This window comes from Cupressus sempervirens, chromosome 5 (genome assembly GCF_028749045.1).
Source record: "Cupressus sempervirens isolate cs-2001-9-10 chromosome 5, ASM2874904v1, whole genome shotgun sequence".
Classification (NCBI taxonomy): Eukaryota; Viridiplantae; Streptophyta; class Pinopsida; order Cupressales; family Cupressaceae; genus Cupressus; species Cupressus sempervirens.
In genome coordinates this window covers 134,666,189-134,810,367 of record NC_143122.1, presented here as the reverse complement: position 1 = coordinate 134,810,367, position 144,179 = coordinate 134,666,189, and the positions used below count along the sequence as shown (strand labels likewise).

At 35.5% G+C, this 144,179-nt stretch overlaps 1 pseudogene; it reads left to right on the top strand.

The window, feature by feature from the left end:
• Positions 1-27,063: 27,063 nt before the first annotated feature.
• Positions 27,064-120,255, top strand: LOC149554868 (uncharacterized; annotated as a pseudogene).
• Positions 120,256-144,179: the final 23,924 nt, after the last annotated feature.

Below are 144,179 nucleotides of genomic sequence, written 5' to 3'. Positions count from 1 at the left end.
AAGGATGAGCATTCTCTGCATCACGGTCACATGTGCACATCATGTGGATCCTTAGGCACATTTGGCAGTCATGTTAGAGATAGTATGGATGATAGGCTAGTCACTGATCAGTGCCTAAGTCAGACATTTGGCATCGACACACAGGTAAATTACAATTCTAATAAAGTAATTTAATCACATTTCCTATGTATAGTGAATGACTAATTAATTAGCATGTATTGATATTGTTCAAAATTCAAGGTAAGAGTGTTGCTAGCCCCAATATAGATCCCATGGCCCCATTTTTTTTCTCATTGACGAGTCGAGAGGTATGTATCAATTTAATCATTTAAATTAATACATAAATTTATTAAGTAATCATATGAAGGATTGTCAAAAAAAAAATTATGCATGTGCATTAGTTCTCTACTGGACCATTGACATTCACAAGGGACTCCAAGCCTAGGTGTGATATGAGTTTTGTAGAGGTACATTTGTTTTATGTTAATTTAATTCATTTGATTATATTTGTTTCATGTTTCATGTCACATGTAAATTTTATTATATGACATGTATCTATTGACATCTTAGACTCCTCATTTTCGTCAATCCATCAGTTGTGGAGTTGTTGTAGCGATGGCTAGTTCAGACCAATTGATTGAGGTATGAAAGAATTTTCTTGGTTTTAGTTGTTGTTTATAATAGTTAGTATCAAAATTTCTAATGTTATTTATAAATGATTACATTGATTGAATTGTTGTAGGGCCTTGTTACACCCGATCGTCTACGAGTCTTTGAGGTGGACATACAGAGTGACTATTTGATGGCAGAAAGAAAATAGTTAATTTTGTGTGTACATATATTTGATTTCAATGTATAATAATTATTGATTCATATCTACTTTATTTGTACCAGCTCGAGTTAGAGAAGAGCCTAAACAAGAGGATGAGCGAGCATGTGAGGAAGACCCCATCATCCCCATCATCTCCCTCCACACGATGGTTGAAGACCTCTATGGATTTTTTTCCTTCCCCTCGTGGGAAGGAGAAGATATACTTGATAGACACACATGTATAGGCATTAGTGAACATATATGTTGGATTTTATGTCACTGGACATATTCGATATACATTTGATGTATATATGACAATTTATATTTTTTATATGACATATATTTCATGCATGACATTATTAGACCTATGACATTATTGGTTAATACATGATATGTTTATTCATGTATGACATTATTGCTTATCATAATATATTATGCATTTTTTAATGTATGATATTATTGGTTATCATTTTATATTATATGTTTGGTCATGTATGACATTATTGGGTATCATAATATATTATATATTCATTCATGTATGACATTATTGGTTTTCATAATATAGTATATGTTTGTTCATGTATGACATTATTGATTATGATAATATATTATATATTTTTTCATGTATGACATTATTGGTTATCATAATATATATCTTGTTTGTATTATTTATGTTTTAAGTTGATTTCATATATTTTATTTTAACGTAAAATGATGGAGAGTGCTCACAACAAAAGCTAGTGGATTCCCAATAAGAACACTTTTAAGGAAAAATTCCTTTCCCACCTTCATAAGTGTCTTCAAAGACTCTTTCCAACTTGGTTACAACATTGAACAAACTTCTACCCAATTTCAAAAAACTACTTGATCACTTTCTCTATTCAAGACTTGGGAAGCAATAAGGGAAAAATGAGCAAATTTGAGAAATGGATCATAATCAACTTCTTGCTTCAAACTAACATCTTATACACTTCAAGGAACACCTAATAACTATCTCAAAAACTTTATTCTATCATCTATTCCATCCTTCTAAGAGATTCTTTAACATCCTATGAGTGAAAACAATCTTCCAACATCCTATGACTATATTTTCTTTGCAACATGTAATTTTCTAATTTTTGGACAACTCTTCACAAAGGGAAGTGATTATATTTGAAACTCATGAAATAACTATTAATACAACCAAGAAGATCTTTAACATCTTCCACTAACTCCATCTAGTGATAACATGCAGCTATATAAGGTGTAATGACTCTCAAAACACTTATTGAGTCAACTTATTAACAAAAACAACAAAAAAAGAAAAATCGTTAAGATTAAGGCAACTTGGGTTTATAGGTGACCTCAAGTTCCTTGACCTTACAAACAAGGATTACCTTATTATCATAAGAAAAATAACATGTTCAAAATGATGTGTATGATCACCCCTTTACCTTATGTCACGAGTTTCCATCATTGGATGAGATGACATATTCAGTTGCCATAGTCAAAGATCGTTGCCCTATGGCACTTAGTGACTCTTAGGGACAATTCAGTTTGATGTGCCTGAGAATGTTTGAGCACTCAATGGGATGGGAGGAGCTTGGGCTAGTGTTTACTCAGCCACCTAGACCTAACTGAACAAACAGTTCAATCCCATGATGAAAGGTGCAAGAGATTTGGCAGTTGGCAATTTTATACTGGCCAACACTACAAGTTTTAACATCACCCAAGATAGTGTTGTAGAATCAAAATGGCATAATAACTCCAAAAAGTGAGAGAGGTTATTGTAGGTCTCCACAACACAGTCCTATGGCATTTAGAATCACATCCATACCTCACATGAGCTCCAAGATATGTCCCATCAAAGATCAATGCCCTATGGCATTTAGTGACTCTTAGGGATGTTTCAGTTTGGCATGCCCAAGAAAGTTTGAGCTCTCAATAGGATAGGACAAGCTTGAGACTAGAGTTTACCTAGCCACCTAGAGCTATGGGAATAGATAGTTCGATCCCACGATGGATGGTGAGGGAGATTTGACAGTTGGAAAATTTGTACTGGCCAACACTGCAAGTTTTAGCATCACCTGAAATGGCGCAACAAAATAAATATGGAGTAAGATTTCCAAAAAGTGAGAGAGGTTATTGTAGATCTTTGCAACATGGTCCTATAACACCTAGAATCACATCCATACCTCGAATGAACATGGTCCCTATGGAATTTAGTGACTCTTAGGGACATTTTAGTTCGGTGTGCCCAATAATGTTTGAGTGCTCAACGAGATAGGAGCAGCTTGGGGCTAGTGTTTACCCAGCCACCTGGAGCTAATAGAATAGACAGTTTGATCCCACAAAAAAAGGTGAGAGAGATTTGGCAGTCGGCAATTTTGTACTAGCCAACACTACAAGTTTCAGCATCACTCGAGATGGTATTGCAAAATCAAAACGTAATAAAATTTCCAAAAAGTGAGAGAGGTTATTGTAGGTCTCCACAACATGGTCCTATAGTACCTAGAATCACATCCATACCTCAGATGAACTTCAAGATATGCCCCATCAAAGGTTGTTTCCCTATGGCATTTAGTGACTCTTAGGGGCATTTCGAATTGGCATGCCCGAGAATGTTCAAGCACTCAAAGTGATAGGATGAGCTTAGGCCTAGGGTTTACCCAACCACTTAGAGCTAATAGAATAGATAGTTCAATCCCATGATGAAAGGTGAGAGAGATTTGGTAGTTGGCAATTTTGTACTGGCCAACACTATAAGTTTCAACATCACCTGAGATGGTGCCGCAAAATCAAAATGGAATAAGATCTCCAAAAAGTGAGAGATTATTGTAGGTCTCCACAACATAGTCCTATAGCACCTAGAATTGCATCCATACCTTGTACGAGCTTTGAGATATGCCCCATCAAAGATCATTACTATATGGCACTTAGTGACTCTTAGGGACATTTTGGTTCAGCGTGTCTGAGAATGTTTAAGTGCTCAATAGGAAGGGATGAGCTTCAGGAAAGGGTTCACCTGGCCACTCAAAGCCAAGGGAACAAACAATTTGACCCCATGATGAACGGTGAGGGAGATTTGGTAGTTGGCAACTTTGTACTGGCCAACACTACAAGTTTCAACATCACCTGAGATGGCACTGCAAAATTAAAATGGAGTAAGATCTCCAAAAAGTGAGAGATCTTATTGTAGGTCTCTACAACATAGTCCTATAGTAGCTAGAACTGCATTCATACCACACACGAGCTCTGAGATATACCCCGTCAAAGATCACTGCCCTATGGTATTTAGTGACTCTTAGGGATGTTTTAGTTTGACATGCCCGAGAATGTTCAAATGCTCAATAGGATGGGATGAGCTTGGGGCTAGGGTTTACCTAGCTACTCAGAGCTAATGGAATAGACATTTTGATCTGATGATGAATGGTGAGGGAGATTTGGTAGTTGGCAACTTTGTACTAGTCAACACTACAAGTTTTAGCATCACCCGAGATGGCACCACAAAATCAAAATGAAGTAAGATCTCCAAAAAGTGAGAGAGGTTATTGTAGGTCTCTGCAACACGATCCTATAGCACTTAGAATTGCATCTATATCTCACATGAGCTCTGAGATATTCCCTATCAAAGATCATTGCCCTATGGCATTTAGTGACTCTTAGGGATATTTCAGTTTGACGTGCCTAAGAACATTCAAGCACTCAATAAGATGGGATGAGCTTAGGGCTAGGGTTTATCTAGCCACCCAAAGCTAATAGAATAGATAGTTTGATCCCAAGACGAATAGTGAGGGAGATTTGGCAGTTGGCAACTTTATACTAGCCAACACTACAAGTTTTAGCATCACCCGAGATGGTGTCGCAAAATCAAAATAGAGTAAGATCTCGAAAAAAAGAGATTTTATTGTATGTCTCCACAACACAATCCTGTAGCACCTAGAATCGCATCCATACCTCGCACGAGCTCTAAGATATGTCCCATCAAAGATTGCTTCCCTATGGCATTTAGTGACTCTTAGGGATGTTTCAGTTCGGCATGCCTGAGAATGTTCAAGCGCTCAATGGGATGGGACAAGTTTGGGGGTATAGTTTACCTAGCCACCTGGAGCTAATGGAATAGACAGTTTGATCCCATGATGAATGATGAGGGAGATTTGGCAGTTGACAACTTTGTACAGGACAACACTACAAGTTTCACCCGAGATGGCATTGCAAAATCAAAATGAAGTAAGATCTCCAAAAAGAGAGAGAGGTTATTGTAGGTCTCCACAAAATGGTCCTATAGCATCAAAAATTGCATCCATACCTTGCACAAGCTCCAAGATATGCCCCATCAAGGATCGCTACCCTATGGCATTTAGAAACTCTTAGGGACATTTCGGTCTGACTTGCCCATGAATGTTTGAGCACTCAGTGAGATGGGATGAGCTTGGGGCTAGGGTTTATCTGGCACTCAGAGGTAACAGAATAGATAATTTGATTCCACAATGAATGGTAGGGAGATTTGGCAGTTGGCAACTTTGTACTAGCCAATACTACAAGTTTCAACATCACCCAAGATGGCATCGCAAAATTAAAATTGAATAAGATCTCCAAAAGAGAGATAGGTTATTGTAGGTATCTACAACATGGTCTCATAGTACCTAGAATTACATCCATACCTCACACAAGCTCTGAGATATGCCCTGTCAAATATTGTTGCCCTATGGCATTCAGTGACTCTTAGGGACATTTTGGTTCGGCGTGCCCGAGAATGTTTGAGTTCTCAATAGGATGGGATGAGCTTGGGGCTGGTGTTTATGTAGCCACATAAAGCTAATGGAATAGATAGTTCGATCCCACGACAAATAGTGAGGGAGATTTGGCAGTTGGAAAATTTGTACTAACCAACACTACAAGTTTTAGCATCACCTGAGATGGCATCGCAAAATTAAAATGGAGTAAGATCTCTAAAAAGAGAGAGGTTATTGTAGGTCTCCACAAAATGGTCCTATAGCACCCATAATCACATCCATAGCTCACACAAGCTCTGAGATATGCCCCATCAAAGATCACTGCCCTATGGCATTTAGTGACTCTTAGGGACATTTTGGTTTGGCATGCCTGAGAATATTCGAGCACTCAATGGGATAGGAAAATCTTGGGGCTAGGGTTTACCCAGCCACCTAGAGCTAACAAAATAGATAGTTCAATCCCACAATGAACGGTGAGGGAGATTTGGAAATTAGCAACTTTGTACTGGCCAACACTACAAGTTTCAGCATCACCCAAAATGGTGCAACAAAATCAAAATGAAGTAAGATCTCCAAAAAATGAGAGAGGTTATTGTAGATATTTACAAAAAAATCCTATAGAAACAAGAATTGCATCTATACCTCACATGAGCTCTGAGATATGCTCTGTTAAAGATCACTGCCTTATGGCATTTAGTGACTCTTAAGGACGTTTCAGTTCGGCATACCCGAGATTGTTTGAGTGCTCAACAGGATGGGATGAGCTTGGGGCTAGGGTTTACCTAGCTACTCAAAGTTAAGATAATAGATAGTTTGATCCCATGATAAATAGTGAGAGAGATATGAGCAAGATATGTATGCCTAGGCCACATTGTGCAAGATATGAGCAAAAGTTGCCAATTAGCCAAAATTGGGTCTTTTTGATTTTTTGGTCAAGATAGCCTAGGATTAGGTGTTTTTAGTTGTTTTTAAATAGTTTGGAACCTTTTCCAAGTCCTAGAAGTGAAATCTAGTGAATTTTGCAAAAGTTGCATTTTTTGTGCAAAATTGCAAAAGTTGTAAAAGTTGCTTAAAAATGCAAATCTGATTGGAAACCTTCTAACCTTTGAAAAAATATTTCCCATGCTCATATACCTGAGCATGGATAGTTACAACTTCCCAAACTAATTGCAAAAGTTTCTCAAGAAACTTTTTGAGCAACATTGCAACTTTTGAGCAATTTTTTGCTCTTTACATATTTAGGTCAAATGGGTCCATCTAGGACTATTCTAGGACCCTAGTTAAGATTCCTAGGGCCTATTAGATAACAAATACCTTAGTTTCCCATAAATATTGAAAGACAATGAATAATAAATTAGCTGCCAGCTACAAAATGTTTAGATAGAGAAGTAATAAGTGCTATAGAATTGTCCATGGAGCAATGTGAAGTGAAGCCTCAAATTGGCTCATTAGTAGGAAAAGAATCTGGTCATGCACTTCATTCTAGCACCATAGATGTTTCAATTAGAAATGCCTATTTATCAATGGCCTTACATTTATAGGACTTGGGAAGCTAGGACACTCAAGTTGGGCATGATCCCTCAAAGTTCTCATCAAAATATATTAATGATCTTAATAGAAAAATAAAAAGCTCATTGTCACCTTTAAATGGAGACTTGAGTTTAAATGGAGATTATTAGTTCCCAAACATGTCCCAGTCAAGTAGATGACTAGTGTAGGAGCACCCATTCTAGACTCATCAAACAAGGCATCTAAGGATCCTAGATATTTCACTTAGGATAGGTTGTGATGCAGTAGTGCACAGTGGAAGCTTCTAAAAGGAAAGCCACTAGGCAATTAGACAAGGTTGGAATCTTTCAAATTTTCCAAAAGGAAGGTTTAGTGCTCAAACACTTAATCACAAGCATCAATAATGAACTTATCATAGGTTATCACAACCCAAACAAGGAAGGGAACTGTAACGCCCCGCTCGGGAACCCAAGAGAATTAAACCTAACATGTTACAATGTTTACTGAACTATTTTTTTAAAAAAGTTTAAACAACATCAAGATAACATTAATGCAGAAGCAATAAGAACATACATATCAAATACACATTTGCAATTACAGATACAGTTTCAATTCCTCAAGGATTCCTTTACGTTGAGTCACATTTAATAATTATTTTTTTTAATTAGTTTAAGTTCAAAGTACAATGTCTCAAGATCATAAAGAAATAACAGATACATAATCGCATAAGCAAATGCATAAGTATAAACAATACAATGAAAGTACATCCAATCAATAACATCCACTGCACATGTCGCAAGGTATGTGAGAAAAGATACAATACATTATGATACATGATAACGTATATACATCATCTGAAAAGAAGTCTTTAAGATAAGAAATAAGAATGATAAAGGTACATCTTCTGCAACGATCATCCAATAGCTGGCAATGTGAAGGGGGACCCAAATGGTAAGAAGGCACTACCTCCCGACCACGTGGTTACCTAGTCAGGCTTCCACTCCCACTATGCAGGGAAGATAATGAACGATCCACATACGACAAATCAAACATAAAACATTCCTAGGCAAGGTACCCCTAATAGCCAAAACTACCTCAAAGGTAACACATGCTACTCAAGAAGATAAAATAATCCAAAAATAAGAACACTCACTCCAATACCGACACCACATAATCAAACATCATACATGAACCAAGTATAAACCAAATACCAAGGTCATAAGATAAAGTCAACAAAAGATAATCACCTCAAGTCAAAAGCCACACGTCAAAAGTACAACGTAATGAAACACCAATCATCATCAATGAAAGTAAGTAACCACAATAAACACATCCAACAATAGATACACCACCAGAGGTACACAAAATCCACAAAGATCTACAGAGGAGACTCAGGCTATATACTAGGGAGTGTCATCACATGGCTGCTTGAGTTACCCTGGACTGATCTCTTAATAGACCCCGAACCCTCAAGCGTTGAGTTACCCTGGACTAGTTACTATGAACCCTGGACCTTCAACATCACACATATGGAAAACTAGAAAGCCCTCTCAAGAAGACGAGGCACTCATCTCATTCCCATCCTTAGTCTATACAAGCACTCAAGGCATGGGTAGATCAAATATCTCTAACTTATCTTTTTAGTGTGTTTACCCCCCATAAATTTTACTTACTAGATTATCACTTATTACATAACTTGCATTAGGTTACCCTGGTACTGACCACTTTGGGCCCCAGACCCCTATGCAAGCCACTTCCAAGTCATGTACCTAGACAACCTCTCCTAAGCACATAAAAACACAGTTGTGTCCCATACCACAACACCCATAAAGATCAAACTCGGTTCCTTAATAGGCAACCCGAAAGCAATTTGGTTCTCCAAACCCAAGTACACATAAATGTTCCATAGAGTAAACCTCATAAATATAACTTCAATTTGAATCACAAGACACATCATAACATCCAACCACAAAATGGTATCAAAGAAATTCCATAAAACCTCTGGTGTACGCTCTAGACTGGTCAACACCTAATCAACTCCAAAATCTAAAAACATAGACAATACAAGCAAAACAATACAGTCTCATAGTTTAGTTTGATTCGGAAACAAGTTAAACAATAAGGTTTTCAGTTTTGTCTCAACGTATAATTCAAGTAAATAAGTTTCAAAGATCTCCCTTACATATTAACCCGTTCTTAGTTCGAATTTTACCCTAATTGATTTAAAGTCATTTTCCTAAAAATAATAATCCCAAGATAATGATTTAAAGATAATACTTGTCCTCTTCCAAAGAAAATAATCTATAATTTTATTAAAAAACAATATTACAATAATTAAGTATGACTTAAACATCTTCCATCATTAACTAATTCTAATTAAATCATATTTAAATAAATTAACTTATATATATATATATATATATATATATATATATATATATATATATATATATAAGATTCATAACGAATTCTAATTTCATGATTATAAATTACTTTAACTTAATAATTTAATTAAGACTTAAATTAATTATTCTCAAAATTTAAATCAATTAATTAAATTACTAGTAATAGTTTATTTAAACATAATTTTATATTATTATTAATAACAACTCATTAATCATTTTATAAATTAATACTAATATATATGTATATAAAATAGCATTTTAATACTAATTAACATACATTTATAATTCATAAGTATATATATTATTAACTAAAACATAGTATTACAATTTTATAATTTTAACTATAACATAAATGTATTAATACCAAACCAAAGTGCCACTGCGACTTGAATCGCTGTGGGCTTTTAAAAAGCTGCATGCGATAGGTACAGAGCCGTGCGACTGTCAAGTTTGCCAGCATTTAATACATGCGGCAGTAACAGTTTTAAAAAAAAACAATAACCATTTTATAATATAAAACAAGCATGGTTGAATAGTCACCAAGCGATTTGGAAATCGCAGGCTCAACTGCCCACCGTACAGCTGCGAATATTAGGTACGTGGGTCAAATTTTGTATTCATTTATTATTTCAAAACTTTAAAAGAAGTTCCCTCCTAATTTAGTAAATGACTATTTACTTTTAGAAAAATTCTTTAAAAAAATCACACCATCTTTTTTTTTTAAATTTTAAGTTTATCAAAATAAAACTTTTAAGATTTATTTGCAATTATTTGTAAATTTAGTTTTATTTTATTTTAAATAAACCATTTTAAAATATATTTTCAATTATATATATATATATATATATATATATATATATATATATATATATATATATATATATAGTTTTACTTCCTTTAAAATTTTTATAATAATATCTTAAATAATTTATTATTATTTTTATTTTTATTTTTTTCTAAATATAAAGAAACACAATGATAGAGAAAATAATTCTCACCATTTGAATTTCAATCTAAAATCTTCTTTTTATTTCAAACCCTATTCGAATCAAATTCTAATTTCTTCAATCTACAAAAAACTAGAGTTTTCTTATTATTTTTCTAATCCCTACGTACACAAAAGAAATAGACACACACCCAGTAAATTTACAACATTGAATGTTCAAAGTTTTATCACAGAGAATTTATGATTCTACTATCCACAAGCACAAAGAAAACAAGAACGAAAGTTGCATAACTCAATTACTGATCAAAACACAATACCCTACCTGTATCGATGCTAAACTCTGATAGCTAGATGAAAATTCTTACGCAAAATCTTCAAGCCACGACAAATTCCCTTCTTTTCCAAACCCTTCGAGTTGCTCTCCAAAACCTGTGTGTGCCCTGAAAACCTGTGTCTGAAAAACTCCCCCCAAATAATGACCCCAAAACCCTCTAATATAGAATCTAATTACCCTTTAGGGTTTCTATCTCCACAACTCTAAAATAATAATTACTTTATTTAATTAATTTATTCATGCACAATTAATTTTCTTTTAATTAAAATATTCTTTTATTATTCCTTCATGCACTTTAAGTGAATTATTAAATTACTTTATTTACCTTTCCACTTTACTTTACTTTAAATTAATTTAATAACCTTTTAAATTCTCATGCACACTTTCTTAGAATATCTTTATTAAGTTCACATGTTTTTTTTATCTTTTAAATTAATCTCTTATATTTAAAACTCATTCATGCGAACTTAAATCTTTTCCATAAATTAATATCTTTTTCCTTTTTAATATATTTTTGAACGTTTAAATTGATAAATATTTATTAACTTAAATAACAATAATATTTAGCATTTATTTAAAAATGAACTCTAACTATATTATTATTAAATTAAATAAATATTATCATGTTCTAAATTTAATCTTATAGCTTTTATCTTCCAATTCAATTCTTTATATTTAATTAATTTCTCAATTAATTAAATATAATTAAATATTCAAAAAGTCATAATAATTCTTCATTAAATTAAATTATTAATTTAATCTATTAATTAGACTTAATTAATAGAAATTCATCAAAGACTCACAAAACAACATACGCACAAAATAATCACGGGTTTAAAAAGGGTAGACAATCTGTTACGAGTCCTCCTTGCAGGACAAGTATTATAGGCTTATGGCTAGGATTGGACCTGATCATTATCTTCCCATTCTCACCATTTGAGTATATGTAATAGGGCACACTCATCCTGGCAATTCAGGGAAGTCGATGCCCGGTACCTACATCTTGCATAAAAGACGAGCATGTACATGTATATAGTTATATCTAAACTAAACAGACAATGGCGGGGAGTGGTTCATCATGTAGATCCTGACTAGCAGGTGACTACGACTCCCTCCCTTAACCACATCAAACACGTCAGACAGAAACATAAAATAAACACGCACACCATACACATGCAAGTATGGGGTAAGTATCGTAAAAATCACAAGTCTAACATCAAATGCGTACATATAATAATGCATCTCTATGAATACAACATAATCATCATTAAAGACATCATGTTAACATTTTTATGAAAGAACCCACACTTACTAACTAGGAATCATCATTAACATCATGTGAAATGAAATCAACTAAAAAATTATAACCGATATATTTGTAATTCAAGACATGAAATAATATCATAATATTGTAAATCTAGTATCTCTAAAACTAATCAATGCATAAAATCAGCCTAAGGAATTTGACAATGATAACAGAAATGCGATCTAGGGGCAGACACTACAGGAACCTAATCACTAGGTTTCCCTAAGTTCAAAAGAACCAAAACATAAGGATTCTCCAAAATCCTAATAAGGGAACTGATGCAAATAGCACAACTAAGAAGCTTCAAATGGGCTTCTCACTCTTGAAATCAACCAACTGGCTATCAAATCTTTAACCTTATTACAAGGTTTCAGCACACTCCAATCCTCCAATGGATCAAAGAAAAACACTCTCCAACTCCACCAAGAACCCAAGCACAAAAAACCAAACTTGCCCACTTTATGGGTTTTGCACGAATCTCCCACAACTAGGTTAATACTAGGAAAACACACTAGAAGTTTGTCCCAAGGATTCTAAGAGGTTATATGATCTTAGCGAACCTATTTTCCATAGACTACAACACTGGTTTGAATCATACACCTGCACAAATTCTCAAACCCCAATTTGGCCTCGTAGCCCTGTGAGCCCCTTTTAGCCCTCTTGAAATGGTTTTTGGGATCTAACTTCACAAAGTTTCAAAAAAGATGCAAAAAATATTAGGTTTTTGAATACCCTTTTCAAAGTTACTTTAAACCCCAAAGCATCAAGTTCTAGCCCCACTCTAGCATTCCCTTTCCTTCACAAAGCAACACAGACCTAAGTGATCAAGTTAAGCTTGGTTTACAAAGCAACTAGTAGGAAACGGGGTCATGGAAATGAGCTCAATTCTTGGAAAGGTTTGGAAACAATAAAATAACTTATTTTCAAATGCTTATCCCTTCACCAATTCCCAAACTCCTGTCATTCACAAATCAACACACTACAAGAGATCAAATCCTTCATGGTACTTGACCTAGGCCTTGATTGGAAAAATCAAAAAACACATCCTCTAGTTTTGAAACCCTAGAATATTTAAAATAACCCTACTAAATACCATTTCCCAAGTGGCCATGAAATTTCAACCAAGGAAATTGCAGTTAGAGGCTCATTTTTGCTATGTGCACCAAAATGCTATCCTAAAAACCTAGTTTAACTAAAAATGCAATAACTTGAGTTAGAAAACATGTAGAACAATGACACCAGAAGAAAAAGAAATCTGATTCAAATATCTATCTCAAAAATCCATCACATCTAGTCTAAAACTCCATACAGTTTATGCAACATGCAAACAATAGTAAAAATGACTCGAAAACTAAATTTCTTTCTTTGCAACTTCTTCCAATCTGTACATTAATGCCCTCCAGACCTCACAAATGAGGTATATATATCTCCTATGTCTATTTTAATGGTTACAAAAATATTTTAATAGTTATAACCCTTTTCCCACTAAGTTGCAAATTTGAGCAACTTTTACAACTTTCAACAATACAACTTTGCACAAAAAGTGCAATTTTTACATTTTTCACTTGATTCCACTTCTAGGACTTGGAAAAGGTTCCAAAACACCTAAAAATAAATAAATAAAACTAATTCTATGATTTTTTGACCAAAAATATTAAAAATCCTAAATTTACCGAATAAGCAACTTTTGCTTATAAATTGCATAAAGTGCCTTAAGCATACAAAATGGTGTCTTTCTTTGACAACCATGGACTTCTCATCCAAGGTTTGTTTATTCTAGCCTAAGTAGGTAAAAAAAAACATGAAAACCAAAATATAAACCAAGTGCCTTGGTGCTTTGCACCAAGAACATACCCCCAAACATGAATGAAAAGAGAACAATGACCATGGAATGGAATACAAACACACCTTAGACCTATTAAGGTATGTATATAAAAGATAAAGTGATTTTGTTGTGTCCAAACAACACTGATATATAGTTACAATAGTTTTCCATTGAAAAGGCTAGTAGTCCTTCAAACTATAAATTGAATATAATATGGAAAAACCCCACATGAAGACACAATTTAAAGTGAGATTCAAACACCCTTTTAGGACATATAAAACATATGTAAACCTGAAAAACTAGAGAAGATTAGAAGCCACTACTGTAACAACATTTGGAAAGTGTTGATAGGTCTAATTAGGCTACAATTACACTATAGGTACCCCTTCATATGTGCCCCTAGGTGAAACCTTTGGTTTAATGCTGATTTCTAGGCACCTTAAACAAAACTTGAATAACTTGCAAACTATAAAGGATCAAAACATGAAACCAAATGCAAATGAAAGGTAAATCACCCGTCTAACTCCTGGGGCCACTAACACATGTCCTAACATCCGCACAATCTAGACCACTCTCTCTCTCTCTCTCTCTCTCTCTCTCTCTCTCTCTCTCTCTCTCTCCCCCCCCCCCCCCCCCCCCATTTAATCTAATGAACCAATTGGATCTGCTCTACATTTTAATGTCTCAAGTATTGCCTCATGGTCTAACTCATGAACTTTCCAAAGAGTCTTATTATGTGGTTTTCCACCATATTTTTTCAAGTGGACATTTGATTCAAATAATGAAGAATCTTCATCTCTATTTACCAATCCTCAAATAACCACAAGTTAGGGTTCTTCATAGAATATCATCCAAGGCATGTGTCGGTTATAACCACAGCACCAATATGGCACTCTAAACCTTCACCATCTATAACCGAGTGATCCAAAAAAAAATGGGCTTGGACACAATTACACAAATAATAATTTGTCCCTTCTTCATTATCTTTAGGTGTAATAACAATAAAAACATAGCCTGTAGTGATAAATGTACAAAATGTGGTCATTAATTCAAAAAATACTTAGGTAAAAGTTATAAAGTTACATATTGAAATTACAAAGATATATAACTATATATATATATATATATATATATATATATATATATATATTACCAGGTTGCACTAGATCAGACAAGCAGTCAAAACTCAATGGACAAATCCATCTCTACCATTTCTAGTGCTTATGGGGGATGATAGGTGTTAATTGGGTCAAAAACTAGTATTTCCCATTTGTCTACCCATTTAGTCGACTCACATTCATCCTAATTTTTCTTTGCACATGATGGACGATAGCATGCCATTTTTTGTGTGTTGATACTCCATGAACTTGCATCAGAGATTCTAAAAGAGTGCAACTCACTTAATCCTATTAGTATGCAGCAATCCTCATCTTGCCAAAAAAATCTACAAACCATAGACTCACCTTCCTTACTTGCACCCATTGTAGTGTTACACCACTGGATGATAGATTTTGCATCTATCAATATTGCTTCATCTTTGTACTTTAGTTCTTCACGAGCTAAGGCTCTTTTGATGCATGTGCCTGCACCATCACGCTCTTCCTTTCCATGACCAACCTCTATGAAATTTCACATATATTGAATTCTAGACAACCTGTGCATCATACTCAACCAATAGAACATCCGTGCATTCTTGAATTGAGATGCACAATTGTCTAACCAAATAATGTGTTGGTGATATAGTATGCCCCTATTATAGAATGTGATCGATCATCATTGATGTAAAAATTGTAATCCCTCAAAATCTTTCTATCATCCTTTATACTTGTAGGTGAATGCATGAATGTTATGTGAACAAATATGGAAACTTATTGAGAAGTATAATACTTTTCATGCACCTCATTTTGTGGTTGTCATGTGTAGTTCTTTGCGAAGTCTACAACCAAATCAATGGTATCTAGTGGAAACGTATTCTTGCACAACTTCAATTGCAAATCCAACGATTGAGCTCTATGTGTATGCCTTGCATACTCGTAAGTAATATTTTCATGAAAAATCTTCATGAACTCATATTTTGAAATCTTTTCAATGAAAAAATTGCATCTTTCACCTTGTTTCCCATATTTTAGAGCATATGTTACTATCATATTTTTCGTAATCTATTATTTCATTTCCAATTTCATACATACTATCCATATGTTCACAAGTTCATAAAAGTTGCAAAGAACCACAAAATAAGCATGTACCATCCAAGCATGATGTCTTGTAAAATTGTTGGCCATCCCCTATGTCATGTCCCCTTTTCAAATAATTAAAAAAGAAAATCTTTGCTAAGGCAGGCAGGCCCAAGAAAGTGAAGTTTCAGAAAAAGGGGGTTAATCTTTGGAAATCGTTGGACTAATAAATAAAAATTATTATTAAAATAAGTTTCATTAACCTCTCTTGGACGTGAGTTATAGTTATGCCCTCTTTTAAGGGGTTTGGAGGCATTTTGGGCTCATTCCAGAACTTGATTTTTGCTCATTCTTTGTTATTCTTCAGAGGCTGCCAAACCTGTGGAGAAGGAGACCCAAGAGCGGGAGTTTGCAAGTTTCCAGGGAGACCCAAAAATGGGAGTTTGTAGGTTTCCAGGAAGGCTAAGGATGAGAGTTTGAAGCCATTCCATGTGCATGCTCATACAGAGTTTGCCTTTGTGCTGAACAGTGTAGATTTGTGGGTTTTTGGGTGAGGTTTTTTGCATGAGTTTGGTGTTTTCAGTTGAGCATTTCATATCAGTTTTGGTTGCTGATGTATTTCAAACTTTAAGCTATTAAAATAGAGCTGAATATATGTATTGGGACGTGATTAAACTTCTGAGATAGTTTATTAGTGTTTTTGTGGTGTTTCTGGGCATTTTTGGGTTAATTTCGGGAGCCTGATGAGCATAGTTTTTGTCCTACATTTGTGAGCTATTTTGTAAAGGCTATATAGATCTGGAAATGACATTTTATAGGCTGTTATGCTGCTGAAATTTCTGTAAAAATGTCTACTTTCAGATTTATTAATAACAGGTGAAGCTGTGAAGCTTTTTGGCACTATTTTTGACATACCCGATTTGGGGTTTCTTAAGAAATTTGGTGGATCTTTGTGATATTAGTTGTTTGATCTTAAAGATCTGATTAAAGGTTGGGAATATCATGTAAAATCAGAAAAAGGACATTTCACCCTATTCCACATAAAATTTCGGATATGAATTTTCTTGAAGATCTAGGTGGCTCATTCATGTCACAATCCTACAAAACAAGCTTAGAATGCAAAAACACACATATATGCCTAAAAACATCAAAATGGTTAGAAAATTCATTGTGTATCCTACAACAACAAGTTGTGTGTGTGTGTGTGATTTATCTTCACATAAAAAGGTTTACCCATCTCAAAAAATCTTTGACTTATTCGAATTTGAGAATACACACCAACAAATTTTGCAAAAAATTGTGTTTGAGTTGAGTCTAAAAAATGTTTCACACGTGGGTCGCGATTTTGGTTACCAATTCTCCTCCTTACAACATCTCTTTGATTAAGGGAAACACGCGTGTTATTTTTCCAAAAATATTTGATCAATAATTTCAAAGCTTCGCTAATTTCTTTATCCTTTCATGGTAGTCTACTACTAAATGTCTATAACTCATTTTTTGTTGGATCTTCCAATCTCTCATGCCTTAGCATGGATCTCCTTAGAGTACCTCTACTAATTTTCAATGTTTTACTTGTCTTTTTCATGAGTCAAGCTTTCTTCGTTTGGGTACTTACCATTGTTGATGTAAGTACTCATGTTGTGATACTACTATTCTGGTGCATGATTTAGAACCCACTTTTTCATAAGCACTCATTAGATTCTTTATAATGTTTTTTCATTTGAATCATCCATCGTTCTTAGCCCAAGAATCTTCATGATAGGCCTAAATTTTAAATTCCTCATCATTTTAACAAATAATTGACATTAACCTATAATATTTAATTCTTCAAAGAATAATCTCCACATACGATTAACTTTTCTTTGACAAGTACATTTACTAATATTGTCAGGCATTGATTTCAAAATGTTAGTATCAATATCAATCAAATATTTTGGTCTTCTAAAATAAATTTTAGAAGGTGTTATAATCTCTTCCATTCCCTCAACATTTTGAATATCAACATAAGGTTGAGTGCTTTGTGTACCTTGGATCGAAGATGATGTGCCTTGGCAATAAGATGCAAAAGATGGAATATCACCTACTTGATATGTTTATGGTGTGCCTTCAACATTACATGATGGAGTGGGTACATCGTCAGATCTACAAATTAGCATCTCTTCAATGTGAGATGATGATATGACTCCAACATTGAAAGATGGTGTAGCTTCACAATTCAATTGTCTTCTTGAGCATAACAGTCTCATTCGTTCTCTTTGTCTATCCAATTCTTCATTTTTGTTTCTTTGTATCAGTGGTTCTTGTTCCTCTTCAAAAGTCAATTCTTCATTATTGCTTTGCAATTTTCTTTTTTCATGTAGTAGTTTCATTTTATCTCTTTTAATTGCCAAATCTCTCTCCCTCTCTTCCATTGTTTGAGTTTTTGGTTTCTTCCTTGGCATGATGATGATTTCTACATGTCAAATTATTCAAACATCTGAATTACTTACAATTTGTAAAATTACAAATCATTCAAATACATATACAAATTACAATTATTTCAATGAATACACAATATATATTAAACAACTTTTCAAAATTCTAACCATTTCCAAATAACAATTTATTCAAACATACAAATTTCAATGAATTCACTATATATTAAACAACATGTTAAATTATAATCAAATTTGTCTCTATATAACAACAAAGAATATTTAAAAAGGATTGCACTAATATTTTCTATAGAAATAATATTCAAAAAGCCTTCAAATAGTGTTTGCTAACTTCCAACAGCTTGAAACTCATGTTTTCTATCAAAACTATAGAATGCACAATAGACAAAATGTAGAATATGGATCAACAGGGACCCAAACTTGCATTATGACCATTTTTTGGTGTTCTCATATAGTGTGTACACACTATAAAGTGCATATTCACTATGTGAAGAATAATCTCTCACTATCCCACCATCCCCCATCCCCTACTCTCTCTCTTTCCCTACTCTCTCTCTCACTCTCTCAATCCTCCCCGATCCCCTACTCTCTCTCACTCTCTCTCCTCTCCCATCCCCTACTCCCTCTCTCTATCTATCTCCCTCCCCCACCACCTATTCTCTTTCCCACTCTCTCTCCCATCCCCTACTCTCTCACTCTCTCTCTCCTCTCCCATCCCCTACTCTATCTTGCTCTCTCTCCTCTCCCATCCCCTACTCTCTCTCTATCTCTCCCTCTCCCACCACCTACTCTCTCTCTTACTCTCTTCCATCCCCTACTCTCTCTCACTCTCTCTCACATCCCCTACTCTCTCTCACTCTCTCTCCTCTCCCATCCCCTACTCTCTCTCACTTTCTCTCTCCTCTCACATCCCCTACTCTCTCTCAAGCTACTCTCTCTCTCTCCCATCCCCTACTCTCTCTCTCGCTCTCTCTTCCATCCCATATCTCTCTCTTACACACACTCCCTCTCCCACCACTACTCTCTCTCTCTCTCTATCTATCTCCCTCTCCCACTCCCAATCCCATCGCCTACTCTCTCTCCCATCCCCTACTCTCTCTTGCTCTCTCTCCTCTCCCATCCCCTACTCTCTCTCCCCTCTCCCTCTCCCACCACCTACTCTCTCTCTCTCTCACTCTCTCCCATCCCATACTCTCTCTCACTCTCTCTCCTCTCCCATCCCCTACTCTCTCTCACTCTCTCTCCTCTCCCATCCCTTACTCTCTCTCAAGCTACTCTATCTATCTCCCTCTCCCACTCCATCTCCCACCACCTACTCTCTCTCTCACTCTCTCTCCCATCCCCTACTCTTTCTCTCTCTTACACACATTGCTATCCCTCTCTCTCTCTCACACACACACACTTCCTCTCCCACCACTAATCTCTCTCTATCCCACTCCCTCTCCCATTTCCTACTCTCTCCCATCCCCTACTCTCTCTCTCTCACTCTCCCTCTCCCACTCCCTCTCCCACTACCTACTCTCTCTCTCTCACTCTCTCTCCCCCATCCCCTACTCTCTCTCTCTCCCATCACCTACTCTCTCTCTTACACACACTCCCATCACCCCCCCTCTCTCTCTCCTACCACCTACTCTCTCTCTCCCATCCCCTACTCTCTCTCTTACACACACTCCCATCCCCCCTCTCTCTCACTCTCCCTCTCCAACTCCCTCTCCCATTGCCTACTCTCTCTCCCATTCCCTACTCTCTCTCTCACTCTCCCTCTCCCTCTCCCTCTCCTACCACCTACTCTCTTTATCTCTCTCTCCCATCCCATAATCTCTCACTCACTCACTCTCCCTCTCCCTCTCCCACTCCCTCTCGCACTTCCTACTCTCTCTCTCTCTCTCTCTCTCTCTCTCCCTCTCCCACTCTCTCTCCCACCATCTACCCTCTCTCACTCTCTCTCTCCCATCCCCTACTCTCTCTCTCACTCTCTCCCTCTCTACTCTCTCTCCCATCCCCTACTCTCACTCTCTCTCTCCCATCTCGTACTCTCTCTCTTTCCCACCCCCTACTCTCTCTCACACTCTCACACACTCTCCCATCCCCTACTCTCTCTCATACACACACTCCCATCCCCCTCTCTCTCTCCCTCTTGCACTCCCTCTCCCACCACCTACTCTCTCTCTCCCATCCCCTACTCTCTCTCTCTCTCTCCCCTCTCCCATCCCTTACTCTCTCTCTTTTGCACACACACACACACTCTCCCATCCCCCTTCTCTCTCCTCTCCCATTCCCTACTCTCTCTCTCTCTCACACTCACACACTCTCACCCTCTCTCGCTCTCGCTCTCCCTCTCCCACTCTCTCTCACACACTCTCATCCTCCTCTCTCTCCCCCTCTCCCACTCCCTCTCCCACCACCTACTCTCTCTCACTCTCTCTCTCCCATCCCATACTCTCTCTTTGCCACTCCCTACTCTCTCTCATAGTCTTACACTCTCTCCCATCCCCTATTCTCTCTCCCTTTCCCACTCCCTCTCCCACCACCTACTCTCTCTCTGGCTACTCTCTCTCTCCCCTCTCCCATTCCCTACTCTCTCTTTCACAAACACACACTCCCATCCCCCCCTCTCTCTCCTCTCCCATCCCCTACTCTCTAGATCTCTCACACACACTCCCATCCCCCCCTCTCTCTCCCCCTCTCCCACCACCTACTCTCTCTCACACACTCTCTCTCCTATCTCCTCTCTCTCTTGCTACTCTCTCCCTCTCTCCACTCTCCCATTCCCTACTCTCTCTCTTTCACAGATAGACACTCCCATCCCTCATCTCACTCTCCTCTCCCGTACCCTACTCTCTAGATCTCTCACACACACTCCATCCCCCCCTCTCTCTCCCTCTCCCACTGCCTACTCTCTCTCTCTCTCTCTCTCTCTCTCTCTCTCCCTCTTTACTCTCTCTCTCTCTCACATCCCCTACTCTCTCTACCAGCCCTACTCTCTCTCACACTCTTACACTCTCTCCCATCCCCTACTCTCTCTTACACACACTCCCATCCCCCTCTCTCTCCCCGTCTCCCACTCTCTCTCCCACCACCTACTCTCTCTCCCATCCCCTAATCTCTCTCTCTCTCTTTCACACACACATACACACCCATCCCCCCTCTCTCTCTCCTCTCCCATCCCCTACTCTCTCTCTCTTAGACACACTCCCATACTCCTACTCCTCCTCCTCTCTCTCTCTCTCTCTCTATCTCACCCCATCCCCTACTCTCAATCTCTCTTTCCCATCATGTAATCTCTCTGCCACCCCCTACTCTCTCTCTCTCTCTTACTCACACACACACACACACACACACATACACTCTATCCCATCCCTTGCTCTCTCTCTTACACACACTCCCATCACCCCTATCTCTCTCTCCCTCTCCCACTCTCTCTCACATCCCCTACTCTCTCTCTCTCTTAGGCTACTCTCTCTCTCTTTCACACACACTCACTTCCATCTCCCTCTCTCTGCTCTCCATCCCCTACTCTCCCTCTCACACACACATTCCCATCCCCCCTCTCTCTCTCCCCCTCTCCCACTCCCTCTCCCACCACCTACTCTCTCTCTCCCTCTCTCTCTACTCTCTTCCATCCCCTACTCTCACTCTCTCTCCTATCCCCTACTCTCTCTCTGCCACCCCCTACTCATTCTCTCACACTTCCTCTCTCACCCATCCCCTACTCTCTCTCTCTCCCCTCTCTCATCCCCTACTCTCTCTCTCTCTCTCTCTCTCTCTCTCTATCACTCACACACACACACACACACACACACACACACACACACACACACTCCCATCTCCCCCCCTCTCTCTCTTTCTCTACCTCTCTCCTTCCAAATTTAGGTCTTAATAGTGCATGTGCACTAAAGTGCGTACGCACTAAAGTGCGCACATGCTCTTAAGATGAAATTTGAAAACCTTTAAATAGCGCATGTGCACTATAGCACACATGCACTATAGTGCACATGCACTATTTAAAGCTTTGCATTCAACCAAGCCTAAGGCTTGGTTTTGCCTTGGGGATCCAACCCAAACTTTTGGAGTCTCTAAACTAGTCTGAGACATGTTTTGCTACAAACATACAAAAAATGATTGATTTCTTTTTTGTGCTCTCCTTCAAGTTTCCTCATAGGTTAGCATCAATAAAATCAAGTTACATAACATGGTAGGTCTCTATGTTAGCTATATAACCATATAATTTATTTTTTATTTAAACTATTTCAAGCCTTTCAACTATAATTTCTTTTGAATGTATGTCCATTTTTTGTCAAAAACCAACATGTACTAATTGGGCTATAGATTTTAGCTCATTGATCAAATTTTGCAACAACTTAGTTTTTTAGAAATTAGACTCCATTCTACACACTTTGAAAGAAAAAAAGTTTTGATTTTAGATTAGTTTTCAATCATCTCTAAGGGGGAGCACAAATATATTTCACATTTTTGAGATGTGTCCAATTAAAAAATTCATTAAAAAAAATACACATTATAAAATTACCTGAAAAATATGGAATAAATTACACAGTCATAGGTAACTTTTGACTAGAGTGATTAAAGAATTTCAAAAAATTAAATTAAAGTTTTAGGGGGGCCACAATTTGTACTATGTTATGGTTTTTTCTAAATAAACAATATCACTTTTTGTGGCCCCCTTTTTCGAGGACCTAAAACTAAACCATTTTGGAAAAAAATTAGTAGTCTAGAAACTAGATTGAAAGGACTACTACTTTTATTTTTGTCATATCTTAAAATTTTGAGCATAACTATCTTCAAATTCTTGTTAAAGTTTAGAAATTATTGATTTTAGAAAAAATGTGTCCACTTATACCCCCTTTTTGGCACCACAACTTTGTGCACTTACCCTCAAATACATTTTGTGTTTCTTTTGTTTACCTCTAGGTAGAAGCATGTGAGAAGGTTACACTCATATTACTTCTCAAATTTTTTTTTTGAACACTACTTATATGTAAATCTTGGATGTGTATATGTGTCCATAGTTTAGCTCTTGTGCTTTGTCCTATCAAGTGTGGTCCACCACATTGAAAATTGTAATGCCACAAAAATAAAAAGACACATTTATTTGTAACTTCATTGCACTTGCATTTGCAAGTCACAAAGAACTTAGTTTATTTCTATTATAATTTTCAAAATTCCCTTGCATAGGTGAGCATACCACTTCAAAGAAGCCCCGACCATCACTGGGTACCATTTTCTATGTGACAAGCTCTATAATTTTTTACCACCGCTTGTAGCATCAATTAATGTAAATCATCATGTTATACCATTATCCATGTATCATCATGTTATACATCTTCAAATGTAATATGCCACTTGCATATTATTTTCCTCTACTATTGTAATATTTGTTACTGGAGTCTCATGCACAATTTTTTGCTATTGTAGATGTCAACTACAAGATATTATTAATATTTGATACTAGAATCTCATGCACAATTGTTTTCTACTATAGATGTGTACTGGAAGACATTGTTACGAAGAGTCTTGCAAGCTTGTTTCATGGAAGGATGTGATACAACCACAGAAGTGTTTCCCATTGAGCTTGCATAGTAAAGTAAAATTATAACTAAAGGCTCACAAATCATTTCAAGTGGTATTGCAAACCCTGTCATCACAGAGAGCTTTAGAGGCAAGTAGAGGAAGTCAATCACAAAGGGGAGGTTTTTGTAAACCAAAATCTAGTAGAATGGCATGGTTCATGATTTATAGTTTGATTAATTTGTGTGACAAAAATGGATAGTGGAGTAAATCTATAGGAATTCTAAAGGAAATGAAAACACAAGGGTTGAAGCCAGACCATATCTCTTATAACATAGATCCCTTTTGCAACATGTGTAGCTTCATGGAAGCAACTAGTTTTTTATGATCAAGAGATCTGATCAATTTTCAAATAGAAAAGAAGTAGCCAAGGGTTATGATGACATTGACAGAGAACTATCCTATTTGGGAGTTCATATTAATGGTTTTTATATTGGGAAAAAGGAAATCAAAATATTCTGAGGAATTAGGATGTGAAAGGGATAATTCTATGGTTCTTTGGGTATATTATTGGGGTAGTGGTACATGGGATTGCATATTTAAGCTTAATTTTGAATCTTTGGTTTTGAGAGGGCCAAATGGAGCAAAATTAGGTGCATTGATTTGTCATTCATTGGAGTTGAAATCATTCACCAGTGAGTATTGAGGAAAAGAAGGATTCATTACTTAAGCATGATTCCTAATCCAAAGAGATTAGTCATCATTAGATTGCACATGTTCAAAAAATAGGTAACCATGTTTTCTCACATTTTGAAAACAAAATTTTTGTATGCCTCCATCATTTACTTTGATTCATGTTACACAAGTTTATGAGTCACAGAGCACTTGTGGGAGATATTAATAGATTTGATAGAGCAACTAATAGAAGTAGAGTCAAAATAAACTTCAATTATCTAAGCTTGGCTTTGTTATTTCAGCCGGTCATGGCTCCCATGACAACTATTCCCTAAAATTAGGAGATTGACAACAACATAGAGGAAATGATCATAAAGAACATGTGGAATTGAAGGGAGTGAAGAGAATAGATATAGGACTATATATGTTTTTTTGGTATATATAAATTGTGTATGCACATGTTTACATGGCATATGCTTCAGGGTTAGAGGAAATACTAAATGGCATGGAATGGACAACTTGTATAGATGGGCCAGGGGGTTGTGTTTGTGTTGCAACTTAGTGTTTACAAGAAGTCATCACGAAGATATTTCTACCACAAATCATGTTGCTCAAATGTGACAAGGGCTATAGTGTTCTTCGAGCTTAATTGATGGTGTTTTTGCACAATTTTTTTGTGGTTTCAAAGGGTGCTTATATACCATTTATGCACAAAATTTTCATTCAAGCCTGGACAATTTTATAGGCTTTTAAATCATGCATTGAGCCGGCAGGAAAACCATGGTGTAGTTTAGAGTTTGAATTGTTAATCCACTCAGAGTAGTTGTGACTCTTTGATGCAAGAGCATCTTGTATGGAAATTTTTGTTTAAAGGAGAGAGAAAGTGACAAAAATTAGATGAAAAAAAAATAAAAGGAAAAAGAAAAAACAAATAGAGGAATTTCTATTTTTGAGTGCATAGGTGGCATAAATAGAAAAATAAATTAAAATGGTTGTCATTCCATGTATCGAGGTGTGTAGGTGGAATTCTAGAAGGTTGTGGATATTTTATTAAATCATGTATTTAATATTTGTTGGGTCATGTAGTGGTGCTTAGTTGTATTTGGGTGGGAATTAAATATTTGTTGAAGGGTAGTTACATTTACCTTTTATCCCACATGGGTTGTGTTGGTAACAACTTGGGTGGTAAGTGCCTATTTAAGCAAGGCATATGAGCATTTCTAATCAAGCTTTAAGTAGTTAAAGCTTCAAGATGTGAAAGATTGAAGGTGTGATCTCTTCTTAGTAGAAGCTTGGAGAGAAGGAGAAAGCTAAAGGGTGAGTTTTCTTAAGTCTGTGGATAGAGCATCAAATGTGAGGCAGTTTATAGCAAGATTGTGGTGGAGTTGTGATTTTGTGAGAAGAGATAGTGGGTGCAATTTAGAAACAAGGAGATTGTTTGGTGGGCTTGCGAGTACCAGCTAGATCTTCCTTGGAGGTTTCTACCAGAGTGTTGATTTGGACTAGCTAGTGTTTAGGTTGGATCTTGAGGGATCTTATAGAATTGTTATTGTAATTGCTTTTGTATTTAGCCGTAACTAGGAAGGCCTTATAGCCCAACACATTGCATGTAATAGTTATTTTATGAATAAAGAGTGGTGATTTGATATCAGATCTTGCATTGTTGTTGTGTTTCCAATATGTGCTTACTTTCTAGGGGCTAGGACATCTCCTTTGGGGATTCTCCTACCTTGTGCTACATCAGAATGGTATCAAAGCCCAGTTGTTCTTGAGCATGTAGACAAATCACCAAAGTTGTGGTAGTTTACACTAGGACCTTGGGAGGACATGCATATTGATCGATGGATGCAGAGATGGAAAAATGAAGTTGTTAGGCATGATCAATTGTGGAATATAGATCTATGGTGTGGTTCCTAGTTTTTCATGTGAGGTGGTAGGTTGTGATCTAACTTGCAAACAATTTGAGGTTGTCATAAGGAGCATGGGAAGGATTTGTTGTAGAGGGTTTACAAAGATCTTGGGAAATGGCTTCGAGAGGATTAGACCCTGAGATAATTGCAAATCCTTGTGATGTGGTGGAGAGGAGGTTTCATGTGATATTTTCTTGGTTTGAAGCTAGCTTGGCTGATCGAGTTAAGGATGGGGTGAGGAAGGAATTTCATAGCTATTTGTGGAGCTGGAGTCTATTGATCTGAAAGAGAGTTGTTTGGCCAGTTAAGAGACTTGTTTGTGAGAGAAGATGGCATCGTAAGGTCAAGGTGGAAGAGGTTGATTTTTCTGATTAGTTTGTAGAGCCTAATGTAGAACCTGCAGAGCAACTAGAGGTTGTTTCTAAAGATATTCCTAACATTGTTGATGTTGGGATGGAGATTAGTTTTCATGATTAGTTGGTTGAGTCTAACATGGAGATTGCAAAGCACTTAGTCGTGGATGATCCAATTGTTGTTGGTGGTGGCTTGTATGTTACAGAGCATCCTATTGTGAGCAATGAGACTGTTGGTGTTGTGAGTTTTGAATGTGTTGACAGAGATCTACATGTTGTTGCTGATGCGGGGTTTTTTGCTACTAGTGTGGATTCACTAGTTGCTGCTGTGAATGAGGGTTTATTGATGAAGCATTATGTTTAGTTTGTTCCTAAGAGTGAGCATGCTGATTGGATGATTGAGATTTTGGTGTTTGACATATGGATGCAGATGTGGAAGATTTGTATGTTTGTTTTCTTGTCCTTGTTGAGGTGGAAACCTTTGGTGAAGATGAAGACAGTTGTAGATCTTTCTTTTGCTGTCAAAGTGTCAGACACACTTTTCTATCTACCTAGGGAGTCTGATGCAGGAGCATCCTGCATGGAAAAAAAATTTGGAGGAGAGAGAAAGTGACAAAAATTAGAGGGAAAATTTAAAAAAAGGAAAAAGAGAAAAAAAGAGGAATTTCTATTTTCGAGGTGCATAGGTGGCATAAATAGAAAAATAAATAAAAATGGTTGTCATTCCATTTATTGAGGTGTGTAGGTGGAATTCCATAAGGTTGTGGATATTTTATTAAATCATGTATTTAATATTTGTTGGGTCACGTATTGATGCTTAGTTGTATTTGGGTGGGAATTAAATATTTGTTGAAGGGTAGTTTCATTTACCTTTTATCCCACATTGGTTGTGTTGGTAACATCTTGGGTGGTAAGTGCCTATTTAAGCAAGGCATATGAAAATTTCTAATCAAGCTTCAAGTTGTGAAAGCTTCAAGATGTAAAAGCTTAAAGGTGTAATATCTTCTTAGTAGAAGCTTGGAGAGAAGGAGAAAGCTAAAGGGTGAGTTTTCCTAAGTCTATGGACAGAGCACCGAATGTGAGGTAGTTTACAGTAAGATTGTGGTAGAGTTTTGAGTTTGTGAGAAGAGCTAGTGGGTGTAGTTTAGAAATAAGGAGATTGTTTGGTGGGCTTGTGAGTACTAGCTAGATCTTCCTTGGTTGTTTCTCCAGAGTGTGGATTTGTACTAGCTAGTGTTTGGGTTGGATCTTGAGGGATCTTACAGAACTATTATTGTAATTGCTTTGTATTTGACCATAATTGGGAAGGCCTTACAACTCAACACATTGCATGAAACAGTTATTTTATGAATAAAGAGTGGTGATTTGATATTAGATCTTGCATTGTTCTTGTGTTTCCACTATGTGCTTATTTTCTAGGGGCTAGGACATCTCCTTTGGGGATTCTCCTACCTTGCATTGCATTAGAATGGTATCAGAGCCCAGTTTCTCTTGAGCATGTACACAAATCACCAAAGTTGTGGCAGTTTTCACCGAGACCTTGGGAGGACATGCAGATTGATCGATAGATGCAAAGATGGAAGACTAAACTTGTTAAGGCATGATCATTTGCAGAATATAGATCTATGGTGTGGTTCCTGATTGTTCATGCAAGGTGGTAGGTTGTGATCTAAATTGTAAACAATTTTAGGTTGTCACAAGGAGCATGGGAAGGATTTGTTGCAGAGGTTTTATGAAGATCTTGGGAGATGGCTCCAAGAGAATTGGACCTTGAGATGATTGCAAATCTTTGTGATGTGGTCGAGAGGAGGCTTTCTATGATATCTACTTAGTTTGAAGCTAGCTTGGTTGATTGAGTTAAGGATGGGGTGAGGAAGGAATTCTATAGTTGTTTGTGGAGCTAGAGTCTACCGATTCAAAAGAGAGTTGTTTGGCCAGTTAAGAGACTTGTTTGTGAGAGAAGATGGCATCGTAAGGTCAAGATGGAAGATGTTTATTTTGTTGATCAGTTTGTGGGGCCTAATGCAAAACCTACAGAGCAACTAGAGGTTGTTGCTAAAGATATTCCTAACCTTGTTGATGTTGGGATGGAGATTGGTTTTCATGATTAGTTGGTTGAGTCTAACATGGATATTGTAGAGCAATGGGTCATGGATGATCCAGTTGTTGGTGTTGGTGGCTTTTATTTTGTAGAGCATCTTGTTGTGAGTAATGAGACTGCCGGTGTTGTGAGTTTGGAATGCATTGATGGAGATCTACATGTTGTTGCTGATGCAAGGTTTGTTGCTACTAGTGTGGATTCACTAGTTGCTAATGTGAATGAGGGTTTTTTGATGAAGCATTATGTTCAGTTTGTTCCTAGGAATGAGCATGCTGATTAGATGGTTGATATTTTGGTGTTTGACATATGGATGTAGATGTGGAAGATTTTCATGTTGGTTTTCTTGTCCTTGTTGAGGTGGAAAACTATGGTGAACATGAAGATGGTTGTAGATCTTTCTTTTGGTGTCAAAGTGTCAGACACACTTTTCTATCTACCTAGGGAGTCTGATGTAAGAGCATCTTGCATGGAAAAAAATTGGAGGAGAAAGAAAGTGACAAAAATTAGAGGGAAAAAAATTTTAAAAAGGAAAAAGAGAAAAAAAAGAGGAATTTCTATTTTTGAGGTGCATAGGTGGCATAAATATAAAAAATAAATTAAAATGGTTGTCATTCCATTTATCGAGGTGTGTAGGTAGAATTTTAGAAGGTTGTGGATATTTTATTAAATCATGTATTTAATATTTTTTGGGTCATGTAGTGGTGCTTAGTTGTATTTGGGTGGGAATGAAATATTTGTTGAAGGGTAGTTGCATTTACCTTTTATCCCACATTGGTTGTGTTGGTAACATCTTGGATGGTAAGTGCCTATTTAAGCAAGGCATATGGGCATTTCTAATCAAGCTTCAAGGTGTGAAAGCTTCAAGGTGAGATCTCTTCTTAGTAGAAGCTTGGAGAGGAGGAGGAAGCTAAAGGGAAAGTTTTCTTGAGTCTGTGGATAGAGTGCCAAATGTGAGGCAGTTTATCGTAGGATTGTGATGGAGTTGTGAGTTTGTGAGAAGAGCTAGTGGGTGTAGTTTAGAAATAAGGAGATTGCTTGGTGGGCTTGCAAGTACTAGCTAGATCTTCCTTGGAGGTTTCTACTAGAGTGTGGATCTAGACTAGCTAGTGTTCGGGTTGGATCTTGAGGGATCTTACAGAACTATTATTGTAATTGCTTTGTATTTGGCCATAATTGGGAAAGCCTTATAGCCTGAAACATTGCATGTGTCAATTATTTTATGAATAAAGAGTGGTGATTTGATATCAAATCTTGCATTGTTATTATGTTTCCACTCTGTGCTTATTTGTTGGGGGCTAGGACATCTCCTTTGGGGATTCTCCTACCTAGAAAATCATCTCCACCACAGGCGTTGAATCTTCTACTAGAAGTAGTTGTTCATCCACAATTGAGTGAGTTTTGAGTCATATCCTTATTGTCAAGCTTCAAATTAACTATAGAAAACCTGTGTGTGTGTGTGTGTGTGTGTGTGTGTGTGTGTGTATTAGTTTTTATGGTTAATTTCTATGTATGCAATAGAGAGCTCCTTGATGCTAATCAATTTGTTGAGGAAAAAGGAATTAAATTTTTCGGCACCCTATTTGGAGAAAGAGTGCCAATTGTGCTAAATGAAGCAGCTACAAATTGAAGAAATGACAATGACGATGATAAGGGCCTTAGGCAACACTCGCCATTTAACAACCAAGCATTATGTTAAGAGACATTCAAAGAAAAATCTGAACATATTCTATGCTATAAAACCAAATTCAACAATAATTTGTGCCAAAAATGTTAAAGAAAGCTACTCCAATGGCCATGGTATATCAAGGTACCATTGATCTCATTTACTTCCTAATCAAAACAATATGCATGGGGCAACTCAACCATTGTTTCTATGCAACTCAACAATCATTTTTGTGCCCTCTGATATGTAAGCTTGTCTAGATAGAGAACTCTAGAACTTTCCCAATTTTAATAGAGATTTCTAGAAGTATTGTTTCTTAATTTCTTGTGAAAAATTTTGATTTTCTTTATTGCTCTATCCAATGAAAAATAAGAACAATCTTTTTTTTTTATTAAAAAAATAATAATCAATTATAAAGTTTTTCCTTAATAGAATTTAATACTTTATAGCTATTGGTCAATCAATTTAGTCAAAAAAAAAATGGAACTAAATGATTCCATAGGTATTGGAGGAACTAATAAACAAATGTCTCGTGATTTATTAGTAATTTCACAAATAAAAATGATAACTATTATTAGAATGGTAATTGTTAGCTTAAGAACATAATTAAAGCATAATTGAAGCTCTAAATTTAAGACCTTATCTAATTTATTTTTATTTACTATTTAAATTATGGTATGCTTATTGTAAACATTGAATAATAAAAGATTGAATTTTACTCTTATCTTAGTTTCTTCTTTTCTGTTAAAGTTGCTCTATTTTTTAATCACTATAAAAATTCTACACTAATTGAACTTTTAAAATAAGAGCAATAGAGGATGTCAAAAAAATTGTATAAAAAAATGTTTAGATAAACCAATAAATTAGAACCATCTTACTTCATTGATAATCTTACTTTTAAAATAAGAGCAATAGAGGATGTCAAAAAAATTGTATAAAAGAATATTTACATAAACCAATAAATTAGAACCATCTTACATCATTGATGATCTTATGAAAAATATATTTGTAGATACAATATTTAATTCATAGAAAGTTTATAAAAAAATCATTATATTAACATTGACTAAGATTATATTTTGTTTCATTATTTGTCTCTTACTTAATCAAACTGAAGTTTATATAAATTAACATAAACATCTAACCTCATTGATAACTTAAAGAACAATATAATTTATAAATACAATATTTAATTCATACAAAAAAAAATTCATGGAGGTCATCCACAAAGATGTTTTAGGTACCTAACATGGGCCCACGCATGCCTGAAACCTCTTTGGCTAAGAGCCAAGGACTGAGGAGCATCCACGCTGCCAAATTTTCCTGGGGCACGATCCTAACCTCATCCCTTATGATGTCTTTGGGCCTTACACTTAGCAAGACTTGATCCTTGGTGGACTCTTTATGAGCCATTAAATCATTATATTAATGCTGACCACTATTTTTCTCTTACTGAACCAATTTGAAGTTTATACATATAATTGCACTACTTCGAATGACTAAAATCCCAACATCTTTGAATGGGGATCAACACTAGTCTACAATGAGGTACATTTGCACACATCTTGTTCCTCTGTTATTCTTGACGCTATCATTTCTAACTTTATCAATCTCTCTCAACACCACACAAGTTGAAGTTCTAAAAAATATCTCCATTTATTTAAGCCCCAAGTCTTCTTGGGATGTTCAGTCCGACCCATGCCAATGGCATGGTGTCAGTTATAGTGAAAATGGAGATGATGATGTTGTTGGGCTTGACTTGTTTGATTTTTATATTAGGAACACTAGTATTTTGTTGTATGTTTGTCAGTTTCCATCCCTTCAACTTCTTGATAAATTAGTAATAGCCTCCTACAAGGCCTAATCCCTGACTGTGTTGCCAGCTTTCCCAATTTGAAATTTTTGCGTCTCTCTTCCAACAATTTTTTAGGACCTATCCTCCTACAATTATCTCCTTTGAGAAATCTGCAAGTCCTTGATCTAAGCTATAATGAAAAAAAGGGCTTATTCTGACCCAATTGTCTTCTTTGAAAAATTTGCATGTCCTCGATCTCAGCCACAATCAATTGATAGGATTCATTCCTCCCCAATTGTTATCATTAAGTAGTCTGGAGGATCTGGACCTTTCCTTTAATCATCTTTCTAGAGAGATACCTCACAACTTCTCATCAAATTTATCTAATTTGACTCTTGTGGATTTGAGTCACAATCTATTATCTAGCAACATATCCTCCAAAATTACCTTGAGCACTTGACTACTTTGTATTTATAGAAAAATTATCTAACAGGAATCATCCCATTGAATATACGAAATTGTAAGCTCCTACAAGAGCTCAAATTGGATAGAAACAATCTCATAGGAGAAATTCCATCAGGAATTGGCAACCTTCCCTTGCTTGGTAGGGATCAAGATGGTGTTCTAGATCTGAGCCACAATTCCTTGATAGGCAAGATTCCTTTTACTCTATGCAACCTGAAATTTATATACTATTTGGATTTTTCCAGCACCATGTTTACTGGTGAAATTCTAGAGACTTTAGAGAATATGAGTCAGCTTAAGAAGTTGGACCTATCAAACAAAAAATTAATAGGTGAAATTCTACAGGCTTTAGGGGATATGAATTAGCTTAAGCTATTGGACCTGTCAAACAACAAATTAAATGGTGAAATTCCAGAGGCTTTAGGGTCTCTTGATTGGTTGGACTTGTCAAACAATAAATTAACAAGTTGATTTCTAGAGTCTTTAAAAAGAATTGAGCATTTGAACTTGAAAAACTATGATTTAGTAGACAACACTTCAAAGGGGAGAAGCCATTTGACATTCAAAATACTAGGTGCACTAGTTGCTATTACCATTCTCATAATTTGTTGTCTAGTTTTGGGAATTTTGTGGAAAAGAAAGTTGCAAAGTAGACTCAGTAGAGCAGAATTTAAACAAACAATTGGTAAAATCCTTAAAAAGGTGGAGCATCCACATATCTCATATGAGTAGCTCCTAGCAAAAACAAATAGATTTGGATCAATGTACAAAGGAATCCTACCTAATGGTGCCCATGTTATAGTGAAGGTTCTTAATTTAATGCACAAACAATTGGAAAAGATTTTTAGAGTAGAATGCAAAGTGTTGCAGAAGGCTTGACACCAAAACCTCACTAGAATCATAACCACATGTTCCACATCTCACTTCAAAGCTTTAATATTTTAGTATTGTTTGGAACTTTAATATTGAAGTTGAGACCTGTGGCCTTGATGGAGATTAACACACTTGTATGTAGCCCACTCTTCAGCTCACAAAGACATTAACTGGGATTAGAATTGGTAATTCATCCTTGCAAGATAGTTTCAGCACTCCAACTATTTGAAGGTGACAATAATAATGTGTGTCAACTATTTGACATAACCTTCAAAACACAAGCCTATATAAGGCATTGAAGCAAGCCAGACATACCATTCATTCTATCACTAAGATTGGTCAAAGATTTATGTTTAGCTTGTCAATTATTTGACATAATGCATTAAAGAGTTGCCCCTCACATTGAGGCTGGATTGTCTTTTCTATTGCTAATATAAGACAAAACATGAAGACATAGTGAATGAGTGAGTTGACACATTACCTTAAAGAGGTTGATGAAGAACTATTCAAGTATTGAGCAAGCAAGCCACATGGTAATGCCACAATTTAAAAAGATATTCAAATAGAGTGTGCATGTCATGGTTGAAATAATGAGCATCATAGACAGTGAATGATTTCCTGGCATCAACTCAAGCTACTAGTGTGATATCACAAAACATCATATAGTGGTAAAAATAAATAATGTGAGTTGTCAAGAAACACTTTTAGGAACACTCATATGATATAGAAGATGGCTGATAATTGTTTAACCAAATGTCTATGGAGAATATGATAAGTTTTAAATTCTATGCATGAGAGGAATGCTTGAAATCCCCATGAAGACCACCAATATCATGGCAGTGACAAGAATAATTTTGATACCTTAAGTTGATCACATCAAAATGGTCTTATGAAGAGAAGTTTTAAACAAAAGATGGGGTGTAAGCAATTTTAGACATTCATCAAAGTAATTGAAGCACAATAATCAAAGTTTTAGAACTACATTTCAGAATTTGTCACAAACAGAACTTTGAGATGATACGTTGGTAGATGTCAAAGCCAAACCACCCAAACAAGGAGTTTTTTGAGCAATACAATGAGGTACAAATTCCAAGGTAGAGAGCCTCCTATGATATTAACAAGCATGCTTCCCGAGATATCAGATACAAAGATGGCACATATGGAAATTACAAACTTTTGGAAAATGATGACCAGAAAAGATAAATCACCCCTAGTGCAATGAACATTGGAAAGTGGTCTATCCCATGCAGGAGGACTCCCACTTGTAGTTTAATGTGTAGAACTAGTTTTGGAATGTATCAAGGTGTATGATCAGAATTCCAAAGACATCAAGACCTCAAGAGGTATTATCATGGCAAGGCTAGATCTAGTGTCCATCTTCACCACATTCAGATTGCCAATAAGAAAATAATACACAAAAATTTCTAGAGAAGGTTCCCAAGGATACTTCCATCAGAATAAGAAAATATGTATGAATGCCTTTACTAGGAGTTGGTTGGATCAACCTAGACAAGGACAGTCATAGTTATCAAGAGTGGTACATAGAAATATCTTTAATGAAGACATTTTTGGTATGATAATTCTTCTTAATAGAGTGGTGAGAAATCATATAGTTTAAGATTTTTAGGATTGGATGTTTTTGTACATTAATACCATCACCACTAGAAACCAATTTATAGATTGGGGAGAAATAATTAGTGATGCCCTTCATCATCAGTTAATCGAATTCAATGCAAGTCAAACATTTTACATGTCCTCATACCTAATGTACACAATTGCTACTATGAAGTCATGGCCTGGTCTTAATCTTTATGGGAAGTATAACTTAACAACAAAAATTTATAATTATTATCCCCAATTGTAATTTAAAAAAAGCAAAGCAAACTTCCACAGGGTGCATGATGCTTTTTATATGCTCACAACCAAGAAACTATAGGGAGATATAGGACTTCAAATTTCTCTTGAAGTAGCCAGTCTCGTCAGTACTTATGAAAGCTTCCTCATACAATACCCCTGGTTCACTTACATATGTATTGGAGGTTTTCAAGATTGTCCTCTCATGTTGCCTCATTTCATAGATGATAGGTTGGTGTTTTAAGAAGTTCACAGACAAATTGGTTAGGTAAACAAAAAGTGTAGGAACAAAAGATTGAATCCCTTTCCCAATCAGTATTGGGCACTATAGTTGTCTTTCTTCTTTAGATGCTCAAAATATCGAGAGATCCATGGTGAACACAACTTTTCACTCTTTTCATAGTTGCTTCCCATTTGATGGCAGTGGATATGTTAAAAATAACTTGGCACTTGGACCTAACTATCTCCATTTCCCTACAATGGAAGATTATTGAGTGAACTATGAAAATGACTTCGAAGTGAGAAGAAGAGACTAGATGAGATTCATAGTACAAAAAATCATTAATTACAAAGTGGGATGGTATGTGATAGGCATAAAAGAGGATGGATTAGACTTAATTGATCCTTTCTTCTTTGAGAAGATATAGTTGTTAGAATTTCTGTATATTAATTGGTCTCTACTGAAATTGAAAGACCTCAAGGAAAGGACCTTCTTTGTGATTTAACAAACTAAAAATTGGTTAAGAAATAAATCTAAAGAAGCCAAAGCTACTAGATCAATAGGAAGAGGCAGTGCAAAGAAAAATAATAATTCTCAAGAAGGTACATCAATTGGACAACCATTCCATCTTCTATCCCTACTTCCTCTAGTTCTTTACACAGCACACAAGGTGGAGATGATGGTGAAGATTTGGACAAAGGAGTTGATCTAGTTTCAACATGTGAACTCAATACAATTACTAGGAAGAGGAGATCAGAACCCAAGGAGAAGACTTTAAAACCCATAGTGTCTCATGCACACTCATTATCTACTGAAAGTGCGGAAGCAACTCAAGAGATACGAGTTGTAGAAAATGTACATAACTTGGATTTATCATCTATAGTCCTACAAGTTCCTTTAGTAATCAACCCATCTACTCGTATTTCAACATCTTGGTTAAAACATAGAGAGAAAGAAGAAAAGAATGATTCAATTGGAAGCACCAAACCTGGATGTCATAGCTAATTTAGTGCATAAAGGTGCAAAAATGAGGAAGACTAGAATAGATTCTAGACTGGCAGTGAATCATACCTCAAGAAACTTATTTGTTGAAATTGCACAACCAATCATAGAGAAAGAGATAAATGAGGCAAATGAAGCTGATTTCAACATTGCTAAAGTGGATCTAGGTTGGACCACCTGTGAAGGAAGAGAACACAATTTTCAAGTGTTAGCTGCTATCCTAATGGAACAACCAAGGAGAGATAAACAAGCTAAGAATCAACTCAAGTTTCAAGTTTGAGCCCTTTCTTCATGCATTTGATTGATGGTCGGTGATTCCTTTCCAAATATTGGCTCATCTACAAAAACCATAGGAGATCCCAAGAAAATATTTGATGAAGAAACCATTCAAGACATAGGAGAATGAAAAACTTATGGTAAGATGGTGAAAGCATGGATAAAAAGCATGAAAGAATGAACATCAAGCCTATTTCAAGAGGTTAAGGTTACATATGGAGTGGATCATATACAAAAAAAACATTTAAATAGAGTTAACAACTCTCAAGGAACAACAAACATTATGGAGAGAAATTGATGCTAATTTAGTAGAGATTAAATGAATGGATAATGATATAGTCAAATTGCTACAGTTAGTCACTAGTGGAGAAGAAGAGAAAATTGACATATGGCTAGAAAACATCAGATGGAAGATTGATAGCATGAATCAACGATTGGATGAAGGAGAGTAATTCTTAACTCCTGTGTATTACTAAAAAAGAAGGCCTTGGGGAATATACAAATGATTGTAGAAGGTATCCCTATTAGCGAACATACTCAGGATCTAGACATATCTTCCATTTTGGAGTGCATAGAGCTAAAAATCTACACTGAACTTGGTAGTAAACAAAGTTCAGATGCTAGCATTATGATGAGATTGAGTAGTCTCTTAGCAATGTTGGACTTTTGTATTCAAAAATTTCTAGGTTATATCCTAGAGCTGGATGAAGTTAGAAAGAAACATGATCTATACAACCTGAAAATGCAGAGTTTAGTCATCATTAGAAACAAGGCTTTGGAATAGGTCATCAAATCATTTAGACCATACAAGGCAAACTTGACTCAGCTACTCACAATAGCTATAAATCAAAGAGCAAGCTCTGGAAATATTAGTGATTATAGTTGAAAGTTAGAAGTGGATATATCTAAAGTTGTCTTAGATTTTTGTTTATATATTTTGTAAAAAATGTTAGCTTTAGAATTAATTTTGGTTTTGGTCAATGTCTTAACTTTTTAAAACTATAGTTAAGCATTGAAAGTTAGAGTTGGTTACGAACTATCTTCAAAGTAGTCCAAAATCTAACTTTTTGAGTATTTATGAACCTAAAAGGTTAGTTATTCTAGAATAGATACAAATTTATGAATCTCAATGTAATAAGGAACTTTTTTGGACTTGGAGACAAGGAACACTTATGTTTTGATAACAAGGCAATTTTTGGAAAGTGTGTACAGATCTTATTCTTGTGATTACAAATTTCTTTTATGTTCTTGGTGCAAAGAAATAAAAAGGAAACACATTTTGAGTTCTCTTTTTACATATATGAAAGTTGAAATGTTGATTCTTTCTGTGTAATGGGTGTTTTCATGTTATTGTGCAAATGTTCATAAATTATCGAATCAACATTGTGTCAGTGATAGCTCTCAAGTGTAGTTCTTGATTGTTTACATTAATAGTTTACATTGATTTTATGGAAACATTGAACTCATGTGGTACATTTTCTATCAATGGTTTCCTTTTTATATTCTAAGTTCTAATTATTTTTATTGAAAAATTTAAAAAATTAGCTTACAAGGGAGTTTCCCCTCTAAACATAGAGGTGTTGGAAATATTTAAGATATGATAGGTTACTGAGAGGGGAGGGGTGAATCAGTAACTTAAAAAATTTAAACAATTCAACACTTTAACCATATATACTATTCACCATTCATTTATCTAATCTACTGTATATATGAGAAAAAAAACATCCATTACATATGTACACAGTGATTTGGTAACCCCAAAACCTTCCAAATAGAAAGTAAAACTAGGGTGGGGATGATACCTACAAAACTTTGTTACTGCAGTATGAAGTTGTCCTATTAAGGCTTACATTGACCACTTTTGGTGATCTACCCTGTTAGGAGCACAAAGGACTGTTGGGTCCACCTTGTTAGAGGATTTACAAACATACAGTGAAGTATGCACTCTATTAGGAGATTTATACAAAGACTGTTAAGTCTACCCTATTAAAGGATTTACAAAACTGATTCACCTATTAGGATGAAATAGTGGATCTACTTACACCTTGATTGCTAATTAGATCCTTGAAGTACAGATCACCTCTTGTGACTGATGAATCTTTACTACTCCTTGTAGACCTTGTTGAATACTCTGCTCTGCTGCTAATTCACTTTCATTCTTCTCAAAGTATTACATGTCTATCTTGATACATCCTTCATACATTGTAAATGATATAATATATTAAATATATACCATTCCAATAATTACAATTGCAAGGTCGGCCAAAACACAAGTGAACAAAATATTACCGAGTCAACCAAATATTAAATAACTTGAGTTCATTGAACTAACACGGTGACCTTCTGATACTCGGCGTCCACTGCATTACTTGGCATCATCATGCACTCGATATAAGTGAAGGCTCGGTCTATATTAATCACTTGACATAGTTCTGAACTCGGCAACCATTGGAGACTTGGTAGATATAGTATCACTCCATAAAAATTGCATCCTTCATTTAGCTTGCTTTCACTTGGTAAACACTACACTTTCATTACTCGGTAAAAATTGGGCTTCCATCACTTGGTAAACACTATGAAGCTCGGTGAACACTATATGCTCGATAGATACTGCTAGGCTGCACACCTACTCAATAGCTTCATGAATGCTCGGTATGAACTTACTTGACTGCACACTCATTTGGTAGCTTCAGGAATGCTCGGTATGAACTACTTAAGTGATGAACCTACAAGGTAACCACTGAATGCTCGGTATACACTATAGATTGAGTGATGAACTCGGTAATCATTTAGAATCGAGTAAGTGTTGTCACTAATGATAAATACAATATAATGCCAACAATCTCCCCCTTTGGCATTAGTGGAAAAACACTTATAAGCCAAAACATATGTACATAACCTGACTCAATGAATTTTGGTTTTTTCAAAATTGATCTTTGTAGAACTGTTGCATATACATTTCTATGTACCTTCTTGATGACTTACAATGTATATAGAAAGATACTTATGTACACATGCTAACTCTAATGAGTGCTAACTCACCCTATCACTTATAGTGATAATTCTCCTCATTTATTATGTTGAATCTCTCCCCCTTTTTGACAATAATTCCAAAGGACTACATATATATAGTCTATATGACTACACCAAAGTGAGATAGAAATTCTTGATGTACCTTAAGGATGGTGGCAAAAGTATTATCCCAAGTCTGCTGCAAAATTTGATAGGTGGAGAGAGAAATTTGAACTTCTACTAATAATTGGATCAAGTGATCAGCCACTGAGAAGTTCTGATCTTGGACTAATGTTTTGCAATGAGCAAGATGTTTCTACATTGTGTCCATGATAGGAAGGATCATGTTTTGGATATCTATGAGTGTAGACTAGATCCTTGCTTCCTCTCTCAATAGTTTTGCCTGTACATCTGCCAAATATCTAATTTTGGTGTGATGGGAGGTTGTGGAGGAGGAGTCCACCTTTAACTTGGATGCATTTGATTACATATCAATGTCAATCTTATTTAGGTTATCCTTTATTTCTTTAGTAAAACCAGAAACATCACAAAGTTTGGCAAAAAGTGATGCTACATTATTAAAAGAACTTTCAAAATTTCCTAATAATGTTACATTCAACTTGCTTGATTGCTATCTTTCTCTTGCCTTTGCTTATATCCTGGGGTAGCTTGATTTCAAGCTCAATTCTAGTCTTGGCTTCATGATAAGTGCCAAAGGAAAGAAGCTTAGGATCTACAAGCTCATTTACTAGTGCTTCAATAATGTCCCTGGCCTCATCAATATTTACCTCATAAGGAAGAGGTTTCACCCATGCAACTCGAGGTCTGACTCCCTGAATGTATACCTTATCACAGTCAACCATGAAGCATACATCATCTTTGTAATCTTCAATTAGTTTGGGTGGAATTTGGAACTTGTTATTCATTCTTTCCTTGAAGTCTTCAAAATAGTTATCCATAACCTTTTCAAAGTTTTCACCCATGCTAGCGATAAGCTCATTAATCTGATATAAAATTGGAACATCTTTTCTCCACACAATAGTTCTTTTGGATGGAAAGAATTTTTGAATATAGAAAAATAAAAAAATTAATAGGGAACCAAATTTGTAGGGATTATTCTTTGAAGTCCTTAGGTTGTCCATATTCTTGTTAAATTGTTTCAACAACAATTCTGACAGGTCAAATTTGAGATTTTTCTTCACAATTTTGAATGCCAAATCAATAGCCTCACAGGGCACACTATTCAAATGATTGGAGCTATAAATTTTGTGGGCAATGACATGAATGTCAAACCTTAATTTAACATCAGATACAGTGCTAAGCTTCAAACCTCTACCGTCCCATTCAGCTAGGGTTTTGTTCTATAACTCCTCTCGACCTAGGGTTTTGGTAGTTTTTGCTTTACTTAGCATGGGGAGACTGGTAATCTTATGAATCATCTTCTTTGTGATTAACAAGTTAGCTTCTCTAACCATAGTTTCCCATTGTGAACATGATTGAGTATGTACCTAATCCACTTAATTTGGAAACTTCTTGGCATATGCAAGATATGGTTTAACCCTTTGGTCTCTAGATGCTTATGCTCGAATTTCAAAGAGCCATCAACACTCATTTCACCTAGGGCATTATCTATCTCTAGGTTTCCAATCTCTTGAACAAAACATTTGAAATGTGCACGAATGTTGTTTATAAGAAGTACCTTTGGTGGAGTTTGTGATTGAGCTCAATTGGGGTCGAGTGATTCTGCAATTGCTGGAACTAGCTTGAAATTCGACGCCTTCCACTCCACACCTTTAACTAGCATTTCTGAACGTCTTTTTGCCTTGGTTTTGTTGCTACTCCTGGATGCCATCTCTACTCAGTAGGTGTAAGAAAATTCTAAGAAAATTCTCCACTTGAAAATTGCTTGAAATCGCTTGGAATTTGCTTTGGAGTTGTTGGAAATTTCTTAGCTCTATAATTGCGGTGAAGAATGAAATCAAATTATGCCCTTTTGAATTTTTTTTTTCCATAAATGCTTGGTATGAAAGTAGCTGAGATGACATAGTGCTTGACAGGCTATCATTCACTTGCTCGGTAGAAGCTTGCAACTTGGTGATCGAATAAGATTTTTGTTGCTCCCGACCTAGCTCGGCGAGGTCTTCAACCGACTTTCCTTGGTAGATGCAACTTGGCGAAAGATACACTTTCTTTGATCCTTGTGTATCTAGACTACTGATTTGATCATTTTTCTTTCTTTCATTTTGGAACTGCTTGAGATGTCACTACAAGATGCAGTTCCATATTCTTGTTTATGGATCTAACTGGAGATGGTGGAGTCACCCACTTCTTGAGTGACATTGCCATCATTTGAACTATTTTTCTCGATGGATTTAGGAATCCACTATTGCCTCATCTACTTTCTAATGTTTTTAGCTTTAGCTTTCTTTTTATCTTCAAATCTTCCCATTTTCATGTAGTTTTTAGCTATATGACCGAGTTATGTACATGTATAGCACCTTACAGTAGTGTCCTTCTTCCTTAGGTGATTTCTTGCACAGTTTATACCAATATGTCCATTTTCTCCACAATAATGACATTTGCACCAGGTATTGTAGTCCCATCCAAATATTTCTTTAACAAGTTGTTTAGATGGATTGAATGATTTGGATTTGCATTGGAATGCCTTGTGACCATGCTTATTGCATTTGTGACAATTTCCTTCAAATTTTGGTTTCTCCTTGCATTCATTAGTTTTATGACCATGCTGACTACAATTGTAGCATTTGCCATTAAATTTACCTTTTCCATTGCTCCAACAATTGTTTGATGTGTGACCTAACTTACCATAGTGATTTCAAGTAGGTCTTTTATTCCTTTGGGCACCTTGTTTGGAGGTTTCACCTTTTTCCTTATAACCAAGTCTAGCTTTACCTTTTTGTCTATGAAGATTTTGCTCACTTTGTTGATTTAATTGAGTCATTTTTGCTTGAGATTTCATTATTCTTTCATTGACTTTCTTTTCAGATCTCAAGTCTCTTTGTAAGCTTTCATTGTTTTTTCTTTTAGTGATTAAATCATTCCTTAGGCTTTCATTTTCAGATCTAAGATTCATAATTTCTTCATTTGCATTAGATAGTTGATCCACAAGATCTTCATGCTGATTGGATTGATTATTTCTTGTATCTAAGTCTTCAGTTGCCTTGTTTCTCTATTCTAAAACTTCACATAGCCTTATTGATTGGATTTTTTGTTCTCTTTTAAGCTTTCTTACTTCTTCCTGCAGAGAGCCATTTTTTGTTAGGAGTTCCTTGATTGCCTCATTAGCTTCATCTAAACTGCTTAATGGTAAAAGGTCTTCAATCTTTTCTTCAACATATTGATGGTCATTCATTTGTCTTGCAAGTTCCTTCCTTCTCTTCAAGGATTGAGAAAGATGCCCGTTTGCTTCTTTGAGTTGAGCCATGGCCATTTCCAGATCTAGCTTTTCATTTTTAATAGCTTTATCAAGTCTGAATATCTCAATTATCCTTGATCTTTGCTCAAGTTGTCAAACTTTATCCTAAGAACCACAAACACTTTGATACCAATTGTTGGAAATATTTAAGATATGATAGGTTACTGAGAGGGGACATGTGAATCAGTAACTTCAAAACTTTAAACAATTCAGCACTTTAACCATATATACTATTCACCATTCATTTATCTAATCTACTGTATATATGAGAAATCAAACATCCATAACATATGTACACAATGATTTGGCAACCCAGAAACTTTGCAAATAGAAAGTAAAACTAGGGTGGGGATGATACGCACAAAAATTCATTACTATAGTATGAAGTTGGCCTGTTAAGGCTTACATTGACCACTTCTAGTGATCTGCCCTATTAGGAGCACAAAGGACTACTAGGTCCACCTTGTTAGAGGATTTACAAACATACAGTGAAGTATGCACTCTGTTAGGAGATTTATACAAAGACTATTAAGTCTACCCTATAAAAGGATTTACAAAATTGATTCACCTATTAGGATAAAACAATGGATCTACTTACAATTTGATTTCTAGTTAGATCTTTGAAGTACAGATCACCTCTTATGACTGATGAATCTTTACTGCTCCTTGTAGACCTTGCTGAATACTTTGCTCTGCTACTAATTCACTTTCATTCTTCTCAAAGTATTACATGTCTGTCTTGATACATCCTTCATACATTGTAAATGATATAATATATTACATATACACCATTCCAATAATTACAATTGCAAGGTCGGCCAAAATACAAGTGAACAAAATATTACTGAGTCGACCAAATAGTAAATAACTCAGGTTCACTAAACTAACTTGGTGACCTTCTGATACTCGATGTCCACTGCATTACTCTACATCATCATGCACTTGGTAGAAGTGAAGGATCGGTCCATACTAATCACTTGATGTAGTTCTAAACTAGGTATCCATTGGAGACTCGGTAGATATAGTATCACTCGATAAAAACTGAATCCTTCGTTTAGCTTGCTTTCACTTGGTAAACACTACACTTTCATTACTTGGTAAACACTAGGCTTCCATCACTCGGTAAACACTATGAAGGTCAGTGAATACTGTATGCTTGGTAGATACTATTGGGCTGCACACCCACTTGGTAGCTTCATGAATGCTCGGTATAAACTTACTTGATTGCACACTCACTCGATAGCTTTAGGAATGCTCAGTATGAACTACTTAAGTGATGAACCTACACGGTAACTACTGAATGCTTAGTATACACTGTAGACTGAGTGATGAACTTGATAATCATTTAGAATCGAGTAAGTGTTGTTAGTAATGACAAATACAATATAATTCCAACAAGAGGAAGGTCAAATATCAAGGGCTTATCCAATTGTTGGAGAAATTGATTTGCCACACACTCCATTAGGCTAAATCATGTATTTTCTAAGTGACAAATCTATTTATCAATAGATTTTTGGTGACTCTGTTGGTGATACTAAATTAGAAAAGATTGATAGTTACCTATGATGAAGCACAATGGTTCTACCACATAAGAACATTTTTCTAGTTCTCCAACCAAACCTTTGCTTCCAAGACACCCAGGAGGGTATTGTTTCAGACTTGAACACTCTAGCTTGGAGGTGTGGATGAAGTGCACAACAATATCATCAAGTAAATCAAGTACTTGAAGAAGAAGAAGAATTTGGGGAAATCTTGTAAAGAGCTCCTATTGGTCAGAATGTTATAGTTGTTGAAAGAATAGTAGTTATCCCGAGAAGAAATAGGCAAAATCTTGGTCACATCTAGGGGCGAATAAATAATAACCAATAAACTGGCTGACAAACTATATACTTGAGTAGATAGACAAAAGGGTCTGCTAGACTAAGTTTTGAATCCCTTCCAAAGTTAGATTTCAAGCCAGTTACTCCTACAAGGAAGAAGAAGGTTAAGTTAGTTAGTAGGCCATCTTCACCACCCAAGGCTATTGTTTCTCTTTTAGCATTTCAAGCTCTAATCCTATCAAGTACCCATTTACCTCTAGCCATAAATTTGTAGCCTTTGAACATCATTCTTCCTATCATGGCACATCAAGCACCACAACTACTAGTCCTATGGGGAGCTTTTATTTGTCCATTAGCTTTAGGGAACCAATTACATGACATACTCATTGGCTCCCAAAAAATTCTTCCAAAGTTTTTTGGAGATGAAAAAGTCACCACTGATCAACACACTAGTGCCTTTTTTTATGGTAAGTGAGGTTCTTTCAATTCAACATGAAGAGGTTTCTCTTTGTCTTTTTGTTAAAACACTCACAGAAGCTACGACTGAATGGTTTGGTCAACTACTAGCTGGATCAGTGACTTCATGGGAAACCTTGATTCAAGCTTTCAAGACTAGATTTGAAACTACTAAAGATGAACATTTTCTTCTCTCCTAGTTGACCCAATTGAAAAAGGAAATTCATGAGCCAATGCAAGAATTCATTGTTCATTTTAACCAGACAATGAACTAAATTCCTATCAAAAAAAGACCCACTGAACAAAATCAAATGACTTTCTTCATCAATGATCAACCTTCCAATGTAATCTCTCAAATATGAAGAGCGAGAGCTTCTAATCCAGTAGACACACAAACTCTAGCCATCGAGGTGGAGGATGACTTTCTTAGTTCAACTAAGTGGAGTCGTGATCTAAAAAAAGGGAAGGATCAACAAACTCCCATTACTACCATTGACCCTTTGTATCAAAAATTGGCTAATGATGTGTTACAAATCAAGAAGTAGTTGCCCCAAAATCCTCTACCTTTGTATCAAGATATTTCTAGGAGGAATTATATGTCATATCAACATAACAAACAACCTAAATGGCTACCCTAGCCAACATCAAGACTAGCCATCAAACATCTCGCATCATCTAATAAAAAAGTTGTTATGTGTGATTTCCACCTGATGACATATCATGATGGTGCAAATTGTCCCAAGAAGGCCAAATTCATGCAAATGCATTTGGTGACTAAGAAAATAGAAGAATATGTGACCCCTAAAGATGCAACAGAACCTACTATTGTGTCCTCTTCCATAAACTTTCTAAAATAGGAATCTGATGGTGGGAAAGCTAAAGATATTAACAATCATTCTTGCAATGCATCTACACCAAATTGGAGATAGGGATTAGAATATAAGTGGGGAAAAGAAGAAAAGGATAAAGCCTCTTATGAGATTGCTAAATGATCTCTATCTCACAAGCATACTCTAAAAGAGCCTTCATAGGAAAAGGAGGAAGATAAAGTCAAAACCTCTCCATTGTTGAAGTCTCTTTTGATTTTATTGATCATTATAAGAAGACCAAGTTACAAATTTCTTAGTTTGACTACCTAAAAGCCAATGCACATTAGTTAGATAGGCTAATTCAATGCATTGGTAAAGGGAAAGTTTTGCCTAAGATTACTATCAATCATGAGTCGGGAATTTCTCTAGAAGAGGAAAATAATTTGGAAGGGCTCATGATTGAGAAAGAATCATTTGTTGCAGCTTCTATGTCAGAGAAACCTGATCCATTATATGTCTCCCTCTATATAGTTGAATGCAAGTTAAGAAATTATATCATTCATTCTTGTACATTCGATAATGTTATGCCTTCAAAGGTGGCCCATACACTAAGTCTTTCTCTAAACAAACCATCAAGAAAGGTGTACTCCATGGAGGTGAAACAAGTTCTATTGATTGGCCAGTTAGAAGATGCCCAAGTAGCTCTTGCAACACATCTAGAAAAGAAGTTAAAATTGAATATCATGGTCGCTGATATCCCAGCCAATTCTGGGATGCTATTGAGCAAAAGTTTTTGCAAAGATCCTAGTAGTGAAATCAAGATGGAAATGTCTCATTCCCTCATCCCAATTAGAGATAAAAAGGCTAAACTTAATCCTAAAGCTAAAGATAAATATACAGTTTTGAAATTGGATGATCTAAGGACTGAAATATTGTATGTTGATACTAAACATGGAAGATATATGATGACATCCGCTGAAGAATATGTAACTAAGCTTCTTATGCATGAGATAACCAATGAATTATGGTCAATGGAGTTTGATGGAAGTTCTTCTTCATCTGGGTTAGGTGTCAGGATATTTTTGATGTCAGATAGAGGAGAAAAGTTCCCAAAAGCTTATAAGTTGGTTTTTGAAACCACTAAGATTACTACAGAATATGGAGCTCTTCTGCTTTTCCTCAAATATGCAAGAGAAAAAGGGATAAAACAACTCAAGGTATCAAGAGATGTAGAATTAGTTATCAACTAGGTATGAAGACAATATTGAACAAAGAATGCAAGACTAAAGGCATATAGAACTAGAGTATGGGATGAAATTGAGAATTTTGATGCTTTTTCCTTATTTGTTATTCCTCGTGACCAAAATTCCAAAGCAGATTATCTCGCAGTCTCTACCTCTCTCCTTATTCTTAATCCCAAGTTCAACAGAGATATTTACACAATAGAAGTGATTCATAGACCTAGTGTGCCAAATAATGATTGACACTAGCAATTCTTTGATTATGATGGGAAAATAATTGCATTTCTTGAGGGAAGACCTCCATTTTTAGACCTGAATTTTGAAGGATCACATAATGTCAAGATGAAGAATCATGATGGAATAAGAGGAGATAATCCTAAGATTATTCAACTACAAGGTAATGTTATTCCAAGAGGATCAGTAACCCTTGAGAGTCTTTTTCATAAAGAAGATAAGAGGAAAGAGAAAATCAAAGATACTAAATCTTCTAATTCTTTGGGTTATGAGAAGGTAAACATTGGTTCTAAAGAAATTCCAAAGATGGTCCTAATAGGGAAAGATTTGTCATTAGAAGGGAAAAGAGAATTCATAAATTTGTTGAAGGCTTACCAATATTTTTTTTCCTGGGGTTATGAATATTTGAAGGAATTCATGAATGAAAAATTTAAACATCAAATTTCTTTGAATCCTAGTTCAACTCCCTTCCAAAAAAAACAAAGGCAATTCAATTTAAAGGTCACTAATGCTATATTCAATGAAGTTGATAAAATGCTTAAAGCAAGGATTATCTAACCTATCCACCATTCAACATGGGTAGCCAATATCATCCCAGTCAAGAAGAAAAATGGTGAGATAAGAATATGTGTGAACTTCTAGAATTTGAATCAGGAGTCACTTAAGGATAATTATGGGCTCCCTATCATGGATCATGTCTTGTAGTTGGTATCTAGTTCTAATCTCATGTCAATGTTAGATGGTTTCTCTAGTTATAATTAAATCAATGTTGTGTTGGAAGATCAACATAAAAAAACTTTTACCACTCCATGGGGTACGTTTGCCTACAATCATATGTCTTTTGGTTTGATAAATGGTGAAGCCACCTTTTAATGGGCAATGGATCATTCATTTATAGATCTCAAGAATAAGATCATTGTCATGTACCTTGATGATCTTACAGTGTTTTCAAAACATAGAAGAGATCATGTGCATCATCTACAATTTATCTTACATCGATGTTGAACACACGACATCTCACTGAATCCTAAGAAGTCTATATTTGGAGTGACAGAAGGAAAACTACTTGGAGACATTGTCTCTAAAGAGGGTATTCAGATAGACCCTAAAAGGGTGAAAGCTATCCAATAGTTATCACTTCCCATGAGTAAACCAGGGGTCAGGTCTTTCTTTGGGTAGATCAACTTCATAAGGAGGTTTGTACTAGACTTCTCTAAGATTACAAAGTAAATTATGGATATGATGAAAGGGGATACAAATTTTAAATGGATAAAGGAAGGTAAGGCTTCTTTTGAACAAATCAAGGTTGGGATTACTAATGCCCCTACCCTTTCTTATCCATATTTTTCTTTAAAAATTCATTTGTATTGTTATGCATATGAGAACACTTTGTCTGCTATACTTACCCAACCTGAAAAAGACAATTTTGAGGCCCCGATAGCATTCATGAGTGTCCCTCTTAAGAAACATGAATTGAAATATTCTTTGATTGAGAAGAATGCATATGCTTTGGTTAGAGCAGTGAAACAATTTAGGTTTTACATCCTAAACTCTCATTCCAAGGCATTTGTTCCTGATTCAACAGTGAAAAATCTTCTAACAAAATAGGAGATTGGTGTGAACAAAAGAGCCTCCTAGATAACTAAAGTACAAGAACATGATCTTAGTATCAAACCTATGAAGCTTGTTAGAGGAAAAAGTTTGTGTAAAGCTATCGCAGAAGGATCTTCCAAAGATGAAGAAGAGACAAAGAAAGAAATACCATTTATTTTATTCATTGATAATATTGATGACTAGTTTTCCAATATTTCTTATTTCCTGACATATGAAGAATTCCCAACTCATCTATCACCGAAAGAAAATAGGACCTTAAAACTAAAATCTACAAAGTACATTATCTGGGGTGACATGTTGTACAAAAAGGGGATAGATGGTACTTTCTTGAGATGTGTGGACTCTGAATAGAGAAAATAGTTGCTTTAATTATTTCATAACGAAACATGTGGAGGTCATTACTCAGCATCGGTAACGGCCTATAAAATTCTAAGAAACTTTTTTCTGTTGGCCTGGAATATTCAAAGATGCAGAAGAATGGGTCAAGAGGTGCAATTCTTGTGAATATTTTAAAGGGAAAGTTTAATTAGCAGCACTCCCCTTGAAACTAGTAGTGATTGAAGAACTCTTTCAACAATCGGGACTGGACTTTATTGGTCCTATCCATCCTTTACCCACTGCTAGACATACTCACATTTTAATGGCAACTAACTATTTCACAAGGTGGGTAGAAGCCATTCTGGTCAAGCAACCAACTTCAGAAGTGGTGTGTAGTTTCATCAAGCAAAATATTTTGGTTAGGTTTGGGGTTCCCAACAAGATTGTTATCAATAATGCTACAAAATTCTCCTCCCAGAAGATATTAGCCTTCTGCTATCAATATGGAATCACTCTCTCTCATTCCTTAGATTATTTTGCACAAAGAAATGGTCAAGCAAAATTGAGCAATAAAAATATTATATCCATTGTGCAGAAACTGATAAATGTTAATCAGAGGTCTTGGCACACACACTTTGATGTAGGAGCATCCAGTGGCATAAGGGAAATCCTATATCACCCCAAAATATGCTTAGTATTAGTTTTTGTTTAAATGTTTTCATTTTTGGATACCCATTTGGGTCAAATAAAGATTCCAACTCTCATAGTTCTACTATTGGTTTTTTGGGTTAGAGTTTTTGAGCATCTTGGGATATGTGTCAATGCTAAAAATTGGTTATTTTTTAGTTGAGTCATAGTTATGATGAGTTAGAGGGTATAAGTTGGAGGGATGATTATATTTTGAATTTAAAGCACTCCAGAAAAAGAATCAAGTCAAAAGGCTTTACAGTTTGAAAGTTATTGCAGTTTTAATTTGCTTGGAGACCTCCTAAGAGCTCTTCAAATTTAGATTTGAGGCACTAAATGGCCTTGTAAAGGCACAAAAAATTGGGGACAAGCAAATCTGGTCCATAGGGCTATAGAGCACTTGGAGAGGAATACCACTTTTCCCTGCGAGTTGAAGAGAAGCTAAAAAAAGGTTTGATAAAAGGAAAAGAGGGTGTGAACAAGGGGGAAGGGGTAGTGGCAAGTTATTTGGAGGCCGAAATGAGAACCATAAGAAAAATGAAGATGTGGGTGCTAGCCGAAACTAGAGAAATAAGGGTTTCAACTACTCTTGTGATCAAAACTTTGGAGATCAGAGAGGAAGAGGTAGAGGATGTGGAAAAGGTTTAGGAAGAGAAGGCTTTTGTGGTACCTATCTTCATTGCAATGAAGAAGATCATCGTGCCTTTGAATGTCCTCAATGCCAAGGAAGGATAGATAGGAGAGCTAATGGTCAAGCAAGGGTTGCTTATGTGGATGGGGATGCACAACCATTGCATTCAAAGGATGCAAAAAGAGGAGAGGTTCTAGTTAATGAAAGGGTCTTACTAAGAAGTGAGATTGAACCTGTACAAAGGAGGAGTTTATTTTGTACCAGGTTCAAGTGCGAGGGTAAATGTTGTGATGTGATTATTGATGGTGGAAGCACTAACAAATTGGTGTCTTAGGATATGGTCTCAAAACTAAAGCTCAAGAGGGAGAAACACCCCCAACCCTATCAGATTGCTTGGGTGAAGGATGATCATAAGGTCCTGGTTAGTGAACAATGTCTAGTAAAGTTCAATATTGGGAGTTACCATGATGAGGTTCTCTGTGACATCATTCCAATGGATGTTTTCCATTTATTATAGGGAAGGTCATGGCAATTTGATAGGCATGTTGTACACGATGGTCATGCAAATACATACTCTCTAACAAAGGATGGACTTCCCCACAAATTGAAGCCCATGATAAAGGAATGTGAAAAGGTATGCAATAGTGCTAGGGTATGTCTTGTTGATGGAAGAAAATTTCCAGATGGCATGAAACATCAACATATGTGTTATGCTTTGATTCCTAGAAAGGATAAGGAAGGTAGTAGTGAAATTCCACTTGAAGTTTTAGGTCTATTAAGTGAGTATGGAGATGCCATCTCTGATAATGTTCCAAAAGGGTTGCCACCAGTAAGAAAAATTAGTCATCAAATAGATTTAATCCCTAGAGCTAGTTTGCCTAACAAGGCTACTCATAGGATGACTCCTATTGAAACTAAGGAGCTAAATAGACAAGTTCAAGAGCTATTTAGGAAAGGTTTGATTCAAGAGAGTCTGAGTCCATGCGTAGTACCTACAGTGCTAGCACCAAAGAAGGATGGATAGTGGAGAATGTGTATAGAATCTTAGGCTATAAATAGAATAACCATCAAGTATTATTTCCCTTTGCCAAGAATGGATGATCTTATGAACTATTTGAGTGGAGCTTAGTACTTCAAAAAGATAGATCTCAAGAGTGGCTATCACCAGATATAGATATGAGAGGGAGATGAGTGGAAGACATGCCCTTTGGACTAACCAACATGCTAAACACCTTCATGAGGATTATGAATTAGGTACTAAAGAAATTCTTGGGAAAATTTGTTATTGTCTATCTAGATGATATTTTAATTTTCAACAAAACTTTGTATGAACATTTATTACATGTTCGTATTGTCCTTGAAAGGTTGAGGGAAGAGAATTTGTTAATTAATTTGAAGAAGTATAGCTTTGTCAAAAAGGAGTTAGTCTATTTGGGGTTTCTTGTATTAGCTGAGGGTCTCAAAATGGACCCAAAGAAGGTAAAGACCATCTTGGAATGGCCTACTCCAATATTTTCTATTGAGTTTAGGTTATTCCATGGTCTAGCTAGTTTTTATAGGAAGTTCATTAGGAATTTCAGCAGCATATGTGCGCCCTTGACTAAAACAATGAGGGGGAATAGAAAAGAGTTCAAGTGGACTATATGAGCTACAAGGACTTTTGAGTTTTTGAAGAAGAAGGTGATAGAGCAACTAGTGTTGGCACTTCCTAATTTCAATAAAGTGTTCTAGGTGTGTTGCTATGCTAGTGGCAGTGCTATTGGGGTTGTATTAAGCCATGAAGGTAAGCCTATTGCCTATTTTAGTGAAAAAAATGAATGATGCAAAGAAGAAGTATTCTATTTATGATAAGGAGTTCTATGCAATAGTTAAGGCCTTAAAGTAATGGAGGCATTATTTGTTGCCAAAAGAATTTGACTTGTATACTAATCACCAAGCATTGCAGTACCTCAATAGCCAAGGTAAATTGAATCAGAGACATTTGAAATGGGTAGAGTTCCTGCAAAACTATACATTTGTATTGAAACATAGAAGTGGAAGATCTAATAGGGTTGTAGATGCATTAAATAGGAGACAATTTTTACTGACAATAATGCAGGTTGAAGTGGCTGGGTTTGATGAACTCAAGAATCTATACCATGAGGATCCTAATTTTGTAGAAGCATGGAAGGCTTGTAAAGAACCTATTAATCTAGAGAGGACTAGGTGGTTAGATTACTTGATTCAAGATGGTATGTTGTTCAAGAGCAATCAATTGTGTATTCCAAGGATTTTTATGAGGGAGAACTTGATCAAGGAGAAACACAGTGGAGGAATGACATGACACTTTGGTTGGGATAAGACCATTTTCATTATTAGAGAACATTATTTTTGGCCTCAATTATCACAGGATGTGAAGAAGTTTGTGCAAAATTGTCAAGTATGTCAAATAGCCGAATGATTTAGTCATAACACTAGACTCTATCAACCATTTCCTATTCCATTAAAGCCTTGGGAGGACATACGTATGGATTTTTTTCTTGCATTGTTGAGGATACAATGGGGTAATGATTTAGTATTTGTGGTGGTTGATAGGTTCTCCAAGATGACCCATATTATTCCATGCCACAAGACTCATGATGTAGTACATATTGCAGATTTGTTGTTCAAAGAAGTGGTGAGGCTACATGGTCTCTCAAAGAGTATTGTTTCTGACAGAGATACTAAATTTGTGGGGTATTTCTAAAGGACTTTGTGAAATAAGTTGAGGATAGAATTGAAGTTCAATTCTACACATCATCCATAGACTGATGGACAAATAGAAATAGTAAATAGAAGTCTGGGCAACTTGCTAAGGTGTTTAGTATGATATAAGCTAAAGGGATGGGATTTGATTTTACCACAAGCAGGATTTTCTTACAATAATTATGTAAATAGGAGTAATGGTAAATCACCATTCCAAATTGGGTATGGGAGTAGTCCAAGGACTGCACCAGAGCTGAGAAAGATGGAGCAAGGGGAGAGGACAACTGCTGAGGCAGAAGAATTTGTTGAACATATCAAGAACCTACATGAGGAGGTACATGCACATATGACCAACATGAACTGATAGTATAAGGTTAGAGAAGATCAAAATATGAGAAATAAGGAGTTCCAAGTAGGGGATCTAGTTATGGTATACTTAAGGGAGGAATGATTTCCAGTGGGTACTTACAACAAGCTAAAGATGAAGAAATTTGGCCCCTACAAAATTTTTAAGAAACATGACTCAGGAAATGCATATGAGGTGGAGTTTCTAGATGGGATTCACATTTCACCTATTTTAAATATTGTAGACTTAACAAAATATCATGGTGGTGGTGCAGATGAGGGGTTGATGCTGGAGCCATGCCCAATTCCTACTTCTATGAAGGAAGAGATTGAAGAAATTTTGGATAGTTGTGTGGGCCAGAGTACCAGAAATAGGCAGTATGAAGAATACTTGGTGAAGTGGAAAGGACAGCCAATAGAAGACTCAACTTGGATATCTACAATAGAGGTTTCCCATTTTAGTTTTCCTCTATCAGCTATGAAGTGACAAGATCACTGTTTAATCTACCATAAGTGTCTAATGTAGGAGTATCCAATGGCATAAAGGCAATCCTGTATCACCCAAAAATATGCTTACTATTAGTTTCTATTTGAAGTGTTTTCATTTTTGCATACCCATTTAGGTCAAATAAAGATTCCAACTCTCATAGTTCCACTATTGGTTTTCTAGGTTAGAGTTTTTGAGCACCTTGGGATGTGTGTTAATGTAAAAAATGGGTTATTTTGTAATTGAGACATAGCTATGATGAGTTAGATGGTGTAAGTTGGAGGGATGATTACATTTTTAATTTAAAGCACTGGAAAAAAAAATCAGGTCAAAAGGCTTTACAATTTGAAAGTTATTGTAGTTTTAAGTTGCTTGGAGACCTCCTAAGAGTACTTCAAAGTCAGATTTGAGGCACTAAATGGCCTTGTATAGGCCTAAAATGGGGGATGAACAAAGATGGTGCATAGGGATATAGAGTGCTTGGAGAACTTTTTGGAAATCTCAACAGTTTGTTAATTAGAGTCTCGGATCAAAGTTATGCCTCCTAGAAGTCGGACTATTGTTTTTAGATTATTCTAATTTTACACCAACTTCTAATGTGATTTATGGAACCTTTCATTTTGGCAATGGATTCCAAATGGAATATTATAGAATGTATTCCTAACCCTAAACCTAATTAGGGTTTATTTTAGAAAAAAATTGGCATTGTAAAGGAAATTCTTGGTGGAGTTTGGGAGAAGGTACTAGAGAAAGATTTTCTCCAAATTTAGATAGCATTGTAAGCCCATAGGGCATGTCTTAGAGTCTATTTTGTCAGTGTACTAAATGTAACAATAGACCACTTCTGATAATAATATTTCCCTTTTCTTGTTGTGTTCATTTTGGTCTTGGGTTGTGCCCCCATCACACTTGTATGATGAACTTTGGGCAGATCGTACTACTAAGAAGAGAGCAATAGGGCTATCTCTCTTTGAAATCCTATATGGTACCAAAGTAGTTTTCCCCCTTCCTTTGGAATTATCGACTTTGAAGTTACAGAATGCTATTGAAAACCATGAATTTAAAGATGCTCTTGAAAAGAGAATATTATATTTGACCAAACTGGAAGAGGAAAGAGAAGTGGTTTTAGATAGGATATAGGAACATCATTCCCAAGTTAAAAAGTTATTTGATAAGAAAGCTAAATAGAGGGTCTTCTAGGAAATTGATCTTGTCTTACTTTGGGACAAGCATAGAGAGCCAAAAGGTCTACATGGAAAGTTTGACTCCTTAAGGAGAGGCCTATTCTAGATTAAAGAGGTATGTGTACAAAATTCCTTCATCTTATCATATCTCAGTGGTACTTAGTTTCCCTTTCCTTACACTGGGCAACATTTGAAGCATTGTCATCAGTAAGGTGTGCAGTTTTCTTCTTTGTACATATCTTAGTTAGGAGTTTTTTGTTGTGCCTTCCTTTCTTTTTTTTTTGGTTGTGTTCCCAATTTTGTTGTGCTTAGTCCCTTTTCCGTAGATTTATCTCCTTTTTCGGTGACTCTATAGCCCTTGTGATAAAATACTACTCTCTTAACTCTAGGTTCATTTACCATCCTACACAGTTCTTGTCCCCAAATAGAGTTAGTTATTGTAGACACCTAAATTTGATTACACTGCTTTGGTAATCCTATTTACTTATCTCTGAAGGCATCATTAATTAAATTCTTGTTTAATTAATCTTTTTCCATCCCCTAGCTAATTAATTTAATTAATCATCTATAGTCCTAATTGATAAATCAAATAACCTATTATTTATCAATTAAATCCTTTTCTTCTATGTAATTTCAAAATCCCCATTTATCAAATAAATCTATTTGATAAATAAAACCCTCAAATCTAATAAACCCCTAACTTATCCCTAAACCCTCTTTTTAGCCTAATCCACCCCATCCACCCATACTAACCAAGCTTAGCTACTAACTCACCCACCTTCATTAAATGCCATCCACTTGCAAATCTCTAACAAGCCTAATCTAATCCTAAACCCAAGCCTAATCCCCCCCCTAACCTTGTCACATTCCCTAAGCAAGCTTAAGACTTTCCTAAGCCAAGCAAAGTCAATAATCTCAACTCCTTCCAAAATATCCCAACCACCAAGCCATGAATGCTCTTGCAAAGGCCATAAAGACTCTTACAAGCCATTATGAAGGGTCTTTATGAAGATATTATCTCTTGAGCCTCCTTTGTTGATTCATCCATCCCCTTGCCTCCATCCACTCACCCTGTGACATGTGTCACTCTCTAGTTGGTGCTAAACAAGCACAATCCATGTGCTCCCCTTTGAGTGCATCCTAGCCCTCCTTAACCATATCTCCAACCTTGCATCTTAGCCCTCAAACCCTCAAGCCCTTAGCCTATAAATTGAATCCCCTCCCAAGCCATTTCATCACAACTTTTAAGCCAAAGTTATAATGCTAGTTTGAGAACCAAAAGCCATCAACCATACCCTTATAATGCCAAATTGAGAGCTCACAAAGCTACCAATTTTCCATTTACTCATCCCCACCATTGAAGCATAGTTTGAGCATCTTGAGCATACATCACAATCCTTAGACTCATCTACCAAGCAAAGAGCTAAATCCTATTGGGAGAGTTCATTCATTCGGCTCATATTTTCAATTAGGGTTTCCTCTTTAGTCTCCCATTTATGTTATGGTATTTTAGTTTGTAAATGCTTTTGATTTCTTAATTTAGTGTTTCTAACATACTAATATAGCATATACATTTTGGCACGCCCGGTGGGACCCCACTATGGGTCATTTAATCATCTATTTCTATCTATATGTTGTTTTTTCTAATAATCTAATGGTTTTTGTTGTTTAAGTGAATTGTAGGGTGTTTCACTTATTTTTGCAGGTTGAAGAGCGCACTTGGGAAGAAGACATACCCTCAAAAATTTGAAAATAACTAAAAATTTTTAAAAAAATTGAAAAAATCTGTGCATTTCTCTTCTGTTCGCGCAGTGTCATCTCCGCAAATCAGCGTCTCTGTAGATTGCCATCTGCGCTTGGTGAACTGTCGTCTCTGCAACCTCGACTGTCGTCTTCACAAATTGGTGTCTATGCCTACAAACTGTCATCTCTACAAGCTACTCTGTCATCTTTGCTGCTAGAGACTCTGTCATCTTCGCCACCGCCTCTAGTCTTCTATCGTCTCCGCCACCGCCAACCTAAACTATCATCTCCGTAGATCAGCATCTCCACAGTTTAGCATCTTCACCCAGTTTCTTATTTTTTGCGCTGCCAAACTGAACTGTCGTCTCTGCCTCTTTCTTTGTCGTCTGCACAGATCGACGTCTCTGCAGATCAACATCTCCGCAGTTTGGTGTCTCCACCTGATGAACTGTCATCTCCGCCTATCTTTATTGCATTTATGTTTTAACATCTTTATTTCTACACTTTGTAGTTTAAAAAAAAAAAAAACAAAAAAAAAAATCAAAATTTGACTTTTAGTGGTTCCATAGGATTTAGACCATTCTAAGCATTTTTACGCCTAGGAAAAACAACAAAAAAAGTTTTAAATTTTTTTTCCATAGTTAAGCTTTCATTTTGAAAGATTTTGAGTGATTAATCAATTTGCTTTTTTTTGTCTTATTGCAGGTTGGAGCAACAAATTTAATCATATTTTTTAGGTTTTTCGTGGAATGAACTTGAATGGTTAAACACATTTTTCTTTGAATGTATGTTCTTCAAAACACACTCTTGAATGCCATAGATAAAAATCAATTTTCCTTGAATGCATGATTAAAACAACAAATCTAATCTTGAATGCAAAAGATCAACTAACCATTGCAATATCTCACACTTCAATTTTTGGTGCATTAAAAAGAACAAACAAATCTCTTTTTTGCATGCAACTTAGGCAAAGTTACTTTTTGAACACTTAAGAAATTTTTTAAGTTAAAAACAAATCAACAAAAATCAAATTTAGTAGTTTCTTCATTGGACTCACCCTCTTTAATCACTCATCAATTTAACCATTGGTTGCAATCTCAGCACCATCTATGAGGATGGGTCCACCTAAGAGAGTGTTAAGTGTTCCATAATTAGATTCTACTTAATTTGCTTTTTGAGGGTTTGTCTTAAACTTATAAGATTTTTTCAATGTCCAAAAATCTAGATTAAATCGATCACACTTCAAGTTTGGGCACTAAAATTGAACAACTATTGACGTGGAGGGCCTCTGGGCGTGCACTTGACAATCGAGTTTCACACATCTTTGTTTTGGGTTTAAAATGAACAAACACTAAATCTTGAATGCCTTAAAGAAAATTAATCGATACATGACATGGAGGGCCTCCAGGCGTGTAGGTTTACTTTCTTGTCGACCCTAACTCTTCTTCTTATTCGCATTCTTCGATCAATTTTTCTTTGTTGGCGCATTTCAAAGTTGGAATTGAACATTGTCTCTTAAACATGAGTGCTTGCAAAGTCTAGATCAGAAAACTTAAGCGTCAGTTGGAAAAGAATTCTGTCTTTTAGCCCAAGATCATCCAAGTCTTCTCTCCCCTTGTCATCTTTCGAGGCCATCTTGGGTGCATAAGATTAGGATCCAAAATCTTGTTTAAGTTTTAGGAGGCCTGCTTGGAGATTTCATCACCCCTTGGGATGACCTCAACTCCAGCGTTCTGGTGGAGTATAAAGATCGGGAGGTGAATCGAAAGATACCTCTCTTGGAATCAAGATTTTGTCACTCGGCCTAAGCCTCAAGGAACTTTATACCCTTGAGAAGTGAAAGAGGAGAAGTGGGTTACCGCTCCTCTTGGCTGTGTGACATTGTTTTGGTTTCATCTACGGATTTGGGCCTCACGTACCTTGGGTATATCGAGGACTCCCTAGCTAAACCAACTGTCAGCCTTGTAGACAACCATCTAGGATGTTAATGTGTTTGAAGTGACTGATCAAAACATTTGTAAAATATACACACTCCTTGGCGCAAGTATCACATTCTGAGAATCAAAAACTTCTATCTAGTTGTTCCTATCTATTGCTTGTTTTATTTTTTGAATGAATGTTTGCCAAACTTGGTCAATCCTAGCTTAGGGAACACTTACCGTAGTCACTGCCTATTCCAGAAGTTGAACAAGTTGAAGAAAAACAATCGAGATCTCTCAAAACCAAGAAAATTCAGGAATTGATGTCAGAGCAACCCAAACCCAAACATAAGTTTTACAAAGTCAAACTCAAACCATCTCAGGCATACCAAGAACTTTCAGCCAAGAGAAAGGAACTAACACCAAGCCCTCGAATTGCCAAACTCCAAAAAGTAGAGGACAAAGCTGCTGACAAAGCCCTTCAAGATGCCTGGTTAGATCGCACCATCCAACTTAACCAACATCCAGGAGTTAATAATGCTTATGCCTTACCAACTAGGCATGACTTCTATGATTAGATCCCCTTGTTTCTCCACATCTTCTTGCATAAGTTTCACTTTAGAGTCATCCTTGTAGGTAAGCCAACCATCCTTAGTCATCCCCTTAAGAATTTTAGCTCATCCATCTCATTTAGAACCAAACCATCTAGCCAGCAATCCAAAAATATTCACATCCAAGCCTTCAAAATTGTTGTCACTTTGCCAAAAGTTTACCATTCCTAAATCCACCAATCTCACCAAGGTTATCCCTTTGACAGAGCTTTGTCTAGGGTAATCTAGCTTTGTCACTTGTTATCCCTCATCACCTTGAGCTAAAGGTTGGGATCCACAAGTGGTCAATCTTGTGTTCTTCCTAAAGGATCATCAGTCTATCCTTAAGTTGACACAATCACCACCAAGCTTGCACATAGGAAAGTAGACCTTTCATAATTTGGCAACATATCTTTGAAGTTAGAATCCTCAACCCAATCCTCCTTAGGTTTTGTCATACAGCTTTGCCTCAACCTAGGAAATCATTTGCATAGAAAAGCCTTCCCCTTTTGCATCCATCAACATTGTTGCATCTCATCCCTAGGAACATTTTGCATTTTCATGCCACCCATCACTCGTTTAGCCAAGAAGAAGAAGGAAACAATGGAGCCCTATCATTTGGATCAAACTGCTTCACTCCCCTTGAGCACCCAACCATCCTTCAGCCCAAAGAACACTATACCATCACCTACTGACATTGAAGCTTTCATGAACCAACCAAGAAATTGGTGAATGTCATTATAGACAAGAACAAAGAAACAATCATGGCTAACTTTCGAAGGGACAATATAGGAGCCATCAACTTTGGAAGACCTCCTCCCTTATCAGATCCATCTCACCCGTTGTTTGGACAACTCCCACCACCCATAGGCTCTTATGATTCAAATTATCCTCAATATGTGCCAAAAGAAGAGCCTCAACCCACCCCATATGATCCAACAGACCCAAACATACCAGCCTCCACTCAAGTTGAAATCTCCCTTTTGCAAACCAATCTAGCCACCACCACTCCACCATTGGTCCATACCACTCCATCCCAAAATTCCTTCACCCAAAACACCTCATCATTCACTCCCTTCACTATTGCTGCTACTGCTCTCCAACCCAGACTTCCAAATCCACCCATCTCCCAAATCAGTGCTAGTATCTTTGGCCAACCTCGGCAATACACAACTAGGATGCCACCCATGGGGCCAAGTAATCAACCTTTTATCACCCCCAGCCTATTTACCTCCGCTCAGAACATAATTCCATCATTTCCACTAGGTCCTTGGAGCTCAATGCCATCAGCCACAAATCCACAAGCTACTACCTTCACTCCACAAAGCTATCACACCCCACAAGCTACTACCAATGTTCTGCCAAGCTCTCAAGTGACCCAAGCTCCTGCCACCAGTTTACCAAGCTTTCAAATCCATCCACCAAGCTATCAAACCCCATCAGTTTCATTCCCAAGATTTCAATTCCCACTACCTCCACCACCAACCAGTCCATTACCTCCTATTACCAACTATTTTTCTATGCCACTTCTAGGAGGAAATCCACCACCACCAACTACCAATTACTTGGCCTCTTTTCCCATGCAGATACCTTCCGAAATGGGGGTACAACCCACATATAATGGTCAAAATCCTCAAATCCAAAGTCAAGTTCCACAAGCTCCCTGATCCTTTCCCGAAGCTTCACACCCATCTTATACCTTACCTCCATAAAGCAATCCATTTATCCTACAGCCAACTTATGTTCCTCAATCCCAACCTCAAATCCAATATCAACAGCAAGCCTCACAACACATGCAGCAATATGTGCCACCTCCACCACATCAACCCATCATCCACCATTCAGTTGCCCAAGCCATGTACAATCCCTACCAGCCCATACCTCAAAGCCATCCATATTCCATTGCCCCATCTAGCACATACCTACCTCAGGGCACTCCTACATTGGGGGTGCCCCAACCATCACCCATTAATTTAGAATCGAAAGCCATGAAGATAGCTTTGAAGAACATCCAAGAGGGAAATGATCCAAAAACCTTCAAATTTGAGAATGTGTGTCCTTACCCATTTGACAAAGCCATTACTATGACTCCATTCCCCAAGCATTTTGAGACACCCAAGTTTGACAAATTCAGAGGAAAAGGAGACCTTGCCACACATATGAAAGAATTTTATATGCACTGCTAAGAAGTGGCATACAATGATGTCTCCCTCTTGTGTCTCTTTCCCAAAAGCTTGGCCAGACCAACTCTTGAATGGTTTTATAGAATACCATATGGCACAATTAAAAACTTTGCTGAATTGTCAGAGGCATTTGTAGCCCGATATGCCCATCTTGTTGAAACAGAGCTATTAGTAGTGGATCTTGTCCACACTAAAAAAAAAGGTGGAGAAAGCCTTCTTGAATATCTACAAAAATGGAAAACCCTTACCACCCGCATATCTTGCACCTTGCCAGAGCGCCATTTGGTGAAAATGTTTATTGATAATGCCCATCCTAGCTTGGCTCATCACATGACCATGAACTATTTGCAGACCTACAAAGACATCAAAGAGAAAGGAATGATCCTTGAGAAAGGACTCATTAAAGATGGTGTGGTCAAGATTTACAAGGAAGCCAACCAAAATCAATCACATTCCAATGACAAGTCTAGGTATTGGAACAAAAACAAGCACGTTACAACAGATGGTGTCACTAACACCAAACATGTGAATATTGTTGGTCCTTCTCAAAACCAGTCCAACCCACCATATCAACCAAAAAATCAGCAAGCTATCAACTATCAACAACAGAATAACCAAAGCTATCAAAACCATAATCCAAGGCCCAACTTCCAAGGGTCTAGCAATCAAGCTAATGCCATCAATGTAGCTGCAGGACAAAAGCCTAGATTCCAACCTGCACCTAGAAATTATACACCCCTTGGTGAGCCTTTGGATGTCATTTTTGAGAAATTAGTCAAGGAAAACCTCATCAAATTTCCTCCTACCCAGAAAATTGACCCAAGCCAATCCAAAGCTGCATGGTACAAAGACAATGAGTACTGCAAATTTCATAGGGTAAAAGGTCACACTACCCTCAGATGCATGAAACTGAAAGTTTATGTGCAGTACCTCATTGATCGGAAAGAAATCACCATTGGTGCTCAAACCTCTCCCAATGCAGGCTTACAGATCTATCAAAATGCTTTTCCTCCTCACAACAACCAAAATCCTGGAAAAGCACCTATCCAAGCCAACAACAACAACACCAACAACTGCCGGCCAAACCAAAAACATGGGAAGAACAATGACCACACTTCATCCTATATAGACTATGGTAGCCTCATAGGTTGTATATCCGAGAAAGAGCCTTCTGTCAATGTTATCAATATCCAAGGACCAAATAATGAGTGTGCAGTCACCACTCGAAGAGTGCAATTTAACATCGCAGGCCCACCAGTTTCACTAGCACCATCAGCTCCATCAAAAAGCCAGTACAATATCTTGGAACACCTTGGGAACATGCCAGCCCAAATCTCAATTTTAGACCTTCTTCGCACCAGTGCTGTGTACAAGAACCTCCTTGATAGTGCTCTTATAGAATCTTGTCTCCCTTCAAATATCAATGCTACTAATTTTTTGTAATCTTGTTGGAGACCTATCCTCCTCATGTGCCCTATCTTTCAAACCCACCGACATACCCGTGGTCGAGCCAAATCACACCCTTCTACTTCGCATAGCCATCATGGTATCCAATTTTTCCATGAAAAGATTAATGATAGATAATGGATCAGCCTTGAATATTTGCACCCTAAAATTCATAAAACAAGCTGGGTATACTGAGGCAGATATCATCAATGAGGTTATCACCATCAAAACTTATGACAACTTGGAAAGAGCCACAAAAGGAACTATTTTGCTACCAATCAAGGTTGGGCCAGTCATCCAAGACACACTCTGCCATGTTATTGATCTAAACCTACCATTTAACATCCTCCTCGGTCACCCATGGATTCATGCTATGAAAGCCATTCCATCCACTTACCATCAGTGTGTCAAATTTTTGCATCAGGGCACTGAGGTAACCATCCATGCTGATCCAAAACCCTTTGCTTACTGCAATGTGGTTGAAGCTTCATATGTAAACCATTGCCCTAGAATTGATATCGGCACAGCCATTGCCAGCTCATCCCACACTTTTAATGACCCAGAAACCATCCTTGCCTCCACCCTATCTACCGTGAAGATCAATAACAAAGGATGTGGAGAGTATAGTATGTCAAATGCATTTTCTATCAAGGCACTCCCACTTGATCCACATGCCCATGGACAACCAACATATCACAAAGCTAAGTAGATTCCACCTCCTTGATATAAACAATTTGGCCCAACAACCTTTGTATCCTCGAAAATCCCTCTTCATGAGGAGCTCACTCCAGATATCAACAATTGGTTACATAAGGATGCACCTCAAAGAAATCAAGCACGCCTTGATCACTTCAGCAAAAAGCATCCCCAAGAACATAAGCTCATCATTGACAAATGGAACTATCAAGGTGGTGGTCTAGGACCAGAAGAAAAAGGCATGCAGTGCCCCATCAATGCACACAAGTGGGAATCGAAGTCAGGTCTTGGCTTTGGCATACCCACCACTGGGGGTACCAATGAGAACGGTCACACCTTTTAAAACATTCACCACTACCTTGTCAAAACCAAAGACATTCCTGAGGAAGTTGAAAAGAGAGCCTATGATGATATCCCAGACCAAATCTCCCTCAGAGACTCTATTCTCCAAGAACTATCCATCCACCTCATTGACCTACCACTCGCCCATCCACAACTCATAGATTGGGACCAACCAAGCATCATACACATTGATGAGTTCACATCAGAGGAAGCACTTCTAAGATTCATGGGAGCTGAAACACCTCACAAGAAAACAAAGCCAAATTCTGCCTATATCTATAAGCTAGATCCCAAGGGGTATTTTGGAGAAAATCCCCAACCTAGTTCTGATACACTCAAAACTAGAACTAAGGTGAATTTGAGACTAGCTAAGGTAGCGAAGGGAACCCCTCAGCAAGAAAATCCAGAGTCACAAGAAGAACATGAGGATTTAGCATTGCCTCCTCAAGATAATCAACCAGAGGTATCTTCTATTCTAATTGAGGATACTAGAGAAGTCAACATCGGTTCTTCAGAGATCCCCAAACTTGTTCATATTGTTGCATCCCTATCACAAGACCAAGTTGATCTCCTCTTTGAGGTCTTATGAGAGAATATTGGCTGATTTTCATGGTCATATCAGGACATGCCAGGGCTTGATCCAAAGCTTGTAGTTCATCATCTTGCAGTCGATCCAAAGATCAAGCCCGTCAGACAAAAGCTTACAAAAATGCACCCCAAGGTGGCATTACTGGTCAAAGTTGAATTAGAAAGAATGTTAGTTACTAAGGTTATTCGAACTATCAACTACTTAGAGTGGATCTCCAACATGGTCCCCATCACTAAGCGTTCTGATGACATCAGAATCTGCACTGATTTCAGAGATCTTAACAAAGCTTGTCCAAAAGATGATTTTCCCTTACCCAACATAGATATGATTGTAGACCTTACAGCTGGACATGAAATTTTGTCCCTCATGGATGGATTTTTTGGGTATAATCAAATCAAGATTGCAGAAGAGGATCAGCATAAAATAGCATTCACTACCCCTTGGGGAACCTTTTGCTACAACATGATGCCTTTTGGCCTAAAGAATGCTGGGGCTACCTATCAAAGAGCTATGATAGCCATTTTTCATGATCTCATTCATAGAATTTTGGAGGATTATGTGGATGATATCATGGTCAAATCTCATACCTTCATGGATCATCTTGCTGACCTAGAGAATATCTTTGATAGGTTAGCCAAATATCATCTCATGTTGAATCCCAAGAAGTGTGTCTTTGGGGTCACATTTGGAGGGCTTCTAGGTTTTATAGTTTATAAACGAGGTATAGAGATCGACCCCAAGAAGGTCAAGGCTATCTTCGACATGCCTCCTCCCCAAACACTGTGACAGCTTCACTCTCTTCAAGGAAAGCTTCAATCTGTTTGGCACTTCATCTCCTAGCTTGCAAATAAGTGTACACCATTTTCACATTTACTAAAGAAGGATGAGAACTTCAAGTGGGATCCTTTATGTCAGTGTAGCTTCAATCAGATCAAGCAGTATCTCACCAATCCCCCTATCTTGGTTCCACCCCTGGTCGTCCCCTGATTTTATACATATCAGCAATGTCTACTCCTCTAGGGGCACTTCTAGCACAGCTCGATGACTACGGTAGAGAAAGAGCCATCTACTACATCAGTAGAACCCTAGTTGGTTATGAACTCAATTATACTCCTATGGAAAAAGCTTGTTTGGCAGTTGTTTTCTCAACTCAAAAGCTTTGCCACTACATGCTAAGTCATACCATCCAACTAGTCTCCAAGATCGACCCTCTCAAGTATATGCTCTCAGGAATAGCACTTACAGGCCATTTGGCCAAATGGGTTACGCTCCTTAGTGAATTTCACATCCAGTATGTGGACAGAAAGGAAATCAAAGGGAAAGCTATAGCAAATCACCTAGCTGATGCACCTCTAATAGATGCATATCCTTTGATCACAAAATTTCCAGATGAGCATATCTGTCTAATTGAAGAATAGGCCCCATGGAAAATTTATTTTGATGGCTCATACACATCTCATGGATCAGGGGCAGGAATATTGTTGGTCACACCTCAAGGGGATTACATTCCAAAAGCTTTCAAGCTACAATTCCCTAGCACCAACAATATAGCTGAATATGAGGCCTTCATAGCAGGATTAAAGATAGCTGTAGGATGGAATATTATTGAGTTACAAATCTTTGGTGATTCTTAGCTCATCATCAAGTAAGCCCTAAATGAATATCAAACCAAAGATGAAAAGCTATTACCCTACATAGAGCTAGTTGATCAGCTAACCTAGCATTTTACAAAGCTTCAGTTTACACAAGTGCCTCGAATACATAACAAAGCAGCAGATGCTATGACTACTATCGGCTCACTCTTGGAAATTCCCCAAGTAGCTACACAGTATGAGTTTTTAGTCAAGCAACTCCTCACACTCGCCTATGCGAATGAGGATTCAAACTATGTTTGTATCTTGGTTGGTCCCTAATCCCCTTGGTACCATGAGATTCACGCTTACCATAATGATGGTATCATATCCCCTCACCTCACACGTACCCAATGCTAGAACCTCATCCAAAAATCATCCCGCTATGTTATCATAGCCAATACCCTATATTGTCAGGGTTATCACGATACTCTCTCTCGATGTTTAGACAAAAATGAGGCCACGATGGTGTTAAAAGAAGTACATTTCAGACCTTGTGGTGCCCACACGAGTGGTATTGTCCTAGCGCAAAAAATCCTTAGAGCAGGCTACTATTGGCCTACCATTGAAGAAGACTCCTGTGACTTTGTCAGAAAGTGTCTCCCATGTCAGCAACACGCAAATCTTGTGCATGCTCCAGCACAGGATCTATAGCCTATTGCACCACCTTGGCCTTTTGCTTGTTCGGGCCTTGATCTAGTTGGAACACTCACACCCCTCTCATCTGATGGACATAAATGGATAATAACAACTATAGACTATTTCACTAAATGGGTGGAAGCAGTCCCCCTAGTCTCAGCTATAGGAGTTTAGGTCTCCAAGTTCATCTTGTACCACATTGTTTACCGCTTCAGCATCCCATCCACCATCTTCACTGACCACGGAGGTAACTTTGAAAATCTCAACATGGAAGAATTATGCACTTCCCTCCACATCCATCACTGCCTTTCTAGCCCATATTTCCCACAAGGCAATGGCCAGGTAGAGGCAACTAATAAAACCCTCCTCAAAATCCTAAAGAAAGTTGTCAATGATTCCAGTCGCGATTGGCACCTACAAATAAATCCAGTCCTATGGGCCTATCGAACCTCCTTTCGTACATCCATTGGCACAACTCCATACTCCCTAGTCTATGGTGCCGAAGTGGTACTACCTATAGAGGTTGAACTTCCCTCCTTGTGCATCTCTTTGCAAGGGCAAATATCAAATGAAGAATATAGAGTAGCTCGGCTCACCCAGCTAGATCTCTTAGATGAGAAGTGACAACAAGCCTATGATCATCTCACAGTCTATCAAAATCATCTCAAAAAGAATTTCAACAAGAAGGTGCTTCCATGACACTTTTAGCCAGGTGACATGGTCCTCAAAGAAAACATGAAAGTCCAAGCAAATCGAGAAAAGAAAGGCAAGTTTGAACCTACATGGCTTGGTCCTTATGTTGTCATTGCATCCTTTGGCTCTAGAGCCTATCAGCTATCTACACCAGAAGGAGAAATCTTGAATGATCCTAATAACATCATTCATGTCAAGAAGTTCTATGCTTGAAGATCCTTGGTATACCCAGCTTTTGAAAAATACAAAAAAAAAAAATAGTAAAGAGAAATAAGCATCCAATGGTGAAAACTTGGCAATTCAAGCGCCTTGGATAGGTACCTTGGTAAAAACCTGGTAATTTAGGTGCCTTGTGTACTAAGACTAATCCATTATCTATCACTATCCTATCCCTCATCCATCCGCCCACCATCCCATAACACACTTGCTTGTTCCTTTGGTGTTCCAACCAAATATCCAAAATCTGATGAAGCTTGTAAATACCTCCTATACAGCTTGTAAATCTTGTGCCTCAGCTTGTAAATCTTGTACCTCAGCTTGTAAATCTTGTATCCCCCCTTGTATCATAGCTTGTATATCCAAATCTTCTCCAAAGCTTGTACCATATTCCACCTTTTATTATATACCAAAGTTTGTATCCTAGTTTTTATCCCATCACATGCACACAAACAATCCCATTTTCACTTAAGCTTTTCGCAAACCATCTACCTATCTGCCTATCAACTATTGCAGACATCCCACCCTTCACAAACATTTCCATCTCACAAAACCCAAACATGAACAACCCTTGTACATTTGTAACATATCTTGGTCCATCAACTTGTACATCCTCTTTATCTTAGTACCATTGTATCTATCCAGCTTGCGTGTCAGTTCCTCCTTGATCAACATCTTGCACATATCACACAACCCTTGGTTAGCTATTCCAATGCATCCTTTAGCTAGATCTCCTGTCACCAAAGTGTTATCCCTCTTAGTTCAGCTTGCCAGATGCATCACTCATCTAGATCCATCAGCTTAGGTGCTCTCTGATAGATCCTTGTAGGATATAGCTTTCCTCATGTCTGATCTTGGTCTATTAATACCTCATCCTACCCATCTCATTGGAAAACGGTTCTCTTTTGAATTTTTTCTTTCTTTTGATTTGGAATCTTCCCTTTTGGGTCTTGAAGTATCTTTTCCAAACAATCTTTTTGTTCCCTCCTCAAAGGTGCCTTGATCTTCCATATCATGGTATACTGCGAATGGGGCAATCTAGGTGTAAGGTCTTGATCAAGTCTTTTTTTTGTTTTTCTTTTCTGCTTGTGGGATACCCAGTGTCGGTTCCACTCTGATTCTTTCGAGATTCATGTGTGATGCTGGGACAATCCTTGCCTGTTTGTTTTGAGTCAGTCCGTCAATCCTCTGGACAGTTGGTGAAAAGGCCTTGATGTTCTTTGTAACCTTGGCAATTAACCAACAATCCTATAGAAAATCTAGTGCTCAACTACATGGTGGTACTTCTCTTTGAAGTATCCCCCTACTCAAAAGGCTTCAATGGATTCCCTTCATCTCCATTATCCCCCATCCATCTCCAGCATCTGTCGCTCCTCCCCCAACTTATGCATCAGTATCTCTTTGAATCACTCCTCACCTTTAGCTTTAGGGATCCACAATCCTAGTCTTAGGGATCTACCAATCCAATCAATCCACCAAGCCTCATCTTTCGAGATCCACAATCCTAGTCCTAGGGATCTAGGAAACCCATCTTCTGCCAATCTGACTCTTTGAAATCTGGTTGCATCAGCTTTATAATCCCCTCATCCATCTCCCTATCCTAGATTCCTTTTATAGCGCTCCGCTCCTTCATCCTCCCCCCAAACTTGAAAGTCTTAAGCTTATTTACTCTTGTGCCTCTGATTTTCCCCTTTATCATTCTCCCATAGTGAGAGTTTAAGCTAATTTAGCCTCTTCTCTTAAGCCACTCTTTGTCCTCCCATCCCGGATTCTTGTATTTTTCAAGAAGCTGTCGAGCCTCATTTTCTCTCCTCGTCGCCTTCTTGAGGGGACATCTCTATGTCTAGTCTCTCCTCTTCTTATTCTAGACTGGGGAAACCTTGTTGCTAAAACATCTTCCTCGTGTCTTCTTCATTCGAAATTCTCTGAAATAGTGTTGTCTCAACACTATGTCAAAGAGGAGCAAAATGTAGACACCTAAATTTGATTACACCGCTTTGGTAATACTATTTAGTTATCTCTAAAGGCATCATTAATTAAATTCTTATTTAATTAATCCTTTGCCATCCCCTAGCTAATTAATTTAATTAATCATCTATAGTCCTAATTGATAAATCAAATAACCTATTATTTATCAATTAAATCCTTTTCTTCTATCTAATTCCAAAATCCCCATTTATCAAATAAATCTATTTGATAAATAAAACCCTCAAATCTAATAAACCCCTAACTTATCCCTAAACCCTCTTTTTAGCCTAATCCACCCCATCCACCCATACTAACCAAGCTTAGCTACTAACTCACCCACCCTCATTAAATGCCATCCACTTGCAAATCTCTAACAAGCCTAATCTAATCCTAAACCCAAGCCTAATCCCCCCCCTAACCTTGTCACATTCCCTAAGCAAGCTTAAGACTTTCCTAAGCCAAGAAAAGTCAACAATCTCAACTCCCTCCAAAATATCTCAACCACCAAGCCATGAATGCTCTTACAAAGGCCATAAAGACTCTTACAAGCCCATTCATTGCTCTTACAAGCCATTATGAAGGGTCTTTATGAAGATATTATCCCTTGAGCCTCCTTTGTTGACTCATCCATCCCTTTGCCTCCATCCACTCACCCTGTGACATGTGTCACTCCCTGGTTGGTGCTAAACAAGCACAATCGATGTGCTCCCCTTTGAATACATCCTAGCCCTCCTTAACCATTTCCCCATCCTTGCATCTTAGCCCTCAAACCCTCAAGCCCTTAGCCTATAAATTGAATCCCCTCCCAAGCCATTTCATGACAACCTTTAAGCCAAAGTTATAATGCTAGTTTGAGTACCAAAAGCCATCAACCATACCCTTATAATGCCAAATTGAGAGCGCACAAAGCTACCAATTTTCCATTTACTCATCCCCACCATTGAAGCATAGTTCGAGCATCTTGAGCATACATCCCAATCCTTAGACTCATCTACCAAGCAAAGAGCTAAATCCTATTGGGAGAGTTCATTCATTTGGCTCATATTTCCAATTGGAGTTTCCTCTTTAGTCTCTCATTTATGTTATGGTATTCTAGTTTGTAAATGCTTTTGATTTCTTAATTTAGTGTTTCTAACATACTAATATAGCATATACAGTTATTACCCAGATAATTTTTTATGAGAGGGTTAACTAAGTTAATCTCAGAGAGAGAGAGAGAGAGAGAGAGAGAGATTATTTTCCACTATTCAAAAATTTCTCTCTCCCCTACTTCAACTTCTAGAAAGAAGTTTGGATTTGCATTTGGATTGCTTTCTCTGCCTCAAATATTTTCTCTCTTCCCATACTACCTCTCTCTACGTACTAAAACTTCTAGAGAGAAGTTCAGGTTTGGGTTGCCTTCTCTCACTAAATCCTTCTCTCTCCACATACTAAAATACTCTCTCACTACATACTCTAACTTTTTTCCCTAATCCTAACATCAAGATTGCAAGAACTCAAACTCCTATATTTTCAAGAAAATAAAATAGGAGTCATAATATAGGGAAAGCAAATGGTTGAAGAAGAAATCATGAACACCAACCTCTATAAGTAGGCATTGGGTATCTTGTATTTGATGGACCATACACATATCCTTTTCAAAATTAGACTTCTAGGCATAACTTCATGGCATATGAACTATTTGCTCTCAATTCAAATGTAGGCATGACCATGCACGTTATATGTTTGACATAATGCACCATTGTTATTCCTGCTATGAGCTATTTTATGGTAGTTGTGAGGATTTGAACCATCGAATGCAGGTAGAAGTCAAAAGAGCTAAGTTTTATCAACCTATGACCATGGACATTGAAGGAATGTAGGCTTCAAATAGAATATCAAAAGGCTACTAATATAATAACTAAAAGTTCACTCACAGGTCTCATTATTGGGGACTAGAAGGATGGAATGGTGAAGTTTTTGGTAAAAGTAGAAAACAAAACTACTTTGAAGTTGAGACCTCAAATTTGATAAAGAAATCTTTGCATTCTTAAGATTTGTGGTTTTGACCAAACTTTGACACGGCACAGGAACATGTTAATTCCAACCATAGATAGGGTGCATGACTTATTGGGCATATCATTTTTTTTCACTTCTCCAACTACAACATTTCATGGAACCATAGACAAGACATGTGTGTTGTTTTGATTGAGGGCCAAATTTATGTGACCTACAACCTTGATGAAGATTAACACACTCATCTGCAGCCCACTCTTTAGCCCACAAAGACATTAATTGGGATTAGAGTTGGTAATTCATCCTTGCAAGATAGTTTCACCACTCCAAGTATTTGGAGGTAGTAAAAATAACTCATGTCAACTATTTGACATAGCCTTCAACTTGTAGGCTTGTACAAGGCATTGAAGCAAGACAAACATACCATTTGTTCCATCACTAAGATTGGTAAAAGATGTATGTTCAGCTTGTCAGTTTTTTGATAGAATGTATTAAAGATCCACCACTCACATTGATGCTAGATTATCTTTTCTATTGCTGATATAAGACAAAACATTAAGACATAGTGAATGAGTGGGTCGACACACCACCTTAAAGAGGTTGATGAAGAACTATTTGAGTGTTGAGCAAGCAAGCCACACAGTAATGCCATGATTTAAAAAGACACTTTAATAGAGTGTGCAGGTTGTGTTTGAGATAATGAGCATCATAGACAATGAATGATTTCCTAGCATCAACTCAAGTTGCTAGTGTGATATCACTAAGCATCATATAGTGGTAAAAATAAATAATGTGAGTTGTCAGGAAACACTTTTAGGAACACTCATATGATATAGAAGATTGTCGATAACCATTTAACCAAATGTCTATGGAGAATATGATAGGTTTTAAATTCTATGCATGAGAGGAATGTTTGAAATCCCCATGAATAGTACCGATATCATGGCAATGACAAGAAAAATTTTGATGCCTTAAGTCAATCAGATCAAAATGGTCTTAGGAAGAGAAGTTTTAAACAAAAGATGGGATGTAAGCAATTCTATACATTCATCAAAGTAATTGAAGCACAATGATCAAATTTTTAGAACCACATTTCAGCATTTTTCACAGTCAAAACTTTGAGATGATACATTGGTAGATGTCAAAGCCAAACCACCAAAACAAGGAGTTTTGTGAGCAATACAATGAGGTCCAAATTCCAAGGTAGAGAGACTCCTGTGATATTAATGAGCATGCTTCTTGAGATATCAGATGCAAAGATGGGACATATTGAAATTGCAAACTTTTGGAAATTGATGAGCAGAGAAGATAAATCACCCCTGGCGCAATGAATGTTGGAAAGTGGTCTAGCCCATGCACGAGGACTCCCACTTGCAGTTCAATGTGTAGAACTAGTTTTAGAATCTATCAAGGCATATGATCTGAATTCCATAGACATCAAGACCTCAAGAGGTAATATCATGTCAAGGCTATATCTAGTGTCCATCTCCATCACATTCAGATAGCTAGTAAGAGAAAAATTCACATCAATATCTAAAAAAGGCGCCCAAGGCTACTTCCATTAGAATTAGAAAACATGTCTAAATGTCATTGCTAGGAGTTGGATGGATCAACCTAGATGAGGATAGTCACAGTTACCAAGAGTGTTATGTAAAAATATCTTTGATGAAGAAATTTATGATATGACAATTCACCTCAATAGAGTGGTGGGAAATCAGATAGCTGAAAATTTTCAGGATTGGATGTTTTTGTACATTAATACCATCACCACTACAAATTTTTTTATAGATTGGGGATAAATAATTAGCAATGCCCCTCATCACTAGTTTATCAAATTCAATGTGAGCCAGGGGTTTTACATGTCCTCGTACCTAATGTACATAACTACTAGTATGAAGTCATGGTCTAGTCTTAATCATTGTGGAGAGTATAACTTAATAGCACAAATTTATAATTATTATCCCCAATTTTAATTAAAAAAAAGAAATGCACACTTCCATAGGGTGAATGATCTCTTTTCTATGCTAATAGCTAGGGATCTAGAGGGAGATATAGGACTTTGAATTTATCCTGAAGTAGCTAATCTTGTCAATACTTATGGTAGCTTCTTCATACAATACCCTCGATTCACTTACATCCATATTGGAGGTTTTCAAGATTGTCCTCTCATGTTGCCTTGTTTTGTAGATGACATGTTGGTGATTTTAGAAGTTTGTAGGCAAACTACTCAAGTAAAAAAAAGTGCAAGAACAAAAGATCAATCCCTTTCTTGATTGGCATTGGCCACTACAATTTTATTTCGTCTTCAAATGCTCAAAATATTGAGTGATCCATGGTGAACATAACTTTGCACTCTTTTCACAGTCACTTTCCATTTGATGGTAGTGGGTATGTTAAAAATAGTTTAGCACTTGGACCTGGCTATCTCCATTTCCCTACAATGGAAGATTATTGGGAAAACTATGAAAATGACTTCAAAGTGAGAAGAAGGGACTAGATAAGATTCATAGTACAACAAATCATTGATTACAAAATGGGATGGGATGTGATAGACATAAAAGAGGATGGGTCAAACTTGATTGATCCATTCTTCTTTGAGTGGATATAGTTGTTAGAATTGCCATATATTAATTGGTCTCTACCAAAATTGAAAGACCTCAAGGAAAGGACCTTCTTTGTGATTCAACGAACTGAAAATTGACTAAAGAATAAAGTTAAAGAAACCATGACTACTAGATCAATTGGAAGAGGCAATGCAAACAAAAATAATAATTCTCAGGAAGGTACATCAATTTCAGCCATTGTATCTTCTATCCCTACTTCGTTTGGTTCTTTACATAGAACACAAGGTGGAGATGATGGTGAAGATATAGATAAAGGAGTTGATCTAACTTCAGCATGTGAACTCAACTTAGTCACCAAGAAGAGGAGATCAAAACCCAAGGAGAAGACTTTTAAACCAATTCAAAAGATGATAGATGAAGCTCCTGTTATGAACACTTTACCATTATTCATTGATGAGATGATTCAATCCATAGCATCTCCTACACACTCATTTTCTATTGAAAGTGCAGAAGCAACTGAAGAGGTGCCAATTGTAGAAAATGTACATACATTGGATTTATCATCTACAGTCCTGTAGGTTCCTTTAGTAATCAACCCATCTACCAGTAGTTCAACATCTTGGTTACAACAAAGTTTAGAGAGAAAGAAGAAAAGGATGATTTGATTGGAAGTTCCAAACCTAGATGTCATAGCTCATTTAGTGCATAAAGGTGCAAAAATGAAGAAGACTAGAATAGATTCTAGACTAGCAGTGAATCCTACCTCAGGAAAGTTATTTGTTGAAATTGCACAATTAGTTACATAGAGAAAGACATAAATGAGGCAAACAAAGTTGATTTCAGTATAAAAAAACTAGATCTAGGCTGGACCACCCATGAGGGAAGAGAATACAATTTTCAAGTGTCAACTACTGTCCTAATAGAGTAGTCAAGGAGAGATAAACAAGCTAAGAATCAACTCAAGTGTCAAGTTTGAGCCCTTTCTTCATGCATTCAATTGATGGTTAGTGATTCCTTTTCGTATCTTGGCTCATCTACAAAAATCACAAGAGATCCCAAGAAAATGTTTGATGAAGAAACCATTCAAGACATAGGAGAATGCCAAACTTATGGTAAGATGGTGAAAGAATGGATAAAAACCATGAAAGGATGAGCATCAAGCCTATTTTAGCAGGTTAAGGTTACATATGCTAAAGCAAATCATATACAACAAAACATTCAAAAAGAGTTAACAATTCTCAAGGAACAACAAACATTCCAGAGAGAAATTGATACTAATTTAGTAGAGATTAAAGGAATGGATAGTGATATAGTCAAATCGTTGAAGTTAGTCACCAATGGAGAAGAAGAGAAAATTGACATATGGATAGAAAACATTAGATGAAAGATTGATAGCATGAACCAAAAATTGGATGAAGGAGAGCAATTCTTAAACTCCCACTAGTTATTGAAAAATAAGGTATTGGGGAATATACCGATGATTGTAGAAGGTATCCCTATTAGCGAACACACTCAAGATCTAGACATATCTTCCATTTTTGAATGCATAGAGGTAGAAATCAAGACCGAACATGGCAGTAAACAAAGTTTAGATGCTAGCATTATGACAAGATTGAGTAGTCTATCAATGGTGTTGGACTCCTATATTCAAAACTTACCAAGTTACATCCTACAGTTGGATGAAGTTAGAAAGAAACATGATCTATGCAAGCTAAAAATGAATAGTTTAATCATCATCAAAAACAAGGCTTTCAGACAAGTCATCAAATCATTCAGAGCATACAAGGAAAGTTTGACTTAGCTACTCATAGCACCTACATATCAAAGAGCAAGCTCTAGAAATATCATTGATCATTGTTGAAAGTTAGAAATGGATATATCTAAAGTTGTCTCAGATTTTTGTTTATATATTTTGTAACAAAAGGTCAACTTTAGAATTAATTTTGGTTATGTTCAATGTCTTAACTTTTTTTAACTATAATTAAGCATTGAAAGTTAGAGTTGGTTATGAACCACCTTGCTAAAGGGTTTACAAACATACAATGAAGTATGCACTCGATAAAGAGATTTACCAAAGATTGTTAGGTCTACCTTGTTAAAGGATTTGATTGTTCCACCTATTAGGATGAAGTAGTAGCTAATCTTTGATCTACAACTTAGTTTGCTGAATGAGATTCCTTTATGTATAAATCACCTAGCTGTGATAGATATAACTTTGTTTCCCCTTATACTACAATGGCCTTTGTAATTTGCTTCTTTTGGCTCTCCTTTGATGGTATTCAATTACATTGCATAGCTTACAAACACTTAGATATGGTACAATTCATTACATATATACCAATCCAATTATACAATTACGAATTCAGCCACAATACAAGTTTACAGAAATATTAAAAATTTGACCTAAATGAAGACACTCGGGTTCTAAAGACTGACTCGGTGAGGTTTTGATACTTGACATCCACTATCAATACTCGACATCATCATGCACTCAGTACTCATAGAAGCTTGGTCCATACTAATCACTTCCAAGTACTCTTGGACTCAATCTACATTGGTGACTCTGCAAATACTGTGAAACTAGACATATACACTAAATTACTTGATTCACATTGTGTGACTCAGTCAATGCTTCCTCTATGATCTTGATGTAAACTAAATCACTTGGTTAACACAAAGTGACTTGGTTAACACTAAATTTGCATCACATCAACTATGAACTTGGTAAGCACTGCACTACTCAGTTTACACTATTAAACTCGACATACACTGAGATGCTCAGTTTACTCTGCTAATCTTCACACTAACTAAAACTGCTTGGCATGCGCTAAAATTTGTTCAAAAGACTCGGTACCAACTATAGGACTTGGTAACAACTGAAATGATTGGTAAACACTATTAACTGTACAATAAGCATGGTAGATACTTACAATCTGAATAAGTATTTTTCACTAATAAGGAACTTGACTAATATGTCAACAATCTCCCCCTTTCGCATTAGTGACAAAAACACTTACTAGCCAAAGCTTAATCAAAAAGTTTCATATATCCTTTATCCATTACCTTGTGATACTAGCTCAATAGAGTATACTATACATATGAATACATTTCCATTGCTACATACAATCTATATACCTATTGTACATGTTGCACACTCCTCTTTCACATCTTTCTCCCCCATTGTTTGTACAACTTATTACATTTTCTCCATCTTCTATTCATCTTTATTCTTCTTTCTCATATCTTCTTATTCATAGTATATACTCCCCCTTTTTGACATTAATGCCAAAGATTTATTCTATTTATTTACATGTTAATTCCAAAATGAGATAAGAAATGTGAATGTACCTTGAGAATGATTGCCAAGGTTTTATCCCAGTCTTCTTGCAAGACCTTACTTTTGTGAAGTGCAATTTGTACTTTTGTAGACAGCTCTATGATATAGTCTGGTATGGAGAAGTTATTGTCATGGGTGAGAGTTTTAGAATGTGCCATGTGTTTTTGTAGTACATCCATGTTGGGAAGAATCATATTCTGTATATCTACTAATGTAGATTTGATCCTTGCTTCTTCTCTAAGTAGTTCTAATTGCATATCTGTCAAAAACCTTATCTTTTTGAACTTTGTAGAACTTGAAGTAGGTTCATGCTGCAATTATTGAGTGCTTACCTTAAGGTCTTCATTTATCTTGGATAGTTTGTCCTTTATTTCCTTGGAAAAAATAGAAATATCACATAGCTTACCAAAAAGTAATGATACATTTGTACAATGTTTCTAGAGGACTCAAAATTGTAGAGATTTCTACTTGATAGATAGCTATTTGTTGAGAAATGTGCTCTAACACTTTATTATCAAACTTCTTTTCTACCTTCTATAGCAGCTTATCCTGCACATCAATATCTTCACTGAACTTTTGAACTGCCTCTACTAATTGATACAAAATTGGCTATGAAGACTCAAATGTCTACAGCTATAGCATCTGCCAAAATATTCTTTGCATCCTCAATAATTTTGAACTCTTTGTCCCTTTCCTCTCTTAGCCTCTATTGCTTGGCTTTCTTTTGGAGGAGTTCACCAAATGTCTGCATTTGGTTTGGATTAAGCTTGGAAATGTCCCAATTAGGGATTACAATTTCCTCATCTAAGTCTATATCTTCCACCATCTCTTTTCCTTTTCCCAAAAAAGTTGTACTCAGTTGAGGCTTGGTCTCAACTGTCATTGCACTTATTGCTTGTGTGCCTAGAATAGAAACAATTGTAGACATACTAGGACTAGCTATAAAGATTTATACTATACTTATTGAGGGAATACTTTCAAAAATACTTGAAGAATCCAAAATTCATGTATTCAAAAATTTTGTGCTCAAAATTGATGTAGTCAACTTGGTAGAAGAGGGAAGAGTCTACAGCTCTGTAGATGAAGTGGAAGTCACTTTAGTCAATGATGTGTTGAGCTAGATTGGAGTAAAGAGTGATTTGACATTCGTGTTGACACTAGTAGTCATAATAAATCATGTTGAGGCTGTCTCTGTGGTTGATGTTGTCAATAACTTGCTTGGAGAGTGAGGAAGTGAGGCTATAATTGTTGCACCAATTTTGACTAGATCAGTTTCCTCATCATCTTGTGTTGCTTCCTCAGTAGCCTCTTTGTCTTGCTCCTCTTTATCTTCTTCATTGTCAAAATGTGTTGGCTCTTCATTATTTTCTTCTTCATCCTTATCTTTACCATCATCTTTTACTTCTGTAGGAAAATCACTCAGTTTATGAAGCTGATAAACATTTTCCCAAGTGTTTATTGCATTCCTTACAACATGGTCAATATCTTTTATCAGAATTAGGCAAGTAGTAAACTTCAGAGTTAGCTTTTCCTCAATTTTTTTTAGTGACTCTTTTACCTCTATATCTGATATGCTCAGTATAAGCTGCCTCAGATTTTTCCCATAGATGTCTTTGACAGTTTGCATGGAAAATTCCCATCTTGGCTTTATTTTCTCCATCAAAATATTAGGAATTTGAGAAGTAAGCTGGTCAAGTGAGTATTTTCAATTACCCATTTTATCCATCACTAGATCTTCTATTTTCTTCTTCTCTTCATTAGTCATAATCTCATGCTTTAATGCCTTAAAGTTTGTTATACCTACTCCTGCTTCCAGTTCTTTCAACCTATCTTAGAAGGTAGGTGAAGGTCTGTTGAATATAATGTCTCCTCCTTCCTTGTCAGCTTTCTTCCTTGATCTCCTAGTAAACACAGTAGTGGATGGCTTGGTTTCCCTATTTCTTCAATGGTTCCTCTTCCTATGATTTTTCCTCATCCTCTACCTCTTCATCCTCAATTTTTCCCTCAGTCAAAAAAAGAGTGGAACTAGCTTTCAGCTTGGCAATTCTTCTCTTTCCTTTATTTATTGCCTAAAGGAGCTTGAGTTCCAATTCTATCTTGGTTTTTGCTTCATCATAAGTGCCAAAATATGCAAACTTAGGATCAATTGGTTCATTAATAAGTGCCTCAATGATATCTTTGGTTTCATCATATTAACCTCATATCCAAGAGGTTTCACCCATGCTATTCTAGACCTAAATCCCTGAATGTATACTTTATCATTATCTACCATGAAACACACATCATCCTTATAATCTTCAACAAGTTTCTTGGGAATATAGTAGCTATTGTTCATTTTCTCCTTAAATGTATCAAAATAGTTGTCCATAATACTATTATAGTTCTCACCCATCTTAGCAATAAACTCATTTATCTGATATAACACTGACACATCTTTCCTCCATACAACAGTGCCTTTTGAGGGAAATAATTTTTGAACATAAAAGAATAAGAATTTTAATAGGGATCCAAACATACATAGGTTATTCTTTGATGTCTTGATGCTCTCCATATTCTTGTGTAATTGTTTCAACAGTAGCTTGGCAAGGTCAAAAGACAGATTGTTCTTCACTACCTTGTATGCAAGGTCAACTGCTTCGCAAGACATGTTGTTTAACCTGCTTGAGATCTAAATCTTATGTGAAATAATGTGAATACCAAAATTTAGTTCCACATCAATGACACTGCTTATTTTCATGCCTCTTTTGTCCCATTCTACTAAGGTTTTCTTCTCCAATTCAACCTGACCTAGGGTTTTTGTCATGTTAGCTTTGGTTAGTATAGGGAGACTAATAATTTGAGGAATCATCTTCTTCGTGATCACTACTAGTTGTTCCAACCACAACTTCCCATTATGCACCCAACTAAGGATAAACCTGATCCATTTCATTTGAAATTCACGATGCATGTGAGGATGTAAGTTAAGCCCCTTAGTTTCTAAGTGTTGGTGCTCGAGTTTCAAAACTCCATTTACACATAGTTTTCCTATGACATAATCCATTTCCAAAGTGCCAATCTCTTGAATAACACATTTAAAGTGAGTTCAGATATCATTGATTAATAGTACCTTTGGAGGGATTTGTGATTGCACTCCACTTGGATCTAGGTTTTCCAAAATTGTAGGGGTGAACTTGAAGTCCAGAGATTTCCACTCAACGCATCAAACTAGAATGTTTGAACCTCACTTTTCCTTGTTGCTACAAGATGCCATCTTCACTCAATAGTGTTTGAGAGAATTCAAAAACTTTTTCTGACAATTTGCTCAAATTGCTTGGACACTCTAAAGATCACACCATGCAAAAACTCTCGTAAATTTCTCGACAAATATGACTTCAATTTCATTCCTTTTATCAAAATTTTCCATAAATACTTGGTATGAATGGTAGATCAATTGTATAGACTATCATCCACTAGCTTGCATTGATTACTTGGTAGAGTCTTCCGTTATTTGGTAACCACATAAAATTTAGTTACTCCCAACCTCGCTCAGTAGAGAGTGTGACCCGACCTCAGTTGGTAAGGAAAGTAACTTGGTAGTAATGGTTACCACTCTTACTTGATGATCCATTTGTATCTTGAATACAAATATGGATATTTTTGACCTTTGAACTAGAACTACTTTAGATGTCTTCTTGATAGCTTGGTTCCAATTCTCCCTTGAGAACTTAAGTAGAAATGATAGAGTCAACCAATTCTTGAGTGACTTAACCATCATTGCTTGGACTTGCACTCTTGGTAGACTTTGGAACCCATTGTTGTCTCATTTGTTTTCAGATGTTATCATCCTTTTCCTTCTTTTCATCTTCAATCCTTCCAATATTCATGTAGTTCTTGGAAAGATGACCAAGTTCAGTACAAGTGAAACATCTTTTAGTAGTATCTATTTTCCTCATATGATGTTTAACACAATTCATACCAATGTGTCTAAATTCTCCACAATAATGACATCTACACCAAGTATTGTAGTCCTAATCAAATATAGCTTTCACAATTTGTTCTGTAGGATTCAATTTTTTGATTTTGCATTCTGATGACTTGTGTGCATATTTCTTACATTTGTGACATTTGCCTTCAAATCTTGGTTTCTCTTTGCATTCATTAGCCCTTATGACCATGCTGATTGCAATTGTAGCATTTTCTATTGAATTTTTCTTTTCCATTGCTCCAACATTTGTTTGATGTATGAACTATCTTACCACAGTGATTGCAAGTAGGTTTTTGATTCCTTTGAGCTCCTTTTTTGGAAGATTCACCTTCTTCTTTATATCCAATTCCTTCTTTTCCTTTTTGTCTATAGAGATTTTTCTCATTCAACTAATTCATGTTTGCTTGGGATTTTATCATTCTTTCATTGATTTTCCTTTCAAAGTTTAGATCATTTTGCAATCTTTCATTCTTAGATCCCAGGTTTATGATTTCTTCATTTGCACTAGTGAGCTGATTGACAAAGTCAGTCTACTAGAGGGATAGATGTTGAATCTCATTATCTTTCCTTCCATTTCTACTTTTGTCTTGTTTTTCTCTTCCATGATTTCACATAGTCTTATTGACTAAATTTATTGTTCTCTTTTTAGCTTGCTCACTTCTTCTTGTAGTGAACCATTCTTTTCCAAGAGTTCTTTGATTGCATCATTTGCTTCATCTGAGTCTCTTGAAGGATGAAAGTATTCAATTCTTTCTTTAATGAAGAGATGATCATTCATTTGAATTGCAAGATCATTTCTTATTTTCAGGGATTGGGAGAGTTTCTCCTTTTCTTTCTTGAGTTGGGCAATAGCCATTTCCAAATCCAAATTTTCATTGTCAATGGCTTTGTCAAGTCTGAATATTTCCATGGCCTTGATCTTTGCTCAAGTTGTTAAACTTTCTCTTGAGAACCACAATGCTCCGATACCAACTATTGAAAATATTTAGAAAGGCTAAGTTAATGAGAGGGGGGGGGGGGGGTGAATCAATAACTTTGAAAACTTTTAACTTCAATTATTCTATTTAGCATTTAATCCTTCTCATTTAATTTGATCTAGTAGCATGCATAAGAAACTAAAAACATGAAAGCATTCATAACACTTTGACACATAGATTTGGTAACCTAGAAACCTTCCAAATAGAAAGTAAAACTAAGGTGGGGATGATACCCACAAGCTTTAGTACTATAGTATAAATTTGGTCAGTTAAGGCTTACATTGATCACTTCTAATGATCTACCTTGTTAGGAGCAATAAGGACTACTAGATCCACCTTGTTAAAGGGTTTACAAACATACAATGAAGTATGCACTCAGTAAAGAGATTTTTCAAAGACTATTAGGTCTACCTTGTTAAAGAATTTGATTGATCCACCTATTAGGATGAAGCAGTAGCTAGTCTCTGATCTGCAACTTAGTTGGTTGAATGAGATCCCTTTATGTACAAATCACCTAGTTGTCATAGATATAACTTTGCTACTCCTTATACTACTATTCACTTCTTTCTTCTCTTCTTTGATCGTATTCAATTACATTGCATAACTTACACACACTTGGATATGCTACAATTCATTACATATATACCAATCTAATTATACAATTACAAAGTCAACCACAATACAAGTTTACACAAATATTATAAAGTCAGCTCAAATGAAGACACTCAAGTTTTGAAGACTAACTTGGTGAGGTTCTGATACTTAACATCCACTATTAATGCTCGGCATCATCATGCACTCAATAGACATAGAAGCTCAGTCCATACTAATCACTTCCAAGTAGTCTTGAACTTGGTCTACATTGGTGACTTGGTGAATACTGTGAAACTTGGCATATACATTGAATCACTTGATTCACATTGTGTGAATTAGTCAATGCTTCCTCTACAAGCTCCGTGTAAACTGAATCACTTGGTTAACACAAAGTGACTTGGTTAACACTAGATTCATGTCACATCAATTGTGAACTCAGCAAGCACTACACTGCTTAGTTTACACAAGTAAACTTGGAATACATTGAGATGCTCAGTTTGCTGATCTTCACACTAATTGAAACTTCTTAGCATGCACTAAAATTTGTCCAAAGGACTTGATAGCAACCAGAGGACTCTGTAACAACTGAAATACTTGGTAAACACTATTAACTATACAATAAGCTCGGTAGATACTTACAATCTGAATAAATGTTTGTCACTAATAAAAAACTTGACTGATATGTTAACAATGAACCCGAAAGGTTAGCTATTCAAGAATAGCTATAAATCTATGAACCTCAATGTAATAAGGGACTTTGTTGGACTTGGAGACAAGGAACACTTATGTTTTGATAACAAGGCAATTTTTGGAAAGTGTGTATAGAACTTGTTCTTGTGATCAGAAATTTCTTTTATGTTCTTGGTGCAAAGAAATAAAAAGGAAACACATTTTGAGTTCTCTTTCTACATATTTGAAAGTTGAAATGTTGATTCTTTCTGTGTAATGGGTGTTTTCACATTATTGTGCAATTGTTCATAAATTATCAAATCAACATTGTGTCAGTGATAGCTCTCAAGCGTAGTTTTTGATTGTTTTCATTAAAAATCTACATTGACTTTATGGAAACACTGAAGTCATGTGGTGCATTTGGTATCAATGATTTCCTTTTTATATTCTAAGTTCTAATCATCTTTATTGAAAAATCAAAAAAATATTATCTTACAAGGGAGCTGCCCCTCTAAATGCAGAGGAAGGCCAGATATCAAGGGCCTATCCAACTATTGGAGAAATTGATTTTCCACACACTCCATTGGGTTAAATTGCATATTTTCTAAGTAACAAATCTGTTTACCAACAAAATAATAATATTCTATGAATCAAATATTTTTAAATCATTCGAAAAAGAAAAGTGAAAAATCAAAACTATAATTTATCTTTCACTAATTTAACTTCAATAAAATTATATGATAATACTTATTGAAACTTCCTTTATTTCCATCCTTAATTTAATTCTAAATGTAGTGTTTATTTCGACCAAGTTTTATTAAGCCCTAATTGTAGTTGATCTTGACTCGTAAGTTTAAATGATTAGGGTTTAATTAGGGATAAAATTTAATTAAAGTTATTATCAAGGTTATGTCTTTTTTAACTATACAAATTGGAAGGAATATGTTTAACATTGTTTAAGTTGACTAAAAAACTAAGTGGGATAACAAATTTTCTTTGAATGCTTATGACTAAAAATAAAATAGATTTAGAAATTAAAATTAGTAGATGTCAACTTGTATTTGATGTAAGCTATAGTAGTTTAATAGCTTAATTAGATAGAATAGTACATTAAATTTAAGAATTAATAAGTATAAAAGAATCGATTTATTTGATAGTAATGATATATTTAATATAATTAAATTGAAGATTTAACATTTTTCAAAATATCTTAGATATAAAAATATTTAATATTTAATTTCTAATTTTTAAAAATTATCATTTTATTTTTAAAAATTATTTCATATTTAAATATTTTTTAATATGAAAATATTTATCGTTAAAAATAATTACCAATTTATAATATAAATGTATTGTTAGTTAGCTATTGATATTGTGTTTTATTTTTCTTTATTTTAAGATATATTTAATTATTATTAAAATTAATTTCTAATTTAAAATATAAATATAATGTTATAATCTTAGTGTAATGTTTTATTTTATTTTATTTCAAAATTTGATCTCTTTCAAATTTTCATATATTCATGATTCCAAAAATATTGCCTGATAATTGAGGTATGCTACCTAGAAATCACCTCTGTAAACCCTAAATGTATGAGCCAATTAAATTGAGGTAAAATAGTTTTATGAATTTTGTAAATAAAAAACCTACTATATACATTAGATAACATAAAAATCTAAATCTAAAATAAACATACTTAGATATGATTGGTTAAAATAAGAAATATTGATCACTATTTAAGTTGAAGTGATTGCAATAGTATATTGCCTACAACAAATACAATAATTCTTAAAAATCAGATTTAAGACTATGCACAGGACATAAAGATATTGTCTAATAAGAAAAGAAAGTTATTTTCCTAAATCTTGAAATTGATAAATAATTTTTTTCCTTAATAAATCATATGTAATACACCACTATTTACTATTATGGTTATTTTGTAATATATTTGTATAAAAAAATTAAAATATGAACCTAGTTGACATAAAACAAAACACTGGTTATTAGAGTAGTAATTAAAAATAATAGTAAAATTTTCATTTTCACTTTCATTTTCAGGATTGTTTATTTTACCTATTGATATAATAATCACATTTTTTAATACATTTTTTTTTAACACTAATAATTTATTGGTTTCATTTTTTTTGTTTGTTTTTGAACTACAAAATTTAAAATAGACAATTATAGAGGAAGTAGAATGGTATAAAATAAAAGAAGATAAAGACTTGCACCAAACTACCAAATCAATCAAAATCTAAAATGATCCAAATTAATGACATAAGAGAATTTTATTTATCAAAATTATATATTTATAAATTAAAATGTTGGATTGTAAATTGTCTCCATATGGAGAAAATGTGCTCTGCTAGGTTTTGTATGGTTTTCGTATGAGCCCCTCTTGGTTTCCCACCTATCATATCACATTTACTGTAGGAATAATTTCCATTTATAATGGCCTCAACCTTCTTTGGCTCAATAGTTGATGCTAAAGCTAGAGTAGTTGTTGTTGGAGAGAATGGTGTCACCGAACAAATGACCATGCAAGTTCATCCCCAAGGTGTTTCACGAGGTAATTTCTCTCCTGATATTGTTTTGAATGTTAAGGAGTTTGATAGTACATGCACTTGGTTAGAACAACAAACCCTCATTGGGTATTTTGTGGGTCACACTCCTTCTAAAAGCATGTTGTGGGAATGGGTTTTCAATGTTTAGATACCTTAGGGTGTTTTCCTTGAAGGCATTCAAAACCTTACCAAAGGTTTTTTTCTTTTTTCCTTTGGCAACTTGGGATAAATTGAACATGTGTTTGTTCAAGGTCCCTAGACTGTTAGGTCCTCCCTCTTGGTTTTTCAATGTTGGTCACATAATTTTGTTGTTTCTAATGATATAAAGCTTAAGGTCCCTATTTGGGTGGAGTTCCCTTGATTGCATATCCCATCCTAGTCATTTTTGTTAGCCATTGTGCAAACCATTGACAAGGTTGTTTTGCTTGAACTAGACAAGATTTTCAATGTTTGGCCTTAGTGTAGGGTTTGTGTTGAGGTTGACCTATCGAGGGATCTCAAAGACTCCATGGATATCTAGATTGGTGATACCACCTTCACTCAAAAGGTGCTTTACCTAAAACTTCTAAATACCTATTATCAGTGCCAATCTACTGAACAAAAGATTAGGGATTGTCCTTTGTTGGATTGCAACTATCCACCCATTTCGGAAGCCAAGCTAGCTATGGATGCTAAGAAAGATGAATGGACTATGGTGGTGAAAAAAGGAAAGGGTTCAACTGTGGCTAAGGTGAGCTCTTTTCCTATGGATAATGGTAGACCTAGCTCAAGCTTGGTTCAACCAGAGCCTTCCATCCCTTTGCTTCCTCAGCCTCCTATTTCAAACCCTAGAGTGCAAGGGATAGTGGACATTCATACTCCTGATCCTCATCCTTTATGGATTTGAGTGCTATAAGTAGCATTGATGATTTCTTAGAAAATCCTACATCGATCTCATAGTCTAGATGGTCGCAATGAGTATCTTGATAATGCGGAGGATTTAGAGGGTCATCTCTCTCGATGACTCCTCGTTTGATTCTCCCACATTTTTGCACAATAGTTTCTCCTCTCTTGGAGATGAGAATGATGTGCAAGCTACTTTACCATGAATTTCCTCTCATGGAATGTGCGGGGGATAACAAACCTCCCTAGAAAATATTATGTTCATGACACCAAGCATTGAATTGGTAATTTTGATGTGCTTTGTCTTCAAGAAGTAAAAGTTGTTAGGTTTCTCCTTACCTCAACTTGTAAGGTTATTTGGCTAGACAACACCATACTTACTTCTCAACATGAGGCTGGTCAATGTGGAGTTGTTACTCTTCTTTCCCCTTGTTTACTTTCTTCTATTATTTCACATGGACCAAACCCACTACATAGGATGGCTTGGATTTTACTATCTTTTTAGAATCATTCTTTTGGTATTGTTAACATTTATGCCCCTAATGATGTTGTTGAGCATTCACATCTGTGGTGCTAGTTGGCAGATCATTTTCCACCTGTGACCTAGGTTTTTTGTGGGGACTTCAACATGGTTGAGCTAGCCATTGACAAGGAAGGACTTTTTCCTTTTTGATGGGCAGCTGGTGAAAGAGAGGCCTAGTTTTACATGCAGAACAAGCTAGCTCTTTTTGCTCCCAATGCTAGTTGTTGCTGCCTAGATGGGGTTTGGCATACATGGTTCAATTTTTGAGTTGGGTTAGATAGAGTCTTAAAGAGACTTGATAGGGCTATGATTTCTATGTAGTTATTTTTTTCATTTTCTCACAAGTATGCCCTACTTGTCACACCTTTGCTAGATGTGACATTGTCAGATCATTCCCCCATTATCTTTTCTATCACTTGGAAAACAACTTAGCTTTGTCCTTGTAAAACCCATTTTTATCTCAATACTTCTTTATTGTCCCATCCACCGACTATTGCCCACATTATTCAAGTCTAGAACTTGAGCCTTGGCCCCACAGCTAGGTTGGGTGGATTCAATGGTGGAATGATGCCATCCTCCATACTAAGAGATTTCTTTGCATTTAAGATAGACAGTTGGCTCCATATCGCAAAAGATCTTATGAAGCAACAACTAAATATTTGTGTACAACCTAAAAAATCCTTGCCATGAATCCATTTGATAAAGATCTCTAGGTTCTTCCTTCCAATGTTCAACACCAGAACCAAGTTGTAGACAATTATGCTACTCGAGGAGCTCAGATCAAGGCCCATCTCCATTGGTTGGAGGTCAGCGATCAAGCTTCTAAAAAAAATTTAATGTCGTTTAGGCTTATCATTTTGTAGTTGGCATCAAATGAATCTAAGAAGACCAATGGGTTCTTACCAACCTTCTAGACATTCTCTAGGCTTTTATGCATTACTATGAGAAGGTTTTCATAGCTCAGGGGCCATTTGATGTGCATCACCAAGCTATAAAAGCTTGCCTTGTTGTCACTCCTAATAGGCTTGCTCCTGAGTAATATGTCTTTTGAGAGAAAAAATTAATGCTTCTGGACCCGAAGGAAGCTGTCATTTCAATGGCTAATAACAAGGCCCCTGACTATGATGGTTTTCCTTGTGAGTTTGACAAAATCCTATGGGATGATATTAACCCTGAGTTTCTTCAGGTGTATTGTAAAGCTTACAATTCTAATTCCCTAGGCAACATTATAAAAAAGGGTAATATTAATTTCATACCTAAAGTTGGTGATCCCAAGGAAATCTACAACTGGAGGCCCATCACTTTGTTGAATGTTTCCTACAAGATCATTGCTAAAGCCCTCTCCCTTAAAATTTGACATTTTCTCCCTCAGATTCTTCGACCTGAACAAACTGGTTTCATCAAGTCCTGATATATTCTAGATAATGTCATTATTGTTTGGGAAGGTATGGAATGGGCTTGATAATCCAAGCAGTGGGCTTTATTTCTCAAGATTAATTTTCCCAAAGTTTATGACTGGATTGAGTGGCCTTTCATCTTGGTCATGCCTCAAGCTCTAGGATTTTGTCTAGTCTTTCTATAGTCTATGCAGATGCTTTTTGGTGATGCCTCTTCTTGCATCACTATTAATGGGTGGAAATTTGAAGCTTTTGGGCTCTTTAGATCTATTTGTCAAGGTTTCCCTCTTGCACTTTTTCTCTATGTGTTGGCAGCTAAGGGTTTTGGCTATCTTCTTGCCTACGCTATTTCTAGGGGTCTGGTGCATGGCATCTCTTTCAAATTCTTCCATGCAACTTGTTAATGGCCATCTTGTAGACAATTTATTCCTTACTTTGGTGGAAGATGAAGACAATATTGCCAATGCCTTGCAATGCTTGGATACTTTTTTTCTTGCCTCTGGGTCTTCCATTCAATGGCATAAAACCCTTTCTTAGAGACAATCTTTCTTGCTAGGCCCTCTATGGTTGTAGCAATATGGGTGGAAATGGGTACAACGAGGAGAAATTTTTAAGTTTTAGGGCATTCACTTTTCTTTTCAAGCCTCCCCCATGGAGTTGTGGAACATTGTTCTTAAATGAATTGAGAAGTTGGAATATTGGATCACTAAGCCACTCTCCCTTATGGGCAAGTTTCAAATCTATTCTAAAGTGCTTGCTACTAAACATTTCTGCTAGTATTCTTGTTGGGACCCTTCCAAAGCTTCATACCTCAAGCTTGAGCATCTCCTTGGGGACTTTCTTTGGGCCTTTGATGATGTGCATCATAGATTTCATAGAGTGGCTTGGGATTATTTTTGTTTACCCAAAGATTTTGGTGGGCTTGGGTTGCTTTCCACTCATAAGTAGGGGATTTCCCTTTATGCAAAGTGGGTCATTTGGGCCCTCACTGGAGATGAGGCCTAGAAAATGTTGTTATGACACTACAATTTTTTAAGATTTCTGATTAATCGGCCTACTTGGAAGGGGATTGACTTTCAGACCCTTCTTGTGACTCCTAAACCTATTCAGATTCAAGGCACTTTTGTTGTTAAGAGAATTTGGAAAGCCTAGGATGCTCTCAAACCTTAGCTTTGCTAGATGGGTAATGGGTTCAGAGATGGCCTCTCAATGAACTAGAAAAACCTTTGGCAATCTCCCTTGTTTGTTGCTCAAGGTGTTCCTTTAGCTAAGATACAAGAAGCCAGTGCTTTGCACTTGTTTTGAAGGGGTATCAAAATTCCCAAGGATTTATTTTTCTAGGTTATGATGAGCCTTCGCCAATGGGAGGACCTATAGGTGCAATTTAAACTCATCCATGCATTTTGGCAAACAATTGATCTTCTAGTTTCTACAGTGCCTCTCAGTTTGTTACAAAAGCTTGGTATTTACTCATCTCACCCATGGTGGAAATATTGGAAGTGGTATACTGCCACTCCTATGACTAGTTACAAGCCCAAGCTAGGGTATTAGTGGCTGGTGCCCCATCTTTCGATGTTTGATACTCTTAATTAGCATAGGAATTTGCATTCTTCATATAAGACTTTGAGTAATAGATTTACCAATGTTTTGCATTCCATTACAAAGCCAAAGATTGCTCACTTTTCCTAGTGCCTCCTCTTCTAGGGCTTTTCTTTGGGCCCTTAGATCCAACATCTAGGAATCCCAGATCCTAGATGCCCAATTTGTGGCTAGCTTGATAGCTTCCTACACATTGTTTGGTTTTGCAGAAGAACCCGGAAGTGTTGGCTCTAGATTCATGACCTTTTCATCCAGCAGATTTCACTTGGCATATGTTTGTGCTAGGAGATCTTCCCATGATTCCTTTTAGATATGCCCAAATTTGGCATGCTTTTAGAATGGAGATTTTCTTTACTATTTGGAAGGACCACAATATTTTTTTATTCTCTCACAACCTTCTTGATATTCATGTTGTTGTGTACTCTAAAGCATGAATCTGTAATAATGTAATGATGCAAATTTAAGTACAAACTGAAAAAGCCATGTTGGAGGTGGCTCACCTATAAGACTTATTAGCTTATTGGGGAAACATGCCCTATATAGTTGCTCGTGTGCCTCTAGATGCTTTATTCGGTGACTGCATTCCTCCTTGTGGTTGCCGATGAGGTTGAAGTAGATCTACATGTCGCTCACATATTCCCCAGTCTCAACCTCATTTTTGGTCTCCCAGTGGTTTTGGTGGTCATCATTTCTTCGCCTTGCCTCCATAGAGGTTGGGCTTGGGCTGGTCCCTAGTGGCTCCCCCTACTACCCTTGATGCAAGTTGGCCGTCTGCACAACATGACCCCAAATGGGCTTTTCTTTGGTTCGACTTGGCCATTTCTTTGCCTAGACAGGAGGGTGACAAAGATGTTAATGACGGTTGGGCTCCCCTTGAGCCAACCACTAACCCCGACGACTTATGGAGTTCTAATGATAAAGACCCACCCTCGGCTGGCACTGCTCTTGCAGCCCAAGGCTTTCTACTTTTTGCTTATATATATATATATATGTATATGTATATGTATATATATGTATATGTATATGTATATGTATATGTATATGTATATATATGTATATGTATATGTATATGTATATGTATAGAAATATATATATGTATATGTATATGTATAGAAATATATACATATATATACATATATATATCTATACATATATATACATATATATAGATACATACATATATATATATATACATACATACATATATATATATATATATATACATACATATATATATATATATATATACATACATATATATATATATATACATATATATATATACATACATACATATATATACATACATACATACATATATATATACATACATACATACATAGATATATACATATACATACATACATATATATATATATATATATATAGATACAGACATATATATATATATATACATACATACATATATATATATACGTACATATATATATATATATATATATATATATATATATATATATATATATATATATATAGTTGTTAATCTAGCCTTATGTCGTTTGAACTTACAAGGTGACCTAGTATCCTTCAACCCCTTTTTTGTGAATATGTATCTTTAAACTATAATTAATGAAAAAGTTCTATTCATAAAATAAAATTTAAAAATTTATTTAATCCTTAACAAACCTATTACCAAATGAAGAACTAAGAATTTATAGAAAATCCACTCTATTATATATATATATATATATATATATATATATATATATATATATATATATATATAAAATCTGGCCTTATGTCATTTGAACTCGCAAGGTGATCTTGTATCCCCCGACCCCTTTTTTTGTGAATATGTATCTTTAAATTATAATTAATGGAAAAGGTCTATTCATAAAATAAAATTTAAAAAGTTATTTAATCCTTAACAAACCTATTACCAAATAAAGAACTAAGAATTTATAGAAAATCCACTCTATTACAACTTTTTCGTAAAAACTTTGCATTCAGTGCAATGAATATGTAATAAAAGATTTTGTCATGTTTTTCTATAAATAATTATTTTATTATTGTTTTCCTACTATTATTGTTGTGAATCGACCAAATGTGATTATCCTCAGCATACAAATATAAAAGCATTTAAAATAACGAGTAGATAAATAAAGGAAAATAAATCAAAATCAAAATCAATTATTTTTAAGTTATAGAAAGTAAAATTAATATTTAATATAAATGAGTTTTTTTCAAGAAAAAAACAAATGCACAATATATTAAAATTAAACTTAAAAATGATCTGAATAAAATCTAATATAAAATTAAATGGAAACATATATAACTCTAAAATTATCCAATTTAAATAAAATCAACTAATGATTAACTAAACCATCGCCTTACTACATAAAATTACCGTTACAAAAACATATAAGAGAAGACCTTGAAAATAAAAAATAAAAAATAAAAACTTAACAATACTAACCAAGTCTAGAAGATGTCTAAAATTACTCTAAAATACAAAACCAATTTACAATATCTTATAAATGTGATTTTTTTCATGATAAAAGTAAACTAAATATCATAAATATTAACACACGTCTTATCGCATTTTATAAAATGTGTACTTAATCAACCCAATGCAAAAATATAAGGGTTGAGGTGGCCAAGTTTTCAATTTAAATATTGTCCATTTAAAATTGCAGTTAAATGTATGATCTTATTTTTAGTATTTATCATAAGCTTTAATAATTTTATTTTCTAATTCTTTAATTTATAATTTGTGAATTTTTTTTAGATAAACTATTAACCTTTTAAGATGCATTTTTAAAAAAAAATTTGATATATTCTTTATTTTTAATACATTGTGTTTAATTTGTTTTTAAAAAATTTTAATTATTATTTTAGCATTCCTACTATATCGAATTATATTTAATATTATCATTCAATTAATTTTAGTTTTTATAGTTATACAATTTTTTTGAATAATCAACTATTACTTTTTTAATATTTGTTTTTATTAAAATATGTATAATGTATATATAATTATATTTAATATTATGATATAACTAAATTTATTATGTTATAGTAATTAAATTTATTTAATATTATAATTTAACTCAATTTTCAAAAAATGTACTTTGATTGTTCTTAATGTTCTTAAATGCCTCTTATGAATTTGTATATATTATTAGCTCATAAGAAATTGTTCAATTCAAAACTTTTTCTCTTAACTATGAAATGCATCCTTTTGATTTTTAAGCCTTAAGGATGTAATCAAATGCTGTAGAATTTAGCTTGACACTACCACTTATGGAGAAATTTTAACATCTTTTTAAGTGTTCATTGGTACATTATTTGCAATCAGTGCATTCCATGAAATCCTATCTGGATAATAAAATGTGTTCCTTTTCAATATGTTGCCATATTTAGCTACATATCTATCGGGACATTTTTCCTATGTAGGGAGGTTACAATGATATATGTTAATTCTTTTGTATATATGTCAATTCTTTTGATGCTATTAATTATTACATCTATCAAAAGTTGGGGCACATCTTGTTTCCTCATTTCACCTACCTTATTAAAAAATTAAAAAGTGTAGTTAAACATTCATAAATCATAAAACATGGTGTTAGTTTGGTTTTTATGATTAAGTAATTGTTATTATAGATGTGGCATGATTTAGAATTATAAGTTTAATTTTATTGTGACTCTTTTGCACTAAATTGAAATTTGTTTGAGTATTTAGATTTGTAGTTATAAATTGGTGAGTTGAGATTTCCAGCATATATGAAGAAGAACTTGCACTTAAAAGAGGTTCTTATGGTAAGATATACTATGAAGGGGGGAAGCTAAATGTATTCTCCTCCTCTCATTTCTTAGATTATCTTTCTCCTTCTCCTCTTGCCCTTTTCCTCCTCTTTTTGTTCCTCCTCATTCATCTTTTGGTCATCCTCCTCTTTCCCTTCCTTTGATTTCTTTGTCTCCTTCATCTCCTTCCCCTTCTCCTTTTTCCCCTTCTTCTCCCCTTTGTCCTCTTTCTTCATCTCCTTCACCTTCTCAACCTCCTTCTTGTTCTTTGCCTTCTCCTTCCTTTTAGTTCTTGTTGTTTTTCTCTTTTTCCTTCTTTTTATTCTTCTACTTTTTCTTCTTCTCCTCCTCCTTCCTCTCCTCCTCCTCCTTCATGTTCCTTCTTTCTCAAGTTGTGTTTTGATTTTAATTTGTCACGTCTCATTTTTTGACATTCTTAGATTACTTGCTTATTTGGTAATCTAGTCAACTTTGATTTGATCAACTTTTGTTTGAACATTGATTTTAAAGGAAAAATTAAGTTAAATTATCTTAATTTGTGTTTAGTAAAACTATGTGGTGCATTAGTTAATATGATAAAAATGGTTGACTTAATGCATTGATGTAAGTTTTATAATTAAATGCCGCAATTCATTTCTATAACGATTATGTAATGATGATTCATGATAATGTAATAATGTTTCATGATTATGTTAATGATGTTCGTGATTATGTTCATGATGTTTAATGTGGATACTTGACTCATGATGGATAACTCGCTCATTTGTTGCTATGAGTGCCAAACTGGTTGCAGGTTCGACAAGGCAGAGGTGTGGTCAAGGTAGAGAAGGTTAGCATCTTGGAAGGGGATGGTTCGATAATTCGAACAACCCAAACACCACATAAATTTAAGATGTGATTTATTTTGAATCTATTTTTTATTTCTACTCTAACCCTTGAATAGTAAAGTTGATTTCTATAATAATGTTGATTGTGAGTTTGGTTAAGTAATGGATTGGAAATACAAAATGCATTGTTAAAAAGTTTATAGCATTAGAAGATAATGAATTAGAAATAATTGTATTTCCAAATAGATGAGTATGTATAGGGAGCGAGAAATTCTTCACATGCACTTAATACTAGAAAATGGGTACCAAATGAAAAAAAAAATGTGAATAATGTATATACACTATAGCATGATGAGGAGCTTAATTGATCTTAAGATTAAAACAAAAGATAAGTTTTGTTCGGATATGCTTAACATTTTTGGGTCAGTTGTGAAGTGAAGAAGGTAGTTAAAGGGCTTGTTTGGCTATGGCAATACAAATATGAGAATAGGAATTGTTATTCTAGAATAGAAAATAAGGATACATATTCCTATTCTCTACTTGGTTCAGCCAAAATTTGATGGGGAATTCACAAACCCTAAAAATTATATTTTCTAAAAAAAATAAAACTGGAATAGGAATACGTATTCCAGTTCCACCTATTTTGGTGGAATTGTAAATGCTCATTTTTGGGCCAAAATTGGAATATGTATTCCTATTTGATTCCAATTAGCAATTCCAATTTGGTGCACAAAAATGGAGAATTCAAAATTTTAAGAATTCACATATGCCTATTCCACTCCACTCATATTCATGTTGCCAAATGGACCCAAGGAGAATGGGGAATTCTCCCAGTTGGAAATAGCACACAAGTAGTTGGAATAGGAAGGAAGAGAGAGTTGGGAATCAAACTTTGGAAAAGTTGGATAGTAATGATATCTTACTAGGTTCCTTCCAATGCCTTTACTTTACTTTATTTCTAAGAATAATTAGAGGAGTTTGTTATTTAAACAATGCTGTATAAGCAGGTGTGTTGGTTGCTACTATATTAATTCAAAATAACCATGTAATTGAATTGTTTTGAAATGTCATGAGCCAATCTGTGAAAAATAAATCACAAATCTAAAAAAAAATCTTAACACAAGAAGGTGCTAAGTGATAGTTTTTCTCAGCACCAATGGATGCAAAATGACAAGCAGTGGGTACTGAGTGAACTCGACAATAGTATGTCAAGTGAGCTCAACACACAATGACAACTCAACACAGTGGATGCCAAGTGAGCTTGGTAGTGTGGATACTAAGTGAGCCCAGTCACCACTATAAGGTGATGCTTGGCAATAATGTAAGCTAAGTGAGCTCAATATAAACTACAGAGATAGAACTTAGTTAAAGACAAGAACAAGTGAGCAGTATACCAGACTATCATTAAAACATATAGAGCCAAAGGATGAAGCTTTCAAATATGAAGTTCTAAAATGCAAAATACAATGCAATAATGAATATTAGAAGGGAAAAAAACAAGTATGCTTTCTTTCTATTCAAATATGATAAAACTATTACAAAATTTGGGAGCATTCAACTTTAGCTAGAAAACCCTAAAATCTTCAAACTAGTAAAACTACAAACTTTAAAATGTAAACTTATAGCTCTAATGGCTACATACAAGAATGCTTGGGGCAATCACTACTTCATAGGTCAAATAAATAAAACTTATAGAATAACCAAAGGATCCAACATGTGAAACTACAAACATGAAATTAGAACTTCCTTCTATCTTCTAGAACTTTGACTTGATCTGCTAATGAACTTCCTTCACAACTCTACAATTGATTGAATCTTTCTATCTACTCTTCTGCAACTTATCTACTCTAATCTTAGTGAATAAATCTAGTACATTCCTTTTGTCTCTCTTTACAATAGTTTCCCCCTCTTTTCAAATTCAAACTCACTACTGTACATTAATGTTTCTAACTGTTCTGCTAGCTGTCAAGGTGGTAGGTGGGTGTTTGGCTCAAGGGTAAACCAACCTATAGCATTAAATATTTCAACACTCCCCCTTTGTCTCGATCCAAACAAACAAGGATCACTTTTGATCCAAATCAACTACACCAAGACACTCTCTTAGGTGTACAAAACTTCCAATGCCTAAAGGCTTTGTTAAAATGTCTACTAGCTACTACTCAGACTTGCAAAATTCCATCTTGATATCCTCATTCTCCACCAACTCTCTGATCAAGTGATATCTAATCTCTATGTGCTTGATTCTCCCATGGAAGACTAGATTGTTGGACAATGCAATTGAGGAGATGTTGTCACAATAAATTGTGGTTCCATCTTCTTGCCTTTCATTCAAATCTGTCAAGATCCTCCTTAACCAAATAGCTTGGTCACATATTGCTGCATTTTCTACTATGTATTCAGCCTCTACTATAGATTGTGAAATAGTAGGTTTCTTCTTGGATGCCCATGAAATTGCACCCAATCCCATATGAAACATGACTTGGAAGTGCTCTTCCTATCATCTAAGCTTCCAGCCTAATCACTATCCATGTATCCAACCAACTTGAAATCATTTTCTACAATATACAAAATCCCAAATCCCTTAGTACCATTCACATACCTTAGGATCCTCTTTCCCACTTGCCAATGGGAATCCTTTGGTGTTTCCACAAATCTAGAAATCAAACTTATTGCATGCATCATGTCTAGCCGAGTTGTAGTCAAATACATCAAACTTCCAACCATACTCTTGTATAGTGTTGCATTCACACTTTTGTTGCAATCTTCCTTGCTCAACTTCAGACCAATTTCTATTGGTTTTGGGGCTGCCTTACTATTTTGAATTTTGAATCTCTCCAAGATCTTCCTTACATATCTTTCTTAAGAGATGAAAATGCCATTATGCATTTGTTTTACTTGTATGCCTAGAAAGTACTTCAAGAGACCTAGGTCTATGATTTCAAATTCATTTTTCATAGCCTCTTCGAACTCACAATTAGGAAATTATCATTTCTAGTTAAGATTATGTCATCTACATACAAGACAACAATCAACACATTACCATTTACTTCCTTTATGTAAAGAGTGGGCTCACCATCACTTTTGCTAAAGTCATTGCTCATCAAATATGAATCAATCCTATTATACCATGCCCTTGGAGCTTGCTTAAGCCCATAAAGAGTTGTAGTGCCTCTCCCATTTGACTTTTGTAAGTCATCCTGATGGATGCACCCCTGTTGATCTTTTGTTGTGATGGATCTTGATTGTGACCCTGAGTGGTCTACACTGTCGAGGTGTTTGGATTTACATTTCTGTATCAATTGCTTTGATTATGCTTTTGACTGATCTATGAGATTATGATGTGATTTATGGTTCACTGAGGTTTGTGCCAGTGGTTACCAGGATCGATGTGGTATCATGAGGTTGTTTATGTGATTACCCTGAGATGTGTGCAGAGATTGCACAGTGTACTTTTACCATGCTACACTAGACTAGGTTCCTGTAGCAGTGGTTAGTCATGTTTATGACTATGTTTGCTTATGTGTTTTAAGTGCCTTTTTAATGCAGAGTAATCAATCATTATTAAATGTGTAAGTAATTAAAATGGGTTGTTCTTGTTGGATTCTTTGGTTATATGCTACGGACATTTACCTTGTTTTATTTTGATCTGTGAGAAATCTATTCCTATGTGAGGTTTTACATTTGAGATGACCCGAGGGTTAGATGTCATACCTTGATTTTAGTATCATAGATTTTAGACTATTATGTTGTTCAGTTGATCTTATTTCATGACGATGCCATTTTGAGATGACAGTGTGTTTTATGATGATATCTGGTTATCTGGTATTAGGACATACATCTGATTATGTTATGTGATGGATTTAATGCTATGGTTATTTACTTCATTCTTGCGTTATTTTTCTTTATGTGAACGTGAGTGATGTAAATAGATTATTTTAAATATAATTAAATAAATGGTTAAATTAGGTGATTTAATGCATTATTGCTTTGGCTATGTTATTATATGCAATTGCACTTGATCGTGTTGTTTAGTGTGCAAGATTTATATCCCTGGCAGTGGCACATGGAGTTAGTGATTCAACCGTTTATATTTTACCAATGTCATTCTTATATGGTCGACGTATCCTTTATTAAATGTTTAAATTAAACCTTTCAGTGATTATTAAATCCGAACTCATTTCCATTATGTGATTAGACCAGTAAGTGTGTCTATGCATTTAGAGGTTCACATTGTCGCGAAAGTTGTTTAGGAGATTTTTGTGTTTTTTGGGTTTTCGGACTTTTTAATTGATTTATTTTTATTTCTGGCAGCTTTTCCATAGATGAATTCCTATTTATAGGAATAGCCTATTTTTGTTTGGGTTGATTCGAGGTTTAACTAGATTGGCTGGTTAAATGCCCTAATTGATTATTCACCCAAAAAGTGAATAAGTATCCAAAAAAGAATTTAATTCCTCACTTCTCACTTTCAAATTGGAAAGTTGGAGAGTAAAACCCGAAATCCTCTTCATGAGGATTTATTGTTTTGTTCATTGTGGGAGCTACGGGCATGGCATCGTCGCGAGGTTGAGCTCGTTGGATCCAGCTTGGGGAAACCTTGGATTGCTGCAATTTTCAGCTACTTTTGCAGGATATTTATTTTATGGTTCAGATTCCCATTTTGCCCTTTTCGCTGTGAGGTAGGGCTTTCCTGTTTTATTATTTCTGCTCTATTTTTGCTTCTGTTTTTGGTAGCCGTTTGTTTGGAGGCTGAGAACTAGTGTTCCCCTTCGTTTCTGTATGTTAGTTCTACTTGGTTGGGTGGGTATGAACATTTCCTTATTTTTCGAGATGAGGGTTTGGGATTTTATGCCGTTATGCTGGCCGTTTTTGCATACGGTGTCTGATTCTATTTATTTTTGGATTTTTGGGGTTTTTTAACCCAAAGGCCAAATGGATTTTAATTTTGAATTTTTCTAAAAATTGGGGATTTTACCTCATTTTGCATGCCGCCCTATTTTCTCAAGTTTTCTTGGCACAATGTGGGTCATGGACTTGGATGATCCATTTGGATATCAATCAAACCACTTCTACACTTTTATGTTGCATTGGGATGCATGTTACATCCGTACTCTTGATGTTGTGTTCGGTTGAGTGATTTTATACCTGTTATGGTTTCTTTTAGACCTTTGCTTTTGTTTCGTGAATGCTAGGATTCATGTAGAATCCATACTCTTGGATTGAGGCCGGTTGAGTAAGTTCATGACTTGTGGTCTTGTTGCATCATTGGGATTCATGTAGAATCCATCCTTTCCATGTTGCTTTCAGTTGGGTGTTTTCGTTGCATTGTGTTCTCATTCCTGTCCTTGTGTTGTGATCTTCGTGATGGTGGTGCACCACACACGAGTACATGCGCGTACATTTTTTGGAGGACTTGCGGGTTTCGACCTTCCATGTCTTTTCTGGAAGTTATGATCATTGGGGTTGGGATGGGAGTATGCATGCCTACGGGCACTTGTCATAAGATGAGCATGGGTAGGGTAGGGTAGCATATGGAGGGGGCTTCTATCTCGCAACCCGATGATCATGGCGTCATGGGTTGGCAGAGGAAGCTTTGTATAAGTGATAATTAAATAAAATGTGTGAATGATAATAAAACTTAAGATAATAAAAAGGTTTGGGGTGCAAGAGCCTTTCTGTTGAGGGATGTTGAATCTACACAAGTCCTAGCTTGGGCTTTTTGATGCCAAGCGACTCTCCATGATGTTAGTCCCCACATAGTAGCCTATTGAGTGTCTAACTAGGACCTTTACTCCTTGCATTGTCTTAGGTTCTTGGTTCAGCCATCATACTATTTGGTGTGAGTGTTAGCCATGGATGTTGTGTTTTATGTGTGTTTGTGGTTGGATCTTTATCTCCATCAGCATGGCGGGTGTGGACCTATGGGTGCCACGTGGTTGGGAGGCATAGCTACCTTCACCACTGCTAGGGACCAGTGTATAAAGATGGTCTTGTCCTAGTGCGACCGTTGCTGGATGTTTTCACTTGGTACTTTGGGTTTCAGAGTATGTTTGCTTGTGATTTATGCTTTGATTGGGATGCTTGTATATCATGTTTAGATGATGTTAGTTTATTTGATGCATTCTCATATTATGATGTTTAGCATATGATTAGATGATGTTAATTATTTTAGTAGTATATCTATTGCTTACTGTTGTGTAGCATGTGATAGGTGATGTTACCTACTGTAGGATTATCTTATGCGTTATCACTAGCATGTTAGATTTCTTTATGCTTATATTATTGCATGTTTTTAGTAGTGACATCCCTATTATGACAGTACCGACAATCTGGTCAGTGGCTTGAGATGTTACGGGTGGGGATGGCTAGGACCCATGATGGTCTTATGATGCTATTGATGGTTGGGAGGAACCACGCACTTATTTGGTTGTTTAGTTCTGAAATGTATTTTGTTCATTGCAATGTTTATTTTAGTATGTGCTTTGCTTTTATGTTTTAGATGGTTAGATGTTCCTCTTTCCTTGCTGTTTGTGCTCTCGAGTGTTCATTCCTTGATTTACGTGGATTTGGTACTCCCCGGTGCACGAGATTATATTTTCCTCGTGTGATATTGTTTCTTCCTCGCGTGAAAGAATACACTTTCTGTGCGAGAATGTAAATCTTCATGCAGCGCATAGGGAATCCTCGCACGAGAATGTGAATCCTCACGCGAAGCTCAGTAGTCCTCGCACGAAGTGTGCACTTTCTCATGTAAACCGATGAAAGATCTCGTGCAAAACTCGAGACTAGATTTCTTTCTCATGCGAGAAACAAGGGCTATCTAGGCTTGTTGGATGAAAGTTTGGAAGTTGGTTTTTACACCTTCCTGGTTCAAAACAGATTTCCTAGGGGTTTAAAATATATCGTTTAAGTATAAGTTCCTTATACTTAAGATATATTTTAATATATGCGAAAAATCTTTTGAGATCGGTTTCAGACCTCTCGAAGACAAGTTAAGGATTCTAAGAAATTTCAGTGCTTCAGAAATCCAGACTTAAGCCAAGTTTTAGGGCTTCAGGATTTCAAATTTAGCCAAATTTTAGGATTTTGTATTTTACCTCAGCTCGATGTTTTGTTGATGAGTGGTTGTTCTTGAAACCTCATCTTGTTGTGGTGGTTGTTGGCTTTTGTTCGCGTTTGTCTTTTGGTAGTGGCATTTGGAGATTCGTTGGTTGCCGGGATTGTGGTGAAGTCTTCCGTTGCGATCTTTGTGATCCCTATATGATGTTGTCATGTGCATTCATACTTGTAAAAAACAAAATCTTGGCTTGATTTGAATCCTTGTTTCCAAGGATCTCCGAGCGGGGCATTACAAGAGCTCTCTTCAATCTATATAGCTTGTGTTCTTCACCTGCAACTTCATAACTAGGTGGTTGCTCCACATTAACTTCTTCCTTCAATACACCATACAAGAAGGTGGACTTTACATCCATTTGATATACCTTCCATTTGTGCTAGGCTGCAATTGCTATGATAGCATGCATAGTTTCCATTCTTGCAACTAGGGCATATGTCTCATCATAATCTCTCCCATACTGCTGCTTGTATCCTTTGACCACTAAACATGCCTTATGCCTATCTATTTTTCTTTCAGCATTGCACTTGGTCTTATAAACCCATTTCACTGCAATTACTTGCTTCTTGGGAGGCAAAGTAGTTAACTCCCATGTCCCATTTCTTTCAATAGCATCTATTTCCTCATCCATGGCATTACACCATTTCTCCATAGTCAAAAATTCCTCAAAATAAATTCGATCACTATGAAAAAATAATGCAAAATTTACACTCTCATCATAATCTTCCTCATACCTTTCATCTTGGTATATACCCCTCAGACTTTTAGTCTTTCTTGGCAATAGGGAGGTGAGAGTGGGATCCAAAATCTCAGTATTGCTGCTACTACTATTTTGCATACTATCTCATGGCTGTCTAGATGTGCTTGGAGCTATTTCTCGGCATGTTAAGGGTTGCTTGCCTTTTTTCCTTTGTCTACAATCTATATTTGTTGCTCCATCATCTTGCTAATCACCAATGTCATCTTCTTCCTCTAAAATAGTAGGCACTTTACTTGAAGTTCTTGAGGATTCATCTACCAAGCCATCCCATGAAAAATTTTCAAGAAACTCCACATCTCTTGAAATGGTGATCTTCTTGTTAATTGGATAATATAGCCTATAGGCCTTTAATTCTGAGCTATACCCTCTAAAGATGAACTTCGCACCTTTGCCATCCAGCTTTTGCCTTTTTTCTCTAGGCACATGTGCATATGTTATACATCCGAACACTCTCAAGTGTTCAATTGTCCATCTATTCCTTGAGCAAGCCTCAAGAGGAATCTTTTCATGAACTAACTTTGTAGGACACCTATTGACCAAATATATTGTTGTTGCTACAACTTCTCCCCAATATTCAATTGGGAGCCCTTTTTTTTTCATCATGCTTCTTTCCATTTCAACAATGGTTCTATTTTTCATCTCAGCCACTCCATCTTACTGTGGAGTATAGTTGGTTGTCAACTCTTTTCTTATGCCATTTTTTTTGTAAAAATTTATAAACATATTAGAGGTATACTCCCCTCCTCTATCTGATTTGAGGACCTTTACATAGTGTCCACATTCTTTTTCAGCTAGGGCTTTGAATTCAACAAATTTATCAAATGCTTCAGATTTGTTCTTCAAAAAATGGTTATGTGTAGCCTTTCATTTAGAGGAACAAATGACAAACACTAAAAATCATTGCATATAGCTTCTCAAATCATGATCTGGTAAAAGAAAAACATTTAAGCCTCTAACTGCACACTATTTTTTAATTAGATATTGCTTAGCTTGCATTTGGTTATCACATAGTGCAAAATAGTTAAATTGGCCAATAGAACTCACTATCAAACTCTAGAGATAATTTGTGCTTGGTCACAAGAGAGGCTAGTTTTTCCACATTCTTGGTTTGGTCTTATCTCAAGTACAATTTGTTTTAAAATAAATAACACCACCCAGACTCTAAAATGTAACCTTTTTAATGCACTCAAAACTCATAGCTCTATTGCGTTCCATAAATACAATATATGTGACTGACAAATTTATGAACCAAATAACTAATTTCTAATTATAAAAGAATGTCACCTCTTTGATAAGGAAATGAGCTTGTATATCACCTCTGTGTGCCTAAAATTTGTTTATCTCTTACCATACTTTGATCAAGGAAAGCTATAAGAGTCTAAAATCACTAATGGCTCTAACAAATAGTCCACACTTTTGTGGACACCACCATACCTTACAATAGCATGTAGAGGGAAATGTTTTAAGTTGAATTGCCTTAATGATAAATAGTAACATCTCTGGAAATGTCTGCTAAAACTTGTAGGAAATTCAAATTCAGTTACTATAACACACTAGGATTGTTATGAACTTTACTGAGAAACTAATAATCCTAATACTTTTTAAAAAAATTGTGAGTTCCCTATTTAAATCAAAAACATTCTCCAATTGATGTATTTATTGTTGGAATTTTAAATTTATTTGGTTTGTCCTATGAGCCTTCAGTTCACCTCCCTGGCAGAACTTGAGATTTCCAAAATTTCTCTGACACTAGCTCCAACAGTCAAAGACATTTAATGTGGTAGGAAATTTTGAATTTGAAAATGTGTGTAAAATATTTGTGTGGATAGGAAGAGACAAAAGGAGGGAATATTTTTTTCATTCCATATTCCAGACATTCTGAGTGATTCACAAGAGTTGAGTAGTGCAACATTAGTAACAAAAAGTTTTATCAAAGAGCAGCAACATAGGTGCATGTTTTACTGAGTTTTGTGAAAGTGGAATTTTGTTTTGTATGAGAAGTGATTGCTACAAGCCTATTGTATGTAGCCATACATTGCTGCAAGTTTGTTTAGTATTTAGTTTTTGGGTTTGTAGTTTTTTATTCCAGATTTTTAATAATTTATTTTTAGTTAATAGAAAGTGAGAAAAATTATCCATCTCCAGTGCATTGTGTTTTTGGTGTTTCCATTTCTTATTTCATTGTGTATTTAATTGTCTGGCAAAATAGAGCAGCATCTCTATTCTTGCTTATGTATTTTTTTGGAATGTTGTTTTTGATGTTAGTGTGGGTTAACACGCTACTTTACCGAGTGTTAACATTTACTCAGTTTAGTCTTGGTGTTGATAGTTTCCAAATTTTTCTTGCATTGAATGAGTGATTTGGTCCTTACTTTGTTGAGTTTCCCAAGGTAAACACATTGGTTATTTCCCCTATTTTTGGTTTTTTTTGACATGGTATTTTTTTGGGTGTTGAAGATTTTTGTGTAGGAGACATGACTAGAGATGAAGGAAAGACTTGGCAATAACCACCATCCTTTAATGGAAAAAAATATGACACTTGGGCAAAGAAGATGAGAACCATTATGGTTGCAAATGGCTTGTGGGAGTTTGTGATAAATGGGTTCAATGATGTTATAGACCCAGTTCAGTATGCTTACCTCTCCAACAATCAAAAGACTCAGTTACAGGATTCAAGGAGGAAGGATACAAACACATTAAGCTTGATTGAAGTAGCCATGATAGAGGCAATTTTTTCCAAGACAAAAATAGCTAGGATTCCAAATGAAGCATGAGATATCATTGAGAAAAATTTCAAAGGGACTGATAAAGTTTGTGTCATGAAGCTACAGGTGATTAGAAGAGAGTTTGAGAAAAAATGAGTCTATTAAAGACTTTAACACAAGGATCTCTGGTTTGATAAATGAGTTGAATTCAATGGAGAAGATTATGAGAAGTAGAGAATAGTGGAAAAGATATTGAGAAGTATGCCTCCAAAGTATGATAAACTTGTGATGACCATTTATGAGGCAAAGGACCTCACCAATTTGACAATGGATGAGTTGATGGATATTCTCCAAATCCATGAGCACTAGATTAATAGATCAACAACATCTTCCCAAGAGAATGCTTTTAAATATCAAGCCAATACAAGAGGCAAGGGGAGAGGAAGAAATGGCCCTGGTAGAGGCTCTAGAAGTAGAGATTGTGGCAACTCCAGATATTGAAATGCTAGAGAAGAAAGCTCAAGACAAGAAGCCAACCAAGAGGGAGTGAGAAACTCTCAAAATAGCTCTAAAGAGATAATAAAAATTATAGCTCCAATAAGAACAATGTGGAGTGTTATTATTGACACACATTTGTGTATTATAAAAGTGAATGCTGGAAAAAGAAAAATAATAAATCAAAGAAAAGTGTAAATATGGCTGATGTGAATGTGGGCCAAGCAAATAATCCCACAACCTTCATCATGCCCAACATAGGTGAAGAAATTAACCTTGAGGTATGGTATTTGGATAGTGGTTGCAGTAACCACATGAGCGGTAATGAAAACTTATTTCCATTTATTGATAAGAATTTCAAATATAAAATTAGAACGAGAAATAATAGAACCATTCATATTTTGGGAAAGGGATCTATTATGATTTGCACCAAGGTGAGAAGAGAGAAATTTACACTTTGATGAGTATTGGTCATGTTAGTGTTTGAAAATGTTACCGGTTTCAAAATTACCTTGATGAGAACAAGACACATATAGGAGCAACTAACTCCCATTTTCAATAGGCCATTTCAGACACCAGGCCAACTATAAGGCTTGACCCTTCTTCTACTTTAGGCTCTGCAAAACCTAGGCAAGTGGACCTCAAATTCAATCAATACGGTACTAGTGCAAAAACATACTCCTGAATCTATCAAAGTAGATTTAACCCTTGATTCTCCTATTAATTCATGTAATGACATAGATTTGCAGTAGCTAAATGTAAGATAATGCAATTCATAAGCTGAGTGAGGGCATTCTATTATAGCTCTTCAACATAAAATGTAAGAATGATTTGAATTTGATTTGATTTTATGTGGGTGGGGAAAGTGGATGAAAACCATGCATGGACAACACATTAATGATCCTATAGCCAATCAGTGCCTAATCCATTGGACAAATTCATAAATCTCTCTTATGCATTTTGGATATCCTAGACACATATCATATGCCAAGACTCTAGATCTATCCATTTACCTTGTAAATTGGATATCAATGTTCAATCTAAATCTCATTCTTACCTAATATCCTCCTCAATAAACTTGCAACCCTATTAATTTCACTAAATAATTTACATAACTCCTTGAATTATAAGCAACAATGAAACAACATACAACCTTAAGGGACTGCAACTATGACCTAGGCTCTTTGTTCAAAGATCATAAAATATTACAGCTCATTGAGAAAGGAGACAAGATTTAAGATGAAACTTAACATTTTCTATTCTTTGTATTGATTTCCTTGAAATAATACATGAAATGCATAAAATGGACTCACAAGATACCTAATAAACCAAACGATACAATAACATATGCTTCCATACAAGAGAGAAAATGGTTGAAATGAGAAACTGATGGGATGGGATGGGGTATCACATGCCAAAGAAAAGCTTCATGGTCTAGAACTAGCACATCCCAAATCTTCCATTCAAACTTCAACAATTCCAGAGCCAATTCTACTAAATGTCTTCATTCCAAAGAAACTTTCCAATATTTTCCAACCCTTACAATGGATGAAAGAAAGAAAGATATAGGAAGAAGTGAATTTCTGGATCTATTATGCAACTGACACTTGTCCCCTTGGAAAACCTTCTCAACAAGTTAAAAGCATCTCTCTAATCTCTCCTCTCAACTGCAAAATCAAATCCTTGATCTTTTTTGCCTCCCAAACTATAAAGTATCTCAGATATTTTGATGGAAATCATAGCTGATTGAGAAAGACAAAAAAATTGAGAAGTTCCATCAAAAAGCAAGCAAAACACATCATTATGCTCCAAATTTTGAACAAACTAAGCCAACAAAGAATATCAAATGCATCCCAACTAAATTCTATAATTGCATTGATGAAATCATTGTCTAGAACTGAGCATTTCATTGAAAGCACAAAACCCCCTATAGCATGCACCAGTGACATCCTATGCAAAAATGAACTTCATAAATGAATAGCTCATCTTCTCCCTATTATGACAATATATTGGAGTGCCACTTCGCCCATTTTAGTGAAAAAATGTCCCTGTTATGCTTCTTTGAAGTTTAGGCTCTCACTTATATGTTTCAAGACTACATTTTAAATATTCAACATTTTTCAAAGGTTTGAACAATGTAATATTTCAAATATCTTTTAAACCTGGGTTGCATGTAAATCAAAGGAAATATATTTAAAAAATAATCTTTTGAAAATTCCCCTCACATATTCCATCCAGGTCAAACTTGTTTTGACCATGGTGTCATGTGTCATCATATGATTGGCTCTTTTCCTACATAGCTGTCAAACCTCTCCAACTGGGTGCCACATGTTAGCTTCTGATTTGTCCTTTGTTCTACCATGTCAACAAGCCACCTCATCATGCCACATCATCAACTACTATGTCACTATTTGAGTTAGTATCCACCATGTCATTAGCAACATAGTGACATTGCGACATGTGTCATCCTCTTCCACGTCAACAACTCGGGAAGTGTGCCATGTCAGAATCCTTCACCATGTGTAACCATTAGAATGGTCCACCTCACTCCCATGTCACCACCACATGTCAACATCTTATTGGGTCGCTATGTTGCTATGTTAACTAGCATGCAACTTTTCCTTAGCGACATAGCAACATCTGTCAGATCTGCCACGTAGCACGATCTGGTGCATCATTGAGATCTACTTGCCACAACACATCCTTCCTTGAGATTCATGCCATGTGGCACCTTGTTGTTGGTCTGATCATTGCCACATCATCATCTCCTTACTACACATACTACCTGACTGCCACTTGTCATTATTTCATTTTCTAACTGCATGTACAGGTGGGACCCACGTTCTCATTTTACCTTTGCTAGATTTCTAAGTTTTTTGGGCCAAATTTGAGATTTTTCGCCAAGTTTCCATGTTGCATGCCGAAAAATCTCACCATTTTCCAATGGCGAAATAGTGACCACTAAAAATCTCCACTTTTTTGGCGATGCAACTTTTCTAGCACTCTATTTTACATGCTCATCCAAAATTTGTCTTATCTCCATCTGGCTGACTAGGACCCACATGCACTTTCTTTGCCTTTCCAAAAGCCTTTATCTTTTAAGACATTCAAGATAATGTGTGCAGGAATATTTAAAAACATAAGAAAGTCATTCCCTCCCCAATGTGGGATAAATCCTTATAACCCTACTCTATTCTTCTTCAGTGGCTTCTCTATTAATATTTCCCCTTTTCTTCATCTTGGACGTGGACTTGATCTTCTTCTTTTGTTTCATCAGCATCCATGTCTTCAGATTCACTCTTCACTAAGAAATATTTTGCAAATGCATACCTATCACTACTGTCAATTATCTCATTTTTTGTGTCTTCGAATTTTTTCTATATTTCTTGTTGATATTTCCCTTATTCCATATTGTCTCAAGTGTTTCAATTTAGTCCCATCATTTCCATCTTTCACGGCTGAAGATGGAGCATATAAAAATATCGTAAAAGCTCTACATCTGGGAAGCACCATGATTGGAAAATAAAATTGTTCTCTTCTGAATTTATGAAAATGATATTAGTGGCGGCTGAAAGGCAAGTCACATTTATAATATTTGGCAAAATTCTACGCAAGATGAGAGCTTCCCTTCAGCATTTTAAAATTTTGATCAACACAATTTTTTAATTGAATACAATCAAGCCTTTATCAAACATTTATAATATTATGCATTCATAAAGGTATCAAGTTTATATAATGGTTTCAAATTATGTTATTGAGTCCTTTTAACATCTTTATTGTTGAATGTTGATTGAGAAATAATTAAAGATGCCAAGATTAGAAACCTGTGGTCCTCTTACTCCAAATCAAGCCTTAGAAATAATTGACAAAGCCCATCTCCCTTGCTTGTACAATATTTCCTCTAACAAATTTGGCAAGCATTCAAATCAGTGTATCCTCTTCTTTACAAATTATGTCTCAATGTTGTGATTCTTTATTGCTGATTGTGGGCTTTTAATTCTCTTTCAAGTTGAATCACCCAATCCTCTCTTTTTATCCCCCACAGGCCCTTGACAAAGAAAGATTACCCTTGAGCACTTAAAGTAAAATCTAGCTTCACTTTAAATACCGATGAACACTCAAGATCATCTATATTGCCTTTGCATTGTGACATCAAAATCATTTTAACCCATTTTAGTCACTTTGAAAATTCCATGATGCCTTATCAATCAGATGAAAATATTTGGGCCCCAAAGTGGGTCTGGCTAAAAAATTTCATTTCCAAACAACTGAAATTGGAAAATTGATCTATTCACCATTTGATACTCACTGGAATTAATTTTGAGCACTAACTGATCATTAAAACTCATTTCACTTCTTATTTGTAAATTGTGAATTTGTGTCTGGAGGTGTGCCAGCTAGCTTTAAAAACTAATTCAATCAAGTAACGAGGCCACAAAAATTGCCATGAGTGTTCAATCCTACACACTCTACCATACTACAAATTCTTAGCCTATGATGAATTCCCAGTCAAAATATTTTAATTTCCAAACATCCATACTTCAATTATCCTCCAAGAAAACAGTGTTAAAAAACATAAACTAGGCTTGGGTTTGGCATTATAAACTGGGTTATTGATCACTTGGGGCTCTAAAAACTAGGATATAGGTTCTTTTCCATTCAAAGGATAAGAATTCATAATTAGGGCTTATGACAAATAACAGGATGAATTTGGAGAATTTCTGAAAATAGGCACTTGAAATTTTTTAACTGGGAAATGTGTCAAAAAGTAATTTTTGGTAAATGAATGGACATAAGAAAGTATGTAGATGGATTCGTCATGACTTGAGAATTGGCATACTTTAAGGATTTTTAGGACACAACATGATGGTACAATTTGTTTAGGCTAACCAATCACAAGATCAAAGTTATAACATTGTAAACATGGGTATGAATCAATCGAGATACCTTAGCCATAACAAAACAATGTAAACTACACAAATGTGAATAACTACACAAATGCACAAAATAGTAAATGACCAACTTTGAGGGGTTCAAAACCTAGTCAAATGGATTTGAAATGGGTTGAAAATTGGAACACATGTTCTTTGATATGCATACTAAACATCCCCAAAGTGGTAGGTCATGACACATTCCTAGGTAAAAGATATTCAAAGACAAACTGGGCTACTGTACGCATTTTGACACTTGGGCAGAATTATGAATTTTGACACTAGCTCAAAATGGGACTTCATCAAACAATTTAGGATGGCAAAATAACATTGTGGATCACATGCATATGTCAAATGAAAGGTGTTAAGCCACTCAAACACCATCTAGGCCTCAAACTGACAACTGACTACATATGCATAAAAAGCACTTTAGGGCATTGATTCTTCAAAATTTTCAATATGTGAGTGAAAATTGACCATGCAATTTTTAGTCCCAACAAGTCAGCTCATTCAAAATGACTGATCATCAAAAACATAGATAAAGGTGTGATGACAAGAATTATAATTAATGAAGAACTATGTTTGATATCTCAAGTAGAACCAAAGAATGCAGATGAGGCATGTATAGTTGACTATTGGAAGCAAGCTATGAAAGAAGAATTGGATTCGATAGTGAAGAATGAGACATGAGAATTGGTCCCCAGATTAGTAGACAAGAATGTGATAGGAACAAAATGGGTATTCAAGAACAATATGAATGAACATGATGAAGTTTTAAGGAACAAAGCAAGATTGGTATGTAAAGGTTACTCAAAGCAAGAAGGAATAGACTATGACAAAACCTATGCTCCTATGTCAAGAATTGAAGTACGAAGGTTATTCTTATCCAATGCAACATATAAGAAATTCAAGGTATATTAGATGGATGTCAAGTCACCATTTCTAAATGGAGAACTTGAAGAAGATGTATACATAGAACAACCTAAAGGTTTTCCTTTAACAGATGACAAGGACATGGTATGTAGATCAAAGAAAGCATTGTACGGCTTAAAGAAAGTACCTAGAACTTGGTATGCAATGTTGGACAAGCATTTGAAAAAACTTGGATTTAGCAAAGGTATGGCAGACAATAATCTATATTGGAAAGAAATAGATGATAGATTGATGATTTTGGTGATATTTTTTGATGATATCATATTTGGAGGAGATGATAATAAAAGTCACAAGTTTTCAGAAGAAATGAAGAAGAAATATGAAATGAGTGTGATAGGAGAGATGAAATACTTCCTAGGATTATAGATTGTGTAGGATGAAGAAGGAATCTTTATTTCTCAAACTGGGTATCTGAAAGATCTATTGAAAAGGTTTGGTTTGGAAACATGTAAATTAGTTGGAACACCTATGGTAACTAGACACAAGTTATCTAAAAAGGATGAGACACCTACTATTAAGCAGAAGAAGTATAGATCGATGATTGGAGGATTACAATATTTGACTCAGACAAGGCTAGATATAGCAAATGCGGTTGGAATTGTTGCAAGATTTCAAGCTAATCCTAGAGAATCACATTATCCATCCGTTAAAAGAATATTTAAATATCTGAAGGGAACACCTGAGCTTGAGTTGTGGTATGAAAGATCTAATGATTTTACTTTATATGCTTATATTGATGTTGATTGGGCAAGTAGTATGGATGACAAAAAGAGTAACAATGGTGGAGCCTTCTTTCTTGGAGGAAGATTGGTTTCTTGGTTAAGCAAGAAGCATTATTGTATCTCATAGAGTACAACAAAGGCAGAATATATTATAGTAGTAAACAATTGTAATCAAGTTTTTGGATGAAGCAGATGTTGAAGGATACAAGGATGGAATTCAGTGAACCTATTGTCATACATTGTGATAACACAAGCATAGTGAATATTTCTAAGAATCTAGTGTTGCATTTAATACTAAGCACATTTCTATCAAGTATCACATGTTGAGAGAGAAAGTTGCAGAAAAGGAAATTAGATTGGAGTATGTAAGCACCAAAGAGAAGATTGCAGATATTTTCACCAAGCCTCTTTCCAAAGAGGCTTTTGAGTATTTTTGAGGTATGCTAGGGATTATGCCCCTACCCACATAAGAGTAGATGATACAAGAGTGCATCAGTCCAATGATACAGAGCACTATTATTTTCCTAGATAAAATATTGATCTCTCTGTATGGGGGAGTATCTATGATGAACAGAGTCATCTAGGATTTTTGATGGATATTGTTTTGAACAATGTCTTGGACACTTGAGCAAGTCAGAGATAGATGGTTTCTAAAACCTTTGACATTGATGTCAATGGGGGATAGATTATAACACGAAAAATAATTTGATATAGATTATATTGAACGGAGAAATTATAGCATGAAAAATAGTTTGATATAGAGAACATTCTTTTATAGTTGTAATGATTTAAAAAGAAAGGATAACAGTCTTTTATAGTTGGTATTCTTGGAACTAGATGTTTTTCATCTATGTTGCCATCAATGCCAAAGGGGGAGATTGTTGGAAGCATGAATGTTGATGATATTCCTATGGGGGAGTATTGTAGAAACATGATTAGATCATTTTTTAGATCATTATCATAATGATATGTTACATTCATGACTGTGTTTTTCATTGATGTCAACATAGCAATTTTATGTGGTAGCTGACAGAAGAACATCAAAAAAATCAAGTTGGTATGAATAGATCATCAAGTATTTTCACCAGTGAGGTTAAAGGGAGATACTACAAAGTTTCTAGTATATGCATGTAAACTTGGGAGCATAAGAAATTAAGTCTGGAAGAAGTTATGCAATATTTGGTGATGATTATTCTGGGATAGAGTTTATAGAAGCATGTTCTGGTAAACTTGTTATATCTCTTAATAGAGTTGTTATTTTGAGAAGCAAGGTTAAAGACATGTAAAGACATGTATGTTGTTGATTATGTGGCTAAGCTCGCTTGCCATAATATTACATGTATGGATAGGTATTCAAGTTACAAGGTGGCTGATTGATGTTATCACTAAGTATAACATGTTCTTAATGAGGTCCTATAATAATTAACTGAGAAGGTTTAATGGATGACTTAGAGAATTATTTTATGGATTCAGTGTAAAGGAAGGACATTTTCCTTTGTTATGTATGAATGTGTAAAAATGATTTCATGAAGCACGAAGAGAAGAATAGAAGAGAAACAATTAATATGCAAAGATAAGGAGAGCAGAGTGAAGTTGGAGAGAACTTCATTGTTGAGGTTTATTTAGTGATTCGAGGTTTGATATTTGGATTTGAGGTTCGTGACCTAGTCTACAAGGTCTAACGGTGATTGGTCAAGTTGATAGGAAAGAAGAAAGAGGTTAAAGAATAGTATAAAAAATTATTTTGCAAGGAATAATTGAGAGATCAGTTGGACAATAAGTTCAGTGGTCTTGCCCCAGAAGCTGTTTGGACAGTGGGTCCTTCTATCTTCTATAACTCCTAATAGGGTTATCACAACTCCTATCAGGCACTCTTATGTACTAAATGTGATTATAGAATCCTAACAGGGCCCATCCTCTAGAAATAAATATATATCAGTATACCTTTGTGGGCATCATTCCCACTGGGGCTTTCCCTCTAAACAAGGGTTTCCCTAGTTAACAAATCTGGTTTAATTGTGAATGTGCATGTTATTATGGTTGTTGTTTACTTTGATAGAATGGTCAAGTTTAATTAAGGTTGATAAATGTTTTAATTGGATAGCTGATTCACCCCCCCTCTTAGTTATCTTGGTGGACTATTGTTTCTAACACCAACCTTGGTAGATGAAAAGTGCCTATCATGTCCTAGACTAGGAGTATCACTAGATGACCTTGGTGATTCCATTAGTTCTTCAAAGTATCTGATAGCTTCCCTTGGTTTATTAATTATTTCCAATATTTATTTCTTAGATCTTAACTCATTTATTAGTTGGTCACTTTGTAATCACAATTTTTTGATCTCCATGTCCTTTATGTTCAACTCCTGATTGATAATTAACAACTGGTTTATCATCTCCAATTGATTTATTGTGAGTTTCTATACCTCAAATGATCTTTCTTCAAGTCTAGTAGCCATTTTTTTTTTGTTTTTCTCGATTATGGCTTTGTCTTCTTTTGTTTAGTTACTTCACACAATCTTACTAATTGAACTTCTTGGTCTCTCTTGAGTTCTTTGACTTCTTTGCTCAGAATGTTGTTCTTCTCCAATAGATCTACTATTGTTGCATCATTGTCACTACTATTTCTATTATTAAGTAATCCTTGTATATCAACTTCTCTATATAGTGTATAATTTTGTTAAATGATCATTTCTTTCCTTTTCTTTAAGAATTTTCTCAACTCTTCTTTTTCTCCTTCAAGTTGTTACAATATGATTTGGATTTCAATCATCTTGTTCTTAATGATTTTTCCCATCTTGCATTCCTCCATCTTCAAGATATAATCCTCTCAAGCTGTTAGAATTTTTCAAGAGGACTAGGCTCTAATACATGGGAAACAAGATACTGAAAATGTGGAGGTGAATTAGGATCTACAATACTTTTACTGATAAAACAATTCACACCTAATCCATCTCATATCCCAAATCTTATACCATAAAATGTAACATGTAATGCTTCAAATGGAATCTATCTAACATCTATGAAAATCATCAACACATAACCCAATGATTTCGGTTACCCAAAAGAACTTCAATAGGAAGGTAAAACTGAGGTGGAGATGAAACCCAAAAATCTTGACTAGAGCAACAACAAAGTTAACCTATTAGGGTTATAATTTTGATCATATCAGATGATCTACCCTATGAGAGGTCTTCTCTGTTAAAATAATTTAAGATTGTTAGGTCTTACCCTATTAAAGAATTTTCCATTTACAATAAAGTGAGGACGATTTGAAATAGGTATGTTAGGACCACTCTGTTAAGAGATTTTCCCTAACTCAATCTATTAAAATTGATTTAGTACTTGACCCTTTATTTTTCTCTGAAAGTTAATTAAATATATTCTCTCTTCAAATTCTCAATTTGATCTCCTTATTTGATATAGATTTCTCGTCCTTCACTACCTTGGTTGCACTATCTAAACTCTTTCGCTCTATACTTATCTTGCTCCTTCACTTTGCTTCCATATGCTCATTCATACATCTCTTTCTTGATCCTAGGTAGGAAACCTTCTTAAATAGACAATCCTCAAAAGTTCTAGATTAGGATCAATGTTCTATATTTTTTCCTCTTTTCCATTTTTCTTTTCTAATTTTCTAATTGGTTATTTTACTTTCCTAGGGATTAATACCATTTGACAAAATGGGCAATCTCCTCTTTAATTATAGAGGTCAGATAGAATGATTTACATAAATGTTTTTGCAATTAAAAACTCATATGTCAATACTAGTTTACTCAATACTTAAATGTTCTGACACTCGATCATAACTAACATTCATGTTGTCACTCAGCTTCTACAAACTTAATATATTATGTCACTAGAAAATAACTATTTTTTTGGTTCCTCGGTCTCAACTTAATTACCTAACTTATATGCTTGCTCGGTCTCAACTAGGGTGCTCGACATCCTCTAACTTGTTCGGCATATGTTGTCAAATAAATAAGTCCTTTTATAGCTTGGCCTTATCTAGATGGCTTAGTCGTAATGATGATTGTCCAACACTGCCTTGGAAATGACTAAGTGTTAGACAGTAATAGGCAACATAGGCTTAGAGATCAACACTCTTGTCATGCCATCTGGTCTAGGTACTTTGTTATCTTTTAAAGAGAATACTATCTGTTTTACTCCCTCAATAGTGAATGGTTTCATTGGCATGAGATTATTAGCATCTAATGCATGTGCTAAAAGAATGTATGATGAATTCATTTGGATGTTGTGTTGAGAATTTTTTTTATGGAAGAAACACAAAATCATCTTGTGTTCCTTGAGAGATGTCTTTGTCTAATATATTACAATTGTTGTTCATGTCTTTAATGAAATTAGTCATATTTGAAGATCTACATGATTTGGTGGAGGCATGAAATTATTTGGCTTAATTATCCCCATTAGTAATCCACATTTCCCTATATTTATCTCTGCAATATATTTCTTCTCTTTTAAGGATTTCTCATAGGTGTTTTTTTAGGAGTTCATGTGGTGTTGTTATGGTAAAATGTAAATAACATGTTAAAAACTTGCAACATAACAATGATTACTTATTTGACAATAATATTTTTAATGTGGAAACCATGTAAAGGGAAAAACCACCTGAGACTGATAACCCAATATTTTTACTCTTCTTAAGAAATCTCTGATATGAACCAACCTTTTTAAAGGATTACATTCACATTGCTAATGTGACCTTGTTAGAGGATTTACACCAAAATATTATCTAGACCTTATCACTCATTGATCCTGTTTAAAGAGTGGCTTTCTCTAAAGGACTCATAAACACCACTAATCAGTGTTATCATATAGGATTTCAAAGACTTGTTAGCTCCACTCAATTAAGATATTTTTCAGCTATAATGATTAGAAAATGACACTACAAATTTATTTGTTAGGTTTAGTACTACCTTTCTTGTTTAGATCTCATTTCTGGTTGGTCTTTTTTTGATCTCTACCCTTGACCTCTTTATTGTCTAATTCACTCTTTCACTTTGCCTTAACTCTTCTTTCCTCTCCTCTCTTTATTGTTTGGTTCACCTTGTTTCTTTCAACTTCAATAATTTCACTTCATTTCAACACTTAGTCATCAATGTCAACATTCAACCAAAAACAAAAACTTTGGGTATTTAATGCATGATCAATTGGAAAAGATTTTTAGATTGAATGTAGAGGATTGCAAAAGGATCGACACAAGAACCTTGGAAGAATCATAATCACATGTTCCACATCTCACTTTAAAGCTTTAGATTTTGAGTATTTTACCAATGGAACTTTTGACAAGTATTTCTATCTAGATAGGTGTAGAGTGGGACTAAGAAAACTCTTGGACATAGCCATAGATGTAGCCCATGCCGTGGAATATCTTCATTATGATTGCTTCATGAAAATAGTGTAATGTGACATAAAACTAGGTGATATTCTTTTAAATTATATGCCATCTCATCTATCGAATTATGGCATATCCAGATAGATTGGAAGAATCACTGCCAATTCAGTAACTTCAACAATAGGTTTAAAAAGGCTCAGTGGACTACATTGCACTAGTATGGTTTGTCAATTGTCTTTAATTTTTTAACAAAAATAAGGATTTCCATTTTAGAATAGAGTACACAACTATTATTAATAATAACTTGTCTATGGAATATGGATTTAATGGAATGATTTCTCCTAGGGGGATGTTTATAGCTATGGTATTATGTTATTGGAAATGATAACAAGGAAGCAATCGACTAATAATATGTTTGATGGTGATTTAAACCTACATAATTGGGTGAAAAGGGCATTTCTAGACATGGCATTAGAGGTAACTAATAAGAGCTTGTCAAGGGAAAGTGTTGGCCAAGAAATAGAAGAATGTGCCATTTCATTGATGCATCATGGTTTGTTTTGTTCAAGTGATTCACTTGAAGCTTGATCAAATATGAGAGAGGTATCCAATTTATTGAAGGTCATTCAATAGGATTTCACCTCAGACACTTCTTCTTCCATCAAATTAATGCCCATAATATCCAATTTAGTTTGCGAAAAAAATGCAATAACTAATTGTGAAGTGATATCAGATACTCAAAGCTCTTCATTTTAGTATACTATGACTAAATCAAGGGTTACATTCATGCAAGTCTTGAAACTGTTAAATATTATATCTTTTTATTGTAAATTATAGCCTATGGCTCATGTTTATTGTCGGATTTGGGTTTTCTAAATCAAGGATGGGAGACCAAACATAGATTTTAGTCTTCATCATGTGAAGAATGGCATTTTTTTTTGCAAAGACTTGAGTATACTAGGATAGTTCATCTTTTCATATGTTGGGTTCTACTACCACATCTCTTGGTATCTTGTTGTCTTGATGTGAGTGCACTAGGATAGTTCATCTTTTTGTATGTTGGGGTCTAATCCAACCTTTTTCATTATTGCATTTTGTGCTCAAAGTCCCTTGCAAATAGTTATCTTTTAGGAATCTCATTTGGTGTTCGTATGTATGTCTTTTGAGTTTTTATTATTCATCTTATTTAATTTCCTGTTCTATCCTTTCATGCTTTTAGGTGAAAACAATAGAAAATACCAATAATACGAGGGACTTGCCCCTCTCAAACATGAAATAATATTATAAGCTAATACTGATTTGTTTGAATCTCTCCAACTGTTGGCACAATTGTCACTATTCATAGGGAAAACATGGTCAGTTTCAGAGATTATTTTATAGTGACAAATTTGTTTACCAACAAGTTGATAATGGTGTCCTATAAATTGATTTTCTATATAATATTAGAGAGCTTATATGGATCATTGAGTTCATATTTAGATGATGCTTGAGGTGAAAATGGGGAGAAATCAATCAACCTTCTTGTAACCCACCAGAGATTTAATACCAAAATCTATAACTTTTTTTTGTCAAAGGGTGCTCAGCAATGAGGATGACTCTATAGTAAGAACTCAATCAAACCCATGTAAGTATTAAGAAAGACTAAATTTGGGGACATGCTTGATTCAACACTTTGGAAGTAGGTGGAGAGGTTTGTGTTCATCTCGGATTAGTTTTGACAATTGAGTGTCAACACACTTAACCAATTTTCATATTGAAGCTGAGTAGACTATACATGTCGAGCCATAGTATGTGCCGAGTCAAAAATCTAGAAGATGCTAAGTGAACTTTTAATGTTGAGAATAATACATGTGCCAAGTCACTATAGGTGTCAAGCAGTGAATGGATGCCAAGCAAGTCAGAGTTGCTATAGGAGCTGAGCAAGCCAGGATCCTATATATGCCAAGCATTAGCAAATTAGTATGTGCCAAGTAACACAAAATCAACATATGATTTTGTGCCTTCAAAAAATTAGATGTAAACTATTTTCAAGGTCAATCACAAAGGATTTTATAGATAAATTTGAATCTTTTCCTTTACCTATGTAATCGACATGCATCCAATAAGAAAATTGGAGAATGCATGCAACCTATACGAAAAATGCAAGGATTTGAGTGGGAAAATTAGTTCATGGATTCAATCTTAACCCTAAGTATTTGAAGCCTTTATAAGAAGGTAAAGACCCTAGGAATTAGAGTTGTTGAGTGGATGAAAAATTGAAGAGAGCAAGTTGCATAACAGAGGAATAGCACAGGTAACAAGACTTAGTGATTTGATCAGCATTGTTGAACACAATTAATTAGAACAGAGTAAGGGTTACGCATAGACATCAAATAATAGAGGATCAAAGAAAAGAGAGTAGATCAAGAGCCTGATATCAGCAATAAAGGATTGTAAGCTATCAAGTCTATTCAATCTAATACTCTCTAGCAATTGTATTAGAAAAGTAAATCCTATATTGATAGGTTAGCTTAATAGCTACGTTGTAGAACCTTTGATAAGGTGCTAAATCCTTTAATAGGGTAACACTTCAAGTAAGTGTTTGTAAATCATTTGAACAAGTCACCTTTGACAAAGTGTAAAGCCTTTAATAGGGTGAGCCTCTAACAGGGCATACCATTAGAAGTGGTCAAACAATATTGGTGCAACGATAATTTGTGGGTATCATCCCCACCCCAGTTTTACCTTCTAATTTATGGAGGGTTTCTAGTGATCAAAATTTGGTGTTATGTGTCTTAATGCATGTCTTTATTTTATGTTTATCTAATATGATTACATTCATGCAATTTATTTTAGATAAAAAAATTTATGGCTAAAGTGTGTTACTTCTGATTCACTGCGCCCCCCCCCCCCCCCCCCCCCCCCCCCAACCTCAGAAGTAATCTTCCCATTTGTAAATTCCAACAATTGGTAGCAGAGCAAGGTTCTCACAACAAAAAGCCTCGCAGCTTGGAGAAAAGGTCTAAAAGATGGAAGTCTACAAAATTGGGAAGGTCATAGAGAACTAGGTGATTGGTGTACACCTTGCTCTACACAACTTGGAGGAAGTCAGAGAAGAATTGAGAAAATCCTTAAAGAGAAGAAAGGATATTGCCATATCTGAAAATGACACACAATATAAGGAGATTGATAACACAAAAGTGTTTTCTAATGGAGATACTCAATAGTTTGATGTAGCAATAGTAGATTTGATGGAGAAGAGTAGAGCTCAAGCATAAGAGATCAGATCTCTCAAAATTGAGCAAGAGTCACAAGCCATGATGTTGTGTGAGATAATTGAATAGAGGAAAAGAGCCATTGAAGACAGGGCTATAATTGAAGATGATAAAAGAAATCTTGCCAACAGACTGGAGGAGAAGTCAATAGAGCTTGCAAGAATCTCTGACATGCAGTTAGACACCCTCAGCCAATTGATGAATGTTCATCATGAGCTAAATGTTAAGGACATTGAGATCTCCACTCTGAAAATGCAAAATGAACAATTGCAAAATGATTTGAGAAGAAAGAAGGAGATAAAAGAGAGCTTCAACAAATCAAGTGAAGCCAAAAAGCACTTTGAACAACTGCTGAAATCACCAAGATCAAGGAATGACACTTATGGATTATGTTTCACTAACACTAAAGAAGGAGAGTCATCAAAGAGTGCAGAGGAAAGAAGTGACAAAGGTAAGAATACTAAACCCACTTGTCATTTCTATTGTAAAAAGGGACACACTACTAATGTATGCAAGAGTAAGAAGACCAATCAGGTGGACAAACCCAAGAACAAGGGTCAGTGTTACAAATGCAATAAGCAGTGACACTAAACACAAGACTGCAGAGCCAAACTAATAAGGACAACAAGATTTGATGGTCACTGCTACAACTGCAAAAAGGATGGTCATCAAGCTTTTGAGTGTAGATCAAAGCCTATGTGGACACCAAACTAACTAGCAAAAACTAAAAGCCATGGACACCACTACAATTGGAACTACAATACTAGGTAGAGCTATCACTATTGTCAGGAGTATGGGCACATTCCTGAAAACTACATAAGAACACATTCTAATGGAAAATATAATAAATGGTTGAGTCAAACCACATGCTTTAGTTGTCTAAAAATAGGACATATCAGCAAGTTTTTTCCAACCAAGTCTAAGGCACCAATTTTTGAGTTCAAAAAAGGAAAAGAAAAGGTTGATTTTGAACACATCAGAGGAGAGATGAACAGAACATGGAAAAGAAGAGATGGAGGTAGCACCTCCAATGGAGGGATCACTTCACCCAAGAGTTCAAGTGGTCACACTTCATCCAACTAAGCAAAGATAAGGTGCATGGGACTGATATACAAAAGCTATATCATACATCAATTCCAAGACAAGCAAGTACTGCAAAGGAGAAATCAGCATAAGTAAAGATGCAAAGTTAAAACTTAAAGTTTTCACAAGTGTTGTCAAGTTGCCCTCAAATGCCGAGTAAAATTCTAGTGCATGCCAAGTAGTCAGTTGTGACCCAATTGGTAGTGGATGTTGAGCTAGTCTTAGTTGATTCTGAGTTGGGAAACATTAGTTGATGCCGAGTAGTTGAGAATCAATGGATGCTGAGTAATGTAGAAATGCTTAAGGAGGTGAGTGAACAGTTGTAATCACATTAAGCATTAAATGTAGCTAAAATAGGGTATTGATCACAATTTCATTCATTTTTCCTCATTGTGATCAAAGAGTGAAGACAAAGAAGAGAGAAAATAAATTTCTAAACAAACAAACTAGTGTTTGAGTAGATTTCAACCATGATTCAACATAATTTCTTCAATCTAAAGGTATTTATTCAAGTGTCGAGTCATGCAGTCTTTGTTTTTCTTTGAAATTCAAACCCTAGAAAGGCACAATGGCATCTAGCTCAAAGAAAACTCTGGACAAAGAGCTATTTGAGGTCCAACTTGTATCAAACTAGGTAAAGCAAACAAATTTTCTCCCTATCCTAGAGGTTGCATACAAAAATGACCCAGCCGATGCCCTATCTATCATACCCCCTAAAGTAGTTATGGTGCAAGATGTTAGAAGATTTTACAATTGCAAGATTGGAGCCATAGGTGATATGGAAATTAGGGAAGCATATGAAAAATTGTGTGTAGATGGAACCCTAAAGGATCAATTCAAAATTGTTGAAAACAAGGGTTTGACCCATTGTCTCGAATTTCCCATAGTCTTCAAGACTAAATGGATTAGGCTAGTCCTTAGCAGAATTCATGATGGGAGCATATGGTTAGAAGATGGCCTAGTGAAAATCACTAAGAAAATTTTACATAGAGTCATAGGGTACCCAACCCTAGATCAGCCAAAGACCCTGAGGAGTGATTCCAAAGAGGTAATTGAAAAGAACACTATAGAAAAATGGAACAAACGTGGGATGAACATTGATACCTTCCAAGATCCCCACATAAACTTTTCTATTAGAGTTATCTCTCACAAATTCTATTAGTCTATCAAGCTAAACAATGTTCCATGCATTGCAGTTGACGTTGGATATAAACTGGTTAAGAACAATCACACTTATGATCTTCCAGACCTATAATTGCAACAAATCAATGAGAATTTGGGAGCAATCAGGAGAAGCAAGGGTGCACAGTGTAAATTTGGTGCAGTTTTGGTTTGTATCTTCTTCTATGTGCAAAAGGAGTTTCCTTCATTTGGTAAAGTAGTATGGAAAGCAAACAGGTCAATAATAGCCCAAGTTAATGAATATATTGAGTAGATGGGAGTCAATTTTGAAACTCATATGACTAGCTACTTTGAATATTTCAAGAAAACCATGAAGTAGAGGCTAAGGATTCTTGTCTCATTAGTTGAGCAACATGTCAATGATGTATGCTTTCTTGTTGATATTGACTACACAGACATTCAGGCAGCCATACCAAGGATTAGATGGTTAAGACCCCTTGCGTATGAGATAAACATTGATGAAGTCTCTACAACTATCACAACCCTATTAGTAGAAGAAATTGATAAAACTACTAAACCATTTGGAACCTATGAAGTTGTCAAATCAAAGGTTGAAATGGAACTAAAGACAACTTCTACAATTAAAAGGAAAGACAAACTGGTAAAGAAGCTAAAAGCCAAATTAGGAGAAGGGGTAGAAGAGGTTGAGGATGAAGAAGATGCAAAGGATGATGATGATGAAGATTAACAAGGTCAAGGCCCATTACAAATAACATGAGGCTTGGGGGAGGATGTAGAAAAGGAAGAAGGTGTTGAGCAGGATGCACCCAAAATAGAGCCAAAGAAGAGAAAAGCAGACAAGCCATGTGCTCCTCAGCCCAAACCCAAGAAGAAAGCTACAAAGCCAAGTATAGCCAAACCAACTATAAGGGAAAATACTAGGGCAATTGCTCAAGTTGCAAAAGATTAGAAGAAACAAAAAGCAACAGAGCAAGTAGGGTTTGAAAAGCCAAAGAAAAGGAGGAAGTATGTGTCACCTTCATAATCTGATGAGGAAAAGACAAAGTCTGATGACAACAGTCAATTTAGAGTGGTAAGTCATACACCTAAATCTAGCTTAGAAATTATTTATGATAATATCAAGGATAATGTAGACTTATCAGATCTCAAGGGGATTGAATTCAATAAGTTGTCTAGGGAACAACAAAACATGGTAGAAGATTCAATCTATACCATGATGGCAAAATTCAAAACCACCCCTCTTGAACTAGTTAACACAATGCCAAAAGAGCTATACTCCATAGTAGAAAACAAATGGCATTATTTTTTAAACATGGAGAAGGAAATCAAGGAATCTACTCTAGCTCGTGTAATGCCAAAATTGACCAAAGGCCAAATAATCAAGGAAAATAAGAAACATGGGAACAAATTTGCACCTAAAGATAGAGCATTTAAAATTTTGCAGAATCAAATTGAAGATGTAGTGCAAAAGTCCACTCTTATGTGGAAAGTTATTTATGGCTAGAAAATAGTAAAGGAAGGAGAAGAAGATCCTTTTGAAGGAAAGGATGATGAAGAGGATGAAGAAAAGGAAGAGAAGAAAGAGAAATAAGAAGAAGAGGAGAAAGGACAAAGAGAAGTAGAAGAGAAAGAAAAAGAAGAAGAGGTGACAGAAAAAGAGGAACAAGGTGAGAAAGAAAAGGAAGAGGAAGTAGTGGAGAAGATACAAGTAGGTGAAGAGGCAATAGTTCATCAATAGCAAGAAGAACAAAGTGTCCAAGACACCCAATTACCACCACCCTGTCCTCCACATGTTACTCCTACACCTGTAGTAATAGTAACTATAAAGGATGTTCCTGACACCACAGGTCAGAACATCAATCCTTTAACTGCAGCAGACCTCAAGTAGATCCTTCACCAGACAACTATGCAATCACAATTATGCTTGAATCCTATTTTGGTGAGTGTAGAGGAACTATAGAAGGCTATAGCCGATATCACATAGGAAAAGGTGATCACACAAGAACCACCTCACAACCTCCTTTAGCTATAGTAGATCAACTAAAAGAGCAAGCAGCTCAAGACATAATTGCTTTGGTTGATTCATCATTAATTGTCACCACAACTGCCAAGGAGCCAACAAAAGAACAAATAGGACAAGATGTCACTACTACACAAACCCAAGGTAGACCTCTAAAAATCACTATCATTGATCAAGGTAGTAAACAAGAGGACAAGGAAGAGGAGAAATCTCCAAAATAAAAGGAGCAAGAGGCAATACAAACTTTGGTAAACTTGCCTGCCACAAGAACTCCCACCAAACAATTGAGCATTGATATAGTACCTTTGAAAATATCAGCACCAAGCTCAAGCTCCACAAAGGTAACAAGGGTACTTCATTATGGAGACCTTGAATTGGATGAAGAGATAGTCAGACTGAGCTATGTCTCCAAAACAATAAACATGGAACAAATCAATGAAATGCAAGAGGCATTGGATAGGAGAAAGAAGTAGGAGATACTCAAAAATGAGTATAGGCAAAGACAAGCATTGCTTGAAATCAAAGACATATTTCTTGATGCCTTTACCCTATAAGTACCTGATGAAACTAAGCCTATTATGGAGCAATTATCCAACATAGTGGACCAGGCATAGAATGAAGACCTGGATACAAATGTTAAACTATTGGAGTGGTCAGAGAGAAAATTTTAGATAAAAGTCAATGAGAAAATATCAAGTGAAATTGCACTTACACAAGTTGAACTGGCCAAGAAAATAGAAAAGGTCAAGACAATACTTGGGAACATTTTCTCATTGTACTCCAAATTGTGTGACTCGTCACATTTCACACAGGAAATAGTTTAGAAAATACTGAGTTTGGAAGGAAAATTGAAAGTATCTAGCTCACAGCTACCAATCAATCTAGCTCAAAGTGAGGAGCATTTTACAATAGTGCTTCACATACAAAAGGAATTACCTATATTAATAGCAGAAGAGGCTAATATTAGAGCCAAACTTGTACAAATACAATTAGCCATTACTCCCCATATGGAGGTACTTCACAAAAAATAGGCCTATGCTGAGAATGTTTTGCAAAAAGATCCAAATCTTTCAACTTTAGATGGCCTTTTTCACCTCGCAAAAAAGACAACCATCCAACTTAAAGCTCTACAAATTGCAATAGACAATTGGGATGCTGCTCTCAAAATCATCTTGGAGGTAATTAAAACCTTTTTGGAAAAGTATTCAATTAATCCCTAGAACCCTTTGACATTAGTGTCAAAAAGGGGAAGATTAATAACAAAGGGGAGACATGAAATAAAGGGAGAATACACTAAGGAGGAATAATTACATTGTTTGAATTATTTCTTTTTGGGAAAATAACTAAAAGGGAAGATTGTGCATACCCTATATTAGCCAAAAAAGAGGGAGACATGATGAAAGGGGAAGATTGAATTACAAGTGTAGAACAAGTGAAAACAGAACAGGCACAACAAGAGGCAGTGATATATCAGCATGAGACAGATTCAACATAAAAGTGTTTTAGATTTTTGGATAAAGAAGTGGCATGTCATCTCAGGGGAAGTTACAAGATTTTGAGGTATACTATCTTATACAAAATTTTGAACAAATTTTTAAAGTTTTGTAATATGCTGAATAGAATGAATATTGTACTCATAAGATCAGATATAATGCTTAGTTATTAAATTTTTTTGACACTCATGCCAAACGGGGAGATTATTGGTCTCAAATTGGTTTTGACAATTGAGTGTCAACACACTTAGCCAATTTTCATATTTAAGCAGAGTACACTATACATGTTGAGCCACAGTATGTGTTGAGTCAAAAATCCAAAAGGTGCCTATTGAACTTCAAGTTCCGAGCATAATACATGTGTCGAGTGAACCATATGTGTCTAGTCACTATAGGTGTCGAGTAGTGAATGGATGTTGAGCAAGTCAGAGTTGCTATAGGAGCTGAGCAAGCCAGAATCCTATATGTGCCAAGAATTAGCAAATTAGTATGTGCTGAGTAACATAGAATTAGCATATGAGTTTGTGCCTTCATAAACTCAGATGTAAACCATTTTCAAGGTGAATCATGAAGGATTTTATAGATAAGTTTGAATCTTTTCCTTTACCTATGTAATCAGCATGCAGCCAATAAGAAAAATGGAGAATGCATGCAACCTATAGGAAAAATGCAAGGATTTGAGCAGGAAATATTAGTTCGTGGATTCAATCTTAACCCTAAGTCTTTGAAGCCTTTATAAGAAGGTAAAGACCCCATGAATTAGAGTTGTTGAGTGGATGAAAAGCTAAAGAGAGAAAGTTGCGGAACAGAGCAATAGTAGGGGTGACAAGACTTAGTGATTTTATCAGCATTGCATAAAATAATTAATCAGAATAGAGAAAGGGTCACACACAGACATTAGATCACAAAGGATCATAACAAAGAGAGTAGACCAAGAGCCTGAAATCAGCAATAAAGGATTGTAAGCTATCAAGTCTATTCAATCTAGTACTCTCTAGCAATTGTATTAGAAAAGTAAATCCTATATTGATAGGTTACCTTAATAGCTAGGTTGTAGAACCTTTGATAAGGTGATAAATCCTTTAACAGGGTAACACTTCAAGTAAGTGTTTGTAAATCCTTTAAATAGGTCACTTTTGACAGAGTGTAAAGCCTTTAACAAGGCAGGCCTCTATTAAGGCAGACCATTAGAAGTGGTCAAACAATATTGCTATAGTGGTAATTTGTGGGTATCATCCCCACCCTCGTTTTACCTTCTCATTTATGGAGGGTTTCTAGGTGATCAAAATTTAGTGTTAGGTGTCTTGATTCATGTCTTTAATTTTGAGGTATGATGACTAGGTGGACATGATACGTGGCACAATGTTGCATTGTCACAACTGATGTGGTAAATGATGAGTCAATATATGACAAAGAGATAGGCCACCATGTGACAATAATGATGACATAGTAGATTTAAAATGGATACACTAGATTGTGCCACATGGCAAAGATCAATGACTATCATCATGGGAAGTTGCTCACTAGATAAGAAATGCAACAATGCAATGACGAATTGGAGGTTGATACATCACAGTGTGTAAGAGGCAATGTGGTAGTCCACAGACCAATCAGGTGGTGACATGTAGAAATGACATGGTAGAGATGTTTATAAAGATGTTAACAGGACTGGTGACTAGATAGAACAGACCAATGGCATGCTACCACGTGTCAAGCTTGGTCAACAACTTTTGACCTAGATGATAAAAAGGGGAAAAATGCAAAGTTTCAAAACATTAATTTTTTATTCAGTTTCCTAGTTTGAACATGCAGACCTTTCTTAATAAAATAGGCTTTTATTTTATAGAGTTCATACTTTGAAAAAGATGAAATATTTGCAAAAAATGAAAGGGTCTCTGAATCGGTTTTTAACCTAAACTTCAAATGGACACCCTGGGCATGTCTTTTATGACAGTATAGAACTATTGTATATGATCAGAAAGCTCTTGGAGTCTACTTTCAAGATTTTATATTAGTTTTTGAATAGGTATCAATGTTTAAGATGATACATATGAAAAAACTAATGGAAAATCTTGATAGTAGACTCCAAGAGCTTTCCAATGATATACAATAGTTCTATACTATCATAAAAGACATGTCCAAGGTGTCCATTTGAAGTTGAGGTTAAAAACTGATTCAGAGACCCTTTCATTTTTTGCAAATATTTCATCTTTTTCAAAGTATGAACTCTATAAAATAAAAGCCTATTTTATAAAAAAGGTCTGCACGTTCAAACTAGGAAACTGAATAAAAAATTAATGTTTTAAAACTTTGCATTTTTTCCCTTTTTATCATCTGGGTCAAAACTTGTTGACCAAGCTTGACACATGGTACAACGCCATTGGTTTGTTCTATCTAGTCACCAGTCCTCTTTTTTTTTTTAATATTCTCCATGTTCAACTGCATTCTAGTATGGGTAGTTTAGATTCAATTTGTGGTAAGACGGTGAAATTGGTGTGCACCAAATTTGGAGAGGTTCTTACTAGCAGTGTTATTTTGCTTCCAAATTTGTTTGGTAAAGGTTTTGACAACCTCTAGGTAGTATATTTGATTTTTTATCAAAAAGGGGGTTTTCTCATCATTTTGAGAAGATATTTCTGAGTTTGTGGAAAATAATGATGAGATTTGATCTAGATTTCAATTCTAAAGAGAAGAAAGAGGATTTGCAACAATAGTAGAGGGAGATTCATGTAGGCAAGTTTCAATTCCAAATCAGAGTTAGGACTCCTTCCTCTTCTATATATTTCTTTCTTCTTTCATTTTATACGGTTGGTTCCAAACTTTTGGACAAGTTTTCATAGTCGTGATACTACCATTCTCAACATTTCTCTCTTCTATGAACAACATTTATGGGGTTTTAGTGTACATTTTTGGTCTAATGTGTGTTTTATGAATCTTTCATACATCTTGAATGTACTTATTTGAAAGAAATAAATACAAAAGAGTGGCAAGTTACTTAGTTTGATTATGAGTCTTGTCTCCTATCTCTATGATCATTCTTAGGATCTGCAAGTATATTGTTATTTCAAATTTGGGTTTTGTTGATATCAATCAATTAATCAAAATTCATTTCCCTTTCATGTTGTAGAGCTAAAAAGGATAACCTACACTTAACTTGTCAATCTCATAGGTCATGTTACTATCTATCTCATACATTTTCATTTGCATACACATAGAAGATTTGGGGTTTTAAAATATTTGATACAAATTTAGATGTATGTTTTAGCAACTAGTACCATATAAACAAATTTGAGGTCTACTTGTCTAGGTTTTGTAGAGCCTAAAGAAGAAGAAGGACTTTAGCCTTATAGTTGACCTGGTTTCTAGACAAATTGTGGCAATCATAGGAGATAACTGGCCTGAGATGCAATCTTGTCTTGGCTACCTGGTAGTTAAAATATTTGTTAAATTAGGAGCCAAAAAAATGGTGACTATGTTGGGGAACATAATTGCAAGGCTTTGTTAAAGGAATTTGAATCTTTGTTCTTCCTTATTCATGAAAAAAATACTTTGAAAGTTGGATGAAAATTGTGTGCTACAACCATAGTAAGTTTATTATGAATCAATTCATCTAGGTAATGCTTTAAAGTGCTAGTGTAAAATTTAGAGTCAAGAATGATCAAATTTGTTTCTCTTTTCCAAGTGTGTCAATCTTCAAAGGTGGTTTGATGGTCTACAAGTTTTTAAACAAATTGAAAGTTTGGTTCATATTTGTCAAGTAACCAACTATGTTTTAAAAGCTTTCTCACAATTGTGAGTGACAACTCTAAAAGATCTTTGTACCAGATGCAAAATGGTTTCATGTAAATGTTTAAAAGACTTGCATCATTTTTTTGGGTAGATCTTAAGCTTTTACTAGTAGTTCTTGGAGAAGAAAGTTATGAATTCTTGATTTACAAATTAAAGTGTTGTATGTGTCTATTGTTTATTAAGTTGAAATATCAAAAGGAAAATCACAACAGTGATTTGATAGTCCTCTTTTTAAGGAGGTGGCATCTCTACATGGTTTTTGTTAGGATTAAACCATGGATAGAAATAACAATTACATGAAAATATAACCATTAATAGAAAATCATAGATCACACAAAAAAGAACACAAGACACCAAGATTTAACATAGTTCACCCAATCCCTGGACTACGTCCACCAAACAACAAGTCCGATATTATTACAATCCAATGATTACAACCTGATTACAATCTGTAATTCCTTACAGCTCAATACCGCTACAAGAACCTATTTCGCATCACCACTATAAAACAACCCTAACTCTAAGCCCATTTATACAAGTATTAAACCACTTTAGGGTTACTACATGTCGGCCATAAATTAGCCATTACTTTAGTGGCAAATCTATGAATAGTAACAAAAAAAAAATTAGGGGTGATGCCCCGAGCCCCAAAGAATTTATGAAGTATGAACAGTACTTTCCTAATCAGTCGCCAAATACTAACAATCTCCCACTTGGGGACTGATCAAGCTCCACACTAAACAAAAATCTCCCACTTGGAGACTAATCCTATAGTGATTTTGCTACTCCATGAGGCTCCCACTAGATCAAACCACCCTAGACTCTATTGTTTGTTTATTCATGTCCAATCTAGAAGACCAACTAAAGTTGAAGAGGAGTTTAGCTTCTCCCTTATTACTACCTTTGTCAACATATATGTTGGATTGTCATTTGTAAGTATCTTCTCCAACTTTAACTATCCATCCTCCAAAATTGACTGAATGGAATGGTACCACAACTGTTTGGTCTTTGAATGCAGAGCTGAATTCTTTGCAAGATGAATGGCACTCTGACTATCTATGAAAAAATAATTATCCTTTTGAAGATGACCCAATTCTTCCAAGAATAATTGAAGCCATATCATCTCCGTGGCTACCTCTTTAGTGGCTACATACTCTGCCTCTGTAGTGGATAAAGCATTAACCTTTGTAACCTAGAAACCCAGCTCACAGCTGCCCCACCAATAGTAAAGACATAGGCTGTAGTACTCCACCTGGTATCAATATCCCCTACCAAATTTGAGTCAACATAGCCCTATAAATCAGTAGTAGAGCCCCCCAAATGTAAACATTTATTGGATGTTCATCTCAAATATCTAAGAATCCATTTGACTGCATTCCAATGCTTAATTCCTAGATGACTCCCACTGCATGTGCAGTATCTGGCCTAGTACATACCATAGCATACATCAAGCTTCCTACAATTGAAGCATAGGGTACCTTGGACATCTTATCCTCCTCTTCTTGTGTCTTAGGACACATCTCCTTAGTCAACTTCAAATGACTAGGTAAAGGTGTGCTGACATCTTTAGCATTCTCCATAGGGAAACGTTGCAACACCTTCTCAACATAATCAGCCTGAGATAGCGTCAATGTTCTATTCTTTCTATCTCTAAAAATCTTCATATCAAGGATCTATTTTACTGCCCCCAAATCCTTCATAGAAAATTCATGTGCTAATTGGTGTTTCAACCCCTTAATGTGATCCATGTTAGACCCAGCTACAAGCATATCATCAACATATAAACATAAAATAATATAGCTATTATCATCCAACCTCTTAAAGTAGACACAATGATCTGAATGACACCTACTGTAACCATGCCCATGCATAAAATTGCCAAATTTCAGATACCATTGCCAAAGTGCTTGCTTCAAGCCCTATAAACTTTTCTTCAATTTGCACACTAAGTTCTCCTTACCTTTGACCACAAATCCCTATGGCTGAGCCATATATATCTCTTCATCCAAATCACCATGAAGGAAAGTTGTTTTAACATCAAGCTACTCCAAATGCAAATCTTTAGTAGCCACAAGACTTAAAACGGTATAGATAAAAGTCATCTTAACAACAGGAGAAAATATCTCATCAAAATCAATTCCTTTTTTCTGTGCAAATCCTTTTACAACTAACCTAGCTTTAAATATTTTCTTACCTTCTTCCTCTTCTTTTAACTTGTAAACCCAATTATTCTATAAAGCCTTTTTACCTGTAGACAACTTGCACAAATCCCATGTCTTATTCTTTAGCAAAGAGTCCATTTCATCTTTCATTGCAGACTCCCACTGAATCTTAGTATCCACCTACACAACTTCATCATAACTTTTAGGTTCACCAACATTAGTAAGTAAAATAGAATACAAAGAGGGAGAAAATCTTTGTGGAGGTCTAATTTACCTTGTTGACCGTCTAACATTCACCGATGCATGTGGTATTTTTTGTTACGGTTGTTGCACATCATGAGAAATGGTTGAAACATCAACTTTTGGAGTATCATCCAACACTACATAATCATCTTCTTTCTTCTCATATTGCTACAACAGATCTTTGTACAACACATTCTCATTGAATATAACATCCCTGCTTCTTACAATTTTTTTATTTTCAAAATCCCAAAGCCTATAACCAAATTCATTAATGCCATATCCAACAAATACACATTTCTTTGACTTAGCTTCCAGCTTAGTTTTATTTTCAAAATCTATGTGAGAAAATGCTTCACAATCGAAGGTTTTGAGAAAAGAATAACTCACCTTCTTACCAGTCCATGCTTCCTCTGGAATACCGCAGCCCAAATGAGTAGAGGGACCTCTATTAATAAAATATACAATAGTATTGGCAGCCTCTACCCACATGTGTAAGGGCAACCCAACATGCAACCTCATGCTCCTTGCATGCTCCATTATAGTCCCATTCATATGTTCAACCACTCCATTTTCCTGTGGAGTCCTTGGAATAGTTTACTGTCTATGAATACCATTAGTGGAGCAATAATCTTCAAATTCATGACTGCAATACTCACCACCATTATCAGATCTAAGACATTTTAATTTCTTACCAGTTTCATTTTCAACCAAGCATTTCCATTTCTTAAAAGTTTGAAATACATCAAAATTTTTTCTAAGGAAATAAACCCATATTTTTCTAGTTGCATCATCAATAAATGTAACATAATAATGAGAGCCATTGAGAGAAGATACCTAAGATGGTCCCCATACATCGATATGCAAAAGCTCTAATTTTTCCTTTTTGTTTTCCCTCCCAGTCTTCACAGAACTCACTCTCTTTTGTTTTTCATACACACAACTTTCACAAAAATCCATATTAACACATTTCAGACCTGGTAAAACTTTCTTTGAATGAAGTACTGTCATACCTTTCTCACTCACCTGCCCAAGTCTATTGTGCCACATCGCTGTATCAAAATCTACACCAACTATTTGTTCTTCGTGCTCAACTACAATAATTGTTCCTAAACATTCATTTTTATCTAAAACAATTAAAGTAGAAGGAACAATATGACCTGTACAAAGATATAAGGTTCCTACTTTAACACCTTTTGCTACTACAAGGGAACCTTTTGAAACCTTCCAATTTTTATCATTAAAAGTAACTACACAACCCTCATCACCAAGTTGCCCTGCTGAAATTAAATTCCCACTCAGCCTTGGAACATGTCTTACCTCATGTAATAGCTAATGATTCCCATTCTGCAACTCAATCTTAACTTTTCCCTTTCCAACAATTTGACAAGGTTCATTATCCTCCAAATAAACAAGTCCTAAATCCCCTTGGACATAACCAATGAGATAACCTCTATAAGGTGTAGCATGAAATGAAGCACTAGAATCTAAAACCCATGAATCATCAACACTTTCTAAAAATAGAAGCAAAGCATCCTCTTCAGATTTGTTACTTAACACATTTGGCTCCTTGTCTCCATTTGGTTTATCTCCTTCATTTTTCTTTCAATTCCAACAATCTTTCTTTTTGTGCCCTGGTTTCCCATAGTACCAATAGTCATTCGGTCCTCTTGATTGAGACCTCCTTCCCTTTGACTTTTCTCTTGATTTTTCATGATTTCTAGAGTTACTTCCTCTCTCAGTCGTTATGCCCCTACTTTGTGCATTCAAAGTACTTCCTGATGTAGATCCACCTGAGGTTTTCCTATGAGTTTCTTCACTCAAAAAAACATTGATCACATCTTCACATTTTAGGGTACTAGATCTAGGAATAGAATTACTCACAGCCATTACCAAGCCATTCCATCTTTCAGAGAAAGAACACAAAATCAAGAGAGCCCTAATTTCTTCATCAAAATTGATACCCATAGAAGATAACTGACTAGTAATAGTATTAACCTCATTTAAATGATTTGCAACAGATCCACTTTCTGCCATTTTCATATTAAATAAATGCTTCATGAGAAATACCTTGTTTGAAGCGGAGGGCTTTTCATATAGTTTTGCTAGGGTTTGCATCAATTCTTCTGTCATCTTCACTTTTGTAATATTAAATGCCACTGATGTTGCTAGGCATAATCGAATGCTTCCAAGTGTCTTTCTATCCAAAAGATCTCATTCATCATTTGACATAGATCCTTGATTCTTGGCTTTGCCTTCCAACGGCTTCCATAAATCCTTCTGATAAAGATAGTCTTCCATTTGCATCTTCCATAACTGGAAGTTTTGCTCATTAAACCTGTCAACCCTTAGCTTACCCTTGTTTACCATCGCTCCCACTCATCCATGAGACTCCCACTCAACCGTGAGACTTTCTTGCAAAGGATAACTAAAAAAACAACTAGGCTCTGATACCACTTGTAAGGATTAAACCACAGATAGAAATAACAATTACATGCAAATATAACCAATAATAGAAAATAATAGATCATACAAAAAAGAACAAAAGACACCAAGATTTAACGTGGTTCACCCAATCCTTGGGCTACGTCCACCAAATCGCAAGTCTGATATTATTACAATCCAATGATTACAACCTAATTACAATCAGTAATCCCTTACAGCTCAATACCGCTGCAAGAACCTATTTTGCATGACCACTATAAAAGAACACTAACCCTAAGCCCTTTTATACAAGTATTAAACTACTTTAGGGTTACTACATGTTAGCCATAAATTAGCCATTACTTTAGTGTTGAATCTATGAATAGTACCAAAAAAATTCTTTTTGAGGCGATGCCCCGAGCCCCAAAGAATTTATAAAGTTTGTACAATATTTTCCTAATCAGTCACCACATACTAACAGTTTTTATGCATGGTATGAGGGATCTTCATTGCCACAATGGTCCCCAATTAGCAGATGAAGTTTCAATATCAACACTTGAGGTATTTTAATTGTCATGAGTTTTTCTTTCCATGAGAATTAAGTAATAGAAAACTAGTGTCTCTATTTGGTGTTTTCAGCACTAGGATAAAGAGGTATATTTTAAAATGGAGTTAGATCTCATATCTGAAAATAGTTTTTTACTAAGTCATGAAAGTGTGCTTGAAGAAGTTGTTATGTTGAAAATGGAACTTTATAATCAGATCATTACCTTCATAAGAAATACAATAGGAAGCATACAAGGTCAAAATGATGTTCAAGTCTACATGGAGTTTACATTAGCACTCATGGATCTTCATGTTTCTTGAAGACCTAAGGAGTCTTCATGACCCATTGTTTTCCTAGAAGTTTTCATTCCTAATTTAGTTGATTGATCAACACATTTGAGATTAAAAAATATTTTTCAAATTGAAGAGTATGTCAAGAAGATGGAGAAAGCTTTGTATAACAATAGATATCAAATTGAATATTCTAATAGTCATAATGAGTGTGCTAAAAGTCATAGTGAATGTCATAAATCAATAGATGATGAAAATTTATCTTTTGATTGTGAAGAAAATGATTCATTTTTTAGTGAATCAGATGATTGCAGTCAGCATAAGAAAGATGGATATATAACTAAAAATGAATCATGTGATAGTATGTATGAGAGTGAAGAAATCTCTAACAATGCTAGGGATAACTCTTCTTGTGATAAAAATGAGTATGATGAGGTAGCTAGTGTTGAGGTATTGTTTAGAGAGGAAGACATGTGTTGTGACGAGGATTCTAATTTTTAAGATTGTTCTACTAATGATATTATTGTTATAAGTATTTCAGATCATCTAGATTATGATCATAGCCAAGGAGAATAGACTTGTGATGAAGTCTTACTAAACAATGATGAAATTTCACTACTATTGGCTTGTGATTTTGAAAGGTATGAAAATGTTTCTAAGGATTCTCATGTTACTCCTAGTTATGTTTTCTCACATGGTGAAGTCAATTCCATAAAATTTGATGTTGAAGAAAATATAAGATCATAATATTTTGTGTCAAGTTTTGGAGATGTATATGACAAGAGTTCAAATGTCAATACACATGATGACTTATCCGATGTGGAGAATACTACTAAGAGGAGATTTAGTACTGATTCAAATTCTTCTCATGTTGATGAAGCTATAATAATTTTTTATTGTTCATATGATAAAAAGGAAAGGGTTGGAAGTTGTGATTCTGATTCTAAGTTATTCTTTTATGCTGATGGGTTTAGTGATGATAAGTTTGATAGATTAAACCAATTGTTTGACAGATTAAACCAATTGGTTTTTGTAAAAATATAATGACAGTAATCAACATATTGTATGTGAGCACTTTCATATCAATTTTGTCAACTTGGTAACCAATCTATTTTTTGAAGGAGCTTTATCACATGTTGAATCTAATTGGATGAATAACAAGTTTGTAGAAGAGGAGAAATCAAATTTCATATACTTTTCACATCTAATTACACAAGGTGAATTTCAAATCCATGATGTATGTAACTCCTTGAATTAAGTAGCGTATGAAGCCTCCGAGTTTACATTTAATAGAATACATAAGTCATTTGATGGAAAAGAACTTTAGTCTTATTTTGAAACCCAAGAGCATGCTGATTTGTACTTTCATAATGAACAAGTTGTAGGTAATGATTCTAGTTTGTACAGGTATTATGAAAGTGGAGATGTAGAGTTTGTTTTGCCAAGTGAGTTGATTGAAGATGCTAATATGATTGGTGAAACTGGGAGAAGAGATGTTTCTATCTTGCCTCATGAAAGAACAAAGGAAAATCAGGTCTATGATAGAGGTAAGAAGTTTTGTTGAAGTTTGGTGGCCCATCACCATTGTTTGTCTAGTTTAGGAGTAGTTTTCTTTCTTTCAATAAAGTTGTTAAAGAGAAATTTTTTGAGTGGTCTACTTCAACCAAAGATCTAAATCCTTTCCATGCTCGCAAGGGACAATCATCATTAAACAAAGCCATTGTTGGGACTCAAAATTAAAGCATTGATTTTGAGTATCATTCTGAAAACCAAGTCTAATCAATCCCCTATAAGAGCTTGTCATGCATATGTACATGGCTGTCATTTTGAGGCCTATGATGTGTTTGGTGTGTTTAACACCTTTCATTCAGTATATACATGCATCCTATGATAATAAGTTTTCATTCTAAAATGTTTCTAGAAGTTTCATTTTGAGCATTGCTCAAATCTGCATTTTTGCCCAAGTGTCAAATGACAGGAAGCCTAGTTTGTAATTGAATATCTTACACCTAGTTAAGCTTAATGACTCGCCACTTTGGGAGTGTTTATCATGCATATGAAAGAACCTATCTTTCCAATTTTGAATCATTTTGATATGTTTTGACTAGGTTTTGAATTCCTTAAAGTTTATTATTTATTGTCATCATGTTGATGCATGTTTTTAGAATTCTGGGAAGCCCTGTTTTCCTAGTTATATCTTTGACCCAATTGAACCTATTGAGAAAATAATTATTTCATTATATTATATGGGTCAGAGACTTTCTATTTTCTAAATTTAAGCTTATGACAATTCTGTTTTACTAGTTCTCAAACGCAATTCCAAAAATAATTTCTAAAGTTTTGCTAGTAACTAAAAGTGTAGATTGGTCAACAAGCTTGTTTGAGATGCTATAACTTTGAAAACATCATAGATGAGACCAAATTGATTGTGCTACTATTCTCTTTTCCAAAAATACTTCAAGCATGCTAGTTTTGAAGTCTTGACAAATCCATTTGCTCATTTTGCGAGGTTCATTCTACTTGCAAAAATCACTATTTTGTCACTGTGCCCAAGTCTACAATTCCAAGTACCAAACTTCATGCACTTGCCAAATTTTTCCTATTATTTATCATGAGCCCAAATCACAAGCTTATATTATCTATATGAAAATGAACCAATACCCCAATTTTCATCTCCTTAAGTGGTCATTTGACTGATTTCTCAAGCCAAATCCAAATGCAATATATTATTTTCTGAAATATTACTTGCAGCATAAATTTTAAAAGGAAACTTTCACAGTCAATATCTTTTGACCTGTTTGTCATGATGAGGCATAAATTTGCAAGATGATAGTGTGAATGACAGGAGCATGAACGTAAAATCTTAGGGCCCCGTTGTTTGATTATGTTGGTTTTTTAGGCCAATTCCAGAGCCTCCTAACACTAAATGGATAGTTCTTAGAAAGGGACAGAGATGAGTTATAAATGATCAAGCAATTATTAAAATTGATTTCAGAGAAGTGCAATGAGCTCAATGAATCCGTTTGAAGAGTTAGGTGTTTGAGATGCAATTCTTTTTAGTTGGACCCACTCTGAGGGCCCAGCTGAGTTCCTAGATTGATAGAACTATGGGGATTCAAGATGTTATAGAATTTATATGGAGAAAGTTGTTTTCATATTGATCATTAAAATATGATGAGAGTTTTTATGCTTTTGAGGTTAGAAGATCACTATGGAACATTATTGGATGTTATGTCTAAAAATGTACAAATATTGAGATCAATGGTACATGAAACTATACATAATGACCATATAAAAATAGGAAATTGGGATACACCGAGGAAGACCCAAGGTTCATATATCTATTGAGGTTGATTTCAATATTATTTTTTTCCTATGAGAATTGTCTAGCAACTTCCTCATGAGATTGTATGTGTAAGTTTCTCATCGCTTGTGTGATGGAAGTTGAACTCTAAAACAAAGTATTTTCATTCCCCTTAGTGTGACGTTAACTAAAACAAAGTTCCATTGGTTCAAATTGACTCTCATTCTTCCCCTAAGATTACAAGGAATTATTTTAAATTCTCAATTAGCATTTTACAAACTCTGATATGAGCATTTTCAAGAGATGGTTTGTAAGCAGCCATTTAACTTATTGGAGAAGGTCCATGCTAATCAGACAAGAAACAAATGGATTCATTTGAGCATTCCCCATTATATTGCTAAAATAATCCAAGGCAATCTGCAGGTGTGTATTGTTCATTATAATGTCTGATGTTTATGGTAATATGCAGATAGTGAAAAATGGGGAGATAATGGGGAATATTGCCACAATGGTCCCCAATTAGCAAATGAAGTTTCAATATCAACACTTGAGGTATTTTAATTGTCATGAGTTTTTCTTTCCATGAGAATTAAGTGATAGAAAACTAGTATCTCTATTTGGTGTTTTCAGCACTAGGATAAAGAGGTATATTTTAAAATGGAGTTAGATCTCATATCTGAAAATGGTTTTTTACTGAGTCATGAAAGTGTGCTTGAAGAAGTTGTTATGTTGAAAATGGAACTTTATAATCAAATCATTACCTTCATAAGAAATACAATAGGAAGCATACAAGGTCAAAATGATGTTCAAGTCTACATGGAGTTTACATTAGCACTCATGGATCTTCATGTTTCTTGAAGACCTAAGGAGTCTTCATGACCCATTGTTTTCCTAGAAATTTTCATTCCTAATTTAGTTGATTGATCAACACATTTGAGATTACAAAATATTTTGCAAATTCAAGAGTATGTCAAGAAGATGGAGAATGCTTTGTATAACAATAGATATCAAATTGAATATTCTAATAGTCATAATGAGTGTGCTAAAAGTCATAGTGAATGTCATAAATCCATAGATGATGAAAATTTATCTTTTGATTGTGAAGAAAATGATTCATTTTTTAGTGAATCAGATGATTGCAGTCAGCATAAGAAAGATGGATATATAACTAAAAATGAATCATGTGATAGAATGTATGAGAGTGAAGAAATCTCTAACAACACTAGGGATAACTCTTCTTGTGATAAAAATGAGTATGATGAGGTAGCTAGTGTTGAGGTATTATGTAGAGAGGAAGACATGTGTTGTGATAAGGATTCTAATTTTTAAGATTGTTCTACTAATGATGCTATTGTTATAAGTATTTCAGATCATCTAGATTATGATCATAGCCAAGGAGAATAGACTTGTGATGAAGTCTTACTAAACAACGATGAAATTTTACTACTATTGGCTTGTGACTTTGAAAGGTATACAAATGTTTCTAAGGATGCTCATGTTACTCCTAGTTATATTTTCTCACATGGTCATAATATTTTGTGTCAAGTTTTGGAGATGTGTATGACAATAGTTCAAATGTCAATACACATGACGACTTATCCGATGTGGAGAATACTACTAAGAGGAGATTTAGTACTGATTCAAATTCTTCTCATGTTGATGAAGCTATAATAAGTTTTGATTGTTCATATGATAAAAAGGAAAGGGTTGGAAGTTGTGATTCTGATTCTAAGTTATTCTTTTATGCTGATGGGTTTAGTGATGATAAGTTTGATAGATTAAACCAATTGTTTGACAGATTAAACCAATTGGTTTTTGTAAAAATATAATGACTGTAATCAACATATTGTATGTGAGCACTTTCATATCAATTTTGTCAACTTGGTAACCAATCTATTTTTTGAAGGAGCTTTGTCACATGTTGAATCTAATTGGATGAATAACAAGTTTACAGAAGAGGAGAAATCAAATTTCATATACTTTTCACATCCAATTACACAAGGTGAGTTTCAAATCCATGATGTATGTAACTCCTTGAATCAAGTAGTGTATGAAGCCTCTGAGTTTACATTTAATATAATACATAAGTCATTTGATGGAAAAGAACTTCAGTTTGATTTTGAAACCCAAGAGCATGCTGATCTATACTTTCATAATGAGCAAGTTGTAGGGAATGATTCTAGTTTGTATAGGTATTATTAAAGTGGAGATGTAGAGTTTGTTTTGCCAAGTGAGTTGATTGAAGATGCTAATATGATTGGTGAAACTAAGAGAAGAGATGTTTCTATCTTGCCTCATGAAAGAACAAATGAAAATCAGATCTATGATAGAGGTAAGAATTTTTGTGAAGTTCGGTGGCCCATCACTATCGTTTGTCTAGTTTAGGAGTAGTTTTCTTTCTTTCAATAAAGTTGTTGAAGATAAATTTTTGGAGTGGTCTACTTCAACCAGAGATCTGAATCCTTTCCATGCCTGCAAGGGACAATCATCATTAAACAAAGCCACTATTAGGACTCAAAATTAAAGCTCTAATTTTGAGTACCATTCTGAAAACCAAGTCTAATCAATCCCCTATAAGAGCTTTTCATGCATATGTGCATGGCTATCATTTTGAGGCCTATGATGTGTTTGATGTGTTTAACACCTTTCATTCAATATATACATGCATCCTATGATGATAAGTTTTCATTCTGAAATATTTCTAGAAGTTTCATTTTGAGCATTGCTCAAATCTGCATTTTTGCCAAAGTGTCAAATGACAGGAAGTCTAGTTTATAATTGAATATTTTGTACCTAGTTAAGTTTAATGATTCGCCACTTTGGGAGTGTTTATCATGCATATGAAAGAACCTATCTTTCCAATTTTGAATCATTTTGATATGTTTTGACTAGGTTTTGAATTCCTCAAAGTTTATTATTTACTGTCATCAT